A 144,179-nucleotide genomic window follows, 5' to 3' on the forward strand; every position below is an offset into this window, starting at 1 on the left:
CACATGTCATGGTTGGCAATCTTGGTTCTGGGGGGTTCCCAGGAGGTTGGCGTCATCACCACACCTGGGGGAGTGGGCGGGGGGCATGATGGTGGAAGAGGTCAACGAGGTCGGGGGAGCCAGGCATGTTGAGATAAAGCAGAGATTCTTTTAAAATGGCTTTATTGTTCTGTGTATATATTCAGTGGTGTAAAGTAACTAAGTACATTTACTCAAGTACTGTACTTGAGTGCAATTTTGAGGTGCTTTGACTTTACTGGAGTATTTCCGATTGTCTATACTTCTACTCCACTACATCTCAGAGGCAAATATTGTACTTTTACTCCACTACAATTATTTGAAAACTTGAGTTACTAGTTACTATGCGGATATAAATTATTACATTATGGAACATACATTAACCACTTTAGCCCTATTTTATACCTAGGCTATTAGAGCTTGTAGATCTGAAACATTTTAGTACTTTTACTTTTGGTACTTTAAGTACATTTTGATACCAATACTTTTGTACTTTTACTGAAGTATATTTTGAATTCCGAACTTTTTTTCAAAACATTTGAGTACTCTTTCCACCACTGTTTGCTGTTATACTGTACATCCATGAATCCGTTTGAATCAGATTGGTGCCACGGATTTTCTCTCACCAGATTACTTTCCTATTTTAACATTTGAACCCAGAAAGATTCTAATCGTATCTCATCTGTTTGTGTTTGGGCGTGATCATTTTGTGGCTCGGTGGTATACACTTTTGAACGTACCACAACATTATCACGCCCAAATCAAACACCTTTGAATGACATACTGAAACCTCTGGCCTGCCCCACTCACAACTACTTCCTGTTGAGCAATCATTCCATTCATTGCACCCACGCCTTCATTCATTAAGCATATTGTTTTTTTGTCATTGCTATGACACGTTTGGTACATCCAGGTGCCTTTGCCAAGTCGAGGGCAGAATTGGCCAAATGCAAGGGCAGAATGGCTATCAAATAAAACAATTATTTGAATTCCACAGAAATAATGAATTTAACTTAAGGCTTATGGAAGATTTTACTTTTAATAAGTAGTATAACTACCAGTGAAAACAACTAAACAACAAATGTCACAACATACTTCATTGGTATTTGCTATTTATCAATATATGTGTCGTGTGTCTGAGTCAAAGGTTCATACAGGCTCTCAGCTCAACCCTCGTCTAATCAGAGTCTGGACTCATTTGAAGATGGGATAGGGAGTCAGGGGAGTATGTTTTGAGGTTCCTTTGACAATATGGATGAATGCTTGGCATATTTTGGTGATCGATAACAATCGAACAATCGACAATCTCTACAAAAGACACTAGTCTAACAACCATAAAGACAGGAAAGCGGCAGAGGAGAAAACGGTGAAATCAGCCGGGGCATCAAGGCCACTGTAACCACAGGCCTTGTAATTTCTTGAGGGGCATGAGGCCAAATTGAGGCCAGAAATTGAGAACGGCAGCCACGGCCCTCATGACCCCTGTGAAATTACTGCCCTGAGTATCTACACACAGCATGTGAAACTGTATAGGAAACTCAGAATTGAAGTAATAATTCTCGCACGTGATTTGCCAGGCTCAGATCTGTTCATTATCGGGTCAGCATTTGATCTGCCATATTGGAAGTAGCAGATGCAGTGAACTAACAACAAATACTGTAGGTCTCACAGTAAAAGTTTCATTTGGCCACCTAGTGGCCAACTGCTATATTTTGTGTTATTGTTATGGCTGGTGCAGGGATGACTATAGAGAGCGTCCTTGAACAAGACACTGAACTCCTCACCGCTCCTGATGAGCAGGCTGGTGCCTTGTCTTTTGCGTCCACTGTCGTTGTTTGAGTGTGTGAGTGAGTGTGCGTGTGCGTGTGCGTGTGCGTGTGCGTGTGCGAGTGCGAGTGCGTGTGCGTGTGCGTGTGCGTGTGTGAATGGGTGAATGCAACACACATTGTAAAGTGCTTTGGATAAAGGATAGAAATGCAGACCATTCTTGGGCATCCGGGTGGTGCAGGGGTAAAGTTCCTTCCCACCACTGTGGAGACTCTTGTTTAATCGTCCCCTATGGCAACAGGGGGTCCTCAGAGTTGCTACAGGGGTGCCGCCAATTCTTTGTGTGATTGGAACTTTTTGTTTTTGCATTAATCACTTGAAACCTATAGCATCCCTATTCTGAGGAGAATGTATAAGACAATATTTTTGTCAAAGAGGTTTGGTGTAGGGGGCCTGTTCAGCGAGAAGCAGAACTGGGAGGAATAGCATGTTCCTCTGTGAGCGTTACATCCTCCTAGGGAAACTTCCTCGCTGTCAGGTGACACGACATTTAAAGGTCTGATGACGTCATGTGTATTGATGGAGACATGTGGTTGTCTATACAAGTTGTTCTGAAACTTTAGAATTTCAAGGACCGCCAGTTTAGTATGAATCAATCCAATAAATCTGATAAAAAATGTCTATCTCTGGGACCCCCAATCTACACTTTATTATTGAAATTCTTTATTAGGAATAACCCCTTGAGATGTAGCATCTCGTTTTCGAGGGGATCCTAGGCACATGATACACACACACATGCATTTAAAAAAAAAAAAAAAAAAACATCAAACAACAACAAGCAATTACAACAACCAAATCAACTAAACAATATCAAATATGACAAAACAAGTAAACCACAAGACAGATGACAGGATACAAATAACAAACAGACAAGACAACAAAACAAAACAAAACACATAAAACAACGGAACACATAAAGCATAACAATGGATCATTAAATCACGACAGAAAGATCAATGTCATGAATGTCAAAAATGTCATGATAGTATACAGTATATTTAAAGTGATTATTAAAGGTTAAATGACAATGTTAGTTATTCATTAGTTATAGACATGTACATACACTCTCAAAATAAGAAGACAGCATATTTTTGAACAGATAAAAAGATGAAATGGAACGAATATTTGCCGATGTTTAGTTATTCCAATCAGAAGGAGCTTTGAACATAAAGGCTTTCTTGGCTGTTGCTTCTGAGGATGTAGGAGCAGTAAAATAGAGTTGGCTGGAATGCCTCAAGTGATAATTGGAAGAAAATGTATCCATATATTGTTTTATATATTGTGGATATTTAAAATGAATACACATACAATACATTTGAAGATAAATTGTGGCGCTGTCTTCTTACAGTGGGAGAGGGCAGATTCAGATTTGTACACTGTTAAGTCCTAACTCCGAAGTGTACTGTACAAATGGAACAAGCATGACAAGGTTGGTCCCATTGGAAATCTGAGGTTGTCTAGAATCAAATGGTATCTCTACCTTTGTGCTACAAAAATTGAGAATGCCACAGACTCCGAAAGACAGTCTCGCTGGCGTTCCTGCCAGCAATCCCGCCAGTCTCAAAGTGGTATAAAACATTGCAAAAAACACATTTTGGGGGAAAAAACTTTTCCTGGGAACATCAAAATCTTTATTTTAGAGTTCTTATGCATCCAGACTAGAAAAGAAAAATAAAGCGGGGGTGCGAGGACCCCTCCTAGTGCCTCTGCTACAGTAGATGTCATCAGACTGTTCATCATAAACAGGATAACTCTCCATGCCGTACAGTATCTTGAAAACCTTTCTAGAAAGGTGCCAGATTGCACTGTTTTATACCATAACAATTGGCCATTATGGATTACTAATTGTCCCATTAACAACAATTAAGCAACTCAGTGAAGTGATTTGTATCCACATTATGCACAGCATATATTTGGAAATCCCCCATTTCAACATTTTAATTGTCTAAAACCACATGAATTTCAACTACGGGTTCTGAGTACCAGGCAGGATGCTTAATGACTTTCACTATCAATTTGTTTGTGAAATACCCTCCTTTCCTCCTAGGAGGAAAGGAGGGTATTTCACAAACAAATTGATAGTGAAAGCATCTAAAAAGAATACATAAATATTCATAAATAAATCAAATTGTGCTAATTGTCAAATAGCTCAACATCTGTTAACTTACTGTTAAATGGGATGTCTCGTTCCAAAAATATTTCTTAATATTTCACCAATGTATCAATCTTATGATATTTCATCAGTGGTAAGACTTGATGTTTTTTTTTTAAATGGTAAAGGCACAGTGGTTATAAAGGCTCAATGCAAAGACATATTTACTGAGCTGTGTGTCATGCAGATTTTTTATTATCAGGAAATAAATTGTATCAGGGTGGGAAATGTCTGTCTGTTGTCTTGGGGTTACCCATTTCACCCTATTGCAGACAGTTATTAGTGGATATATGGTAAAGCAGTGCTTCTTAACCCTGTTTGAGCTCTGGACCTGTGGTGGACACAATTCATATAACAAACATTGTGGTATGGATTAATTTATCTTATTAAGTAACATAGAAAGCTGCCATTACAGACCACAACCATATTTTGTGGTGTGGTATGGACCTCATGGACCACCCTGTATTTGTCAAAATACTTCCAAAATGTTAATGAAGTCCATGATCATAACACCAGAGGCAGCTCCACAAATCATGTTCAACCCAGATTTGGCTCAACAAAGGGAATGAACTCGTTCTCATGCTATTCATCGAAAATGTGGAACGCCCTACCAAAAGGAGTAAAGGAGTGTAAAACCCTACTCACTTTCCAAACTGCCCTAAAGATACACCTTCAGGAGGCTGCAATTCAAAAATGGCCCCTGTCCAAGTCCTAACCTACCCCATGTCCTAACCTAACCTACCCCCCTACCCCCCCCCCCCTCTCTTTCTTCTTTTGTACATATTTTTCACTTTTCATACCAGTAACCTGTAAACTGATTGTATGACATTAGTAGCGTGTATATCTGTCTGTCTCTTATATGTCATCATGATTTGTGTGCATGGGGATCTCATCTTAAACAAGCTTAGTGCTTAATGAGCTTTCCAGTTTAGTAGACCTTGTATTGTATTGTGAATTTGTACTTCCATGTACTGTTCTCATGTCTTACTAAATAAAGTACATCAATCAATCAATCAAACAAACCACACCAATGATATTTATTATGTAAGAAGACAGTCATTTCTGTTTTATTGTTTCCGCCAGGCCGAAAGGCATGGCAAGAGCATGTTTTGCACCCTGTCCGTCCGGCTAAAATGGCTTCCAAAGTTTGCATGTATGTATGTATGTATTTTGCATGTATGTTGGTCCGTTTTGAACAAAATGCCTCAAATCATGAACACAGCGTGCAGTTTCTGTGAAATTTTGCACGTACATTCCCACTAGGCCGAGGAACTATCATGGTGGCGCTATAACAGGCCGATTCGTGTTTTTACCTATAAGTGCACCGATCTGTGTTTCACCATAACTTTCACCATACACCATAACTAACTATATCAAGCCCTATTTCATTTCAAGCTTTTCCCCACACTACGCTTATTAGATGAAACCTTTTCTTAAAATTGTATGTATTTTTTTAAATATATTTTTAAACATTTTAAAAGATTTCTCCATGGACCATGTTTTTTAGAGGGCCGATGCACACCTCAAAGGTTGGTGACAGGTGCAAAAAGAGATACTAATGAAGGCTCTGTTCCATTTAGTGTAGCACAGTAGTTCTCAGACGTTTTAATTTCCACGACCCCCATAACTCTGAGAGTGTACAAATGTGAACCAAATGGACCCGTAAGGGCACTCTCAGAGTTACACACCCGTAAGGGTCCATTTAGAACCCCCTCAAGGAACCATGAGGGTCCCTGGACCACAATTTTAGACCCACTGGTGTAGCAGAGTGTTTCCGGTGAGCCAGTAGCCTTAAAGGTTGGTGACAGGTGTGTAGGACAAAAAGTACATAATTATGTTCAGAAGGGGATCTCTGATAATGACATCAAAGAAAATGACCGCCACACTGTCTGGAACTTGCAAAAGAATGTTGCTCTTTATTCTACGTTTCGGTCGTTATAGACATTCATCAGGACAGACAATCATTCTGTCTGACATTGACATTGTCTGTACCGATAAAGCAAACCTTTTTTTCCAAGTTCCAGACAGTGTGCGGGTCCTTTTCTTTGATGTCTTTATCAGTCTGTCTTTATCCCCTTCTGAACCCATGGACCATGTGAAATTGTGCCTCTATTGGTTCGTTGAACACTGGTTGAGCACCACTATGGTAGAGCGGAGACAAACTGGATTGACACCCCGACTCAACTTTGTAGACTGGTGAGAACAAAGAAAACACGTGATTAAATCAGCCTGATGCAAAACTGATAACCGATGCTTTGTAGTAATGCATCAAACCGTAAAGAATGCCATGAGGGGTGTGTGATACACAGCAATGCTTTATGTAAATAAAACAATAACCCAAGAGCATATGGTCTGACGCACACTTGCATTCATGCCAACAAACAGGCTTCCATGTAAACGGGATAAAAATAGCACGAGACGTGTCGAGAAACTATGTTTGGTAGGATAGGAATAGCACTGTGTTCAGATTATTATAACGCCTCAGGGACAAGCTGATTGCCCCATTGTCACTGATTGAACCTAGTGGCAAGCAGTGGGTGTACAAAGTACTTCAATGTTTTTACTTAAGTAAAAGTATCAATACTGCAATGTAGAAGTACTCTGTTACAAGTCAAAGTCCGGAATTCAAAATGCACTTGAGTACAAGTGCAAAAGTATTGGTATCAAACTGTACTTAAAAGTACCGAAATTAAAAGTACTACAATGTTTGAAAATAGCAGATCTACAAGCTGCTTGTAGATCTGCTATTTTCAAATAGCTTAGGTATAAAATAGGGCTAAAGTGGTTAATGTATGTTTTATAATGTAATAATGTATATCTGCAAAGTAACTAGAAACTAAAGTTTTCAAATAATTGTAGTGGAGTAAAAGTACAATATTTGGCTCTGAGCTGTAGTGGAGTAGAAGTAAAAGTATAGACGATTGGAAGTTCAGTACTAAGTACTAAGTACAGTACTTGAGTAAATGTACTTAGTTACTTTACACCACTGGTGGCAAGTTGTGGAACCAGGTTCTTGGGCCTTTTCCCACTAGGTCATAAACTACACTGACAGCTATTGATGACAAGGAAACAGTCTTCTGAATCACATGAGGAAGGTTATTCCAGGGAATTATGAGCAGTGCGTAGAGCATTTAAAGGCAGGGTAAGTGATTTACTTTGGTTAGAATAAGTGTTAAATAGCTCTATATTGTGATAGTAATCATTGCTATAGAGTGTTTGCTCAGTAAAAGGAGTCTCCCATGTCTCTCCAGCTCTTTATTAAACAGAAAATGCATTTTCAGTGCTCTCTCCTGATTGACTTAAATGTTGTCACCTACCTGAAAATGTACGTATATTCTGTTTACTAAAGAGCTGGAGAGACCCCTGTGACCGAACAAACGCTCTGTAGCAAGGATTACTATCAGAATATAGTACTTTAACCCTAAAGTGAAAAATACCAAAACATATCACTTACTCCTTTAAGATACAGTAGGCTCTGATATAATGTAAAGGTTTTATGGTACACATTGTAGGCATAATTCCTTATTATACTCTCTGAATGGATATGTTAAATGAGACAACATCTGCAGACCTCCATGAAGCAAAGAAAAGGTCAGTATTTTAAGTTTCTATTGAGACGGGGCAATTATTTCGAGAGACTTTTTTCTTAATTGTGTTATGCAATTTTGGGGGACGTGAATTGTGAATATTCTCATTGTGATGTTTTCTTGTAGAAAAACCACCTGGACAGCTAGAATGCACAACGTCACTCAAAGTCCCTTAACAACAAACAACCTCGGGTATTACAGCGTCTGCATCTCTTCTTTTGTGGTACTATTGTGCAGTGGTGGAAAGTAGCCAAGTACATTTACTCAAGTACTGTAGGTATTTTTTATTTTACTTGAGAATGTTATTTTTTTGTTACTTTGTACTCCACTAGGCCTACATATCAGAGGCAATTGTAGGATATACTTTGTGTGACTTTAGTGACGAGTTACTTTGCAAGTCATCATTAGTACAAACCCCTTATTCTATTCCAAAATGAAAATAGCCGATCTACAAGCTCAAAAGCTCTTTTTAAATATTCTACACATTTTTAAATATCTTCAAAAAATGTGGGCATGAGTACTTTTACATCTGGTATTTACTGTAAGTACATTTTGATGCCAATTCTTTTGTACTTTGACCAAAGTAAAAAATATATATATATATAATACAGGACATTTACTTACTTTACTTGTAACAGAAAATTAATACAATGTGGTATTGCTACTATTACCTAAGTAAAGAATCTGAGTACTTCTTCCACCACTGACTATGTGACGTATTGTACATTATTACCACTGAAAGTAGAGTAAACATCTTCTTTTCCTTCTCCTCCAGAAAGGCAAACGAAACAAGCCAACTGGGCCAATCTCTTAAGACACTGCTTTCGCGTAAATGTAATATCCAGTTATTTTCAGACTTTTTTTGTGAATCATTGCTGACCATGGCGACTGGATTGCAACCCACTTATTGTATTACCTTCCCCTCATCTATCCAAGGTGGAAGGAAGGCATTTCGGGACTTCCTCATATCAGAGTTTTGTGAGGAGAGCCTGGACTTCTGGCTTGCTTGTGAGGAATTCAAAACCACCAGCAGTCCAGAAATGCTTAGCGGGAGAGCAGCAAGTATTTATGAAGCCTTCATTAGGACTGGGTCTCCTAAAGAGGTAAAAACACAAAACAACAGTAATTTAACATGTCATGATAAGCAATATGGCACATGCAGACACATGTTTCATATTTCACACAACAGAGCCGTGAAACTTCAACACAGGTATAATGCACAGGTTTAGAAACATTAGGCAAAGTTGTATGTGTCCATAATAATGTTATGAAAGGAAGGTTAATCTTAACTAAAAGACTGCCAGTTTAGCAAAACAATCAAGTGTAAGTGTATCAAAACAATTGCAGTCAAATTACAGATTTTTACACAATAGTATCTATGCATATTATTTCCCACTTAAGCACATGACCCCTAACTTCCCTATTCTGGGGGCGAGCATTCGGCAAAAATAGACAATTATCTACAAGCTCACAAGCCCGCCTTATGAACTTGTAGACCAGCAAGATCTAAGATAAAGGAGCAGGCCTACAGTAGCCTAGCATAGAGTCCGGGGGGACCCCTCAACCTCGTCGACTAAGTATACTGTATATAGTTTAAGTGGTTAATGTACAGTTTGTTGCACAAATTAGATATCCATAACGTCTAAAGACACACTGGCGTCATTACTCAAAAGAGAAATTCTACTGATAACTTTTGCTGATGTTAAAAATAACCAGATTATATCTTCTGTCACGTATGGACCATTTCAGGTCAACTTGGATTTCCACACAAGAGACTCTCTTGCTCAGAATCTCCAGCGACCAAGTCCATGTTGTTTCACCGCTGCACAGAATAAAATCTACAGTCTAATGGAGAACGACGCCTTTCCTCGTTTCGTTCGGTCCGACCGCTACAAGGACCTGTGTCACTCTGCCTCCAAACCGGCGGTTCTTGGGAAGCACCGCAATGCTTTTAGGTCAAAGAACAAAGTAGGCCTAATAGGCTCTATGCACAGCAGTCATATTATCACTTCCTTCACAGGTGTTACCAATGATACTAATGAAGGCTCTGTTCCATTTAGTTTAGCATAGTAGTTCTCAGACGTTTTAATTTCCACGACCCCCATAACTCTGAGTGTACAAATGGAACCAAATGGACGCTTACGGGTCCATTTGGTTCCATTTGTACACTCTCAGAGTTACACACCCGCAAGGGTCCATCTGGAACCCCCTCAAGGAACCATGAGGGTCCCTGGACCACAATTTTAGACCCACTGGTGTAGCAAAGTGTTTCCGGTGAGCCAACATGCTCTATATGGCTAATATGGCTGCTGTGCATATCAATCAGCCTCCCTTCAATGACTTGCATATCGGAGACAAAGTTTGATAAGAAAGACACTATGGAAGTAAATCGTCACAAAATCACATCATCAGATGATACAGTAGATAGCCATTAGACAGACACTTCCTCTTGCCACAAATATCCCCCTCACAAGACATTGACTAAAATGTGGCAAAAGACGTAGCAAAAGACGTGGATGGTAGCCTACATCGCAGTGGAACAGATGTAGGTGTGTGATACTGGACGAGCAATAAACTCTAGGCATGGCCCACAACTAGAATTTGCCGTTTCTAATTCCACATTGGTACCATTGCCTGAATGAGTTAAAGTGTAGCAGTGGGTGGACAGTAACAAAGTACATATTTTTAGTATATGTACTTTACTTGAGTATTTGTATTTCTTTTTTGATACTTTCCCTCCACTACATTTCAAAGAAAAGGTACAATATGAATTAACTAACTACAACAGATCTACAATTTTCACTATTGAACTGTCAACATTTTTATACAGCAATGCATTGATATTAAAAAGAAAATGTACTTTGTAATTTGTGCTTTTGAACACTTATGTATTTTTCAAAGCAAGTTATCCAGTACTTTCACTTGTTGTTGTGTAATATTTTACCAAGAGTATCTATACTTTGACTAAAGTACTGGGGTTGAGTAGGCTACTTTGTAGTATGTTTAATCGTCGATGTGAATGGTTATGCATACGCTTCATTAGGAAAGTATGAATCAAGCTTTACTGGTACATGAATGTAAAAGACGTGGAGCCTAACCTATCCTTACATGTGGATAACCAGCCTATGTTTGAAAATGACAACTTATTATTGATTTGTAGAAGTTGTCCAGAAACGTTGTACATCACAGTGTATTTGTGTCTGTTCTAAATGTTGGTTCTGTTCTAAATGTTGTTACACATCTAGGGGCTAAATCAACAAATACTGTGTATTGACAGTGTCATGGTGTGTCATTTGGGGTAGGTTTGGCCCTTTGAAAGGTAAAACCAAACAAGCCTGTATCCATTCACACATGGTGTGCTACTGCCACCTGATGGTGGACAGAAAAATTAAAATGTATACACGTTATTGTAAAAATGTATATATTATGTTCATATGTGTCTCTCTTGCACGTGTGCATGCGCGTGCGCACGCACACACACACACACACACACACACACACACACACACACACACACACACACACACACACACACACACACACACACACACACACACACACACACGCTCAAAGAATAACTATCAGTCTCTTGGCCTTGAATTGTTACAAGATTGAATAATATTTTAGTTAGGAGAACAGTAACTGTGCTTTAGCGCCATGTCAAAAGCACACAAAAAAATGCTTGAAATGTAAAATGCTTCGTGTTTGTATGTTGCATGTTTTATAAATCTTGCTCTGAGATAAAAAATACAATATATATTTATTTGTATTATTTAATTTTGTATTCAATAAATATATAAAATAACAAAAACAACACAAAATGAAATATTATTAAAACACTTAAGAGAGGCATGTTGTTGTGAGAGAGGATGTCATTCAAAATTAGGCTATAGGCTACTTGCACTACAGTACTCAAATGTGTAGCAATACCACAATGTAGAAATACTCTGTCTGTTACAAGTAAAAGTTCCAGTATTCAAAATGTAATTGAGTAAAAGTACAAAAGTATTGGCATCAACTAGCTAACTATAACTAACAGAGATGTATTTTGTTTTGTTATTACAAGAAGTTGTATCCTTAATACAACACTTTCTGCATATAAAAAAGGTATTTTATTTTGTTAGGTATTGGTTCAACTTCATTGTCAGGACAAGGAGGGTTATGTAAGGTCACCGCTTGTCAAAATAGTAGATCTACAACAAGCTATCATGCTTGTCAAGCTTGTAAATCATGTTGTAGATCTGTTCTTCTGAACAACGACGCCATCGTGCGATGGAGCAGCCCAGAGGCAGCCTATAATCAGTGTTGCCATGTGTCGCGAGAGAAACAAGCAACCAGGTTCATTAAATGTCCATCATTAAATGTTTCAATGAATTGAGTTTTGATTGATTGAATACTTTATTTAGAAGTTTGCAGAGAAAAAGCACATGGGGCCAGTTTTTAATTGCAGCCTCCTGAATGTGTTATTTTAGGGCAAAAAGGAAAGAGACTAGGGTTTTACACTCTTTCACAACTTTTGGTAGCGCATTCCATTTTCTTTCTTTTTTTTGCATATAGCAGGAGAACGAATTCAACCTGAACCCCTTGTTTGTGCCAAATCTGGGTTGGACGTGATCATTGGAGTTACCTCTGGTGTTGTGATTGTGGACTTCATTTACGTTTTTGAAGTACTTTGACAGGTACATGGGTATCTTAATGTTGTGGTAGACCAGGCCCATTGCAAGTTGCTGTACTCTGTCCTCAACCCTGAGCCATTCGACCCAAGCAAAATGAGCAGGGGTTAGATGAGTTGTAGGTGTAAGGCCAAGAGGTAGCCTTACCAGTTTGTTTTGGGATGTCTGGAGCCTTGTTTTTAAGGCCTTAGTAGTGTTGTGGTACCATGAGGAGCATGCATAGTCGCAGTGACCTTGGATGAGGGCCCCTGTAAGAATCCTCAAAGTATTCTTTAATACTGACTAGAGAGGAAATCCTATACAAAAAAAATGTGTACTGTACGGAGCCCCTTAGAACTGTACTTTCCTGTGCTTTTTTCTATTCAATCAATCAATCAGGTCTGATTGATTGATGTACTTTATTTAGTAAGATGAGAACAACAGCACATGGAAGTACAAATTCACAAATACATGGTCTACTAAACTGGAAGACTCATTAAGCACTGACATTGTTTAAGATGAGATCCCCATGCACACAAATCATGATGACATATAAGAGACAGACAGAAAGTCTGAAAACAAGCCCATAAGGAGAAAAAAAAAGCCCATCGCCGTATACATTGGCTATTTAAAAATAGCCAGTCTACAAGCTCACAACGTGTCGTGTCGTGATGCAACGCGTTGTGAGCTTGTATCTGCTATTTTCAAAAAGATATTGGAAGACATTTTGAATTTTTCAAACACAAATCTTGTATGGCCTATACAATATTTGGGACCCCCATACAGTATGGGGGGTCCCAGTCCTGGCATAAAATGTTTTCAGATGGGGGTCCGCAGACAAATATATATTAATTTGGGGGTCCTTGACTTGAAAATGAAAAAGCCAAATAAGCAACCCACAACTACCAATATGTACAAGCAACTTTACAGAAAAACAAGGCCAAAGTCGTTAATAATAAGCGGACATGGCAACCCTACCTATAATAATAAATTAAGCTTGGCTCAAGATCATTCGTATCGTATCCCGGCATCCTCCGCGGCACCGCCTATGCTGCTGTGTTTCACCGTTGATTGAGACCCATCGAATTCTGCAACTCCAGAGGGCGTTATTCCGCACATTCAGTGTTAATACATTGTAATAATTCTAGCCATCCGGACGTGTGTGTGACGTGACTTTAATATAAAATACAGAGTAAACACCAACCATTGGGTGTTTTAGTTTGATCCACTCTTATTGCATATTTTATGTAATAATGCTCCTGCCGGTAACGGCAGGAGCATTGTGTCAAAGAACAGAATAAGGGTGGGTCACCAATTTCGGTGTAACTAATATTCTCCGGATTCCATCTGGGAGGACGGACGCCCATTAAAACATCAACATTAAAAAAAAAAAAAAAAGTCTTCCAGATATATTGCGGTAGGTTTAAGTTCAGTACATTTCTTAGTAGAACCATATTGACTGATACATACAAAAGAATAGAAACGGCCAATTAACGACACCAATAGGTAGCAAACAGAACTATTATTTAACCAAAACCTGATGATTTCTCCAGCCAGCTGCCCTAGCTCTGGTCCAGAGCGCTAAGTGAGTTCTGTCTAACGCTCTGCCAGGCGCGCTGCTTTGCTCATAGAGACACAATTCCACTGCCGTGCGAGGTCTCCAACTTTAGTCGAAATAAACAAAACTACTTCGCTACTCGCCAAAACAAAGGCAGCTTTGTGTTGATGAAAGTCTATTCTCCAGGGTGGGAAGCCTCTCAGGACCCCACCTTCTCTGTATAATACACTTTTTGGGGCAGACATGTCTGCCAGACGGAAATGATTGTATTTACTCCACTGCGCCCTCTACAGATCTGGTCAATGGTAATTCATATTGACCAGATCTGTTACTGCGCAGTGGAGTAGATACAATAATTTCCGTCTGGCGGACATATTTTATTTTCTGCCCCAAAAAAGTGTATTATACAGAGAAGGTGGGGTCCCGAGAGCCTACCCACCCTGGAGAATAGACTTTCAACAACACAAAACCGCCTTTGTTTCGGTGAGTAGCGAAATAGTTTCCTTTATTTTGTTTTACTAAAAGACTGAGACCTCGCACAGCAGTGGAATCTCCAGTCCAGGGGAATAGCACTGCTCTTAACAGAGCGTTAGAGAGAACTCACTATAACGCTCTGGACCAGAGCTACAGCTGCCCATCCCAGCCAGGCAGTCGGACCACATCTGTTGACGTTATGTGCGATAATGTTTATTTTTTAGCAAAACTAAACAATGAAAGCCTGGAGATCGAGGCTACCTCAGCTGTAGAATTCTTGTAGACGTATTTATGATTCTGACGTTTTCAATCTACGAGAGTTGTAGGGTTCACCCCCCATGCACACAGGGACTTTCAGCACTATACCACGTAGACAGACACTCCAAACATGTACAAATTGAAAATAAAGGTGCTTATCCCCACGCTCCACATGTTAACTCTCGCTACGGGGTAGTAGTTTAATGTAATAATCCATATATTTCAATAAAGAAGTGTTTTAATGCCGTCTGTGGCCGATTCTGTCGGAAGTTCCCAATGGGCGGTAGTGACGCGCCCCATCTGGTGAAACCCGAAATTACACTCAATGTAAACATGAACTAAACGAGGGTGAGAAAATGGCGTTCGGGCACAGACGGCATTAAAACACTTCTTTATTGAAATATATGGATTATTACATTAAACTACTACCCCGTAGCGGGAGTTAACATTTGGACCGTGGGGTTAAGCACCTTTATTTTCCATTTGTACATGTTTGGAGTGTCTACGGGGTATAGTGCTGAAAGTCCCTGTGTCCATGGGGGGTGAACCCTACAACTCTCGTAGATTGAAAACGTCAGAATCATAAATACGTCTACGAGAGTTGTATTCTACAGCTAATGTTACCTAAACAACATCCCCACCGGATAGTACAGGCAGCTGCTGACTATTAACAGCGTTATTACACAGCACCAGGTGTAATCTGGCCTGTTATTACTATGGTCTTAAGATGATGATGAAGTCATGGCTGTAATCGGCTTGAAGCTACGTCTGGCAAGCTAGTTAGCATGTGAACCAAGGAGGCCTGGGCTCTCTATCTATGGCAGCACTGCAGCCAGTTATTGTATTCTAGTTCAGTGGTTTTCAACCGTTTTCATATCAAGCCAAGGTCCATTATTTATTCGGCATTTGAGCCAGGGACCATGAAATTTAGACTCTCAGAACCCAAAACAATGTTTTGTCATTGTTGGATAAGATTGTGTCCACAATTCCATGCTGTATTGGTGTGGTACCAATAGGAGAGATAACAGGCAAACGTGGATCAAAAATAACAATTATGTAATTAAGTAATGCAGATGTTTAACAATAATGTAACTCTTGAGAGCGTAAAATGAAACCAAATGGACCTCCATTTGGTTTAATTTCACGCTCTCAAGAGTTAAAGATCTATAAGGGTCCATTTGGTTACCAACTCTCCATCACATTTAGCGGGGGATCACCTGGAACCCCTCAAGGACCACTATTTGATACCGTAAAAAAAAAAATATGTTCATTTAATTCTGAGAGTGTACAAATGGAAGCGACACCTAAGGGTCCATCCCTGATGATCTAGTTGGGTCTATGTGATTCTCAACCTTCCTTATTTCAAGGACAACAACCAGTGTGTGATATATTAGTATTGCTGTGACCACAATCTAAGAACATTTGTATCGCTAATTTGCTATTGCTTGAGGCACCCCTGATTTAGACATAATGTTTAGACAGATGCTGTTTCTTTTTTTTTACCCGGCCTGGGCTGGTACCCCAGTTACTGTAACACTTAATGTATTGATTCCTTTGCACTCTATTAACCCTTTGGCTATTTAAAAATAGCAGATCTACAAGCTCATAGCGCAGCACAGAGTGCCGCGCTATGAGCTTGTAGATTTTTTTGAAAAATATTTTTTGAAAAATAGTGAAGATTTGTGCAAATCTTTGAATATGTATTTTTTAAAGCAAACATTTTTTAACTCTGTTACAACTTTTGGGGGTCCCTGGAACAAAACACCCTTGAATCCCTATTCTGAGGGGAGCATTTAGCCAGGTAAACCATCCCCCTTCCGGAAATCTCATTTGCATTCACATGATGACCCCTAATCTAATACTCCCCCCCCCCCCCCCCCCCCCACACACACACCATGTATGTTTCAGTACTCCTCGAGTCCTGACCATGGAGCCATCGGGAAGCAGCGCCGTCACAAACAACAACAACGTTCCATCGCCGTCGTCAGAGAACCACGGCGCGCTCAACTCGGCGGACGACGGCGACGGCGCTCGCCCGCCGTGGGAGGTGTCGGACAGGGCCAGACTGCGCCGGTTCCTCTGCTACGGCACCGAGAGCAACGTGTACACCGCCAGGGAGGAGAGCCGCCAGCTGAGCGTGGAGAGCGCCGCGACTCTGCTCTCTCTGCTGGCGGACGGCCGCGGCTGCGAGGTGGTCGACGACATCCGGCGCTTCGCCCGGGACGGGCGGGCCGCCGTCGGGCTCGACCCGTGCCTCTTCGCCCTGGCCGTGTGCTCCCAGCACTCGGAGCAGAGGACCAAGCAGGCGGCGTTCAGGGCCCTGAGGGAGGTGTGCGGCGCGCGGCCCGCGCGCCTCTTCGCGTTCGTCCAGTACAAGAAGGAGCTGAGGGAAGGCATGAAGTGTGGCATCTGGGGCCGCGCGCTGCGGAGGGCCGTGTCGCGCTGGTACAACGAGCAGGACGCCATGGGTCTGGCGCTGGCGGTGACCACGTGTAAACAGAGGCAGGGCTGGACCCACCAGGACCTGCTGCGTCTGTCCCACACCAAGCCCGCTTCTGAATGTGAGTTTTTTTCGACGGACGCGCGTGCGCGCCGCGTGGCATGCCGGTTAGGGGTGCAACAAGCTGATTGAAATAATCGTTTTAAACGATTATAAGGGGTAATCGATAATTCAAGGCAAAGCAAGGACACAAGATAATACATCATAATACACATAATACATCAAATGCATAAGAATTGTAATCTAATAATAAAATAATACATAAGTTAACCAATAATCTAATAATAACTAATACATACGTAAACTAAGAACCTATCATCAGCCTACATTGAAACTATACACACTATAGGATGCCAAGTCAACAATGACCTGGCATCTGTCTATATAACATACTATCTAAGTTACATTTTAGCCTAAAAAGTACTCAAATTTTTTACTTAAGTAAAAGTATCAATACTGCAATATAGAAATACTCTGTTACAAGTAAAAGTCCAGAATTCAAAATTTACTTGCGTAAAAGTACAAAAGTATTGGTATCAAAATGTACTTAAAGTACCAAAAGTAAAAGTACTAAAATGTTTGAAAATAGCAGATCTACAAGCTCACAACGTGTTGCGATGCGACGCGTTGTGAGCTTGTAGATCTGCTATTTTCAAATAGCCTAGGTGACCAACGGCCATATTCTTTGTGCTTTCAGCCATTGCGTTGATCAGTAAATACGTAACAAAGGGATGGCCAGAAGTCCAGACGGCGTACGCAGACAAAGAGAACGTGGAAGAGGTCGTCAAGGTCCTCTCGTATCTGGAGGTGGTGGAGAAGGTCAGGCACAGCTGTGATGAAACGGAGGTCGTCCATCTCATCATGGAACACGGACTGGAGAGGGAACAACTACTGACGGACCACTTGAAGTCCAAAGAAGTGAGTTGTGTTGTTCTAGCTTCAATTCTAGCTTCGTCAGCATTGAGCCTTATAGCCAAAGTGACCAGTACCTTTATCCCATTAAGACCGGGAACGCATCTGTGTGTCATGTTTAGATTTCTTTGGCTATTCAAAAACAGCAGATATACAAGCTCATAGTGCGGCACCGAGTGCCACGCTATGACCTTGTAGATCTGCTATTTTTTTTAAATCGTCAATATTCGTGGCAAAATCTTGGATTATATATGTTTTAACATTTTTAAAATATTTAGTTCCACGAACCCCCAGAAGCAAAGATTTGAGTTACAAATGTCAGCCAAAAAAAGATAAAAGAAATCAAATATTTGCATGATTTTTCAAAACTAGCAGATCTACAAGCTCATATGAGCTTGTAGATCTGCTATTTTTGAATAGCCCAAATAAATCTCACAGATGCTGTCCCGGTCCTAATGGGTTAAATCACAGTTTACTGGGTTGTTTTCAATGCTGCATGCCCAGCCTCTTATAAAAGAACACAAGCGTGCGTGACTGCTTGTTCTGCTTGTGTGTACGGAGGCCATAAAGGCCTGTGTAAAAGTGTCTTTAGCCTAGATTTAAAAACAAGGATGAGGGAGGTGTATACGAACAGCTAATATCATATATTGGGGCGGCCATAGCTGAGTGGTTAGTGAGCCCGCCTAGGGAGCCGGAGGCCTTGGTTGCCCCAGGTACGATTCCAGGCCAGGACAATGTATGTGTAGATGAAATGAAATTTGTCCCTGAGCAAGACTCTTAACCCCTAATTGCTCACAGGCCCTCATTGGAAACAAGACCGCAAGGACTTTCATGAACGGACCTGTTAAAGGAATTATCCTTATCAAAGGACAACTGGTGCCACAATCGTGGAGCAGCAGCTGCAAAGTCTCTTGTCACCTTTTAGTCATGACCGATACCAGAGAGATTTCTTTTCAGATCTAAGACACCTAGGAGCTGAACGCCAGTGAATAAGGTCGGGGGCCTAACCATTAAGGGCCTTTGAAAGCAATCAGCGAGATCTTAAATTGAAATTTGAACCTGGAACGCATCTGTGTCACTTTAGATTTCTTTGGCTATTCAAAAATAGTAGATATACAAACTCATAGCGCGGCACTGAGTGTAGATCCGCTATTTTTGAAAAATCGCGATTTCTTTCAAAAAACTGTTAGGATTTAGAAAACATTTTTAAGAATCGCCTCAGGTCTTAATGGGTTAATAAAAACAAGACAGTCTACTAACATTGTAGCGTCCCTGTCCAATTTTTTGCTATTGACATTTACTATAGTTAGGTAAATATTCAATAACTAGGTGTGCAGACTATCCATTCTGACAGGCCTATCCATATGAGGCGCTGGATAATCAGTTCAGTATTGTGAAAAATAATATGGTGATATTCAGCTGTGTCTACTGTTTTGCACAGCCTTGTTTCCCCACACTGACAAACAGCTTGTGGGCACGTCGACTAGTATTGGTGACAGTCATCTCCTTTGTCCAAATGGAAATAGGGATCTTTATAGATTCTTCACAAATAACTAACTTGTTGCATCGCGTCTGGACTATTGCTGTATTGCTATATTTAGACCTTCCCCAGTCTCGCCTGCAGATTGTCCAAAATGCAGCTGCAATGCAAAGTGCCATCACTCTCTCCACCGGCTCACTGTCCACTTTAACAAGCTCCCTAGCGCAGCAGCCCCAATAAATTACACGTGGTGTTTAAGTTTGAGGTTTTCTGCTTTCTATGAAGGTATGGCGGGCTCTGTTGAAGGAAATGCCCCTGGAATCAGTGCTGAGAATCTTGGGTAAGATGACTGCCGACAAAGTTCTGGAGCCCGGAGGCCGGGACATGGTGGCAGTTTGTGAAAGAATCCAGAGCGAGGCGGCACTAAAGAAGGTGACAGCAGCTGCTTAATAAGTTCTAAAAAAATATATATATTCGTAATTGCTTTTCTGCCTTTACTTTGTCATTGTTAAATTGGATGTTGTCAAAGTAATGCAATATGTGCATTAACCACATAAGCTCTATATACAAACTCACAACACGTTGTATTGTGAGCTTGTATTAGGGCTGCTGTCAAACGAATATTCGATATTCAAATATTATTTGAATATTGGTAAAAAAATAAAAAATAAAACTTTTGTTTTTAAATGTTTATTTGACAGGGACAATACAAAAAACAATGTATGAAGTTATAAAAACAAACAAAAGATATACATCTTACATCTCGAATATATTCGAATATCTGCACATTTTTAAGACCAATATTCGAATATCATTTCTGAGGAAGGTTGACAGCCCTAGCTTGTATATCTGCCATTTTAAAAAAAGAATAATTATTTTGTCAATGTCCACAACCCACCAGGCGAAGCTCCACCCTTTCGCCATCCTGTTCGCCTCTGAAAACTACAAACGGGGCCACAACTGTCGAGGCAAAGTGAAATGGGAGCCGGACATTAGCATCCTCAAAGCCTTGGACGCTGCGTTTTACAAGAGCTTTGTGGTAAGATGCATTGATTTTCTCCATCTCTGCCCTTCCAAGGACAACTGATAGCCGATAGAATTTCCTGACATAGTCGTGTGGCCGTGTTCTTCCTTTGCTTTATTTATTTTTCGACCCCCAGAATGTGGAGCCTGTGGGTAAACGGTTTGCCGTGGCTGTGGATGTCAGCACGTCGCTGACCAGCGTCGTCCCGGGGACGTCGGTCAGCACTGCAGTGGTTGCGGCAGCCATTACCATGGTAAGCCAATTCTAAGAAAACACGACATAGGGTTTGAGTAGCCTCGCATCACGAGACTTTCCACACTGCGTAAAAGCCTGGCTTTCATTCTGAATAGGCTCTATGTGCAGCAGCCATAGTATCACTTCCTTCACAGGTGTTACCAATGGTACTAATGAAGGCTCTGTTCCGTTTAGTGCAGTACAGTGGTTCTCAGACTTTTTCATTTCCACGACCCCCATAACTCTGAGAGTGTACGGGTCCATTTGGTTCCATTTGCACACTCTCAGAGTTACACACCCGTAAGAGGCCATTTGGAACCCCCTCAAGGAACCATGAGGGTCCCTGAACCCCAATTTTAGACCCACTGGTGTAGCAGAGTGTTTCCAGTGAGCCAACGTGCACAATATCAGCACCCTGACTCTGTTTGACCAGAATGGAACAGAGCCTTCATTAGTATGATTGGCAACACCTGTGAATGTCTTCCCAATATGGCTGCTGTGCAAAAAGCCTATTGACCATTGTGATCTGGTTGTCCGGTTGGGTGCCGGAATGTTATTGTCCGAATCGAGTAGCCTAGTCTCACCAGCTGCTACTGAGTTAGAATAAAACATGGACATACCAAACAAAGCATTCCAAGAACTACTTGAAGAAACTTCAAAACATTTGGATTCCTAACATTGCATCTTGAAGCGGTAGGCACTGCCACTGTGACGGCCCTGGTTTCCGAGGGGGAATTGTTTTTCGGAGCACAGACGATTTCCATATACGGCTGATTCTCTTTAGACTCTCTCTGAAAACTGCTAAATGAATTGATCCCCAGTCTATAGTGTGAATAAGTAGAGCTGGAGTTGGAGCAGCTGCATGCTACTGTATCACTGTTGCATCACATTGCTTAAAGAGTCCACCGTACATTTCCGTCAGGACATGTGTCATTCGAATTACTGTTACAGGCTTTGTCTGATGTTATTTTGCCTTGGTATTCAGTCAGTGTCACAATAGTATTTTTTTTGCCGTGTAGTTAAAGTGGACTTTGTGTTTGCGACAGTTAATTGCGAGGACAGAAGTGGACACACAGGTCCTGGCGTACTCCGAAGGAGCTATCGTCCCGTGCACCATCACTGCTGACATGACCCTGGCACAAGCAACGATTGAACTGGTCAAGGTATTCATGTTGACCACCTATTTTATACTTTGCCGTATGGCAGTGTCGTGGGAAAATCTACAAGCTCGCCTATAAGGATATGCCCAAAACAGGGATTGATTATTTGATTAAATTATTGATTATATTATTTTTTATCATCGATTAGTTTGATTAACTATTTACACCCTTAATCCATTAAGACCTGGAACGCATCTGAGTCACTTTTTGATTTGAGCTAAAAAGCATTATTTTACACTTTGGCTATTCAAAAATAGCAGATCTACAAGCTCATAGCGCGGCACCAGTGCCGCGCTATGAGCTTGTAGATCTGCTATTTTTGAAAAATCGAGAAAATGTGTGCAAATTAATATATTTATATTCTTTTAAAGCGAACATTTTTTACTCAAATCTTTGCTTCTGGGGGTCCCTGGAAGAAAATATTTTGAGATGGGGGTCCGCGGCCAAATACATATATCTTTTTGGGGTCCTTGACATGAAAAAGTTTGAGCACCACTGATATGGAAACATACGTTTTTCAGAAAACTGTTTGGATTTAGAAGAGTCTGTGATCTGTGTTCCATAATCGTGCACCCACCTCTTTCAGATTCCCACTGGGATGACAGACGGCACTCTCCCCATGGCGTGGGCCACAGAGAACCAGAAGGCGGTGGACGTGTTCATCGTATTGACCAACAACCCGTGCTGGAGCTTCACCGCCAGCCCCGTGGAGAATCTGAGGAAGTACAGACAAGTGCGTGCCGTTTGCCTGTGCATGTCTTCCTGGTAGAAGAGATTTAAATTGATCATTTTCCTCGATATTGCCATGTCTTAGATTTGGCTTTTGTTTAGGAAAGTAGGATTACATTAACCCATTAAGACCTGGAACTGTGTCATTTTTAGATTTGAGCTAAAAAAGCATTATTTTACACTTTGGGCTATTCAAAAATAGCAGATATACAAGCTCATAGCGCGGCACCGAGTGCCGCGCTACGAGCTTGTAGATCTACTATTTTTTAAAATTCGTGAAAATGTGTGCAAATCTTCTGAATATATATATTTTTAAACCGAACATTTTTAACTCAAATCTTTGCTTCTGGGGGTCCCTGGAACAAAATATTTTGATGGGGGTCCGCGGCCAAATACATATCATTTTGGGGGTCCTTGACATGAAAAAGGTTGAGCACCACTGATATAGAAACATAGGTTTTTCAGAATACTGTTGAGATTTAGGAGACATGTAGAATCGGCTTCAGGTCTCAATGGGTTAAGAGGTGGACCAATTGGTAATTGCTCCAGTAATTGGCAATTACTTTGTGTCCCAGGCTACCAGCGGCCAACGGCTGAGATTTCATGGTCTGCATTTCTATAATGCCTTCACCCAACGTTGCAATGTTCAAACACCCACTGATGCAGCCAAGCATGGCACCAAAGCAACCTGGTTGCTCAGTCTAAGCCACTGCCACCCCCTATTGAGTTTGCTTTTAGCCGTAGTTCTCAAAGTGGGGTCCCGGGACCCTCAGGGTTCCTTGAGGGTTACAGGTCTGAAAACGTTTAAGCATTTCATGGGAGTCACAATAATCGAAACTAGTCAGCTGCATTATTTGTGGCATTATTTTCTCTTACAATGTGCATGCCACTGTGGCTGGTAGGCTTTCTAAAAGTACTCATAAGTGAAAACACTTCAGAATAAATTGTATTGTATAGCTTTAAATGATCATTACAGCCACTGTCATCGTGGGCCTTATTCAACTAGGATAAAGGGCCATTCACACCAAGCACTAATGGTAGCTGTAACGTAGTCGTTCACCATTGTGTTATAGTTATAGTTGTGGTGTGGACTCTTCAGTTACAGCAATTTTTTAAAACGACATTTATAGTTATCGTGCTCGGTATGAACAGCCCTTTTTTCAACATGCCTTTTTTTTCCTGGTCTCTTTTTTTACCCGCAGAATTCTGGAATTTTCTCCAAGATGGTGATGTGTGGTCTGACTTCCATCGGCCATGCCATCGCAGACACGGAAGACAGAGGTTTGCTGAGCATGTGCGGCTTCGACCTTGGAGCTCTGAGCGTCATCCGTAACCTAGCCCAGGATCTGATCTGACCCGGTTGAGGGCTGACACTACCAGTACAAAACAAAAAAAACAGTGGAACGAGGTGGACGCGACATTGATGAACAAACTCTGCTCACTTAGCATGTTAAGTCTGAGTTATACTTAACTGCATGTGGGTGTTGGGCGGCGAAAACAGCAGGACCCAGTTGCACCACCTCACACTAAGTTCAAACTTAGCCTAGTTATAGCTTAACCCATTCAATCCGGGGACGCATCGCTGTCATTTTAGATTAATTTGGCTATTCAAAAATAGCAGATCTACAAGCTCATAGCGCGGCACTCGAGTGCCGCGCTATGAGCTTGTAGATCTGCTATTTTTGAAAAATCGTGAAAATGAGTGCAAATCTTTGAATATATATGCGGTAACTCAAATCTTTGCTTCTGGGGGTCCTTGGAACAAAAATATGTTACAAATGTAAAAATAAATTGTATAAATATATATCTAAAGATTGACACACATTTTCAAGATTTTTCAAAAAATAGCAGATATACAAGCTCATAGCGCGGCACTCGGTGTCGCGCTATGAGCTTGTAGATCTGTAATTTTTGAATAGCCAAAGAAATCTAAAAATTACACCAATACTTTCCCGGTCTCAATGGCTTTTTAAGCTATAACTAGGCTAAGGTTGAACTTAGTGTGAGGTGGCGCAACTGGGTCCAGAGAGGTGTACAAGGTCAATGCCTCGAGGCGTTGAGCTGCGCCGCGTTGAGCTTATAGATCTGCTATTTTCGGTGCCCAACGTTGGCACGCATCGAAGTATACATCAGGCATGTTACAGTGCCCTAAAACAGCACTAATCCAAATGAGGTTGATATTTACAGCAACACTGATTTCAATGTTTTGTATCGTTTTGATGACAGGTTAATTGACAAAGCGTCCAGCAGGCTGGACCGCACTCTTCGAAATGTTAATGTGCATTTATTTTCCCGAAATTTGGGACGGACGCGATAAATACAATACATGATATGCCATTGTATATCATACCGTTGGACAGGCTTTTTAATGTAAACAGTACGATGTATGATACAATGTTGAATTGCGCTACTTGTGAAACGGAGGAGATTAAATTAAGTCCAGTAATTTCCAGTAAGTCACTGTCGGATGAATCCAATTTGGATTGTGAAGAGACGATGTACAGTAAGTATAAAGTTATAGGCTTTAGCACAGATGTAGGATAAGGATTACAATAAATAGATGGTATTAGGTGTAGTTTCTATTTACATCTATGTACATCTATGGCATGACGTGGCAAATCCAATGTGATGGTAGAGGCCTTTTAAAACCGTCTCTTAAGGTCTTTAATTCATCGAAAGTGTTTTTTTTTTGTCTCCAAGTCCTGTTGCGTTCTCACTTTTTATTCTGCATTTAGACGGAGGCGCAACTATGATTGAAAACTCTGTAGTGTCCATGCCAGCTGGCTAGGTGGCGGTGACGCACTGCCATATACACCAGTCATGCATGCGTAGAACCACTTCCGTTCTGCGGCTCTGAAGGCTCTATGCACAGCAGCCATATTGGGAATGAATTGGGCCTCTGCCTTACTTCCTTTACAGGTGTTACCAATAATACTAATTAAGGCTCTGTTCCATTTAGTGTGGCATAGTACTTGTCTTATTTTCAAGGACCCCCATAACTCTGAGAGTGTACAAATGGAACCAAATGGACCCGTAAGGGTCCATTTGGTTCCATTTGTACACTCTCAGAGTTACACATCCACCATAAGGGGCCATTTGGGAACCAAAATGGAGTGTTTCTAGTGAGCCAACATGCACGATATCAGCACCCTGACCAGAATGGAACAGAGCCTTCATTAGTATCATTGGTAACACCTGTGAAGGAAGTAAGAAGAGGCCCAATTTCTTTCCAATATGGCTGCTGTGCATAGAGCCTGACTGACGTGAGCCATGACATGACACGTTTTGCGGATTCCCCCGTGTTGCCCGTTTACAAAGATTTTTCACTTTATTGTGTTTTCAACTTCCGATAACGCCGTTGCCATCTAAACCAGACATGGGCAACATACGGCCCGGGGGCCGGACCCGGCCCTTTGACCATCTTAATCCGGCCCGCCAAGTCCTCAAAGAAAAACAAAATGACCCCCACCAAAAATGTACATTTTAAAAGGCTGCCGTATGTTAATTGTTTTTAGAAATAATTGTTTAACTAAACCAATTAATAGTCATTAATATTTACCATTTGAGCATTATACCTACCTGCATTCCTCCATCCGTACAGTATGTACTCAAATGTTTTATGTTTATAATGTTCCAGTGAATCAGTTGACCTTGAGTCCATATTAATAACATAATGCAATGTGTTCTTTGATCAGTGACCTATGGAGTGGTGCATATCAGACAAGATGCTTTATAGGCTCATTTAAAAGTTGATACGGCATTGACGCGGATTGTTTTATGCAAGTCATCTTTTTATTGTAAGGCCAGAGTACACCTGAGTGATACAGTACAGCTCTTCAGTTACATTTTGTAACTGAAAATTGTTGTTGTGAAAGCAAGTACCTTATTTTAAAATAGTCTGGCATGTCTACCAAATCCATGCAGTTTTAACATCATTCAGCACTATGTGTTTCAAGTTTCAATTCAATTGTACAATGTGTGGCCCCTCACTCACTTTATGGAAGTCAGTATGGCCCCTTGGAAAGAAATCTTGCCCACCCCTGAATCTAAACGGACGGCACATCTGATATTTTATTTTGCCGTTTTTTGTCTAAACGGGGCCTAATTTGTTTGAAAATGTATTTCTTTTAACTGTTGGTGTCATGTGTACAACCACACAGAATGCAAATATTAAGCGGCGATAAAGAGACGCAATTTGTATTCCAAAGTTAGATCGATTTTTCTCCGCGACTAAGGGCGGATTCACACTGCGGCCTTGGAACCAGCCTTGAGGCTGGTAGGAAGGAATACCTGGGAAGGAATTGGTAAAGCGTGTGCAGTTTGTGAGAAGTTTTATAAGGTTTTCAATTGGGGGCGAGCCTAACTTGTTTGCAATGTTTTTTAAAAAGCTATACCCTTACCTAATACCATTCCAAAAATCTAAAACTTCTCACAAAGTACACTTATAATAGATGCTAGCTTTACCAATTCCTTCCCAGGTATTCCTTCCAACCAGCCTCAAGGCTGGTTCAAGGCCGCAGTGTGAATCCGCCCTTAAGGCATCAACCTGCATGAATGAGGTATAATATATTTGAGTAGTTTTGATGTGAAATACTCGATCGCGATTTTCATATTGTTTATTCTTCACACCTGCGATGTGTAAAGACTTTTAGTCTATGCTGTTGGACATGGATTTTTTTTTCTAAATCAGTAGTACAAAAACAGGATAGGAACAAAATATCTTGATGTCTAGGTTCGATGGAAATCTTCCTGAAAAGAGATGACCAAGAACGGATCTTTGTATTAGTAAATAAGAACGTCTAGAAGTCCGATGAGATGTGACTTTTGGCAGTGTGTCAACAACCTCACCGCAATTGCCAATATGATCCCTCGTTCGTTTGAAGATTCCAAATGGAGTTGTTTCTTCAAATGTAATCTTTTTTAAGAATACCCTTGGTGCTCTTAAATCTGGTTATTTTGTGTTCTTCGTCAGCAACGATGCCAATGTTTGAGACTGCATTTTATAAATGGGAGTTTTACTGTAAGTTGAAGAGATGGAATTGTTCCCGATATCGACAGTAGTCTAATTTCTATGCATCACCAATGGGCTTTTTTTATATTACTGTATTACTCTGTTCTGACAGGTCAAATCAAAGTTATATAACAACTGTTTACCAACACTGATGGCTGCTAGTACATTAGTCTATCTGTATAGTGTTTTGTTTTTTTAAACTACAACATAAGAATGTCAGTGATGAATAACTAACTTAGAATGTTGCTTTCTTTCCGGTGTAATGGATACAACTGAATGTACGTTTTGGAAATAAAGTAACACTATAAGAGATTTAAAATGCAATGCTTTATACCCCTTTAAGGATACTAGAATATTTGCGGTGTTTTGCCTACTTTATGCTATGTCCTACACCGGCACCGCCATGCGACTAAAGTACAACTCAGGCTTCAGGGGCCAATTCAGCATAGGGAACAACATCTGAAGCTACGTTGGTGCTTAAATGCAGTGATTTTCAAACTTTTAATTTCAAGGAAGGACCCCCAGTTTGATATGCATTAGGCCACAGACCCCCTTTTTGTTAAAAATCTCTGGGATCCCAATCTATACTGTAAATTTAACTCTGATATTCTCAGAGTTACAGACCTGTAAAGCAGTGGTTCTCAGACTTTTTCATGTCAAGGACCCCCAAATTGACACTTGTTAGTCCGCGGACCAAGTGGACCCGTTAGGGTCCATTTGGTTCCATTTGTACACTCTCTGAGTTACAGACACATAAGGGTCCATTTGGTCCCTAAGTTCCTAACTACAGTATCTATCATTTAGCTGGGGACCCCCTGGAACTCCCTCACGGACCCCACTTTGAGAACCAATGCTGTAAAAGGTCCATTTGGTTCCTAACTATCATTCCTTTAGCTGGAACCCCCTCAAGGACCCCTGGGGGTCCCCGGACCCCACATTGTGAACCAGTGCTTTAATGTTCAGTAATTGTGGCATGGCGCGTTCACTGAAAGTGTCAGACAGTCATCCCCCTTTATGATGTCATCGACCCTTTCCAAGAGGAGACCAAGCAATTCCAGACCATTGTAACTGTGATAGGTCCTTTTTCCATACATGCTATAATAATTAATTGCAGTGTTCAGTGTGTTTTGCACTCTGGCTTTAGTTTTAGCTTGGGGGGTTTTGACAGAGGGTCCAAATGTGTCCGTAAGGTTTGAAATGTCTGTCTTTAATACTTCATGTTGTAGCCTGACATTGAGGTATGGTAGCCTGTACTGTAATTCGGTATTTTACAGTCACAGTAACATTTATTTAATTATTGTCTCTTGTATCCAGTCGTGCTTTACATGTATTTGGCTGTAGTGACAATGTAGTCTAATAAAACTTTAATTTTGCATCTCTTGGAATGTGGCTATTGTATGTTTCTTTGTATCTACCATTATGTTCTAAAGGTGTGTTGCTGTTAAGCCCAAAATCTGACAAAATATTGCATTGCAATTCAAGTCGAATGTTAATTCCTGAAGTCTACTTAGAAGCTACAATCCGAACTACAATAAAGTGGCAGAACTAATCCAGGGGTCTTCAACGTTTTCAGGCCAAGGACCCCCTAACTGAGAGAGAGATGAAGCCCCCTCTATATTGTATAAAATTATGTTTCAGATTAAACTTTTTTTGTTTACTTGTTTACTGCTCTTTTTTCCCTCTACACTTACCCCTCTTTGCCAAAAAATTGCAGATCTACAAGCTCAGCGCGAGGCGTTTCGAGCTTGTGGATCTGCTATTTTTGGCTAAAGCTCTCCTCAGAAAAGGGATGCTAGGGTTCAAGTGGTTAAAGAGGTGGTGCCATGTTTTTGCACTTTTTCTGTTTTTCATGTATCTATAAGGTTGATAGAACTTCATTAAGGCCCCCGCTGGTGGTTTTACGGTGTTTTATGTCTTCTCTGATTATTTGGAGTTTCTTCCTGGAGGCTGAAATCTTGAGGGTCAAACGTGCCAATAGAGTGTCGCAGTTCCCGCCCACTTCCAGCTGCCGGAAGTAAATACTCAATGCATTTTTCCCATTGACTTTTCCGAAAATATTTATATAAATTAATTTAAGCCTAGAATCAAGCTATCCAGGATCCTGGTGAATCATGACCATAAAACGTTTGATTCTGTGAAAAAACTTTTTTGAAAACGGCAAAACAAAGGGTATTTATTAAACATAGTATATCATATCATTAAATATAAAATTTAAAAAATCACAGAAAAAAAGGTTTTATGGTCATGATTCACCAGAATCCTGGATGGCTTGATTCTAGGCTTAAATTCATTGATATAAATATTTTTGGAAAAGTCAATGGGAAAAATGCATTGAGTAATTACTTCCGGCACCCGGATTCTGCGCAACTGCGATGCTCTATAGAGGAACAGCCCTTTAGTGACATCACAGAGCCCCCAAAAAACATACCCTCCCCCTCATTATCATAACACAACAGGTGTGGGCATGAGGAGGAGGAGGGACTAGGACAGGTGGGTGGTGCTAAGGTGGTGGAGGAGGTGCTAAGGCACACATGGGAAACATACGGCCCGGGGGCCGGACCCGGCCCTTTGACCATCTTAATCCGGCCCGCCAAGTCCTCAAAGAAAAACAAAATGACCCCCCCAAAAAAATTACATTCTAAAAGGCTGCCATATGTTAATGGTTTTCAGTTACAAAATGTTACAACATTTTGTAACTGAAAATTATTGTTGTGAAAGCAAGTACCTTATCGTAAAGTAGTGTGGCATGTCTACCAAATCCATGTAGTTTTAACATAATTCAGCACTATATGTTTCAAGTTTCAATTGTACAATGTGTGGCCCCTCACTCGCTTTATGGAAGTCAGTATGGCCCCCTGGAAAGAAATCTTGCCCACCCCTGTGCTAAGGTGAGAACCAGGCATACTTAATGAACTGGAGGCGTGTCCGCATAAAAACATTTTTTTTAACAATTTCTGTACACTTTTTTTTGTTGAAAAAAATCCTTACATAATAATAATACCTTATGATCAGGTTTTAGGGTTGAAAAATATCATGGCACTCCATCTTTAAGGTAAAAAGGCAAGGCAAAGATTTGGCGAACCCCCTGTAGTAACTCTGAGGACCCCCTAGGGGTCCCGGACCCCCTGTTGAAAACCCCTCTAATCCATTGTCCAATCCAGTGTGCATAATCTGCTTCAAATAACTTTATTGACGCTGTCAACCAGTATGTTTTACCTGACCGGGTCTAGGAAGAAGACATCAAACCACTTATTATTGATTATTAACATACACTACCCTTATCGGATACAGGACAGGTTGGCACTAGGGACATCTGGGCACCTCGATGTAAAATTGTCTATCTTTTCAAACAAGCTCAAAAATAAAATAAGTATTAAGTAATGTAAAGCATACATGATGTGGGGGGGGGGGGATATTGCCTAGGGAGCCAAATTGCCTAGAGCCGGCCCTGCTTCAACTTCTTGTTTATGCCCCAACATGACTGGATATACAGGTTTTGTAGCAATTTGTAGCAATTGTAGAAATATTAGACCTTGTCGAATGTTTAAGCATGTTCTAATCATGTATACTTTACATTACATAAAAACGTTTTCCAAAATGTTCCAGTGACAAAATTGCAACTACTGTAATCAAAAAAGTCAACCAAAGAACAAGATTTTTGTACAGGATCTCCTCACTGGTCAGTAGGAATACATTGAGAACTCTAGCAGGAGCACTCGATCTTCCAATGTCACTATGACTATCGACTATGCATGCACCTCATGGTACCATAGCACCACAAAGGCCTTAAAAACAAGGCTCCAGACATCCCAAAACAAATTGGTCAGACTACTGCTTGGCCTCACTCCTACAACTCATCTAACCCCTGCCCTTTTTGTTATCCACAAGTTTCCTAGGGCATGGTGGTGGGCATCACTTCCTGTCGATTTGATCAGGTATCAGGGATCAAATTGACAGGAAGTGATGCCCACCATGCCCTAGGAAACTTGTGGATAGGTAGTGCTTTCTTGGGTATAATCCTTTAAGCAGACATAGAACTGTACTTTAGCCTTTAGATCAAGACTCTAGTAGATGTATTTTATCGATTTTGACATTTTTATATCATCAAATACATCTACGAGTGTCTTGATCTTAGGCTAGTACTTTCTGTGCTCTTTTTTTGCTAATAAAGTATAAAATCAATCGATCAAATACTAAAACTAGACTAAAACTAAAACTTTTCGGATGACTAAAATATCTCTAAAACCAAATGACATTTTATTCAAAAGACTATGACTGAGTTAAATCAAAATTTGCCCAAAATGAACAATGGAAAAGAGAAGAGTCGCAGACAGCAGTCAGTCAGTCAGTCAGTCAGTGTAACATCAGGCATCCTGCGAGGCCACCACGGTGTTGATAACCGGGCAGCGTTGCCATGTGTCTGTTTATTATAAGCGACTTTGGACTTGTCTTTCTGTAAACTTGCTTGTACATATTGGTAGTTGCGGGTTGTGTTTTTTTGGGATTGTTTCTAAAGTGTAGTTGCTTATTTGGGCTTGTTTAAAAAAAAAAAAAAGTTTTATTTAAACCAGTGGTTCTCAAATATGTTCATGAAAATGTTTTGTGCATCCAGGCCAGGGAGCATTTGTGTTGTAGAAGAGTGTTTCAAAAATATTCCAAATATTCCACATTTTATTGCAAGAGTTTCAAAAATAGCAGATCTACAAGCTCAAACAACGTACATTGGTTTAAAGTGCTCCTGCGTGGCCTAATATTAAAGTTGCTTCTTTTTGGGCTTGCTTTCATTTTTCAGACAAAAAGAAACACATCAAATAAACATGATACACTTAAAATATGAAATATTAAAAGATGAAAACAAATACATGTTGTACTCTGAGGTGTTCGAAAAGGGCATAGGATGAAGTTAAACACGTATCTAGTGTCTATGATCTAGTCCTATCCCTTAGGCCTATTGCTTATTCAAATGATATCTAGAAATACAATTTCTAAAATCCATGTCAAGAAAATACTATGAAAACAAGAAACAAACAGAAACAAAAACAGATAAAACAACAAAAAACTGCAACTCAGAGCTTAATGCAATATCCTTTCAATATGTTGTTTTATACTATAAAAAAAATATATATAGGCTCTATGCACAGCAGTCATTTTGGAGAGAGAGAAAAAAAATCGAAACTTTATTTCGGTTTTAGGGTTAGGGTTAGGTTAGGGTTACGTTATTTAATTCACATTTTTGCCTGATTTTATCGATTATTTATTTAAAAAATATATTATTAAAATAAATCCATTTTTTAATTTTATTTTTGCTGAATCGATTGGGTGGGCTCGCTTGCTTCTCTCACAAAACCTGGCAACGGCGGCGCCACGGGGTCCTTCCATGTTTTTAACAACACACACACACACACCACTACTCCGTGAAGACGAGTGAAGATGGCCGACGTACTGAGTGTTCTCCGTCAGTATAACATCCAGAAGAAGGAGATCGTCGCCAAAGGAGAGGAGGTGATCTTCGGAGAGTTCTCCTGGCCCAAGAATGTCAAGACCAACTACATCATCTGGGGGTGAGAGAGGCTTTACTGTTGTTAATTATTACTGGGAGACATGCTTTCTGGAAGGCCCTTTAGCAACCAGGGTTGCCAGATCCGCTTATTATAATTTCCCCGCAAGATTTTACTTGAAAATAGCCGATCTACAAGCTCACAACGCGTCGCTTGTAAATCGGCTATTTTCAAATAGCTGGATGTACACGTTAAAGTGCTCATGTTGGCCCATAGTCGCTTTTGGGCTGGCTTTCCTAGACCTGGTTGCTTGTCTCTCTCACAGAATCTGGCAACACTGGTAGCAACTAGCAGGCTAACAGCAGCTTATATGTGGTGGTGGTGGTGGTACTCAAGTACTTGTAATTAAGTAACAGTTTTGAGGTATTTCTTTTTACTTGCCAATGTTTTCAATCGAAGAGTGTTCGGTGTTTCCGATTTTCAGTGCTTTTACTTCTACTAGCAGTGTTGGGAAGTAACTAAGTACATTGACTATAAGTGCTGTACTTAAGTACAGTTTTGAGGTATTTTTACTTTCCGATATGTTCAGTTGGAGAGTATTCAGTATTTCCGATTGTCAGTGCTTTTACTTCTGCTCTGCTACATCTCAGAGGCAAATATTGTACCTTTACTCTATTATTTGACAGCTTTAGTTACTAGTTACTTTGTAGATTTAAAATATTATTACAAAACATGAATTAACCACTTCAGCCCTATGTGCTTTGGTTATTTGAAAATGGCAGATCTACAAGCTTGAGCTTGCAGATCTGCTATTTTTTCGAATGGATTTTATACACTTTGAAAAATTGAAGATTTCTGCATAATGAGTTTGGTTAATGTTGATGTTTGCAGCGTCCAGATCAGAACTACCCTGAGTTCTTTCCAGTAGTTTTTTTTGTTGTTGGTTGTTCTTCAAAACTGATGGAAAGGAATAGTTGTGGACATTTTATCAGGTGCTTCTCACAGTGCCATGTGATCTATGATGTAGATGTCCTTAAAGGGCTCATCACCTGACCCTATCCTGAGTACAGTGATGGTTAAGGCTGATGGATCAATTGAATCCTAAATGTATCACAATAGCATTCTGAGCTACTGCATGCAATATCCAAGTGGCAGAGACTGCAATTAATTGATTGCATAAGAGAGGCATGGCCCAAAATGGACTTATACGTGTTTGAACCCATTAAGACCTGGAACGCATCTGTGTCATTTTTTTTATTTGAGCTAAAAAGCACTATTTTACACTTTGGCTTTTCAAAAATAGCAGATATACAAGTAGATCTGCTATTCTCAAATAACTCATAACTCAAATCTTTGCCTCTTGGTGTCCCTGGAACAAAAATATTTTGAGATGGGGGTCCGCGGCCAAATTCATATAGTTTTGGGGGTCCTTGACATGAAAAAGTTTGAGCACCACTGATATAGAAACGTACGTTTTTCAGAATACTGTTGGGATTTAGAAGACATTTGTAGAATCGGCTTCAGGTCTTAATGGGTTAAATTAGGTCATGTTTGATCCATGAATCAAGTACAATATTAATTTCACCCTTACTAAAAGGACCATAGTCTAGTATGTTTAGCTCACTGTCTAGAAGTCATATGCTGTAGTGTTGGTGTACTTTATGTATGTCAGTGCTGACGATTTTCCGTTTGCTTGACCTTGACCTGAAGAGATTTGAAACTGACCTACAGTGAGAGTCCTGGGGGGACCTTGGTCCACAACACATTGAACTTTTTATCGCCTTTTATTTTTGTCAAAGCTAGGAGGTTTTATAGTCTTGCCAAATTTCTTCCTGTGGGAAAAAAGCTAGTTTTACGATGCATTTTGTGCTTGTAGATCTGCTACTTTTGCATTGAATTTGAATCCTGAAAAGTAACAGTTTTGGACATTTGAGACGATGTATTGTTTTTAGTTGTTCTGAAAACTTAAGTCAGGATTTTCGAAGCCGTTTTTAGAATCAGCCTCAGGTCTTAATGGGTTAAGGGTTAAATCTGGTAATTATTCACTTTAAATTTTAAAAGCTGTGTGTTTTGGAAAAATGTCAGTATTAATAGGTTTTAAAAAATTATACATTTACTGTTGACACCATTTATTGTTGTGGTAGTTATTTATACTGTAAAGAGTAAACAGAATTGAAGCTTGACTAATTGCTAATCGACTAATTCACAACACCTGTGCATTAAGATATTTTCCCCAAATCATACTGCTCTAACCCGATGGAGTGGTTTTGGTGCTTTGCGTCTCACAAACTGTGCATTTGACATCAATACCAGTGAGTCCAAACCTGTATTTTAAACTGTTATCTCTTTTGTTTTCTTCTTTCAGAACTGGAAAGGAGGGGCAGCCCAAGGAGTATTATACTCTGGACTCAATTTTGTTTCTGCTCAACAATGTGCATCTCTCTCATCCATCGTATGTGCGAAGGGCTGCAGTAAGTCACTTGGAATAATTCTCACCGTCATCGTACGCTTGATTTGAAATAAACCTCTTTTCCTTATGCCAATCAGTTACGATTAGGGCTGTCACGATTACACATTTAAGTTGACGAAATGTGTCACACAAATAATTGCCATTAATTGCGTTGAATATTGGAACATATGATTGCAGTTTTTTATTTATATTTGCCATTTAGGCTTTGTAGTAAAAAAAATCCACAGGGAAGATATGACAAATAACTTGCATATGCAAATAAATTATTGACATATTTAATAATTTTATACATGTAAACAAAAGCAGAAATAGCTGATCTACAAGCTTACGACGCGTTGTAAGCAATTATTTGAGATCATCGGAATTAGACGATTATGTAATAATTGTGACATGCCTAGTTATGATTAAGAAATGGAGGAATTGTACTTATGTATTTAATGTTCTTGTTTAAAATAGACTGAAAACATTCCAGTCGTCAGAAGACCTGATCGAAAGGGCCTGCTGTTCTATCTCGATGGCGAAAGTTGTAAGTGGTGTTTGCAATGACTATATTGAACTGAATGTCAGCTTAACTGGTTCCGTTTTGCACAGTGTAGCTCTGCGGGCGTCTAGCCGTCTATAAAGATCAGTCTGTGTGTCTTGTGTATGTTCAGAGATAATTCGCACACCGCTGGAACGATCAGCACCAAATCTCTTGTGCACGTGGTGGCGCAATTTGAATGGAATTCAATTCAGTGGGGCTCTGAATGGGCTGAAACCTTGCCCAAATTCGGAGTCCTACTGTATGTCATAGACAACTGACATCATAGATGCCTGACATCGTAGAATACTGACTGGCCATTATGATATCTGACATGTACATAGGAACAATGCCATTCCCATGTGAGCCACATGATTTTATTTTTTTTATGCGTTTTCATTGAGCCATAGTTTGAACTTGTTGATCGTAATGTAGTCAGGTGTTGTGTACGTTGTGACGTTGTCATGCAATAGTTCAGTGGTTCTCAACCCTTTCTGTATCAGGGCGCACTTGAAAATCTTGAAAGTATCTGCGGCACACTTAACGTGAAGTGATCGTCACGTGGGTGGGCCGCGTGCGTTTTCGGAGCATGTTTATTTTAATGATCAATCAATGGTTTGCAACTTAGTAGGCTATACTTATTAAAATTGTTATGATTGTTAAAGGTCTTATCTATTGGTATCACCTTTTAATATTAATGTTATCATGAACATCTTTTGTGTTTGCCATTTATTTGCGGGCCCACTTACAATATCCTCACAGCCGGCACACAGGTTAAGAGTCATTGCAATAGTTGACAGTCGTTGTAGGGTTAATGGGCAACTGACTTTTGTCTTTTTTTTCTTCTTCCTCCACAGCTACTTCAACAAGCATCGACAGAAGTGCCCCCATAGAAATAGGTCTGCAAAGGCCAACGCAAGGTATGCCAGGACGTGTAATTCTTTCAGAGGGTTCATAACTCTGCACTTTGTACTATGTATTGATCATTACTAAAATATCAATCAACTGCGCCACCTAATCTAACACCTAATCCAGGAAAGTTGATGGCTGTTTTTAGCAGCTGCATAGCTGCTCTAGAAACGGGGTCAGATGTTGTCATACGCGACATGTATTTGTTCATTGGCTGTCCTGGCTGTCCTTCACTACTTTAAGCCAATGGGGGACACTTCCCCGTTTAAGCCAATGGACGGCCCGTCCTCGCAGCACCCGCCTCCCCTCGCAGCACCTCCCCTCCTGAAGGCAATCATAGTGAGAGGCTGCAGAGTCATAAAGTCATTAAGTCATACAAACTCGGCCAGCGGAGAATCTACTAATCATCTGTGATTTACAACAGCCGTTCTACTGAGCACACGCTCATCACAATAGACATCGTGTCTCCCTTCAGTGTTGATTTAACTCTGAGGAGAAGTTCTTCGGGTGCATTTCGCCTTTCCGACATGTCGCCTTTCCGACGTTAACGAACCCTATACCTAACCCTAACCGCACGCGGAAGCCACTAGTCGGAGTGGCGAGATGCCGGAATGGAAGGAGCACCCCAAGTTCTTCTTAGCTGTGATGACATGCAGTGGTGGAAAAAGTACTCAAATGTTTTACTTGAGTAAAAGTATGCATGCAGCTGCTAATAATATGACTGTCAAGTCAAATGTATTCTTGTTTCTTTTTCTTTTCCCTTCTCAGTCAAACGAGCAGCAGACGAAGTATCATCTGAGGCTAAAAAACCAAGGGTTGAGGTAAACGGACACCCCTTTTTGATCTGATAACTTGGTATTCATCCATAAGGTTTGTTCATGGCACTCGAACACTTGCCATGGCTACTTTAAGCACTTCCGCCCTACGTGTATACTTTGACATTTGATGAATAGTTAAAATAGCCTATCTGCTAGCTCGCAACTCGCTTTGTGAGCTTGTAGATGGGGCTATTATCACTATTTTAGAAACCTTTTGCATATCAATTCTTTTAATTTGGAAACGGCTCCTAAAATCGGGACGCCATGGTTAATGTTGTTAACCCATAAAGACCTGAAGCCGATTCTACATGTCTCCTCAATCCCAACGTTATTCTGAAAAACGTATGTTTCTATATCAGTGGTGCCTGCGAACCCCCATCTCAAAATATTTTGTTCCAGGGACCCCCCAGAAGCAAAGATTTGAGTTAAAAATGTTCGGTTTAAAAATATATATATTCAAAGATTTGCACACATTTTCATGATTTTTCAAAAATAGCAGATCTGCAAGCTCATCGCGCGGCACTCGGTGCCGCGCTATGAGCTTGTATATCTGCTGTTTTTGAATAGCCAAAGTGTAAAAATAATGCTTTTTATAGCTCAAATCTAAAAATGACACAGATGCGTTCCAGGTCTTAATGGGTTGAATTGAAAAGAATCTTCCATCTTTTTTGTTTATTTCATAGAGTTGAGAGCAGTCCAGTTAGCATCTCCCATGTCCACCAGAATGTATTGGTTCCAGACTGCCGTGTGTGTGTGTGTGGGTGGTGTGCAAAGCAGACCAAATATTCTTAGCTGTTTTTGCATAGCGGACAGATTATACAAATAATTAAACCGTTTTGTTTAAATTCCTCAGTACTTGGAGGAGAAATCTGTGAATGATTTGGCTCGAGTGTGTCCCCAACATCACTGTTCTTCTTTCGTGTATCATAGTCAGATCTATCACTGTATGTAACCGTGGCATTGTGGCAGTCATAATGCCAAACAAATGATGCATAATCAGCTGTTGCCAGTGAACGGCACAACCTAAACAGAACTTATGGCAGTTCCATAAAGTCTGTTTAGACTTTATGGAACTGCAATACGTTCTGTAAGAGCTTAACTGTATCCCATGGCCCCATTTGGTTCATATGTCATCTGAAGGCAGCCAATGAGACTGAATCAATGAAACAAAAAAAAACACGAGATTCTTGTTACTAAAGCTGCAAGCCATAACGTATTTATTTAGCTAAATCTGTATGGTAGACTATGTTAACCCATTGAGACCTGGAACTGTCTCATTTTTAGATTTGAGCTAAAAAGCATTATTTTACACTTTGGGCTATTCAAAAATAGCAGATATACAAGCTCATAGCGCGGCACCGAGTGCCGCGCTATGAGCTTGTAGATCTGCTATTTTTGAAAAATCGTGAAAATGTGTGCAAATCTTTGAATATATATATACATTTTTAAAGCGAACATTTTTAACTCAAATCTTTGCTTCTGGGGGTCCCTGGAACAAAATATTTTGATGGGGGTCCGCGGCCAATTACATATCATTTTGGGGGTCCTTGACATGAAAAAGTTTGAGCACCACTGATATAGAAACATATGTTTTTTACTTTTTTTCAGAATACTGTTTAGATTTAGGAGACATGTAGAATCGGCTTCAGGTCTCAATGGGTTAATATAATACACAACTGTGGTGGTTTACAGTTGGTCTCCCTGCTCTTCTATTACATATAGATTCTATGGTCAGGTAGGATCAGGTCAAATCACAATTTATCCTCTGCCCAAACGAACAGCTCAACAGTTGATATTTTGGCTGGGGAACCGAGTTTGACTCCCAGATGGGACTTGAAAGTTGTAGCTTTAACCGTAGGTGGCAAAGCAACCACACTGTCATACTGTATGCTCAAGCATAGCAACAAGGCTTTTTGATTTGATATATAGTCACTGTTGAGTGGGAATCTTGTATTTCCAAAACCATTACTTGGCAGGAAATGTAAGAAAAAATAGCTTGTAAATCGTCTATTTTTGCTACACTCAAGCACGTTGAAATAGAGGGCATTAATTTATGGGGAAAACATAACAAGTTGAATTATGGAGATACAAATTTTCTGCCCGATGTCTGAAGCAATGATATCCGTTCAGTTCAATTGTGAGTGAACAGACTCCCATGTTCTTGTTCTTAAGGATGAGGAACGGGTGCGTCTGGACAAGGAGCGTCTCGCTGCGCGTCTGGAGGGCCACAAAGAAGGCAGCGTGCAGACTGACCAGATCAGGTAGCAATGCTTTCAGCCTGACATCAGTCCTTTTCATATAAAAAGAATAATGCCAGCACTCATGTTCTGTCATTGACGTCTTTCGGCTCTATGCCTTCTACTCTGCTTAACTCATTTTCTGCCAATAACGCATACATGCGTTTTTGTTTTTTTTACATTGTTTTTTTTTATTTGACCCAAAGACCAAGGAGATATGATTTTTCGAAGATCTAGGCTCTTCCTTGTTAACTTAAAACTTAAAAATTCTGTATCTCGGCTCCTGAGTACTTTTTTTAATTTCAATGAAAAATCTCTGGCAGACAACTGCAAAAAATCGGAATCGATTTTTTCGAAAACCTGAAGCGATGCGACGCGTTGTGAGCTTGTTGATCGGCTATTTTCAAATAAAATCTTGCGGGGGAAATTATAATGAGCAGATCTGGCAACCCGGTTCAGAAGGAAGAAATTAAATGCGTGTACTAAAATCTTTTAACTACAGCAAGAAATAAAAGTGTAGTAACAAACACAACCCTGTTACTTTGTGTGTCCCAGGTCGCTGTCCGAAGCCATGTCTGTGGAGAAGATCGCGGCCATCAAGGCCAAGATCATGGCCAAGAAGCGCTCCACCATCAAAACGGACCTGGACGACGACATCACCCTGAAGCAGAGGAGCTTCGTGGACGCGGAGGTGGACGTCACCCGGGACATCGTCAGCAGAGAGCGGGTCTGGAGGACCCGGACCACCATCCTGCAGAGCACCGGCAAGGTCAGTTTTCCCAGGAGTCTCGCGTGGCCCGACTGTTGCCTCCCTCAATTTACAAATGTTTCCGGCATGCAGTCTGGGACTCGGAAGCTCTGATCATGCTTAAAGGTAGAGTAAGTGATATTTTTGGGTTAAAACAAAAAGTATTTTGTTAAAAGGTTAAAGCACTATATTCTGATAGTAATCATTGCTATAGAGTGTTTGTTCAGTAACAGGAGTCTCCCTGTCTCTCCAGCTCTTTAATAAACAGAAAATACATTTTCCGGTAGGTGTCAAAATCTCAGCCAATCAGGAGAAAGTACCCATTTTAAAGCTTCATTTTTATAGTGTTCCAGTTCCAATTTTGCCTGCTCATTTCTTAGTGTCATCACTTCCAATTTCACTTGTTTAATCTATATCCTGATTGAGTTCTCTATCCTGATTGGATAAAATTGGAAATGAAACTGAAACTGAAACGAAAATGCATTTTCTGTTTTATAAAGAGCTGGAGAGACAAGGAGACTTATTTTACTGAACAAACACTCTATAGCAATGAGTACTATCAGAATATAGAGCTATTTAACACTTATTTTAACCAAAGAAAATCACTTACCCTACCTTTAAGGGGAAAGCGGAAGCCCCTCCCCTACCCACTTCCGTTTTAGCATTGTGCAGTGGCGCAAAGGAGTCCGACTGGAATCAAAACAAAAAGTGTTAAATAATATAAATATGATATATGTATGAATATATATATATATACAAATATACATATATATGTATCATATATGATACATATATGAATATAATGATAAACAATCCTCGCACAAATAACATGAATCTACCTATGACTCTATGCTTCCGCCTGGGTTCTGTTTCCACTGGGACTACAGGTCCGCGGGCACCGCGTCGTGATTGGTCGAATGTTTTTCCGGTCTGAGTAGCTTCCGTTAAGCAGCTTTCGGGAAGTGGAGTTCCAGACTCTATATAGCATTCAGAGATTGTGGAATAGTTTTCTGGTGACGCGAGACTAGTTTTCCAGCCGCCTCCAGTCAGAGTGATAGAGTAATAGTGTAATAGTGTTACGCTGCTGCCAGCGAAAACGAGTGATTTTTATCAACCTTTGAAAAATCATGGAATATTTTCTGTGAATGCTATCCGCACGGCGTTCCCCTCATTACACACACAGGGGTCTCGTAGAATGGGGGAGAAAATATTTTCCGATAGTGGTAATCCATTCCATAGTTGTGGCAAGTTGAAAATAGCATGTTTTGCCAAAAATATATAGTGTAAAAAAAAAAGTACACAGGAGCCGAGATAGAGCATTTTTAAGCAATACGTTAACCAGGGAGTGAATGGAGCAGCATATCTTTGGATGGCGTTATCTCTGGTTCTGTGTGAAAAAAATCATTTTTTTTATTTTTTGACCAAAATAGATAATGTGCTATGACCGAAACATGCCATGCATTTAATAATTGTATAGTTTAAATGTTTTTAAAAAAAATACAGAAATAGCCACATTGGCTATTTCTGCTTTTTTTTTTTCAGCAGATGAATTCATACAGATGAATAGAAACAATGCTGACACTAGTGAAAAGTAATTGTGGTCAGGCGATTGTGTAATAACTGTGACGGGCCTCGTCACACGGTTTTGTCCTGTCACAGAAAAGATGTCAAATACTGTAGAACGATGGGGGCCTTGACTATTTCATGTCAAGGCCCCCAAATTGATATTGATTTGACCATTGTCTCTCTCTTTTTGTCTAAATGTTTGAATAGCCAACATATAAATAGCTAAATTGGATGCTTGTGATGCTGTATTGACTACTTTTGCTGGGGACCCCCTGGAACCCCCTCATTGACCCCTGGGGGGCTCCCTGGACCCCACATAGAGAACCAATGCTGTAGTGTAGAATGTATGTCATCGGTGTTTATACATTCACAGTTCACACACAGTTTGTGATATACTTTCCCTCTTTGTAGGGGTCTATGTCTATTTTTGTCCGTTCTAAAAGCTTTGAGAAAGCATTCAGTCATTGTTTTATACAGCATTTCCCAACCTTTGCTGGATCCCACTCTCTCAAAAGTGTTCAGTGGTCAGATGGGTGGGCCACCTGCTTTTTTGAGCATGTTTATTTTAACCCATTAAGACCCGAGGCGATTCTTAAAAAAAATCTAAATCCTAACAGTTTTTGGAAAAAAATCTAAGCATTTTTTTCCCCAAGATTTTCCAAAAATAGCAGATCTACAAGCTCATAGTGCGGCACTCGGTGCCGCGCTATGAGCTTGTAGATCTGATATTTTTGAATAGCCAAAGAAATCTAAAGTGACACAGATTCGTTCCAGGTCTTAATGGGTTAATAATCAATCGATTGTGATCCGGCTTGGATCAATGGAACTAACGTAGTGTACTTTAAAAAAAAAAAAAGAAGAATTACAACAAACGCATGTTCATAGGTTTCAAAGGAAAAAAAATACCATGACATGTATTTATTTACTGGTACATTCATTTTAATATTTATGTTGTATGCTGTTACTGTTATACAGTAATATATCATGTTACTGTTTTTTGGGTTATTTGGTGGTGGTCCACAGGTTGGTTATCTCGCTGCTGTAATAATTAACCTTTGCCTGTAGATGGCAGCACTGAGTCAGGATAGATAGCTCTGGCTGTTATAAACTGACATTATATATTGTCTCTGTCAGGTGTTTCTTTTCAGATTTTCTTTTTTTTAAAGTAAATGGCCTTCATCGTACAACAGTGTCACGCAATAAATGTATTAATAAAATATTGAAATGGCGTAAGTGGTTCAATTCATCAATTCAACCAGTAAACAGTTGAAACGTTCTCTGTCTGAATATGTCTCTTTCTGCTGGTTGGAGGTTTTGACAGTCTCTTGTCTTCTCTAATTTGCAGAACTTCTCCAAAAACATCTTCGCCATCCTTCAGTCTGTGAAAGCCAGAGAGGAGGGTCGCGCACCGGAGCAGAGACCAGCACAGAACACCACCCAAGTGGTGAGAACAACCCCCCCCAACACACCCCAACGTTTTCCAGGCCAAAGGCCCCTTAGCTGAGCGAGAGATGATAATTTGGTCAGAATTTATTGAGAGGATAGCCCCTTGAGATGAAGCATCTCATTTAACTCATTGAGTGCCAAAAGAAGTCAAAGACGTCATGTGGCCTGACGCCCTGAGCGCCAGAAGGCGTCAAAGACGTCATGAAAAAAAAAAAAAAAGTTTTTTTTTTGAAAAACATGTTCAGAACCCAAGATATGAAGATTTGAAGATTTGCTGCTCCATCCACTCCTTGTTTAACCTATAACTTAAAAAGGCTGTATCTCGCTTCCTAAGCACTTTTTTTTTTCAATGAATTTTGGCTGTGGCACTCAGAGCCAAAATTCAAAAATGAGCATGGCATCGAATGAGTTAAGAGGGGGTCCTAAAAAAAAGGAAGCGGGGACCCCCTCTACATAAAATTGCGTCGTAGATTAAACCTTTAAAAATATATCAGATCTACAAGCTCACACGTCGGCTTGTAGATCTGATATTTTTGGCAAATTTTCCCCCTACAATAGGTCATCTATGGTTCAAGTGGTTAATGTAAAAATCACCTAAAGATTTGGTGGATGAGTAGCCAATCTACGGGCTTGTAGATCTGCTATTTTTTGCTATTTGACATGCAATAAATGAAAAATGATGTAGGGTTTAAGTGGTTAACCTTTTTTTTTAAAATAACAAAACCTTTATAAAATACTTAACACCACTTACAGTACACCAACTTTAATTAAATACATGTGAAGGTATTGTAAAAAGCGTTTGGCATTCCAGACGTGTGCTTTGCTGCTAAATTAATTCCAACACGCCTCATGCTCAGCTAAACGCTGTCGCTGATGAACCCTGTAGAGAAGGCTTCTCTCTGGCGGCTCCATTAAAAGCTGCTCCATGCCTGTATCGTCCGCCCCCCCCCCCCCCCCCGTCCCCCCCCAAAAGAAATGGACCTTGAAATTAACTGAGGGGCTGCCTGCCGTCAGGGAAGGCCAGCCGTTATTTAACCCTTTACCAAAGGCCACAGAACAAGGCTCAGGAGTTTATTCACCCTCCCTGTGTTTGTCGTTTGCAGTGGTGGAAAGTAACTAAGTACAGTACGTGTACTCGAGTACTGTACTTAAGTACAATTTTGAGGTATTTTTTTTACCTCATTTTTTTGACCATTTCTACTGGATTGCACCCTTAACTGTATGGTCTGTTGTGTCCTAGGACCCTTCCATCAGGAACAAACAGCCCGTCCCAGCTGCCTACAACAGATACGATCAGGAGAGGTTCAAAGGAAAAGAGGGTGAGTCTTAAACCATGCAAACATTCAGCCAAAATAGCACTACAAGCTCAATTCTTTTTTTTCTTTCCTTTTTTTTGACAGGGACAATACAAAAAACAATTTATCAAGTGCTTGGATCCAATAATACATTGTATTGTTCCTGTCAAATAAACATGAAAAAAGTGTTTTTTTTATTCGAATATTAATTTTCATATTTGAATATACGTATTTCCCCCATATCCTAGTATAGAACCCTGGAGGACCCTGGTCGATTATGTATATAGGGTTTAAATGGTTGTTATGCGTTTACAGTAAAATCCTCGTTCTATTTTCATTGATTTGCTATTTGCATTTTGAAATATTTTTCATCTTAGTGAATCGTCCAGAAGTGTCTGTCTGTCTCTGTGTGCTAATCTTGCAAACTGCCGGACCTAACCGGGCCAAATGTTTTGTGCCCGCTGCAGAAGTACCTCTAAATTTAAATTGTATAACTGAAGTCAATGGGGCTCATATGAAACCTTTCCCACATTTGTAGTCATACATCATTGATACTGTTATGTCATAGACACAGGCTGAAGGCAACTCTCCTGCCAGATAATGCCGTCAGGCAGTCTTGAGAAGTAGTCTCTTGAGATTAACTGGGTGCAGATTCTTGAGAATGCATACAATAAAGGAATATCCGCACTCTCTTCAGTTCAATTCTTGGTTTATTTTTAAAGATGAACAGCCGCAGCAGACAGTCTATCTAGACAAAACGGACACGTTTCGGCACGTCGGCCTTCCTCAGCGTTTCAAACTAGAATACATCAAATAGGAAGTGACATGTATAGCTATGCGATAGTGTACAGCTGATTCTCATTGGTGAATAAGACTTCTCTCGATAGACTGTCTGCTGCGGCTGTTCATCTTTAAAAATAAATCAAGAATATAACTGAAGAGAGTGCGGATAATCCTTTATAGACACAGGCTGGCCACATGATCCACAAGATTAGATTTTTATTGAGAAAACAAAATTGGTCGGTGTCAATTAAATGCAAGTTTGTATATATGAAGAAAATCTATATACAAAAGTTAAATACCAAATTAAGTTCTATGAATATGAAATAAAATGGGCTAACTAACATGCAATCAAACGGTTACATTACATGCTATGGTGAATATTGGCAGACAAGTGTTTGTTTTAATTTATCCATTTGTAATTTAAGAGTGTACAAATGTAACCAAATTAATACTTTTGAGTTAAATAAACACTGAGGACATGTGTGCGTGCACATGAAAGTGTGTGTGTGTGTGTGTGTGTGTGTGTGGTGAATGTATTCTAAAACTTTTGAACCAGTTGGCAAGGAAGTTCAGTGTACACAACAGTGCTATTGTGGTATTCGTGGGTAACTGTCTGAAGTTCATGTTGCTAATTAGGTTAAGCTTTGTAGTGTTGAATGTCTGTCAGGTGGAAACCTCATGTGTCTAAAACTGTTACGTTTTCAGGATTCAAATTCAAAAGTAGCAAAAACATTGCTTCACTATTTTTTAAAATTTTGTTTTGCTTTCACATCGATTATTAATAGATTATTTCATTAAGTTATTGATTATGAATGTATGTATTAACTGGTTATACATCATATTCTCTCCTACCCCCAGAAACGGAGGGCTTTAAGATCGACACCATGGGAACCTACCACGGCATGACCTTGAAGTCGGTGACGGTAAGAACGATTGCGCCGCTGTTGTTGCTAAACCATTACGATAGGAACAAACAAAGTCCACGGTGACGATATTTATCACCATATTTAAAGCGGCACTACACTATGTACAAAATATAATGAACACATAAAATATACAATTGGCGTGGTTGCATTTTGTCTCCCTGTGTCCAGCTGAGACATGACCTTTGACACAATCCTGTTTCTGGTTTGACCGAATTGTGACCCGAAGGTTAAGATTCAATTTATCCCCTGAGCAAGCAGGCAAGCTCTGTTAGCTCAAAGGTAAAAATGTCAGCACTTGGGCAGGAGACCCGGGTTCAAATCTGGGGTAGAAGAAGAGTTACATAGTGCAGCTAAATAATAAAAAAAAATGCTGACAGGAGAAGCCATTTGGCACATCACCCAGAAAAGCTTATTTATAGATTGTAGTTAAACAAAATTGCCATACTGTATAAATGTGTGTACAATTGCAAAAAAACAAACAATAATGCAGCAGTCAGAAGCAGTCCTTAATGCTGCAACTGATGAATATTGTAAGCACACGTCACACTCACAGTGGAATGTTGCTAGGCAGACATTTACTATAAAGTGGCAAGAACAGCCAACTAGATGAAAATGATAAAAGAAGACCCTGCCATAAATAGAGTTCCACTTCTGTTTTTCCAACTTCTGTTTTTCCAACTGTTTCAATTAACTCGACTCAACAAAAAGAAGCCTTTTCTTTCATCACTCCATTCACCATCAGACCATCATGAGATCTAGGTGGAATTTGGGAACTTTGGGCATTTACAATGTCACCTGCTGTGGGAAAAGCTGCTTGCTGGGACAGAGAGCTATGTTTTGGCCATGGTTGACACTGACAGCAGTGGGTAACACTGTGTGTTCTCTCTCTCTCCATCACTTGAGTGGACAGTCACAGAACAAAATAGTTGTCTCTTTTGCACTACAAGTCAATTTCAGCCTCAATCCCGTTGTGGGGCTGTGTGTAGAGTTCTCAATTTCTGCTGCAGTGTTTGGTGCACGGCCGTTGTACCGTCAAAGTATAAATTAACAGGCAACAGCTGCCAGTGAGACAGTCAGGGGGAGAGAGAGAGAGAGACGGAGAGATTGCAGAGTAAGGCTAGGCTTGTGGTGTGAAGATAAGGATTTAACTTTATTTTGTGTGCAACTTGTTTTTTTATTATTATTTTTTTATTAACAATTGGACATGTGAAGTTGCCATTTCGGCAACTTTATAAGTCTGTTCTCTCACGCTATAATTTGAGCCACTGGCGCGGCCTGCTGGCGTCCATCTTTTTTTAATTTTTAATTTTATTTAGGGAGGCGATCAGGACGTTTTTAGTGCTGAGCGGAAAAAGGCAGTTCAAGTACAGATCCAACTCAGGCCCTGTGTATGACAGGACAATTTCACCATACATTTAAAATCTCTGCAATATGATAATTGTGAGTGTTAATCGCCATAAACGATAATAATGATCATCATCCCATCCCTATGTGGTGTGTGTGGAGTCTTCATCACACTGTGCCGTCCTCTGTTCTATCATATCATTGCTTTCGGGCAGAAACTTCTTGTCCTCCACGTTTTAACTTTTTGTGTTTTTTTTCGTAAATTAATGTCCTACTTGATCATACTACAGCATCACACACACACGTATCAAAAGAAGCAGATCCACAAGCTCTTGAGCTTGTAGATCTGCTACTTTTGTTATTTTTGAATCCTGAAAAGTAACAGTTTTAGGCATGAGGTTTCCACCCGACAGAGACGATATGTTCGAGGGGAATAATGAGCCAGACTGTAGGCTGGGAACCGTTTGGTTGATTATTTTTCAGCGGTATGTAAAGCTTTACGATGTCCTCAGCGTCTGTGATTTGGTCAGCGTCCAGAGTGTCCCGTCTCATGTGCGTTGCGCCCCCAGTGGTGGAAAGTAACTAAGTACATTTACTTAAGTACTGTACTTAAGTACAATTTTGAGGTACTTTTACTTTACTGGAGTATTTCCAATTGTCTATACTTTTACTTCTACTCCACAATACATCTCAGAGGCAAATATTGTACTTTTACTCCACTACAATTATTTGAAAACTTTAGTTACTTTGCAGATATAAATTATTACATTATAAAACATACATTAACCACTTTAGCCCTATTTTATACCTAGGCTATTTGAAATTAGACTATCTACAAGCTCGCATCGTGACACGTTGTGAGCTTGTAGATCTGCTATTTTCAAACATTTTAGTGTTTTACTTTTGGTACTTTAAGTACATTTGGATACCAATACTACTTTTACTCGAGTAACTTATGAATTCCGGACGTTTACTTGTATCAGAGTACTTCTACATTGCAGTATTGATACTTTTACTTAAGTAAAACATTTGAGTACTTTTTCCACCACTGGTTGCGCCCGACATCATCACGTTGGTAGCGCTGCTGCTGCTGCCGCGGCAGCTTGCTGTCACTCCAGGTCGTGTTCAATCATGTCGAGCAAGCTGTACGATCGTGTGGCTACATCCATTATCGGTTTGTGTACACGAAGATTTAACATTGTTTGGAGGCCAGCACAGCTGTGGCAGTTGGAACACCACAGGGACGGTGGGGAAAAATACTGCTAAACGCCTCTCTGGACCGAGCAGACAGCTGACGGAATTTACAATTTTTTTAGCCTCTTGCGGCTCGAACCCATTAAGACCTGAAGCCGGTTCTCCATATCTCCTAAATCCCAACAGTATTCTGAAAAACGTCTGTTTCTATATCAGTGGTGCTCAATTTTTTTCGTGTCAGGGACCCCCAAAATTATATATTTTCCTGCGGACCCCCCATCTCAAAATATCTTGTTACAGGGGGTCCCAGAAGCAAAGATTTGAGTTAAAAATGTTGTCTTTAAAAATACGTATTTTCAAAGATTTGCACACATTTTCACGATTTTTCAAAAATAGCCAAAGTATAAAATAATGCTTAAAAATACGCGATCTAGCGCAAGGCCTATTGGCGCACGTTTTATGCTGTGGTGGACCCGTGATGGAGTTATGAAATTGTTATACTGTACCATTCATCCAAAAATATCACAACATCATAGAAAAGGTAAGAAAAACGTGGTCCAAAATTCCCCTTCCCGTTGCTATGTACAGTACATGGCAACATACATTTTTTTTGTAATTTTTGAATACATATTTGAAGTTTTTCAGAAAACGCTCAGGATTTAGAAGGCGTTTTTAGAATCGGCAGGCCGTGTCTGTAGGACAAAACTTTTTTAAATTTCCCACTCTGGTGTCATAATATGAGCTGTGACTGAAATGTAGCTCGTGGAGTCCCACCCATCTGTAGTCAATGTGATACTCTGCTTGTTTGAGGCTCTGAGTCACTTTAGTATTTGTCTCGTGGTAGAGCTGGTAGCACTGTTTGACAAAAAAAAGTGTTTTGTCACCAGCTTGTCTTGTCTATACTAACCTCCTAAATCCATCGTCGTTGACCACAGAAAAGTCTTTGGCTATATGTTTGCAGCTGCATCTGGTCATTTCTTCAGCTGTTATGGGGGAAGTGGGAAGTGGAGCTTCCCAGCTTGTCCTTTTGTGACATTGACCAAGTGCAGGTGATGCCAGTACTCGAGCAGCTCTCCGAGTTGAAACGTGTGGGACATGTGAATGTGGTTATGCATGCATGTGTATATATATTGTGTTCATGGTAAGCTTCCATTTCATATAACTACGCACTCATTAAACAATGACAAAATTGCGGTAATGAGCTCGACGATGCAGTGTGCGTCGCATATCTGTCGTCCTGTGGCTTTTGTCCCAGTCCTAGATCCAATTTTTACTGCAATTGCCACAATGGCCAACCTATTTGAATTACACAAGACACTGGCTCGTCAATACATGCATAATCATGATGATTCCAGTTTTCAGCCTTGTGCGGTTTGTGTACCTCCCTTTGGGTGTGCACACATCCACCTTTCAAACGGATGCAGAAAGAATAGGTTGTTTTTCAGTGAGGTTTCACTACCAAAAGATAAAACGGTGTTTCATTTCTATTCTGGTCTGTTGGAAGGCTTTGGGCAGCTGAGCTGTGTTTGGAGATGTATGTGGATTTCTTTCTAATCCAAAATGTTGGCTTTCTTAATTCTCTGTAACTGCCTGATTTAGGATTACGGTCGTGACTTGGTCTGTGTGTGTGATGTGTGTATATGCCTTGATTGTATGTGGAGAATGTCTAGTATCTTTGTATTAACCCATTAAGACCTGAAGCCGATTATACAAATGTCTTCTAAATCCCACAGTATAACAGTATTCTAAAACAAACGTATGTTTCTATATCAGTGGTGCTCAAACTTTTTCATGTCAAGGACCCCAAAATGAAATGTATCTGGCCGCCGACCCCCATCTCAAAATATTTTGTTCCAGGGACCCCCAGAAGCAAAGATTTGTGTTAAAAATGTTCGCTTTAAAACAATATTTTATCGAAAGAGTTGCACACATTTTCACGATTTAAAAAAAAAAGCAGATCTACAAGCTCTTAGCGCGGCACTCGGTGCCGCGCTATGAGCTTGTATATCTGCTATTTTTGAATAGCCAAAGTGCAAAATAATGTTTTTTTTTTTTGCTCAAATAAAAAAATGTCAAGTTTGGCTACTAAGCTAGCAGCAACTGATTTGGCTCGCTGTGGCCGGATGATGACATAAATGTCTAACATCTGGTGCACTTTGGTTAACTGTTGGCCACAGCTCACAGAATTAGCCGTCTCTTAACTTAATACAATGGCCTTCTATCGCGCAGTTGTGAAATGTTGCAACGCTGAGTTTTACCAATACGTGCCCCTCCCTTTTTTTTCAGTACCAGTTTTGTCGACTTTGTGGTTTTTGGCTTCCTATCTGAACATCCTTCCACTCTTGAAATAACACTTCAGTAACATTGGCCATTTTGATATTTGACTGTTTATTTGGCACTGACAATAGCTTCTGTAAACCGTACCATAGCTTTCTAGTTAGTTTCTTACATTTGTATCTTGTCCCGTGTATATATATATATATAAACTCTGAAGGCTCAATGCAGGCTTTGATAAACAACTTACAACTTCAGATTATTGACACATCACAAGTTTAAAACAATGGGTGAAATTATTTTGTGCAAGCTTTTTGTGCTGGTTTGAAAAAAGCTGGTTTGTGCAGAATCTGTGGAATGACATGTTATATAAATCTGCTTTCATTCTACGACATTCATTTTTTTTTGGCATTTCCACAATACATAAAGAGAGGTTTATAGAAAATGGACTGATTTTTCTAAATCTTGAAACGGGGTCCTTGGTACCCAAGGGTACAGCTTCCTTTCTTGCATTTGTCTATTGCCCAGTATACATGAACTCTCATGGCTCAGTGCAGGCTTTGATAAACAACTTAACAACTTCATATTATTTTTGTCACATCAACAAGTTGGCAACCATGTATAAAACAGTGGGTGAAAATCTTTTGTGCGAGCCTTTTGTGCTGGTTTGTAAAAAGCTGGTTCGTACAGAATCTGGAAATTACAGAACAGTGTTATCAATTGTCTTTCATTACACAACATTAATTTTGTTTGGAGTTACGACATACATAAAGAGAGATTTATAGAAAACCGACATAGCTGCAACATGTAGTGATTTGCTTTTAGTATTTGTGTTTTTTTTTGCCTCAAGCTTGAATCGGGGGACCTTGATGCCAAGCTCAGAAAATAAAGTGTACAAATATCAATCTGCAATATATCCAAAAAACATGTACAGTATATTGTGAGTTTCATACAGTGATTTTTCATGTCGAGTGCTATCCCAGCCTCGCAGTGATCTGCGCTCTCTGACCATTGAGCCTGTTCTGGTGAGGCCTTCCCTGCTTGTCCTTGGTGGCGTTGAGACAGGCGCTGTGCTTGTTGCTCTGCAGGTGGTGCCAGTACTTGAGCAGCTCACTGGGGTGAAACCCGTGGGACGTGATCAGGTGGCTGTACTTGCAGCTGGAGTAGGACACCCGCCAGTGGTTGAACAGGAACTCGTTGGGCGGCGGCGTGGGCTCGATCCGTAGCTTGGCCAGGCAGATCCCCACGTACACGTCCTCCAAATGCAGGCGGCGAATGCTCAGAGAGGCTCGGTAGATTTTCGCCGCCAAGTCCCCCGAGAACACGTAACCCGTCCCGGAGCAGAAGGTGGGGTACTTCTCACTCGGGTACTGCTCCGGGGACATGTACCACTTACTGTTTTTGTTTCGGTTCGGTGCGTAGCCCCTCATATTATTTCCCGTGAAGTAGTTCTTCTTGGGATTCAGTTCGGGTCTGAGCAGCTTGTGGATGAGGTAATCGGTGTTGACAAACATGTCACTGTCAGTTTTCATTACATAGCTGGCCTGTGGACAATGCATGGCCACCCAGTTCATCCCCATCAGTGTCTTTATAGTCAGGTTGTTGTAGGTATCCAAGAAGTCCTGCTGAAGGATATCGTGGTGCCTCTGGCTCTCGGACTCCAAGGTTTTCTGCTGTAGGCGCCCCAGCTCGCCTTCATTCGCCCCCAGCAGGAACAGCCGGATGAATCCTAGGCCTGGAGCGAGGCTCTCATTGCCCCACGTCTGCCGTATGGCGTCCCGTGCCTCTACTTGACGAGCCTCAGTGGCTATCAGCAACACCAGGAATGGTTGTGCTTTTCCCCCTGGGCATTTGTTTGCCTCGTTAATGATGTAGGGGTACGGCCCGGGGGACAGCATGCCACTTGGGCCGCCCTCTTCACTTTGGCTGGCATTAGCTGCCAGAGAGTTCTCCAGACCCGCCTCCCCCCGGGGAGAGGAGTCATCCGCATCTTGCCGTGAGCTGGCGTTATTGCCGTCCGTGTTGACTGTCGGCTGTGGAATGATCACGAACCGCCACAGCGGCTGCTGGTGGCTCTGGTTCCCTTTTGCCTTATTGGTGGAGTGTGGCCCTCTGCCTCCATAGCCCACGGGATGCTCTCTCCGCCACGGCGAACCCGCGAGGCCCGGCAACCAGTCCCGATGGACCAGAAAGACCACGACCCCCAGGAGCGAGAGGAGATACAGGAGTCCAGCGATGTGCGTACAGCAGTGGCGTCTCCTCCACTGCATGGCTGTCCAGCGGCTCCGTGGGACCTTTAATCCACTTGGTCAGGGAAGTCGCAAGCAGCTTCTCATTGATGCACAAACCGTGTGGCTATTGTGAAGGTAGTTCTCCCCAAGGGGCTCTTGAAGCCAGTGTGTGTTCTCTGGGTGTCACCAGGAAGTACGAAAGAACGTACCGGATATAAATCCGTTATTTGCACATTTTGATTTGCTCAAAGGCAATTCGCCAGGAATGTGGTCCTATGGGAGAAAAGGAGAGGGCATACTATAAACGGCATGACAGTGAAGTTTTGACTAAAACATTTTATTCACACTTGCTTTTTCTGCTTGGGTAATATATGACTGTTAATATTAGGGACAGGGATTGTACATTTTAATTCATACTGATACCATTATTATGTCAAAGCACGTCAGAGATTGATGACAATACACAAGAGCAATGTATACAATTCCAGAGCCATTGAGATAGAGTTGTGTCAGTGAGGGGTCAGAAATGCTACATTTGTGGGCGGACGGAGTGAACGGGGATGGCACAACCGTTTCTATCTTAATGGCTCTGTGCGCCCTAGTAGCCAAATTATGGGGCAAAAATCGAATAATGTAAACTTTACTGTTGTCTCTGTCGCCTATCTCTCTTAGCCTCTGAAGGCAGGAGGTTTCAGGTTAATTCAGCTCCTCTGTCACTTATCAACCCTTGTGATCTACAGCACATTGTACCTAAGTGATGTAGTGCTGTCCATGTTTGAATTCTCAGAGGAATTAATTCACACTGAGTGGTTCTCACTTGTCAGAATGGGCTTTTAACCTATTAAGACCTGAAGCCGATTCTACATGTCTCCTAAATCTCAACAGTATTCTTAAAAACGTATGTTTCTATATCAGTGATGCTCAATCTTTTTCATGTCAAGGACCCCCAAAATTACATGTATATGGCCAGGGACCCCCATCAAAATATTTTGTTCCAGAGACCCCCCCCCAGAAGCAAAGATTTGAGTTAAAAATGTTCGCATTAAAAATATATATATTCAAAGATTTGCACACATTTCCACGATTTTTCTAAAATAGGAGATCTACAAGCTCGTAGCGCGGCACTCGGTGCCGCGCTATGAGCTTGTATATCTGCTATTTTTGAATAGCCCAAAGGCATAAAATAATGCCTTTTAGCTCAAATCTAAAACTGACACAGATGCGTTGCAGGTCTTAATGGGTTAAACAAGCTGTCAAGTATCAGAATTGCTGTTATTATATGTTTTAGCAAAATAGGACTACTGAAAGTAAAATCTTAAATCTGTCCAATATTCTACTTTCGGAAAATATTGAAAAAGCTGTACGTCTAGTTTTTTTTATGTAGTGATTTGAAGCGGAGAACATCTACTGCGGTAATCACTCGTCTTTTTCATATCCATAAGGTTTCCCATGTGATCTTGTGAAGTCGGGTTCTGTAGAACAGCTACTTTCCCCCTCTTTAATATTCATCATATTGATTGATTTTTAAAACAGACTGACCTTGACATTCACAAGATGGAACCACATTTACACTATGTTAGTAGGCTGTAAACATTGCTGGAGCCGACAACATTCAGTAAATGACCTGAGAAACAGCGCTTACCTTAACCTGATGTCTGGTTGAGTGTCATGAATGCACTCTGATGTGCTCTATGAATTTTGGGCTTCTGAAAAAAAGAGAACAAGTCATAGATAAAATCAGCATAGCCATCTACTGTTGCAGCCAAAAACTAAACATCTTCCTCCTTTCTCCTTTATTTATTCAGGGAAACCCATTGAGAGCAAGCTCTCTTTTTCAAGGACGCGCTGATAATAAACATTTGAATCGCATTACAATGTCAATAGTCATTGCTAGTCATTGCCTTCCCATTGGATCAGTGAGTTAATAATTAGCTAAATGAGATTGTGTTACTTAAATATGAACCCTAAATATGAATGCAAAGTTGATTCTTCTGTCATGTTGAGAATACGTTATGAAATGCATATTTGGGCTTTCATTAAAACCATTCTCAAATATTTAAACCTCATAGATGCAAATAACCGTTTATCGGATCCAATAATACATATAGGAGTCATAAATTCTTGTACAGCGACAATTCTGTGCAAAACATTGTCGGAGAGATTCTAAGAAACATCTCCAACTTGAGGTTATTCCCCCCCTCTTCCTCATTTTTACATGAATTCATTCATGTAAAAATAAAGCCTCAAAAAGTATTGCGCTTCAAAGGTTGTAAAAATGCCAGTTGAGAAACATGAATGACAGATGGAAAAATAGGATTTAGGGTTTATTTTTCTTATGTTGTATTTGTGCTTTTTTTGTAAATGATAAATTGGTCTTATCCACTTAAACCCTAGAAGATATTTAGTTCAAATCCGTGAACGACAGCTGTTATTTTACTCTAAATCTCTTCTTTGAAAATAGCCAATCTACAAGCTCACAACGCGTCTCATTGCAACACGTTGTGAGCTTGTTAATCAGCAATCTTTCCCAAATGTCTCTCCCACAGATTAGGGATGCGAGGGCTCAAGTAGTTAAATGTAATTCTGGCATTAAAAAATTAAAACGTCTTCAATGTAACTTGCCTAAACCTGCAGAAACCCTGCTTTTATGCAGTTCTCCACTCTCCTTCCCGACAGTGCAGACTCTTGATAAGAAATGTCTGTAGAATGGTCAGCCTATGTTCTGTTTGTGGGCCACTAAGCCCCCCTGGAGTGATGTGTGTCCTCTCACATTCTACTGAATTACACACAACCCTCTTAAAGGACCCCCGGAGACAAAGGACTGTTTGTGAGAGCTCACAGAAGCGCTGAAAAGACTTATGTCGGGCTCTCATGGACGCGTCAACTGAAATGAAAAGAAGCATTTCCTTTCCCAGCCATGTGAACGTACACGCACTTGGCATACAAGGGTAAAAAAAAAAGAAAAAAACGGCCTTCAGTTTTTGAACCGTCTCTCATCTTTACATACCTTGGTATCGGGTCGCCCGCCACCACAGACCCGAAGCAGTCGTTGGTAGCATGCACTACACGCACGCCTGTGTCGGCTTGAGTCACAGTGCCTCTTCCCCAATTGTCCTCGGACGTGGTGAATCATAACCCGTCGCGTGACGTGCCTCGACGTTGTCGATCCGCTGCTGCTTCTCTGACATGTTCGGGCTTGATGATCCCAGTCCTCATCTTTGTATTCCTATTAGAATGACTAAGTCCCCCAGTCTGCTCAGCCAACCTGCGTTCTCTTATCGTTCGAATGGAACATGTTTTTCTTCTTTACCGGGTCCTCTTCCAGACACGCACGGCTCCCTACCAAAATGCAAGCGCATATGTGCGTGGCCATAGTTGGCGGTACATGTGTCGGAGAGCTCCGGCGTTGCGGTGTCTCTCTCTGCCGCGGCGCATCGTCCCCAGGAGGCTGTGCTTTGCAGAGTTTTGTAGCTGTGGTGCTCGGCTGTCGGCTGTTGCTGCGTGTGCTACTCTTTGACTTGCTCACAGAGCCCAGGGCGCCGCCGGGGGTCCTGTGGCTCTGCTGTGGTTGTTGTTGCCTCGCGCACCGAGGCAGGGCAGATGAAGGTAGCGGCTGCTGGGTGGATGTGCTGTGTGTGTGTGTGTGTGCGTTGTTGTAGCGGCAGCCACCCTCTGTCTCTGCTGCTGCTCATCCTCCCTCCTGTGCTGTGCTGCCTGCCTGCACCCACCACCGCCTTCTCGTTTTTTTGCTCTTGCTTTTTCCTTCCTTCCCCCGTTAAACCTCTCCTCTTTTCTATGTGCTTCCTCGCTCGTATTTTTTTTCTTCTGTCATCTCGGGTTTTTTTTTTTTCTTTCTCGTCTCTCCCTTCCTCCACCCCTCCTCTCACACTCTCTCTCTCTCTTTCCCCCCCCTCCCTTGTTCGATTTTGATGGATTTGCCTGCTATCGGCCGTGTGCAATCGCGCTCTGTGTGTGTGTGTGTGTGTGTGTGTGTGTGTGTTGTCGCCTGTGTTCCGGAGGTGAGCGGCTCGTGTAGAGGCTTAAGACAGCTGTGGGGGGAGGTGGGGGTGGGGTGGCTAACGCTGTGCGTTGCGCGTCTGGGTTCTGACGGACAGCTCCTGCCTCAGTGATGGTACGCTCTGCCCCCCCCTCCACCCCCCCAAACGCATCACACCATCTCTACCCGCTTACAAGCTGCTGTTGCTACTGTTGCCGCCTGCTTTGTGGGAAGTGAGGGCGGGGGGGGGGGGGGGGGGGGGTTGGGCTCATGACCTATTTGTATTCACTCCCACCCCTCAGAAAGAGGAACAAGAGGATATCTCCACTTTGCGTGTGGTGAAAAGTGCGAGGGGGGGGTGTGTGTGTGTGTGTGTGTGTGTGTGTGTGGGGGGAGGGCGTTCTCATCGACACTTCCACGGGGGCCATTATGCGGGGAGCGGAGCTATATCGGCTCCCCCGGCGCACCATTTGGAGCGGTTCCAAAACCTCAGGCTTTAATAATTTCTCCCCTGTGTAGCCGGTCGAGCCGTGTCGTTTTCACCGTGGAAGAATTACTCGTTATCGTGTTTTGTGTAATACCTGCCTTTCCAGCAGTATTTCACGATTGATAGTTTTCAATGGTGGCATCCCCCCCCCTCTGCCATAGTTTCATCCTTTCATCCTTATCAGGGTGCCTCACTGCATTTAACCAACTTCTCAAAAAATCTGTTTCTGATTTATATACATGTTTTTTTTTTGTTTTTGGGGCGGTGTAGCCGCCCCCTATAAGTGAGTTTTGGACACCGACCAAAACATTTGTGTACCCCCTAACCCTTCCATTGTTAATGCAAATCGATACTTTTTTCATATCAGCCAATCACATTACAGCTAGTGTCATCACCACTAACTGTAATGTGATTGGCTAACTTTGCAAATTCAGGACTGTGATTGGCTAGCGAAACACATGACACATGTGCAGCCCTATGAATAGCAGTATGGACTTTAAAAAAAGTCATTTATCCTTTTTTTAAAGTGAGTCATGTTGTGATGACCACACACCGCCCACTTCACACTGGGTGTGATTTTTATACTGTATGAGCACTTGCACTTAACCCATGAAGACCTGGAACCCATCTGTCATTTTTTTTTTTGAGCTAAAAAGCATTATTTTATACTTTGGCTATTCAAAAATAGCAGATATACAAGCTCATGCACTACTAGCGGATATACAGGCACTGAGTGCAGTAGATCTCCTATTTTTGAAAAATCGTGAAAATGTGTGCAAATCTCTGAATATATATTCTTTTAAAGCGAACATATCTAACTCAAATATTTGCTTCTGGGGGTCCCTGGAACAAAAATATTTGGGGATGGGGGGGGGGGGGGGGGGTCGGCGGCCAAATACATATAATTTTGGAGGTCCTTGACATGAAAAAGTTTGAGAACCAGTAATATAGAAACATACGTTTTTCAGAAAACTTGTTGGGATTTGGAAGACATTTTGTAGACTCGGCTTCAGGTCTTAATGGGTTAACATACTGCACAATAATTAATTTGCAATGAAAAACACAACATGGCGTTAACCACAATCAAGTCTTTCGAAATTCCCCCTCTACAAGCGGAACCATGAGCTCACAACGCGTCACATTGCAATGTGTTTGTGAGCTTATGCTGGGCGTCAAAAGACGAAGGGCTTTCTAGGGCATTAAGTGGTTAATACAACAGCATTGTGACATGTGGATGACCTATCTGTGGCGCCAAACTGGCCCAGATACGTCTCTGCTGGATGTTTTACACACTAGAACCTTTCTCACAGCAGAGTCCTGTGCACCTGCACTCACAGAGAGTAACCGCTAAATCACAGTCTCCTCTGGCGCCTACTATTGCTTAGTGGGCCCTCAAATAATTGGCAAAACACTAAAGATTCTATTGATAACATAACATTAACCCATTAAAGGTAGGGTAAGTGATATTTTTGGGTTAAAACGTATATTCTGATAGTAATCCTTGCTATAGAGTGTTTGTTCAGTAACAGGAGTCTCCCCGTCTCTCCAGCTCTTTAATAAACAGAAAATACATTTTCCGGTAGGTGTCAAAATCTCAGCCAATCAGGAGAAAGTACCCATTTTTAAGCTTCATTTTTTATAGTGTTCCAGTTCCAATTTTGCCTGCTCATTTCTTAGTGTCATCACTTCCAATTTCACTTGTTTAATCTATATCCTGATTGAGTTCTCTATCCTGATTGGATAAAATTGGAACTGAAACTGAAACAAAAATGCATTTTCTGTTTTATAAAGAGCTGCAGAGACAAGGAGACTCCTTTTACTGAACAAACACTCTATAGCAATGAGTACTATCAGAATATAGAGCTATTTAACACTTATTTTAACCAAAGAAAATCACTTACCCTACCCTAACCTGAAGCCGATTCTACAAATGTCTTCTAAATCTCGAACGCTTTTCTGAAAAACGTGTGTTTCTGTATCAGTGTGGTGCTCAAACCTTTTCATGTCAAGGACCCCCATCAATATGATATGTATTTGGCCACGGACCCCCATCTCAAAATATTTTGTTCCAGAGACCCCCAGAAGCAAAACTGATATATTTTCAGTTCATTGCCCAGCCCTACAAAGAAAACACTATTTCAGTGGGGTGTGTGTATACTAAGTTACAGCTTAGAACACTCCTGTGACTCTGCTGATAAACTCTGGCCTGTAGCTATTAGGAAATGCAGAGAGAAAATAGGAAGCGGTGAATTAAAAAAATGGTTATAAATAGAGTAGTTGGCAGATGTGTCAAGATTTCCTCGGTATCGAGTTCTCAAATGCGGTGACAAGATTTGCAAATGTTCCTTCCTGCATGAAGCATGACGTTTGATTTGTTGTGGTTTTGCATTAAAGACCCACTCCTCCCCCAAAATCGTCTTCTCTTGTTTGGTCAACTCATTCTCTGCCGTTGACGTGTTTTTTTTTCTTCTTCCAAAGCCCACACCGCCATTGACGGGTCTGTCGTGTTTCGGTCTTTTCAGTGGTTTTCCACTAGATGGCGCTGTTCGCTAACCTGGGAGTCACCTTTAGACTCCCAGGGAAGCAAAGCAGCAGCATATCACCCGATCGCAAAAGAAAAACATATATAAATATATAAATATTTTCAAAGCAAACATTTTTAACTCTGTTTAAACTTCTGGGGGTCCCTGGAACAAAATATTTTGAGATGGGGTCCACGGACAAATACATAACATTTTTGAGAACCACTGATATTTGAGCAACATTAGTTAAGATTTAGAAGACATTTGTAGAATCCCCCCAGAAGCAAAGATTTGAGTTACAAATGTTCGCTTTAAAAACATAGTCAAAGACCCACGATTTTCCACAATTTTTCCCAAAAATGTCAGATCTTTTAATGGCCCAAAGAAATCTAAAAAGTGACACAGATGCCTTCCCGGTCTGATTTGGGTTAAAGGATTTGGAAAAAGGGACTTTCTCTGCTTTGTTTTGGCTAAAAGCGCCCCTCACTCAACTGGCCATATCTATGGAATCTTTTTTTTGCTGCGGCACAATTGTTTTTCTCCGAGTCAGCCATCGGCGGGTGGATCGTTGTGAAAAATAATATTCTATGATTTTTTCAAAGGTCAGTGAAAACACTTGGAAATCGCTGGCAAGGGCAGCATAGACGATATATTTTTTTTTCTGGCAGCTAATGAGTTGATAGACACATTTTCGACAACCCTGGAGTGTAACACTATCACAATACCATACGGACACTGACTCTGACCGTGTGAACAGATACTGTTTATACTGTTCACAGTTTCTGTTATGAATTAACAACATTTTGATTTCCAAATATTTTTTTGCATGTGTGTATTTTTGCATAACGTATTTGCCTTGGCTTGGTGCGGTTACAGATACAGTGCGATAAGTACAGAGGGATAGTCATCGGAAAAATAAACATCATAAATGACAGACTCCCGCACCAAGCCAAGGCAAATACGCTATGCCAAAATACACACATGCATGCAAAAAAATATTTGGAAAATGCAAATGTTGTTCATTCATAACAGAAACTGTGAACAGTATAAACAGTACAGTATCTGTTCACACGGTCAGAGTCAGTGTCTGTATGGTATCGTGATAAGTGTTACTCCAGGGTTGTCAAAAATGTGTCTATTAACTGTTATGCTGCCTCTGGGCACCTGAATTTCACCCTGCGGGATCAATAACATCTTGATGTGTTTTGGAGGCTTAAAAATCCTGGTATCCTGAAGTTGGCCTGCACCACACGCTCTTGATACCGAGTGTTTTTTTTATTCATACCAAGCGGCCTACTCATACCACTCTGTTCTATCACTTGAGTGTCATTCTCGGTGTCGCTCGGCCCCCGCTCTGCCTCTGCCATTGTGTCCCCTGACTGTATCGGCACTTAGTAACAGCGTCGGGGGGGGGGGGGGGGGGAGAGGGTGGCTTCTCTGCCGGTCAGCCCACGGCTGCGTGGGTCCTGTGCGTAGCGTGCGCTCCAGCCTGTGGGAATGTCACTGAATGATAGATTACAACTAGACCGCAGGGGTGTGACCCTCAGCACTGCCCCCTTCATCTTTCTCTCTCTCTCACACACACACACAGACACACAGACACACACACACACACGCGCTCTTCCATTTCTCCAAGGGGAATCAATAGGGCCCTGGAGCAGAATGGGAGGATGAGCAACAAATTGGTAAAGCGCTGCAAACCTCCATAAGGCAGAATTCTATGAATACGGAACGAGGGAGGCGTGTTAGCTTTTTTACATAAAACTCCTCCTGCACAGCCTCACACCTGTTCTTAGTTCTCCTTACCTTGCGGTCTCCTAAAGATGATACTGAAAGAGGCATTGCCACTTTTTCCTCCTAAATGGTTATAATTGGGTTTCATTATGATTTTATTTTTTTTTGCCTCTGTGGACACACCCCACAGTTCATTTAGAATTACAGATTGGAACCTTTAACCCATTAAGACCTGGGACGCATCAGAAAACTGTTTGGATTTAGAAGACATTTGTAGAATCGGTGTCAGGTCTTAATGGGTTAAGCCAAATTCCAACACTCAAATTTCCTCCGTCATCTGTCCTCCTCATGGCAGTGTTACGGTGAATATATATTGGTAACCTGCCGAAATATGTGACCATCTCGTGGACTTACTTACATGAAGGTCTTAAAATATGTGGCCTAAATACCGCTAGGTTGGACTCTAGCAGAGGAAACAAACCGCAATGATTTACGTTCGGACACTTGACGTTATGTGACGTCTACACGATTGTCACACATTTCAGCAGGTCATCAATTTCACTGCAACACCGCCATATATATACAATTTTATACAGTAGGTTTTACAATATTATAATACAATATGTAGGTTGACGTGCTATGGAAACGATAAACTACCTCTGCTCCCCGCCTTCATGTGTCTGTCCCAGTTTTAAGTTGACTATTCAAAAATAGAAGATCTACAAGCTCACAGTGTGCCACGTCGTGCCGCGCTGCGAGCTTGTACATCTGCTATTTATGAACATCAATAAACAACATGAGAACTACTGATTTTAGAGGGCATTTGTAGAATCGTCCTCGAGTCTTAATGGGTTCAGTGGTTGCCACTTTTAGCACCACTCACTTCATACGTATTTCATATCTGCTGCTAACTTGCACAAGAGATTGAGATCTGCTTTTATTTCTGTTTTATTTATTTTTTGAGGACACGCCTCATGTGTTGCTGCAGTTCACTTAGTGTTCAGTGAACGGCAGTAAAAGGCTACTACTCCCCAAGGACAACTAGGCCTTTAAAATTGATGCAACTCTGTTAAAGACTCTGTTTTCTGTGTGTGTGTGTGTGTGTGTGTGTGTGTGTGTGTGTGTGTGTGTGTGTGTGTGTGTGTGTGTGTGTGTGTGTGTGTGTGTGTGTGTGTGTGTGTGTGTGTGTGTGTGTGTGTGTGTGTGTGTGTGTGTGTGTGTGTGTGTGTGTGTGTGTGTGTGTGTTCTGCAGGAGGGAGCGTCTGCCAGGAAGGCCCAGACTCCAGCTCTGCAGCCCGTCCCCCGTCCAGGTCAGTACCACTACACCACCAGGGTTTCTCAAAAGTGGGTGCTGTGGCACCCTAGGGTGCCGCAGAACACTTTGTTAATATTCGGAATTCATCCATATCGCTTCAGTTTAACCACTTTAGACCACTGTTTCCCCAAACAGTGGATCGGGATCCATCTTTGGGTCGCAGACGCAAAAAAGTAAATGTTTCCTACATTTAAAAAAATATATTATTTCACATCACAACTTTTCGTCAATTAAAAAACGATTCCAACATTATTCAAAATGTAATAAATAAAATGAAAATATCTAATTTCCATACATTCTTTTTTTTTTCAAGTTGAAGTAGTGAAAATAGCAGATCTACAAGCTTGTAGATCTGTTATTTTCACTAGTTTGGGTCCCGGGCAAAAGTCTAATTTCTCTTTTGGGTCGTGAGTATTTGATGTTGAAGTTTGAGAACTGCTGCACTACACGACACTTAATGGCCAGACCGCACCAATGCAACTAGTCGCAACTCCTTGCAACAAAGACCTGAGCTAATAGCACCCCACTACCATTCCCCACAGTCAGTCCCACAAGTCTAAAACCTTCCAGGTAGACCTTTATGATCCCGCAGGGGAAATTCTGTTTCAGCTTTACCCCGCTGATGGCTGCTCAGATGGTCGTGTTAAGCGCATGGGGGAGGGGGGGCTATTAAGAGGTTAAGTGTCTTGCTCAGGGACACTTTGACACCGGTGACCTTTCCGATTCCCAGGTGACCTCTCTGCTCACTCAGCTACTTCCCACATATCTGTCGTCCTCCAATCCCCATGCGGCAAAAATGTAGAATTTATATATCTGAACTCGTCTCAGAGCACAAATAACACACTAAAACCACGAAATGGTTTAAGTTGGATTTTTCCCCTCTGAAATGGTTCCATTAGGATGTCAACAGTTGTCACTGCTAAACCACATTCCTTGTTCTTGGAATGAATGCTTCCCTATCCATCTTTTCACGTTGCATATCTGCTATTTTTGAATAGCCAAAATTGTAAAATAATGCTTTTTTGCTCAAATCAAAAAAGTGACACAGATGCGTTCCAGGACTTAAACCAACTTAAGCCCTATATGCTTCATCGTACGACAAAGAGCCAATCAACAAGCTCACAATAGATAACCTGTTTTCACTATTCTTGGGTAAAAAAATGTAATCTCTAAATGTTTGGAAATTGCCCAAAATAGGTACACCAGGTTGAAAGTGGTTAGGGGCTGTTAAAAAAATAAAATAAAAAGCTTTTCGCTTGTCTTTAACCTTTTTTGGTGGGGGGGGGGGGGTGGCGGCGGTGAAAACGGAGAACAAGAGGTCACCTCCTCCAGCCATCCATTGCTGGAAACCTTCAATCCCAGTCTTTGTTCTGTGATGAATCATGCTTCTTATTCGCCTCTTCCATTACAGCACTGACCCCAAGACACTGCACCCGTGCTTCTGTTGCTTAGTTGAGAAGTCTGCATGTGTGTGTGTGCGCAGTTATGTAAGGCTTTGTGTGTGTTTTTTGAATACGTATATATCTTTTTCTTGATAAATGAGGTTGATGCAAAGGCTGTGACAATCGACACGGCGTCACTGACACAATCGTCACTGATGAGCTTCAAGACATGAAAAGAATTGACCTTTCTGAGTTTTTCCAACTCATGTCGTAAGGTCTGTGCCAACGCTCCAAAATAGAACAGAGTTCTGAGAGACACGTCAACAAGACTTTTTTTGCCGCGTCCAATTGACGCCTCCAGTGTGGCTGCAGCCCTTGTAAACAATGGGTGTGTTTTGCAATAACCCGTGCGTCCGATGCTTGCAGTGTGTTGGGCCTTTAAAGGCTTAGTGAAATGAAAAATATGTTTTTCACACTTTTAGAGCATATCCGTGCTTCGAAATAACTATCACCGTCTTTAAAAGATGGTTTGGTGGAGTGAAAATGGAAAGTTAGCCCCCAGAATTGAAAGTAGAACACAATTAGTCTTTTCCGCATTATTATTTGTACTTTTTCTGTTATTTTTTTCCCCCACACATATATCTTACATCACTAATACCGTGTTCCAAAGTTTGTTTTTTTGTTTGTTTTTGGCTTTTGTTATGCTGTAGCTTTCCACTCGAGCGGGACTCCAATAAAATGCCTATAAGGGATTATTTGTATGATCATCACCATACCCCTTGGTGTACCTGCAATAATGGCTTTCTTATCTGATTTATGTGTTTGTGTTGCTTTTCCGTGCCGCGTTATTAATAATCCAGGAGGCCTCCAGCGAAAAAGCTGCGTATATAAAATCATTACCGTTCCATGTCCTCCACGGGAAAATTATTACACCGGGTGCAAGCAGTGAACTAGCAAATGTGTTTTGTAAGACCGCGGGATATGTAGGTTCCTCTATTCAGTTCACTTTAACCACATTAACCCTGGCGTCCCTATTTTGGGCACACACACAAAAAGTAATTAAAAAATGTTCAATTTCTTTATTTTTGTATTATTCAAAAACAGCAGAAATGGTAGGTCTAAAAGCTCACAATCACAGATTATATTTACTAATATTATTTACGATCTATTTTTGCCGTTAATCATACGATGAAGTGTATCGTTGCTGTCGGGCAGAAACCTTGTATCTACATATTTCAAAAAAATGTTATCTTTTGGTCTACTTCGTCGTACAAGACTGTCACACAAAATTAGCGAAAATAGCCGATCTACAAGCTGAAAACGTGTCGCATCGTGATGTGTATTGAGCGTGTAGATCTGCTATTTTTGGAAGGAAGAAAGTGAAAGTGGTTAATATAATATCATTATTTAACCAATGAAAAATGTTAACAATAGCCTGTGACTAAATAATAACTACATTAGATCCATTGGAATGCGGGTTCTTTTTTTTTCCATTTGATAAAAAGTAACAGTTCTGGACTTCCAAAATGTCCACCTGACAGCAATGATAGACTGTAGGGCTGTAAGTGGTTAATGTCCATGTGACAGAAGTTGGTGCAGCGTGGCGGGTTATTTCAGTTCAACAATTTATGTGTACGTGTGTGATTTATGCTTTCCTCTCTCTCTCTCTTCCTCTTCCCTCCAGTTTCACAAGCCAGACCTCCGCCAAATCAGAAGAAAGGTATGCATCGTTTTGACCCATTTGGATGGCGTTGGTGTTTTCCATGGTTATAGATTGAAATGTATGGTTACTGTCTGTGACCTCTTTTTCTTTTCTGTTTAACCCCAGGCCCTTTTTTGTTTTTGTTTGCATGGATTGAAGTTCTCATACGCCAGGGGTCGGCAATAGGCGGCCCGCGGGCCGAAATTGGCCCCCCAGAAATAATATCTGGCCCGTGAGATAATTTTGAGAATTGAATTTTTTTGAAAAAATATATATTTTTTTTAGAAAAATATTTTTTGATTTTTTGGGGGGAGGGATTTTATTTTTATACAGTATCAGACCGATAGTCTCACATATAGGCCGCTATTATATCTATTATATCCAAATACAGAAACTATCCCCACCTAAATAATGACTATTACTCCATGTTGAGAGTGGGTACATCCACACATGTCCGTAAGCTAGCGTGCAACGGTACGCTGGCTACGCGACGGTAGCCCCGTCCACTCCCATGTTAAAAAAAAACCGGAACGGTACTTCCGGTTTTAAACTTAACATGGGAATGGATGGGACTTCCGGCGTCCGTACGGTAACTTGGCGGAGATATGTGGATGCACCCAGAGAATGACAGCGGGGTATAACGTGGGCGGCGCTCGCTCAATGACATGAAAAAAAGTCAGTGGACACTGGACAGCACTTGGTGCTGAAATAGCAAACAAGCAGTAGTATGGTATGAAATAAAAACACAGTTCAGTAAATCATTCAAACTCCTCTCTAAACACTCTGTTTTCACTGTCAACTTTCCTCTTCAAACCTTTCGATAGCGCCATTGTTGTTGTTTGTATCTCGCTCACTAGCAGCAGCTGAAATGTTTTCTGCAATCAAGCGACAGACTGAACAAATAACAGCGAGCGCCCCCCTATGTATTTTTTATTTAGTTAGTAAATGGCGCATTGTAATTATAACTAATGTAGCGCTCGTTTCAAGAGACTCTGAAATCAAGCACTCCATGATCAAATGGATTCATCTTTTATCTTGGTCTGATTTTAATTCGGTTTAATTATGTTAATGTTCACATTGTTGGTGCCATCAGTCACATATTAGTAAAGATACAGTATGAATGATTTACTGAAAAGTGTTATAAAAAAAGTATTAAAAATTAATGTTAAAATAATTATAAATACTTATTTCATAGAACCTGAACCCACTTTTGAAATCATGCACTCATAAACACGATGCATTTTAAAGGATTTATAACATTTTATAGCTAGATTAGAGGAAAATGGAGAAGAAAAAAAAAAATCACCAGAAAAATCGCCTGTGCTGATATTTAAACCGGAAAAAATGTTGATTTATATTGGTCAAACAGAACCGAATTAGACCCAAATTAGACCCGAATTAGACCGAGTTAGACCCGAATTAGACCCGAAAAATGTTGTTCGCGGGGAGGCCCGGCCCGCGATGGAATGTCTGGGAGTGATATTGGCCCTAGGCTTATCTCAATTGCCTACCCCTGTCATACGCCATTACATGACTGATTTCAGAATTCGAATGGGTCAAGCTAGCAAAAGAATACATGTTCTGTAGCATAACCCATTAAGACCTGAGGCGAACAGTTTTTTGAAAAAAACATTTTTTCGAGATTTTTCTAAAATAGCAGATCTACAAGCTCATAGGCACTCGGTACCGCGCTATGAGCTTGTATCTCTGCTATTTTTGAATAGCCAAAGAAATCTAAAGTGACACTGATGCTTTCCAGGTCTTAATGGGTTGATGTAAATTACCGTAATGTTGAGAAGCATCTTCCATGAAACCTTAATGGTCTCGGATAATTCATAAAAGCAAATGTTTAAAGCCTCAATCTGCAATTTTTTCGACTGGCTGTATTTAGAAGAGCAAGAACCTAGGTTTAGAATGAAATTACCTTAGGAAACGGCGCTAGTGTGTGGAGGGCTCCTGTCACAGTGTTTCACATATTGGGACTTGGCCTAACATACATTTTCAGTAGTGAGATTTGTCTTTGCTCTAAACCCTGAATATACAAAGAAATTACTGACAATGACAGGTACCAATAATCAAAATAAATAATGTACTATGGCCAAAATAGGCCTTATTTAATAATTGTATACTTTCAGCATTTTTTAACAATAGTGGAAATGGCGGATCTAATTTAGATGGCTGTTTACACCATTTTTGAAATGTATGAACATATAGAACATTAATTTATACTGAACAGAAACGATTCTGGCAATTATGCGATTATCTCAAATAATTGTGATGGGCCTAATAATTGTGCCGGGCCTAAATGACCATTTGCTTTTCATTTTGTGTTTTTTTGTCTCTCTCCATCCATCTCACCCATTCATTGAATCCCCTCTCTCTCTGTGTGTGTGTGACCTTTACCTTGGTACATGTTTTTAAATTCTTTCCTACCCCCTTAGGGTCCCGGACCCCCATCGTCATCATCCCCGCCGCCACCACCTCTCTCATCACCATGCTCAACGCTAAGGACCTCCTGCAGGACCTCAAGTAAGCCTGGGTTTATGCCTGTTGGGATGTAGTGTTGCTCTGTCATCCTAAAAGCTCTCTCCTCTGTTAGAGGTTTTTGTTAAAAAGTGAAAAGCTCTATTTCGATAGTAAGCACGATGTTTCAGCCCGGGACACCTAACAGCTCTATCCAATCAGGAGAGAGAACCCCACAAAGATCATTTATCACCTTGACTCATTAAGACCTGAGGCAGATTCTACAAAATGTCTTTTAAATCCTAACTGTTTTTTGAAAAAAACGTATGTTACTATGTCAGTGGTTCTCAAACTTTTTCACGTCATGGACCCCAAAATGTATATGTATTTGGCCGTGGACCCCTATTTCAAAATGTCGTTCCAGGGACCCCCCCCCCCCCCCCCCAGAAGCAAAGATTTTAGTTACAAATGTTCGCTTAAAAATATATATATATTAAAAGATTTTCACAAATGTTAACCATTTTTTAAAAATGGCAGATATACAAGCTCATAGTGCCGCGCTGTGAGCTTGTATATCTGCTATTTTTGAAGTGCAAAGTGTAAAATAATGCTTTTAGCTCAAATCAAAAAATGACACAGATGCTTCTCCCGGTCTGAACTTTAACAGGGTTAACTTTTGATCGTGTTCCAGGTCTGCAAATGTTTTGGTTTTTGTTTCTTTACTTCCAATTTCACTTGTGAATCCTGTATCCTGTGTGAGTTCTCTCTCCTGGTTGGATAAAAGTGGTGTCCCAACCTGAAAATATATGTTATGTTAACATTGAATCTTTTTTCAACCATGTTAAACCTGGCATCCCTATTTTGGGCATCATGTAAGAAGTACTAATCGCGATAATGGCTGATCCAAGGCCAGTCCACACCAATGCAATTACTTGCGACCATTATCCCCAATGGCAGTTGCAAGGAGTGGCATTGGTGTGGACTGGCCTTAACCCATTAAGACCTGAAGCCGATTCTACAAATGTCTTCTAAATCCCAACAGTTTTCTTTAAAAAAACGTACGTTTCTATATCAGTGGTTCTCAAACCTTTTCATATCAAGGACCCCCAAAATGATATGTATTTGGCCGCTGACCCCCATCTCAAAATGTTTAGTTCCAGGGACCCCAGAAGCAAAGAAAAGAGTTAAAAATGTTCGCTTTAAACAATGTATATATTCAAAGATTTGCACACATTTCACAATTTGTAGTGACAAATCAAGAAAGAGAGGGGGTTCACTTTGTCCCTTTCTCCTCTCTCTCTCTCTCTCTCTCTCAGAGTCAGAATCAGATGTATTGTCACATCACAGGTTTACATGTGTAAAGGAGTGGGTGATATTCGCTTTTGTGCAAGCTCTGTCATTCTGAGTTTTCAGGGAAAAAAGGGCAGCGACGGGGAGAGCAAGGTCGTAGGTTTTCCTTTCAGCCTTATTCGGTATCTGGTTGTGTTGAAACCAAACGAGATGACGAACATCTAATAAATGTTGTCTATGCCCAACAGCATGTTTAACTAAGCCCCCGTATCTACAGCACCATGCACACACAAACTGAAGAAAAAAACGAATGACCCACACGTCACAAATAGGAAATCAACACGCTAGCTTTTTTTTCAAGCTGGAAAAGAAAAATTAGCGCGCATTCATTCATGAGATTAAGTGCACGTGTCGCCTAGAGCCAATGCCAGATACACCTCTGGCATAAATGGAACTATAAATCAACCAGGCATTCTAAAGCCTAATTTATACTCTTGTCGTGCGGCGCTTGTCGTTTGTGGGAAAGTAATTGATTTTCAAAGCTAGCGAAGCGCTGTTTTTTCCAGCCAGTCAGCCCAAATAGACAACAGGTGAGACGCGTTGTGTACTGTACATTCTTAACCCTGTTACACACCCCATGACCCGTTTGGTTCGTGTTAAAAACAGGCAGTAGGCTCTATGCACAGCAGCCATATTGGAAAGAAATTGGGCCTCTCCTTACTTCCTTCACAGGTTTTGCCAATGATACTAATGAAGGCTTTGTTCCATTTCATGTAACATAGTGGTTCTCAAACTTTTAATTTCAAGGACCCCCATAACTCTTGAGAGTGTACAAATGGAACCAAATGGACCCTTACGGGTCCATTTGGTTCCATTTCTACACTCTCAGAGTTACACACCTTTTTAAAATGCACAACAGTACCCTGACTCTGTTTGACCCGAATGGAACAGAGCCTTCATTAGTATCATTGGTAACACCTGTGAAGGAAGTAAGAAGAGGCCCAATTTCTCTCCAAAATGGCTGCTGTGCATGGAGCCTATTGCTCCAACTCTACTGGTTCCAGGGCGGTTCCCCAACAAATATAGCATAACAATCTGTTTAACCTCTTGAACCCCAGTATCCATATTCCGGGGGGGAACATTAGCCAAAAATAGCCAATCTACACGCTCACAACGTGCCACGTTGTGGCGCGTTGTGAGCTTTTAGATCGGCTATTTTTGGTGAAGAAATGTGGTAAAAAGTGGTCCAAGCACAGAGCCAACCGATGTACTAAGTCAGAGGGTTTAAGTGGTTATTTTTAAAACATTTTAACACAAATTTTGTACGGTGGACAATATTTTCTGATGTGGTTCTGTGGCCAAATATACATAGATTTTGAAATGAAAACGTTTGAGAGCTACTGTTTTAACTCTCCCTTTTCTCTATCTCTCTCTCTGTCTGTCTCTCTCTTACTCTCCTCAGGTTTGTCACGTCGGAGGAGAAGAAGAAGCAGGGTATCCCCCGGGACAACGAGGTGCTGCTCCAGCGTCGCAAAGACCAAATCCAGCCGGGCGGGAACACAGTCAGTGTCACCGTGCCCTACCGTGTCATCGACCAGCCTCTCAAACTGGCTCCTCAGGACTGGTCAGTCACACCTCTTTTTTTTGGGGGCGAGAAAATGGGGTCCGGACCTTTTTGTTGTTGCCGTGTCTGGTTATTTATTACATAAGTCCCAACTTTGGGAGCTTGTTTTTCTGTAAAGTCGCTTGTAAATATTGGTAGTTGTTTTTTTGGGGGGATTTTTTGGGCTCATTTTTTTTTTTTTTTTTTTGACCTCCGTAGCAGATTTGCGTTAAAAAAATAAGTTTTGCACTTGTTTTTCCACAAGATTCTTTGGGAAATAGCCGATCTACAAGCTTGGGTATTTTCAATTAGGCAATGTTTACTGGTTTAAAGTGCTCATGTAGACGAGTCACTTCTTTCGGGCTTGTTTTTCATATACCTGGTTGCCTGTTTCTCTCGCACAATCTGTCAACACTGGTTCGGACCCATTGTTTGGGAAACTCTGCATCAGACTACTGATTCAGTGTGGAATAATTTAACCTGACCTGAAACGCATCTGTGTCACTTTAGATTTCTTTGGCTATTAAAAAATAGCAGATATACAAGCTCATAGCGCGGCACCGAGTGCCGCGCTATGAGCTTGTAGATCTGCTATTTTTTTTTTAAATCTTAAACATATTTTTCAGATTTTTTTCAAAAAACGTAGGATTTAGAAAATATTTTTAAGAATGGCCTCAGGTCTTAATGGGTTAATAATGATGATGATACTAATAATGATGGGATGTGTCTTGCAGGGACCGCGTGGTAGCTGTGTTCGTGCAGGGTCCTGCCTGGCAGTTCAAGGGTTGGCCCTGGTTGCTGCCCGACGGATCGCCCGTCGACATTTTTGCCAAAAGTAAGTTCTGGGCGGTACTTGACCACTTCAAAAAGTTCCCCAAAAAATGGCAGATCTACAAGCAATTTGGGAATTGTATTTAAACCTATCTTTTTATTTCTTTTCACAACAATAAATAATAATGCTATAATAGTAGTATCACAGCTCCTACTTGTATAGAGTTGTTCAGCAGCTGTGGCTTATGTCAGCACCGCACTATCATAGAAAAGTACCATTCTGAGAACAACCAATGGTCACTTTGAAGAACAGAATGAGCATGTAACACACTCATTCCCATCGTATGAGTCCCTAAGTGATGTTTCTTTGTTGAACTAAGTGTTAAAATGTAATTTATTTTTATTAAAGAGTTGGAGTGACGGCCAGATCCCAGTTACTGAACAAACACCCAATAGCAAGGGTTCCCAAACTTTTCAGGCCGTGACCCCCCAAAATGATCATATTTGAACTTTTTGAAATTTAGTTTGAATCGGTTCTACAGATAAATATTGTGAAAATAGCCGATCTAATAGCCGCTTGTTTTGGTTCACTCGACGTGCCGCTTTGGTCGCGCCACAGCAATTATTAGTAGTCGCCCAGGTGCTCCCAATTATATTTTTAGGACTCGCAGATAATATTTCAGCCGCGTTTGTGACCAAAAAGGTCGCAATTCCGAGCCCTGTTAAATAGTCCTAAACAGACAGGGTTCCTCTTTTATTTTCATGTAAAATGTCCCATCTCTAATGTGTGTGTGTGTGTGTGTCTGTCTGTCTGTCTGTCTGTCTGTCTCTGTGTCACCTGCAGTTCGAGCCTTCCATCTGAAGTATGACGAGGCTAAGACGGACCCCCACGTGGCGAAGTGGGACGTGACGGTGCTGGAGCTGAGCCACCACAAACGCCACTTGGACCGTCCCGTCTTCCTGAAGTTCTGGGAAACTCTCGACAGGTGCGTGCTCGTGTGTGTGTAGGGCTGCAACTGTTGATCATTTTCTTAGTGATTGGTCTATCGATTACTTTTAAATGTAAAGTAATGCTGAAATGTAAAGTTCAATTAAAGGTAGGGTAAGTGATTTTGTTTCATTTTTATGTTAAAATAAGTGTTGGCTCTATATTCTCATAGTAGTAGTCATTGCTATAGCGTGTTAGTTCAGTAACAGGACATTTTTTTGGATAGATACACCTCTGGCATAAGTGGAACTATAAATCAACCAGGCATTCTAAAGCTTAATTTATACTCTTGTCGTGCGGTGCTGTCGTTAGTGGGAAAGTAATTCATTTTCAAAGCTAACGACACGCTGGTTTTTCCAGCCAGTCAGCCCAAATAGACAACAGGTGAGACGCGTTGTGTACTGTACATTCTTCCTTCTACACTCCATGACCTGTTTGATTCGTGTTAAAAAAACGAACGCCTAAAAACAGCCAATTGTTCCAACTCTACTGGTTCCAGGGCTGTCCCCAGCAAATATAGCATACAAATCTGTTTAACGTCTTGAACCCCAGAATCAATATTCCGGGGTGGGGGGGGGGGGGGGGGGGCATTAGCCAAAAATAGCTAATCTACAAAACGTCTCTCCAGCTCTTTAATCAGCAGAAATCAACCCAGGAGAGAGAATTCACACAGTATAGGATAAACAAGTGCATTTGGAAGTGATGACACAAAGACATTGACAAAAGTCTTCCTGATTGGCTGAAATTGGGCCCCCACCTTTACTTTACTTTATTTGTTTATTTGGACAGGGCAATGCATATTAATGGACGTCACATGGACGTAAATACACCGGATTTAGCAAAGATGCTAGTTTTCATCCGCAGTCCTCACAAGAAACATAACATCAGAAAACAGACAGACAAACAGTGGAATACATTTACATAACATTACATAGGGAACACTGCATACAAATAAACCTAAAACATGATCACAAATGGCTGCAGCTTTGGTTGTCAAGCAACCATCTTTTCAGATTGATTTTAAAAGATGGAAATGTTGCACAATCCCTTATACGTAGAGGAAGGCCATTCCATGCTACACAACCCTGTATTGAGGACATTTTGACCGATGTTGTTTGCCGGTGCGGCACTTCGCAATCTCCTCGAGTGGTTGCTCTGGTACTTCCCCTATCAGGCTTCCTTTTAATGAATTCACTTAGAGGGGGCGGGCACAGAGCATGTAGGGTCTTGTATATGACCCCAACCTGTTTGAAAATGTTAAAGTTATCAAAGCTAAGAAAAATGAGCCCTTCGGAGGATGTTACAATGATGATATGAGTGAGGCTTCCTGTCAAACACTTTGAGCGCGCTCTTGTAGAGCTGTTTTATGGGTTTGAGAATAGTCACGCCTGTGCAAGACCAGTTTGTGAAACAGTATTCAATGTGTGATAGGATCATACAGTGAAGATACGATCTGGCAGCTCCAACTGTCAGGAAGGGTCTAATTTGTTTAACATTTTGAAGGTTTAATGTAATCGTATTTGTGACTTTCTTCACATACCTGAACATGTATTTACTGTTTACTAAAGATCTGGGGAGAACTCTGTTACTGAACAAACACTCTGTAGCAATGATTACTAACAGAATATAGTGTTTTAATTCTTTCACAAAAATGTTTTTGTTTTAACCCAAAAATATCACTTAACCTACCTTTTACCTATATGAACTTGTGTGTATGCACAATTGTTGTGCTGCTATGCTTAACATGGACAGAGCCCATAACCTCGGCCTCTCTAGCCCTAGTAACAAAACTCCATATGGCTTTGGAGAAGAGTTGACGCTGCAGCATAGCTGTTGCAGACAGACAAACAAAGAGACTTCACGTGGCAATGATATGAGACATGTAGACGAGTGGTTTTCAACCCTTTTCATATCAAGGTCCATTTATTTATTCCGCATTTGAGCCATGGACCACCAATGAGATTTAGCCTCTAAGACCCAAGACTTAAAGACAATTCCATGCTGTATTGATGTGGGAAAGGAGAGATAACAGGCAAACGTTGATCAAAAGAACAATTCTTTAATGAAGTAATGCCGATGTTTAACAATAATTTAACTCTTGAGAGCGTAAAATGAAACTTACGGGTCCATTTGGTTTCATTTTACGCTCTCAAGATATACGATATATTACATATAGCATATTGTATTATATATAGCAGCCCACTTATTATGCCTTTTATTTGTCACATGCTGAAAATAGCAGACCTACGAGCCTGTTTGTCTGCCATACGACGAAGTATGAATCAGGCTTTAGAATGATCTGTAGGATGGGTTTGTTTAACTATCGGCTGATTCAAAGCTGCCATATTATCACTTCCCTCACAGGTGTTACCAATGATGCTAATGAAGGCTCTGTTCCATTTAGTGTAACACAGTAGTTCTCAGATGTTTTAATTTCCACGACACCATAACTCTGACAGTGTACAAATGGAACCAAATGGACCCGTGAGGGCCACTGGTGTAGCAGAGTGTTTCCAGTGAGCCAATATGAACAATATCGGCACCCTGACTCTGTTTGACCAGAATGGAACAGAGCCTTCTTTAGTATCATTGGCAACACCTGTGAATATTTTCACAATGTGGCTGCAGGGCATCATTTACGAAAAAACACAAAGTTCCAATGTGGAGTAAAGAGGTTTCTGCCCGACAGCAACATTGTGAACCGTAGGAAAAGTCCTGTGACTCGTGTTAACGCTGTTGTTTTTTATCTCTCACAGATACATGGTCAAACACAAATCCCACCTCAGGTTCTAAGCTCAGACTACCAGGAGTTCTTCTGCGCCCAGCTCTCCCAGTTCTCCCTGTCTGCCCCCCGCCCCTTCCCCCCCGCCCCCCTAAACACACACACACACACACACACACACACACACACACACACACACACACACACTGCTCTGGACACTGGGACAGGAATTTATTTTGATTGTTTTTGCATTATGTTAGTTTTTGTCTTTTATTTTGGAGGGGGGGGGTCGTAATTTGGGTGATTTTCTTTTCCCCCATTTAGTTTCGGTAAACCATACACCCAACAAAAAAAAAGAAGGATTTTATATGGACAAAAAAAAAATCATGACTTCGGAAGACAAGACACAATCCTAAACAAGATGGAGGCATGTGAACTGAGAGGGAAGGAATGGACTTCTATGTTTTCTTTTCCCCAACTGTAAAAAAAAATCTATTCTCCATTTGAAATAATTGAATAATAATGAATAAAATGGCCTATACAGGCATCAGGATGAAACGTCCACCTTATCTCTTTTTATTTTGATGTGTTTGGGGGGGTGGGGGGGGGTCGGGTAGTGCATAGGGACTCGTCCTCATCTATGTAAAGCAGTGTTCTCAAACGTTTTGATTTCAAGGACCCCCCAGTTTGGTGTGTACTTCGACCACGGACCCCCATAATTCTGAGAGTGTACAAAATGGACCAGTAAGGGTCCATTTGGTGTGAGTTACAGACCCTTAACCCATTAAGACCTGAAGCCGATTCTACAAACGTCTTCTAAATCCCAACAGTATTCTGAAAAAACACATGTTTCTATATCAGTGGTGCTCAAACTTTTTCATGTCAAGGACCCCCAAAATGATGTATTTGGCCGTGGACCCCCATCTCAACATATTTTGTTCCAGGGACTGCCAGAAACAAACATTTGAGTTAAGTGTTCGCTTCAAAATAATATATTCAATGATTTTCACGATTTTTCAAAAATACCCAAAGTGTAAAATAATGCTTTTTTTGCTCAAATCAAAAAGTGACACAGATGCTTCTCCGGGTCTCAATGGCTTAAGGGTCTACTTGGTTCCTAACTATCGACAATTTAGCTGGGGGGATCCCCTGGAGCCCGCGTGGGGACCCCTGGGGGTCCCCCGTGCCCCACATTGAGAGAACCACACTGATGTAAACGGTTCAGCTGTTCCCTGATCGGCCCACCTGTAAATATGGTGGAACGTCTCGGAGCCAAAGGTCTCGTGGGTTAGTGTTGACTTTTTACAGCTCTTGATACTTAAGAAAAGATTCTGTGGTTCTACTAAATGCTGAAGTCAAGCAGTCGGTTCCAAGCTACTATACGTTTCAGCTTTTTTTTTCTTTTTTTGCCAGCTGAGCCCATGGTTTGGTCATGCTATGGCCCTGCAAAAGGTGTCGTATTGTGCGAAAGGACAGAAATGATGGAAAGTAGTGCTTCTCGAGTCTTCTTATGAAATGGACAATAAAGTCTGGTGGAGAAATAATGACCTGTGTGCTGTCTGTTTAATGCTGTGATTTGTTTTAGAATATATCGTTGCTGTCGGGCCAAAAATAGTTTTTTTGTAAATTAACGAAACTTTAAAAAATAAAAGTAACAATTTTGGACATATGAGGTTTCCATCCGACAGTGACGATATACATAATATATGAGTGGTTTTCAAACGTGTTCATAGTGAAAATAGCTGATCTACTGTTTGAAATAAAATTGAGACAAGATCTACAAGCTCAAAAGCTGCCACGGTGCGAGCCTTTGTGAGCTTGAAGAGCTGAGATTTTCACCAACATGCCTAAAAGGGACACCAGGTTGAAAATGGTTGAAATATAGTTTATAGGGTATAGAATGTCTCTGTACAGTGTTAATAACTTTCATTGGTGAAATGATGTATAAAACCCACAGACAGACTTTCAACCTGTTTTGGGCATGTCGTTGAAAATGTAGTTTTGAGTTTATACTGTAGCTCACAACTTTGCTAATTTTGCGCAGCAACTCTTGCACAACACTGTCGTAAGACGGAGTATAAAATAGGGCATTAACTTAAAGAAATTCTAAACTTATATGGATATACAAGGTTTGTACCTGACGGCGACTATATTACCATGTCAGTGAACCATTAGCATAATGTTGCCGTCGGGCAGAAACCTCGTATCTCCATATCCTAACGTTTGGTGTTTTTTCGTAAATTAACGCCCTACTTGATCATACTACAGCGTCACACAAAAGTAGCAGATCTACAAGCTCAAAACGCGGCGCGAAGCGACGCGTTTTGAGCTTGTAGATCTGCTACTTTTGATACTTTTGAATTTGAATCCTGAAAAGTAACAGTTTTGTTTTTTTGGACATATGAGTTTTCCTCCCGACAGACGAAAAGTAAGATGTGTCTTTTAGCTGTCTTGTCTACATTTTGTGATGCTACATGAATGAGTCACATACTGGTGCTGCTCAGTGACTCAGTTTACACACACACACACACACACACACACACACACACACACACACACACACACACACACACACACACACACACACACACACACTCCTTTCAGCTATTTATAGAAACACACTAGAATAGAGCCTGGCCTATATAGATCACAATGAGCAACACACCTGCTCTTTAATACTGTGTGCAGGGCATAACAACATGCACTAATAGGTGACTCATAAAGGTCACGGCGTGTTCATCTATCTCAATGTCTCTGTCTGTGTGTGTGTCTTAAGGGGACACTTTTTATTTATTCATTATTAATTATTTAATTATTTATTAACTTTTAATGAAGAAGTGCTTTGCCTATGGAGCTGGGGAGAGCAGATCAGAGATGTGCGACGGCGCAATAAGACCCGAACTGGCCTTACAAATCAATTCCGAAAGGTACTGGGAGCCAGTGTAGAGTAGCTAAAATGGACGTGACCGTGACGTGGTCGAAATGTTTCTGGACCCAGTTAGAAGGCGAGCCGCTGCATTCTTCTTTTTTTTTATATACAGGTAAAATCCCATTGAGATACAAGATCTGTATTTCGAGGGAAGCGCAGTAGAAATGTCAACAATTTACAACTAAGTGTCAACCATATACAACAAAACAAACAAATATTAACAGAACAGGACCTTCACAATTAATTACAGGGTAAAGGTCATAAGACAACAACAACAACAACAACAATAACCATCATAGAGGGGAAAGTGAATGGGTTTACATGAAAAGAGGTGCTTTTCATGTAAACAATTGCTGGTGAAAAGCTGCTGCAAATATGTAATGGGAAAATAAATGTTATTCTATGCATTATTACTTTTACACCTACATTGTATTTGATTTATTGTATTTCATAATACATTTCCTTATGCAATGCTATATCAAGTATTTTCTAGCACTAGGGGTATGCATATACCTCCCCAAAAATCACTATGATGCCTGACCTTAGGTCAGTTCTGCCAAACTGACCTGCTGGTCTGTCTGCAAGAGATTCTAAGCTGCAGGACTGGCACAAAATGAAGACTCGTTTCAGCCAAATTCAATTCAAATTCAATAGTCCATACAGTTAAATGCTTGAGCTGTGCATTCCTGTTTAAAGAGAAGGAATGGAAAGTCAATGTAGCATACTGTGACCTTTAGAAGGCTACTGTACCATCTCATAATTAGCCTACAGAGGACTGTCCTTTTCCAAAGAGCACATAGGTCAACAGATTTTCTCTAAATCAGGAATTTAGTCCCATTAGGCTCAGTCACTATTAACTGCAACAGTGTTCCTTTAAAACATAAACCTAATTGAAAATTAGGTGAAATTGCAAAACAAAATGATTGTGGCTGTTGCTAATAATTTCCACTTTCAACCTGCCATCCCTATTTTGGGCATGTTTGCTTGTGGGCATACTCCAAGAAAATGTGTTGGTTCTGCTGCGGAACCTCTGTAAATCCTGGGTTGAGGTGTCAAACCACGTCCTGGTATTGTTGTTTGTACGACAGACCAAGGATACTGGCGGTTTGGTACCTGTTTCCTCTTCTCGCATAGCAACAGCGTAGCAACCGCGGGGTACAAGAGAGTCTGCATCCTGTATGAGTGCACAGTTGCTCTGCTGCTTCTGCCCTCTTTATGAGCAGCTCTGAATATATTTCTTTTGTACTTTTAAACTGTATTTTTCTTGTCAGAAGGTAGAATTATTTTGTCTGAACCCATTCAATACAGGAACGCATCTCTGTCATTTTAGATTTTTTTGGGCTATGTTTTTGAAAATTTAAATATATATACATTTTTTTTTTTAAAGCGAACATTTGTAAAATATTTTGTTCCAGGGACCACCGCCCCCCCCCCCCCCCCCCCCCCCCCCCCAGAAGCTTTAAACAAGAGGAAAATAAAGTAATCTAAACATATCCGAAAAGGAGTGAGATGAAGTAAAACGTATAAACTCACACTTCTAATTCTAATTCTCACACTTCTAATTACTCGCTGACTTCCGTGCTTTACATTATACTGCTCTTACAAAGAAAAACATTGTTCCATACTATATACAAAATGTATATTTAAAAAAATACCAAAATATATAATACAGCAGTAACATACTACCTTATAATACTCTATACTGCTATCCATTCCCATCATCACACCAAACCCTTGTACATTGCTTTAAACTGATTGACGTAGTTTCAAGTATTGGGTTTGCACATCAACCATAACTGTTATTTGAGCATGTTTTTTTTTTGGTTGTTTTTATATTAGATCTTTTGAGACTCCAACAACCACGCCATATCGGCACATGTTGCCTGTACAAGGTCTGCCCAGTCGGGCCGCTTCTCTCTGCAGAATTGATTAGATCCGTGTGACCTTTAGCTATCAAAGAGCCCTTTAACAACTCGGGTTGACTGCATTTCAAATGGGAGTCCGAACCATTTACTCACGTACAACATCAGATACCACCGACTGATGCCCTAGAAAGATCTTCATTCATTCGGGCAGTGACTTCGTGCTGACGTCACAAATAATCGCGTTCTCCTTGACTGCGTTTCTTCACACAGACACAGTGGCCCCCGGAAATCCCTCTCCCTTCACAAAAGGGCTCTTAAGACGCCATTGGCCACTCGAGACCTTCACGGTAAAAACCCTCAGTGTTGATCCAACTCCAAAGACTGTACAAATGGAAGCCGTAAGGTCAAATCAGTGTTCTTCGCAAAAGTACCTGGCCTGAGCCAATCCAATCCCCACAGCATCCAACTTTTTAACGGGATGCACCTGTAGCTCCAATCAGCTCCACGCTTTGTTCTAGTAGTCATCCATCCCTCTCCAGGTAAAACCTTCATGAGGCAGGCCTTTCCCACGGCCAGGTTCATCCCAGGATGCAGACAGAGAAAATCTCATCAAACCATTTTGGTTTGTAATATTGTTTATTTCTATGTACGGTTTTGCTGCTCTGTTTGTAACTTATTTTTATACCTTATTTTTTGTTGCTCTGTTTCGATGTGATGTTCTTGTTTTATTTTTGGCTTACTTATTGTACAGCACCTTGTAACATTTGTTTTGAAAGGCGCTCTATGAATACATTTACCTTACCTTACCAACACGTACTGGGCCGCAGACTCCCATTTGAAAATATTTGTTTTTGCCAGGAACCCCCATGAGAGAAGATGTTCGATTAGATTTTGTTCAGAATGCTACAACTTTCTATACTGTAGGTGGAGATGGTGAAAGCTCTGGTCTGTATTGTAATTTTTAAACATTCTCTCATTGGATTACCTTCTAGTCGGTGAAATAATGGTGAAATTAATCTTCAAATCTGGCTTCGCTATTTTGGACATGGGCACGGGCAAGTATGGCTTAAATGGTTAAATAAAAAATCATAAAATCGTCATTTTGCTGGGTCCTCCCAGGAACCGCCCTCAAGGACCCATGCGCGTCCCCAGACCCCACTTTGAGAACCACTGGTGCAGATCCCACCCCCCCCCCCCCCCCCCCCCCTTCCGCCCTCATTCCCATTCTCTCTCACTGTTTCCCTAACAGCCAGGCAGCATCATGAGCTGGTTATCTTGTGTAGTCAGTCACAATATCGTATTCGTTACTGTCGTGTATAGAAATGAGAGACCTTGTATGTACAAAGCCGTTACCTCAGGAAATGGAAAAAAGGAAACGGTGTTCCAATGGATCCAATGTAGGCTAGTCATTATTTACTCACAAGCTCTTCTTAATACTTTTCATTGGTTAAATATGTATAGCCGGTATCCACAGACACACTTAACTACTTTCACTTTAAAACATTTTCAGAAATAGAGATATTCCAGAAAATACATTGAAAGGCATGGCGAGAGAGTATGTTTTACCCCCTGTCTGTCTGTCCGTCCGTCCGTCCGTCCGCCCATCTGTCTGCGAGCAGCTAATCCCCGGCACCGTTGGCCCGGTCGCTGCGAAACTGTGCACACACACTCCCTGGATGCCAATTCTGAACCTCTGCCCCAGATATTTTACATGGGCTTGTTATAGCGCCACCGGGAGGCCGATTTGTGTGAAACCCATTTTGGGATATTACTCCTACAGGTTTTATCCAAACATCACGCACATCGGTACACAGTAACTCTATAGATATTTCATATTCCATCCTGATTGGCTAAGGTTGGTTTGCAGGATTGGTCCGTTTTGAACTAAATGTCTCAAATCATGAACGCAGCTTGCGATTTCCGTGAAATTGTGCACGCACATTCCCACTAGGCCGAGGAAGAAATGCCACCCTTTTCACATTGCCCTGTTATAGTGCCACCAGCAGGTCTAATTTATCAAAACACATTTTTGCAACAAAATGCCTCAAATCATGAATGCATGCACATTCCCACTAGGCCGAGGAAGAAATGCCACCCTTTTCACATTGGCCTATTATAGCGCCACCAGGAGGCCACAATAACCTACCTGACCTGGCGGAGACCTGTGCTCCGAGGAGCACTTTTTCTAGTTCAACTATGTTTTCACCCAACAATAATGATATACATGTATAATGATCTGTCAGTCTGTGTGAGTCACACAATTGACATTCCAATTCCAGTTCTACTGTCAATCGATCAATTTTATTGTCTCCGCCAGCCGCCAGGCCGGAGACTATGTTTTCGCCCCTGTCCGTCCGTGTGTCCGTCCGTCCGTCCGTCCACCTTGTGGATAGTCATGTGATCAAGACGGATCTCTCCAATTTTTCATATTCCATTCTGATTGGCCAAAATTGTCTTTTGGCCAAAATGTTTGCAGGAGTGGCCCGTTTTGAACAAAATGCCTCAAATCATGAACACAGTGTCCGATTGCTGTGAAACTTTGCGCGCGCATTCCACTAGCCCAAGGAAAAAATGCACCCCTACGTTTTCAAATTGGCCTCATGGTGGTGCTATAACAGGCAGATTCACGTTTTGCCCTATAGCTCATGAACTGTATGTCATACAATCAAAACGTTTTTTTTCCAGCTTGGATTCCTTGGATTATAACGCCACTCCCCAAATAAACCACGCCCCATTCCACCAAGTTATCCACCATGTTGAGTTTTTTTCAACTTTGCTGGCCCACAATAAGCTACCTGGCCTGGCGGAGACCTGTGCTCCGAGGAGCAATTTTTTCAATGTTTTAATAGTGCCAATTATCAACGATTGCACATATAGAGCAGGTCAAGACCATACTCTTTTTTTAATGTACAGAGACGCAACAATTCCCCCTGTGACCAAGCTTGGTGACTTCCCTTTAATGGGGAAAAACCTGGAGCTATGTAGCTGGCTTTCTGAGAGAGGGGGGGGGGGCACACAAAGATGCCACAGCAAAGGTAATAATGAAAATGAAAACTGTAATAACAGTCCATGGCCTTAATCCATGGAAACCCTCGAACCTTAGCCTGGGGGGGTCAACAATCACGATCCATGGAAGTCTGTGAGACGATAAAGGTCAAAATATCCAGAGAAGTCAAGTTAGTAACACACATTGATGGCACATGAATGCAAGCAGATGTGAGGGGGGAAGGGGGAGACAGTAGCTTGGGGAGTCATGAGAAGTCCCTCTAAACATCCAGGTTCCTTACAGCCCCTCACCCAATTAAAATATAGGCTACGTTTCTACTCTGAAAATGCATAGCTTACATATTTTATTTTAACATGTCACTTAATACCAAAAAACAAAATGTACATGAAACTGTAAAATTGAAGTAGAATTGTAGTCTATAGCTTTAAAACAGCCTAGGCCTGGCCTAGGCTGAGCTTAGGCCCGGGTGGCCCAGTGGTAAAGTCCCTGCCCACCTGGCACCACCACAGAGGCTGTGGGTTCAAATCCACCGTGGTGGCTCTACGTCCTCCTGGTGGGGGCTCCTCAATGGCAGGTGAGTCAGTAGGATGCAACAGCAGGGACAACACAGACATGTGTGTGGGGAGTAATTAATTGGCATAACAACTTAATTGGGGAGAAAAAGTGTGTATTTAATTATTGGCTGCTCCAAATTTTGGAAAGAATAAAATAAAATAAAATAGGCGAGGGATGCTGTTGTATTATTAATTATTGTTAAACTAACAACTACAGTTACTGGAATATTAAAGCTGCACTATGTAACTTTCATGATCTACTCCAGATTTTAACCCAGGTCTCCTGTGCAAAGTTCTGACATTTTAACCACTGAGCTGGTAGAACCTGCCTGCTTGCTCTGGGGAGAAATGGAATTTTGACCTTCAGGTCACAATTCGTGGACAAAATAACATTACATACTGTACCAAAAAATGACATAATCCATGCTTTAAGTAGCCATACTTGAGTAAATGTACTAGGTTACTTTCCGGGGGAGGGGTGGGACAAGCAAAGGATAATGTCATGAAGATGGAGGATGGATGACAGAGGGCGGGCAAGGAATTGACCAGTGAGCTTCCCCATCAATCAAGGAGGCCGGGGTCTGATTGCAACAGATTGCTTTTGGTAAAACAACCAGGGAAAGGAAAAATCAATACAGAGCTGAGCCTCTGCTCCGGAGACTCCGTGGACAAATAGCATCCACGACTTCCACCATGACTTCCTGGATCCCTTATCTGCGAGGAGCTTCGAGGTTTTCACAATCTGAACCTGTGCTAGATTCAAAATATAGTGTTAATTTAACTCTGAAGTTACCCTCCGCACTTGAATATAATTAACATGAGCACCTCAGCGCCCCCCTTTAAAAAACATTGCTTCCATTGCTTCCCCGAACTCCTCTGTACGCCTCCCAGGGGCTGTACCGCCTCCGTTGAGAAACACTTGTCTAGCACTTGCAAGAATAGAGGATATGCGCATGCTTAAAGTGAATGGCAAATCGAGTGGCAAAGCAACATGCAAAATGAGTTTAACATTGTTTAATGTTTTTTAATGCAATCAGATATGACTTTTCTGTTTGGATGCATGGGCTGTCAAGGCCAGAAAGTATTTTTTTGACACTCAGTAGGCATTCCTGCATAACTTCCGGGTTTGATGATGATGTCACACGCATATCCTCTATACTTTGATTTTATTCAACATTTCAGTCCTTAAGACCTTCATCGGGATTAAAATGTGAAGCACAATGACAATGCCAATCATTTATAATAAGCTACACCTGTGTACACTGCCCTACAAAGCCAAAGTGCAGTAACTACATTTTTGGACACACCAACTTATTTGTGACCCAAAGGTCAAATTAGCCTTTGTGATTTTGGGGGGTTTACAATTACCTCAAGAACAGATTTACAATTAGTGTAATTTCACTTATATATGCCGATACCTCATTTGGCTGACCAGTTGAGTCACTTTTAAACCTATTTTTCAGGGATTTTCCCCCCCGTAGTTACTGCACTTTGGCTTGGTGTCAGGCAATCTGTCCATTGGCTGCATACAGTGAGTCAATCAGAGGGCACAGCCATCACCAAAAGATTGCAATAGCAGCACCATGCACTTCTCCTAATGGTTGGGGGTGGGGGGTGGGGGTCAGTTGCATGAGGTCAGTGGGTCAGTGGTTCAGTGGTTCTCAAGCCTTTTAATTTCAAAGACCTCCAATCCATAACTCTCAGAGTTACAGACCTATAAGGGTACATTTGGAACCCCCTCGAGGAACCCTGGCCTGAGGGTCCCTGGACCCCACTTTGAGGTATGGTAGCCATAGCCTACGAGCTAGGCCATTAATGAGAACTGCAGGGAATTTACTTTAATTTAAAAAACGGATGCTTGCCGCCTGGTCTCTCACCATGGCAACACAAGTGCAGCCTGCTTCATACAGTACTTAATGTGAAATCTGCAGACACACACAGATCATTTAGATTGATAGACCTTCATCGATCCACGTGATTAAATTCAGATGTCATATAGGACTAGGAGACAGCAGTATGAACGAAACACAGGAGAGGTAGTTATCTTAACCGTAATCTGTTATGGTTCTGTACTGTACATTCCTGTAGTCCATGTGCAAGTGTGCCAGTCAAGCAGGAGTCAGTAATACCAAACAACAGAACACAGAGCAGGTTTTAAGTTCTGATATTGGGAGTCATATTATTAATATCACTGATATGCAGCCACAGCCATTCATGGCTAGTTCCTTGAGTTTTTGATATGCAAATCACAATGGCATTGTGATTGGTATTTGATTGTTCTGTGAAGGTGGGGGGTTCTTTCTGAAAGAACTCTGTCTAGTTAACCTTTCACAGAAAAAAAATCAAAAGTGCTGGAGTATATTTAACTTTAAGCGACAAATGCATTGTCAATGGCAATGGATATAGAGCACCGAAGTCTGACGTCACTGCCAGTAGAGGGCCAGTAGAGGGCACTGTTCCAGGGTTACTGTGGACATGTATGCTTGAGATTGACACAGTGGTTCTTACTTATCATGTTCACTTGCGTGCTATTCACTGAAAGATTAGATAAAGGTAAAAGCGCCAGGTAAAAGTTGGAGAAAAGATCTGGTTGGATTTAAACCGGTAACCTTCTGGTTGCAAGTCCTGTATCTAAACCACTGCACCACAGAGGTTCTGACTTGTTCTGTTAACTTAGCCTGACAAAGTTTGTACCCTTTTCCCTTTAAATATCCATTGCCGCATCGACAATGCATGGGACGCTTAAAGTTAAATATCTCCAAAACTACAAATTATTTCAAAAAAAGAAATCTCAAGCATGCATGTCCACAGTACGGGGGATTTTTTGAACTGTGAATGGAGTTTCTAGGTGAAAGTGTTTTTTTGAGGTCCAAAAACCTTCCATCCGCCTCCATTATAAATCTCTGAACTTTTAAAGGAGTACAATTCTAAAACTATGCAACATTTCAAAGATTCCTTTTCAGGCAAACATGTCCACAGTAAGATGAACATTTTAAAGTATGAACGAGGCTACTAGGCGTAAGTATGTAGTTGTAAGCCTGCCTTTAAATATCCATTGCCGCATCGACAATGCATGGGGCGCTTTAAGTTAAATATCTCCAAAACTACAAATGATTTCAAAAGCTATGCAACATTTCAAAGATTCCTTTTCAGGCAAACATGTCCATATTATGATGAACATTTTAAAGTTTGAATGGGGTTTCTATTCTATATATGACGTTTTGAATCTTTACAGTCAGTTCGCCTTCTTTTGGGTCTTGAGTTGAACCAATTACTCCCGCGGAGACATCAAATTTCTCTTTAGGGCCTTGAGTCTTGGGACTCAAGGCCCAAAAGAGAAATTTGATGTCTCCGCGGGAGTAATTGGTTCGACTCAAGACTCTTTTGGGTCTTGAGTCTTGGGATAGAAAAAAAAAGTGCACCAGTTGGATTTGAACCAGGAACCTTCTGGTTACAAGTCCTGTATCTGAACCACTGCACCACAGAGGTCCTTATCTGTTCTGTTGACTTGCGTGGAATTTTCTGAAAGATTATATAAAGGTAAAAGCCCCAGGTAAAAGTTAGAAAGATGTCCTTGCGGGATTTGAACTCAGGACCTTCAGTATGCAAGGCCTGAATCTTAACCACTGCTCCACCATGGTACATACTTTCTATGGTCTCTTACACGCTCTTCAGTGAAAGATCAGATAAAGGTGCAAGAGTCAGGTATTGGTTAGAAACCTGTCCTGGCTGGATTTGAACCGGTAACCTGCTGGATGCAAGTCCTGTATCTAAACCACTGCACCACCACTGTACACAAAGCAATTGAGCTAACTGTTGGCCAAGAAATACAGCCTTCCTGGCCAGGAAGGCTGTATTTCTTGGCCAACAGTTAGCTCAATGGGTTGAGACGCAGTATTCATGATCCAGAGGCCATGAGTTCAAATCCCACTGGTGTCTTTACTGTGATGCTTCCCTTTGCAGACTAACTTCTAGAAAAACAAGTTAAAACCACCAGGAAACCTGTAACTCTCAGCCAACAGCTTAGCTCAACTGGTAGAGCGTCTGTCCAATAACATGACTTGACTTGAGTGGGTTCGATTCCCACTCGAGTCAAGTGTCCCCGGTAACTTGGGGCAACGGATAAATTGACTGATATCCTTAGTGATGCTTCCCTTTGCAGACTAACTTCTAGAAAAACAAGTTAAAACCACCAGGAAACCTGTAACTCTCAGCCAACAGCATAGCTCAACTGGTAGAGCGTCTGTCCAATAACACGACTTGACTTGAGTGGGTTCGATTCCCACTCGAGTCAAGTGTCCCCGGTAACTTGGGGCAACGGATAAATTGACTGATATCCTTAGTGATGCTTCCCTTTGCAGACTAACTTCTAGAAAAACAAGTTAAAACCTGCAGGAAATCTGTAAGTTAAAACCACCAGGAAACCTGTAACTCTCAGCCAACAGCATAGCTCAACTAGTAGAGCGTCTGTCCAATAACGTGACTTGACTTGACTTGAGTGGGTTCGATTCCCACTCGAGTCAAGTGTCCCCGGTAAATTGGGGCAACGGATAAATTGACTGATATCCGTAGAATAACTTGTAGGAGTGTGCTGGTTCAAATCCAGTTCAACCCAGGACCGAGCGGTCCTGGGTTCGATTCCCACTAATGTCAAGTCCCCCGGTAAATTGGGGCAGCGGATAAATTGACTGATATCCGTAGAATAACTTGTAGGAGTGTCCAGGTTCAAATCCAGTCACCACCTTAGTAACTGAAACTTTCAGTTCTTTTTCTAGAAGTTAGTCTGCAAAGGGAAGCATCACTAAGGATAAGTCAATTTATCCGTTGCCCCAAGTTACCGGGGTCACTTGACTCGAGTGGGAATTGAACCCACTCAAGCCAAGTCAAGTCGTGTTATTGGACAGACGCTCTACCAGTTGAGCTATGCTGTTGGCTGAGAGTTACAGGTTTCCTGGTGGTTTTAACTTGTTTTTCTAGAAGTTAGTCTGCAAAGGGAAGCATCACTAAGGATATCAGTCAATTTATCCGTTGCCCCAAGTTACCGGGGACACTTGACTCGAGTGGGAATCGAACCCACTCAAGGCAAGTCATGTTATTGGACAGACGCTCTACCAGTTGAGCTATGCTGTTGGCTGAGAGTTACAGGTTTCCTGGTGGGTTTAACTTGTTTTTCTAGAAGTTAGTCTGCAAAGGGAAGCAGCACCAAGGATATCAGTCAATTTATCCGGTGCTCCAAGTTACCGGGGACACCTGACTCGAGTGGGAATCGAACCCACTCAAGTCAAGTCAAGTCATGTTATTGGACAGACGCTCTACCAGTTGAGCTAAGCTGTTGGCTGAGAGTTACAGGTTTCCTGGTGGTTTTAACTTGTTTTTCTAGAAGTTAGTCTGCAAAGGGAAGCATCACAGTAAAGACACCAGTGGGATTTGAACTCATGGCCTCTGGATCATGAATACTGCGTCTCAACCCATTGAGCTAACTGTTGGCCAAGAAATACAGCCTTCCTGGTGCTTTGACTTGAACAACAAACAAGACAAATACATTTATTTTTTCACCATTGTGTCACTACCGAAACAAAGGTTTGTCACTACCGAAACGAAACTTAAATCCGAAAAAATCACTAAGTGTGGAGGCCAAAATCGTCCCCCCAAAAACCTGCTAGGAGTACGTTTCAGACAATTTAGAGTTGATTGGTAATTTTCGTTTCGGTAAAATGTATTTTACCGAAACGAAAGTTAAATCCGAAAAAATCACTAAGTGTGGAGGCCAAAATCGTCCCCCCAAAAACCTGTTAGGAGTACGTTTCAGGCAATTTAGAGTTGATTGGTAATTTTCGTTTCGGTTGCCTGAAACGTACTCCTAACAGGTTTTTGGGTGGACGATTTTGGCCTCCACACTTAGTGATTATTTCGGATTTAACTTTCGTTTCGGTAGTGACAAACTTTCGTTTCGGTAGTGACACAATGGTGAAAAAATAAATTTACTAAGTCCAGAGCTTGATGACTGTTAGGGACCAAAAAAAGTCACTACAAAGTACTACCAATCAACTCTAAATTGCCTAAAACGTACTCCTAACAGGTTTTTGGGGGGACGATTTTGGCCTGCACACTTAGTGATTTTTTCGGATTTAACTTTCGTTTCGGTAAAATAAATTTTACCGAAACGAAAATTACCAATCAACTCTAAATTGTCTGAAACGTACTCCTAACAGGTTTTTGGGGGGACGATTTTGGCCTCCACAATTAGTGATTTTTTTGGATTTAACTTTCGTTTCGGTAGTGACAAACTTTCTTTTCGGTAGTGACACAATGGTGAAAAAATAAATTTACTAAGTCCAGAGCTCGATGAATGTTAGGGACCAAAAAAAGTCACTACAAAGTACTACCAATCAACTCTAAATTGCCTGAAACGTACTCCTAACAGGTTTTTTGGGGGACGATTTTGGCCTCCACACTTAGTGATTTTTTCGGATTTAACTTTCGTTTCGGTAAAATACATTTTACCGAAACGAAAATTACCAATCAACTCTAAATTGCCTGAAACGTACTCCTAACAGGTTTTTGGGGGGACGATTTTGGTCTCCACACTTAATTAACCACTTGAGCCATATCTACATTTCGGCCATTAGAAAATAGCCGATAATATAATATAAGTATGTTCAATTTGAAATATTTACAACCCCTGGGGCGCCTGGAGAGCCAGACACCATCCGCCGCTAAATGCTCGGGCGCAAGGCTAAGGCCAGTTCAAGCCAGCCCTCCAAACGCAAGGCCGACTTGACTGATGATGGTGACGGTGACACCTACCGCTGAGTAGCACGCAAGACCGATTCCCCAAAGGGAGCGAATGCAGTCACGTTCAGTCGCTAGAACCGGGTGAATGTCGATGGAGTCGACCATGTTGCTGCTGTGCAGATCTCTGACAGAGACGCGCCATTCCACAGCACCCAGGAGGCCGCCATCCAGCTTGGAGTGTGGGCACACTCCACCCGGCACTGGTACTCCTGCCTGCTAGATCCAGTGGGACAGTTTAAACCTGCAAAGCTCCTCATGGACTGACAGGGCTTGAAACTCCCCAATTCTCCTTGCAGATGTGACCGCCAACAAGAATGCTGTCTTGAGTGACAGCCATTTTAGGCTCACTGACTCAAGGGGTTCAAAGGGGGCTTGTCGTAGAGCGTCCAGGACCAATCCCAGGTCCCAAGGTGGAACCGGTGGGGACCTAACTCGAGCTCTGCCCTTCAGGAGAAGTGTAACCAGGTTACTGAGGTCAGTAGAAAGCCTGCACCCCCCTACACAGGCAGCCTTGATGGCAGCCACCATACCCCTAAGGGTTGAAAAAGCCTTCCCCGTGTCCAATTGATCCTGCAGGAAAAGCAGGATCTCCCGAGATCCACACAGGAGTGGATTTGCTTTGTTCTCCCCACACCACAACTAAAACATCCTCCACCTGTATGAGTACGCGACCCTTGTAGATGGAGCTCTTGCTCCCTGCAGGGTTTGCACCACTGTGTGTGGCAGATCCATTGCTAAGAGGCCGGCCCTTTCAGGGGCCAGGCCCAAAGCCGAAGTCCCTGGGGAAAGGGGCGAAACAAAGCCAGACTATGTGAGGCTGGTATGGGGGCATCAACATCATCTGTACTTCCTCCTCCCAAACTGACGGGCTGAGGGTACAAGGTGGAGAGCTGGGTCCAGGACCAGGGCCCAGGCGGGACTCACACTGGTCATGGCCATCCTCTGCAGGCATATACGCACCCCACAAGCAGCACAAGAGAAAACCCCCCCCACTGTTTCCATCTCCAGTTCGACTGTTTGGACAGCATGAGAACAGCATGGTCTTTATTAATGTATTCATTCAATTTCACATTCACATTCACATTCACATTCACATTCACATTCACATTCACATTCACATTCACATTCACATTCAAAATATATATTTGTGTGATTAACAGTTTTGTTGCTTTATATTCAGCCTTTTAGTTTTTCAGCAGGGTTTCAGCAGTTCTGACTCTTTGCTCTAAATGGTAGGACTTGTTTTAATGGTGCTGAATGTCTGAAGTACCGTCTATCCAAACCTGTCTGTTAAATGACAAAATACTTATCTTTTCACTCAGTTTTATTACTAAAATGGGGTTCTTCTGTGTTAATTATTATTTTAAAGGCGCTTGGCTCAGAGGTATAGAGCTAGCCTTAAATGTGTTGAATTGGCTCTGACAAGCAGAGATATTTGATTTGAATCACTAGAACTCTTTCCAGGGACTCAGAGGTCAGACAATGTCAGTAGCAAACTAGCAAAGGTCATTCAGCAGTTAATAAGCGAGATAAAAATGTACAATGGTTGTACTTTGGACGGCTTTAGTTAGGCTAGTTACTTTGCAGATTTAGATTTTTAATGCAAAACTTAAATTAAACAATTAAGCCCTATTTAGTACTTTGTCGATTTGAAAATAGCCAATCTCAAGCTCACAACTCGCGATTAGTGACACGTTTTAACTTATAGATCGGCTATTTTCTAACAATTTGTCAACATTTGTGAAACTTATAGCCTATACCTAGTCTTGCTTGGCCCTCTGCATTTGGACCGTCTGGGATTTGCATGGTGTATGAGTTCTTAGCAGGTATAAAAAGTAATAGCAGTACACTGGCATTATATTAAACATTATTAACAGTGGTTTTAACAGGTAGACTATACATTTAAAAGCAGTCTTGACCGAATGCACTGACAGTATAGGCCTACAGTGGTATTTACAGGTATGAAAATAAGTAGGCCTAGTCAAAGTGGAAGTGAAACAGAGTGAGGCTAGTAGGCCTAAATAAACAATCTATCCCCAGTAATATCGATACACTATATGAACAGTGGATAATGAGAAATTCACAAGCTATTACTCAGTATTTTAGATAGGCAGACAGACAGCAAGCGCTTGGTTCTATTTTTGAAATGAAGTGTGTGAATGATAAATGTGTTAAATGTGTCTATTTCAAAGTCAGATGAAAGTGTGTAGCTTGGTAAACCCCTCCCTCCGGATATCTAATTTCTATTTAAATCAAATGCAAATGAGATTTCCGGAAGGGGGGTGGTTTACCAGGCTAGAACGTTTGTGTATACATCACAGCATAAGTAGCCTAATGTTACGAGGTGAAATCGTTGTATATGGCACTGCAGTTGCTTTATTTTGCCAGGAGATGGCGCAGTTCACCATCAAACCACAGAGGGTAAGCACTTCACCCATGTTCAACCTTATCCTCCTACTACTATTATTGACAAGGCCTCCGAAGTATGTCCGGGGTTGGTCAGCACAGGATCACTCCACTTGCCTCCAAACTTGCCACAGACTTGATCAGAGCTCTGGCTAATACTTAGGCTTCTTTCCCCACCTTGATCAGTGATCAGACTATCACCTTGACTGATACCCTGATAGGCCAATCAGACCCTCAGCTTGACTCATTGAGCTTGACTTGGCAGCATAACATCTCTTACTACATTTTAGCCACAGCACCAAAAAAAGAGTGTGTGTGTGTGTGTGTGTGTGTGTGTGTGTGTGTGTGTGTGTGTGTGTGTGTGTGTGTGTGTGTGTGTGTGTGTGTGTGTGTGTGTGTGTGTGTGTGTGTGTGTGTGTGTGTGTGTGTGTGTGTGTGTGTGTGTGTGTGTGTGTGTGTGTGTGTGTGTCAAATGGTCAAAAGATACATACTATTTCCGATCAGAGTATGTGGAGGCCAGTTTAGAGCCCTGTGGAACTCCATATTAGGGAAGGACTGATGTCATGTTGGATGATGTGAGATTCAACGAAGCTCAGCTTAAAAGCTGATTACACAATGTGTGAGATTGTTAGTCCGATGCGAGAGAGACTGAGAGAAGAAGTCCGTTACAGCCCAAAAGATATCCCTTTTAGTCACACCTTATACACCTGGATCACATTAACTGGTTGAGTTCTGATTGGACTTCAAAGGTAACTTGTTTCAAGTTGCAATATTTCAAGTGTTTAACACTTTCACCTTTATTCTCAGCTGTATAGACATGGCCTCTGCCTTCAGTCTCCTGTCTGAGGATCACTTCCTGTGTTCTATCTGTATGGATGTGTTCACTGATCCAATCACCACTCCATGTGGACACACCTACTGCAAAGACTGTATAACACATTACTGGGACACTAAGGCTGTGTGTGGGTGTCCTCTATGTAACAGAAAACTCTATAAGGGACAAGAATTCTCCGTTAATACAATCTTCTCTGAGATGGTTCATCAGTTCAGGAGTCACACGTTGAAAGAGGAATATGACAGAAAGACAGAGGCTGAAGTTCAGCAGATGATCCAAGAAAGACAACGGAAGATTCAGGAGGTCAAACACTCAGTAGAGCTCAGCAGGAAGGATGCAGATGCCGTCATAGCAGACAGTGTGCAGGTGGTCTTCACGGCTCTGATCAGCTGTATTGAGAGAAGCCAGGCTGAGCTCATTGATGCGATTGAAGAGAAGCAGAAAACAACAGAGAAACAGGCTGAAGGCTTCATTAAAGATCTGCAACAGGAAATCACTCAGTTGGAGAAGAGAAGCTCTGAGCTGAAGCAGCTCTCACAAACCGAAGACCACCTCCTCTACAACTTCAAATCCAACAGCTCTGGGTGGAGACCCACCAAGGACTGGACAAAGGTCAATGTCCATCAGTCTGCACTTGTGGGGACAGTGAGGACAGCCGTGGTTCAGCTGGAGAAGACACTCAGTCAAGAGATGAATAAGCTGAGTGATGCTCAGCTGAGGAGGATCCAGCAATATGAGGTGGATGGTCACCGTTGCCCCTCAGGTTGGCCTTCTAGTTCACTTCAAAAGATGATATGCCATGAGGCCCAGTGGCCTTGATGCCCCGTCCATGCTGCCCCAGCTGATTTCACAGTTTTTTCCTCTGTCTCTTTCTTGTAGTCTTCACAGACTATATTCCTGCTTCTGTAGAACAGGACGTGAACCGTTTGTGGCCAGAGTGAACCACACTGTATAAAATGAGTGAACCACTCTGTATAAAATGTATAAAAATCCTTTGAAAATAGCAGATCTACAAGCTCACAACGCGCTGTGAGCTTGCAGATCTGCTATTTTCAAATTGCCAAAGTTGTAAAATAATTGTAGTGGAGTAAAAGTACAATATTTGCCTCTGAGATGTAGTGGAGTAGAAGTAAAAGTAGTGCAAATTTGGAAATATTCCAGTAAAGTTACAGTACTTTGAGTACATGTACTTAGTTACTTTCCACCACTGCACCTGTCACTCCATCCCTCCAGATGGCGGTGAGACAGCTGTCTGTGGGCAGGTGAGGAGGAGAAAACACAAACCAACTTGATTGGCCCAGACACCACCTCACTGCACAGACAGACAGACAGACAGACAGACAGACAGACAGACAGACAGACAGACAGACAGACAGACAGGCAGGCAGGCAGGCAGACAGACAGACAGACAGACAGGGATATTTATGGTTTAGAAATAAAGAAATGTACATAAAACTACAGAGAACAGAGTGTATATGTACCATAAGTGATTTAATAAGTGTTAAAAAGCTGTATAATATGAGATAATAGTCTAATCATTGTTATATAGAGTTTGTTCAATTCAGAGACAGGGGTCTCTCTCCAGCTCTTTAGATAACAGAAAACACAATTTCAGGTGGGATACCAATTACTTACATCCAATCAGGGGACAGAAGTCATTCAGGATACAGAATAAACAAGTGGAACTGGAAATGATTAAACAACAAAATGAGCAGACAAAATTGGAATTGGAACACTATGTAACCCCACTATAAGGATTAACAGGCGGGACCCTAAAGTAGAAAAGACCTTGGTTACAAACGGTGTACAAAAGCCCCTCACCTTTATGGCAGCCCATCACTAAGGGGAGCTCAAGCACAGCTGGGTATAGCTAACAAGCGCTAATGGGAAGATGGTTGAACAAATACAAAACAAACAAATAAACACAATAAAATTGTTCAAACCAGTTAACCAGCTCTGCACTCTACTTATCTCAATAATTCTATACACCATGAGCATAAATAAGCTCTCTCATGGTAGCCGGCCAGCTGATTTGTGTCCTACTGTATACGTAAAACAACAAGTAAAAGGAACAGCGGTGAACATCCACCGCTCACTCAACAGAGTGGCTCTCTAGTCTGTGGTTGTATAGGCCTACAATATGCAGTCAGTGCAGTCACTCCAATTTACATGGCTACACTTTACTGGAAAGACAAAACCCCCTTGCACTGCCTTAGAGCAAGGAACCTACAGTACACGCCGTTTAGCAAGGCAGCACCAAACCTCCTCCCTCTCATAACACATTATCCACATTATATTTTCTTTCACAGCAGGACATTGTAATGATCATAAGACTCAGAGCAATAACCCACCTATCTCCCAGACTCCCTCTGCAGTCAGAGTTTGTATTATGTGTCAGGATATCATTTGCATACAGATGTGAGGGGACCTGATTTAAAAGACTAGAGTACTGAGCCAACTCAGGTCAGGTGTGTGTGTGTGTGTGTGTGTGTGCGTGTGTGTGTGTGTGTGTGTGTGTGTGTGCGTGCGTGCGTGTGTGTGCGTGCGTGCGTGCGTGCGTGCGTGCGTGCGTGCGTGCGTGCGTGCGTGTGTCATTTAGACTCTGTCTATAATATAGACTAAAATAAGACAAAATACAAGTGGAACTCATATTCAGCCAGAAGGCCTGTGTGTGAGGTATGCTAATTACACAGAAAGTGAGGTGGGGCCGGAAAACTACTGGAAAAAGAAGAGAGAAATGCCACAAAAAGGCACAAAAACCAGACAAAATAAATATTTTATTTTGCATAAAACTGTCAGTTCAGTGTGTATTATTATTCAAAGTAATTGTTGCAGCATGACCAGAATCACTATCAGAATTTCACAAGTTTATTGTCACATTATTAGTTTGTGTGCATGCTAATGTGACAATAAAATGTGCAAGTTTATTGTCACATTATTAGTTTGTGTGCATGCGCACGTGCGTGCGTGCGTGTTTGCTTGTGTGTGTGTGTGTGTGTGTGTGTGTGTGTGTGTGTGTGTGTGTGTGTGTGTGTGTGTGTGTGTGTGTGTGTGTGTGTGTGTTGACTGTCAATATAACGGTTCACTATTTTGGGAAATGACAAGGATTAGCTAACTTGTGCTGATGGGAAGGCATGCCCACATATTGACACTGCAATTGGGAGGATTGCAAAAGACAAACACACACAAAAAAGGCTAAATAACTTTATGTCTCATCTGTGAGGCAGTTTGTCTATGATGTTTCATACATCCTTGAGTGCAAATTGGACCCCCAGGGTTACTTGAAGGGGTTCCAGGGGGTCCCCAGCAAAATGAGTTGTATTGCATCAAAATCTGTTTAACCACTTTAACGCTATTTTATACTTCAGATATAAAAAAAAATTGCCGATACATTAGCCGATATAGTTATTTTTGCAAAAAGAAAAAAGTTTAAACGGACACAAATCTTCTCTTATGGCTGTCCCTGGCATAAAATATTTTCCGTGGCCAAATACATACAGTATCATTTGGGGGGTCCTTGACATCCACGTCAACCACTGCTGCATAGGATACTTTAACCACTTAAAATGTGTGTTTGCATACCAAATGTATCATTGTGTTGACTGTCAACATAATGCTGTAATAACATGTTGCAGCATTCACTTCATTTCTCTATTTCGGGAAATCCCTTTGACAATGATTAACTTGTACGGGTCTGATCACACATATTGACGATCACTTCTGTGAAGCACCTTGTACTCTGCTGTTGGACTGAGATAGCACCTAACAAAATGTACTTTAGATGCCTTTTTTTTGTTCTTCTGGGTTTCTTTCTTGAAGCATTAAATGGTAAGAATTTTGATATTCGATTAATTAAATCAATTTAAAGATGCAGCAAATAATATTTTTGTTAAAATAAGTGTAAAATGGCTCGATATTCTGATAGTAATCATTGCTATAGCGTGTTTGCTCAGTAACAGGGTCTCTCCAGCTTTTTAGTGAACAGAAAAATCATTTTCAGGTTGTCATACGAATCTTTGTCAATCAGGAGAGAGAACCCATATCAGGACACAGGATAAATACACTATAAAATGTAATCTGAGAAACGTTCTCCTGATTGGCTGAAAATGGCAACCCATCTGAAAATGTATTTTCTGTTGAAAGAGCTGGAGAGACAGAGAGAGCCCTGTACTGAACAAACACTCTATAGCAATGATTGATATCAGAATATAGAGCTTTAATCTTCTAACAGGCACTCGGTGCCGCGCTATGAGCTTGTAGATCTGCTATTTTTGAATAGCCAAAGAAATCTTAAAATGACACACAGATGCGTTCCCGGTCTTAAAGGGTTAAGTGACCCACATTCTTGTTTTCTTGGTTGTTTTCATTGTACAGTTTCAGGGCAAAGGGGGACGGCACACTGTCCTGCACCCGTACTGGAGGGTGGGTTTTTTGTTCCTGTAGACCAACACATTGGCAGGAAAGAGAACTATCCTCATGGAACAACAATCAATTACAGTTGTGAAGAGGGACGTAAACCAAACACAGAGGGGTGGTGGGCAACAAGCACATGTCAAAATGGCATCTGGACACAGACACCACAATGTATAGGTAAGTGTGCCATAATATTCTGTCTTGAAAAGCATGCAAAATATGTCTTTTATTTTATTCTGATATTCTGTCTCCCTACTGGTCACCCACTGGTTGACAATACTTTTACAATGAAATTACAATTCAACTTTAAGTGAAGAAAAAAATTATAACATAAAATAAAAGACACACAAAGAAATAATTTAAAATACATATAAACTGTCGGTGTTGCTAGAAACAAGAGGAATATCTTGTGTCACTTTGTGTAGGATCAGTTAAAGCTTTTATGATTACATGTTTTGAATCAAATAGCTGAAAGAGAAGCTGGAAGAAATAACACGCACATCCCCAAAAAAGTAGCTGACACATAGATTTGTACATGAAATTCCTCAACACAGCATGAAAGGTGTGAACATTATACTAGACGCAAACATATAGCTTGTATTTGTCTATGTTTGCCGCGTGACACCGTCATACGATGGAGCCCAATGATTTAGGGCGGGAACCCCTATTTGTAACTATACCTTTAAAGACGGGAACCACCTACTGGGGTTCTTGTTGCTATGTACAGTATATAGCAACATAACGTTTTTGTAATTTATTAATAAATATTTGAAGTTTTTCAGAAAACTTAGGTCAGGATTTAGAAGGCGTTTTACAGTTTTTCACGATTGTTTTCACACGTTTCACAAGGCAGTAGCAGATTTCTCAATACTGCTCACACAAAACTGAAAACTATTCACACAAAATGCTAAACCTGTCACTCCCTTTGCAAGATGACTCTTTGCCATCAAATCTTTTAACTGTTCACAAAATGGAACTCGTGTTTTCATTTGGTACACACAGCCATATTTTCAAATGACACACACATACGATTCATTGAGTACACACAGCTAAGCATGTGCTGCACACTACCAAACATTTATAGCACACTGCAGGGCAAAATTGAAAACACAATCATAGAAATGGAACACACCATATGAATGACAATGACTCTGGAGAATGAGCCATTTCTCCTTTTGTAAAATGACTCAGTGTAGGCCTACTTTTTTCATAGTCAAACATAAAACAAAACACAAATATGCAGCCAAAAATGTTTTTATTTCTCTACATGATTTAGGCATCATGCCTCCGGTTCATGTCTGGCCAGAGGGCCTCATCCACATCATAGGCAATGTTCTACCTGTCCAAGCAGCGTTGGAAGAAACGCCTCGAGTGGCGCATGAAGCCCTGACAGACTTCAACAGTGACTATAGGGCTGCAATCGATTTTCACGATTTTTGTATAATGAAATTTTTCGATTTTGAATTAGAAAAAAACATATTTTGCTACTGTAATCGAGAATCGTTTGTTTAAAAAAAAATCGGAATCGTGACCCCAATAATTGGAATCGAATCGTGAGATAGCAGAAGATTCACACCCTAACAGTGACGTTGCCACAAGCCTCCTCCATGGCCTGGAGCAGTGGGACCCGGCTCTGTGGGTTCTGTTCATTTACCTTCCACCTCCAAGCTCAAAATAACTCCTCAATGGGATTCAGGAAAGGAGAATAAGGTTGAAGGTACAGAACGGAAAAATGTGGGTGGTCCTGGAACCACTCATGCACTGGAGCAGCCCGGTGGTGCAAATTGCTCACCAGACCTGAAAGTGTTGAGTTTTTAACACTTGTGTGTTACAGTTGATACTACTGAGATTTCAGATGAGAAGTGTGTGCAACAACTGAACATTGTGTGTAGTGTTTAGACTACAAGATGGATGTGCAATTGACATAAGAGTGTAAAGAGGGAAAATCAGAGTCTAATGCAGAAAAGAGAGTGACAGGTTTAGCATTTTGTGTGAATAGTTTTCAGTTTTGTGTGAGCAGTATTGAGAAATCTGCTACTGCCTTGTGAAACGTGTGAAAACAATCGTGGAAAAACTGTAAAATTGGCCTCAGGTCTAAATGGGTTAAGACAAGGCTATTCCTCACTATACACCCATGTATATACACACACACACACACACACACACACACACACACACACACACACACACACACACACACACACACCCTTTTGAGGATCCTTGGAGACGCTGCTGTGCTGCTGTGCCAGAAGTGCTTCCCTTAAAACGGCATAAAAATAAAGGCAGGAGGATAATATATATATATATATATATATATATATATATATATATATATATATATATATATATATATATATATTTTTTTTTTTTTTTTTTTTTTAAATATGGGTAATTTCTGCTAGTCGACTAGTCGACTACCACTGGGTCAAATTAGTCGACCAGTAAAAAATTCTAGTCGTGAAAGCCCTAGTGTGTGTGCATGCGCTTGTGCGTGCGTGTGTGTAAATATGGACAATTAAATGTAAAGTTGCAAATGCTTTTTCTTCTCAGATGAAAACGATTGCCTTGGCCCAGAGATCCCCCATGCACAATACACATCTCCTCCATATAAGAATGGAAAAGAAATTACGATTGAGTGTGACGAAGACGAAGGCTATAGAATCAGTGGAACTGCCACTACAACATGTAGAGATGGAAACTGGATATCACCTCCAATCTGTGAAAGTAAGTCTGTAAAATGTTTGAAAAAACAAAGTTGTTAAACAAAGTGTTGGTTTACTGTTGTCTAAAAAAAATCAAACCCCTGTATTAGTGAAGTGTTTATAACTTTAAAATCCAAATGATCCTGTCTATCTATTGTTGTTCTCCTCTCATGTAATTCATGTATCTGTTTACAGGGGACATAGATGCATGTACACAGCCTGATGAAAGACCCCATGCAGTAATCATGCATGATTACCAGACCATATTTCCTGATGGGAAGAGCTTATTATATAAATGTGCTGAAGGATATTCTGTTGCACAAGCCAAAAGCAATTACATTGCGTGCTCACGTGGTCTGTGGCATGGGGAACCATGTGTCAGTAAGTGAACATTGTCTGATCATCAGTGTATAACTCTTTAAAAAGATTTAGGACACGGAAATAGACTGACAAAACAAAACAAGGCTATTCAAAGCCTAGCATATGGCTGAACCTTGTATAGGCAATGTGTAATTGGGCAATTTATTAGAGGGATACTGAGTGTGAGTGTCTATAATGTGAATTCCTGGATATGAAAGTATAAAAGTGGCCGATTCTAACAGTTTTCTGAAAAACGGAAGTTGCTACTGTAGTGGTTCTCAAACTTTTCATGTCAAGGACCCCCAAAATGATATATATTAGGCAGCCCCCCCTCCCCCCCATCTCAAAATATTTTGTTCCAGGGACCTCCAGAAGCAAAGATTTGAGTTTAAAACATTTGCTTTAAAAATATACATATTCTAACATTTGCCAAAAATAGCAGATCTACAAGCAATTATAACTGCTGCTTTTGAATAACCAAAGTATAAAATTACACAGATGCTTTCCCGGATGGGTTAAGATATGTATGGTTAAGATGGGGAGGGCTGTTATTATAATTATCTATAATTTGAACAGCACCGCACCAAGCATGAGATATGCTTAAAGGACGACTTCACCCATTTTCAACCTATCTACATATAATTGGTCCTCACTAATGCTCATGATATGGTAATATTTTGTCTACCCGGTCTGTGTCTCAGATGTTGGTTTCATTTGGTTGTGTTCTGAAGGTATAATACATTATGCATCTAATTTTATGTGTCACCATCTTGCAGTAGATCCTACCACCCCTGCCCCAACCCGACCTGCTCCGACTGTACCTGTACCAGGTAATTAATAGGTTTATGTCTCCTTCTAGCCCTGTGGCAGTACTTCCAAGCAACCTCTACTCTACTCTTCTCTCCAGTAAAATGGGTCTGGAGAGCAGGGCAGATATGATCACTGAATTGTTAGTACCGTTCTCAATTGTGTCAAGACAATAATCAATATATTGATAATGTGACTGTTGCACTTTCTTCGTTGTGAGATTGTAGATGTGCTTTTTTTGGTTGCCGACACCATCCTACCACAAAGTATCAAATCCGGCTTTATGAAACTCAGAAATACACCTAGGCCTTTTACACCAAAGTAAGTCATACATCTTTGTCAAGAGAGATAGGGGCATGGACTTTTGTCTAGAAATAAGCAGCCATGATAAGCAACCCAAGCCATGTGGACCATAGTCTATCTCCTGATTCTGTAGTGGAAGGTGACTTGATGAACAGTACAAGTACATCCCCTAGACATGAAGCTAGTATAGCGCTAGTTTTACCCCCAATACAACTTTTGATGCTGAGTATCTAGAAAGGAGGCTTTGGATTCCAATTCGTTTTTGGTATGAGTCGATGGATTGAACCCCGACCTCCCCGACCCGACCCGACTCCGACCTCCCAATGTCAGGGCGGACACTCTAACCACATGGCCATTCTCCCTCTCTCTCTTACAGTCACTCCCAGTTCCAACTGAACACAAATCAGGGAGGGGGAGGGTTGTTATTATAATCCTCCTATAATTTGACAAACCTCTGTAGTGCGTGGTGTAGTGGTGAGGCCAAAATTGGTTCTGTTATTATATTCAACAGGATGGTTTCTGCTGTAACAATTAAATATAACATAAATAAGTAGGCTACTACTATTCTTAATGTACCTGTACAGAAGATTGAAATACCACCTTGAACTGAGCATTATTCACTATCAGTGGTGTCAGTCAGTGGACTCATGTTGTTTTACCATTCTGCCTCGGACGGCGCTGAGTCGGCTGAAGGTGACTTTGCAACGCTGGCTCGGCGGTGCCTCTCGTGGCTCAAGTCACCTTCAGACAGCGAGCCTCCGTCGGTGCCCCTTTTTCAATCTGACTCATTCAGCATACATGGTGTACAAGAATAAGGGTCAAGTCAAATCTTTATTATGAGGACACTCCTACATGTAGGTAAGCTTTCTTTCAGGCTGATCATTGTCATGTTTTAATGTTTTTCTTCTCATTCAGTTGATCATTCAGTGAGGCTGGTCGGTGGTTCAAACTCCTGTTCAGGCAGAGTGGAGGTGTACTACCGTGGCAGATGGGGGACGGTGTGTGATGATGTGTGGGATCTGGATGATGCCCAGGTTGTGTGTAGACAGTTAGACTGTGGAGAGGCTGTGTCAGCACCAGGGAAAGCCCATTTCGGAGAGGGTGGTGGATCCATCTGGTTGAATAGGGTCAGGTGTTCAGGCAGTGAGTCACAGCTTTCACAGTGCAGCCATGGGGGGATTGGAGAGCACAGCAGCTGTGATCACAGTGAAGATGCTGGTGTTTTTTGTTCAGCAGGTATATGAATTGTATTGCAATTAATAATGATGTTTATATGCGTGACCACCTGAAGACTGTTGCAGAGACTCGTATCCAATAGGGACTCAATTTATTATGTCTTGAATGATAATTGGTCAGATGACTTGTCTCTGTTAGACACTGTTTCAACATCTATCACTGGCTAATGGTGGAGCTTTAGATTAACGTGCAATGTCTTGCTTTATTTGTCAACACTTGTCGCCCCTGACAGTTGAAGCCTTGTCTTGCGTATTCTATCCTATATTCAAATTGACTAAAGGGAGGACGGGCCTGCGGCCTGGCCGGCCGGCGGGCAGACCTCTGACGTCACACTCATGTCACCATGACTCCATATAACGAGTTCCCAATGCAGCTACGCCCAATGCTGAGCTCATAGGACTAGATAGTACAATCCCTTAGATGAATCAGCACTGGCCATGGTATGACGCTCGTCTGCCACAAGCGTCATGGAACTGAGAGTTCCTGGTTTTCGATTTATATTAAATGAGTTACAAGTCTCACATGTACATAAACGTTCAGATTTCAAATATAAAGTGCTTACCCCCTTTAATCCGATCGCCGGCCATTTTCTCCATTTTTTTTCAGATGCTTTCAACTATGCGACACTAATGGTTGGAAGGTGTATTGCACTCTGATACATTACAAAAAAAACAAATAAATAAATAAATGGCCGGCGATCAGATTAAAATGCTTTTTATTGAACAATACGGGAAATACGGGTACTTATCGAGGTACGGATCGCCTTGTAACATCCGTGGCACATGGGTAAGCGCTTTATATTTTAAACCTGAACGTTTATGTACATGTGAGAGTTGTTAGCATTAGTGAGGACCAATTATATGAAGATAGGTTGAAAATGGGTGAAGTCTTCCTTTAATAAAAGCCATAGTGAATTATGCATCTTATTATATATATATTTTGATGTGTCACCATCTTGCAGGAGATCGTGCCCCCGCTGTCACAGCCCGACCTGCTGTACCAGGTAATTAACGAGGCGCAGCTTGCGGAGCTAGTTCAGGCCAGGCAACTCAAGGGATTGTGCCAACCGATCAGGTGACTAGTCACATGCACTCTTCTCCTGGTCGGTGGGTTATAAGTACTGCGCTGCCTACCGGTTCATTCTGGCTGTGCTGTCCTGCTGCGCTGACGTGCTGACGCAGCTCTGCTGCTGACATCTACAGCTGTATCTGCTGCCTTCGCTTGCTGCGTGTGCTGCTGACCATGAATAGTCTCATCCCACCGCCTCCCCGGCATCCACCTGTAGGCTCTGTTTCTAGATCCCCGTGGGGGTCTTAAAGGAGTAGTTCACCCAAAAAAATACTTATTTTCTATCAAGTGTACACCCCATGAAGCCTTGAATCCATGGATTTATTTTTGTTTTTGTGGCATTCCTAAGCCAATAATTTGATTCCCGTCTCCTACCGGCTAATGTATCCGGTAGGAGACACAAAGTAGATTATTTGTGTCTCCTACCGGATACACACCCGGTCATCAAATTATACACACCCGGTCATCAAGGCTTCATGGGGTGTGCAATTGATAGAAAATAAGTCATTTTTTGGGTGAACTCCTCCTTTAATTCATTCCCTGTAAATGCTATTTGGCATGTAACATTTTTTTATTAAAATGTTATGCTTACAGGGAGTGAATGGATTCAGAGCCCTGACGCCAAACCATGCTTCTTATATGCTTCCTGTATCTATGCTCAAGCATGCTCAATAAATGTATATTCTAATCCAATCCAAGAGTTGTCTGACTGAAATAGGTTTATGTCTCCTTTTATGTACCCCTGGGGCAGTACTTCCAAGCAACCTATCTGCTCTGCTCTCCAGTAAAATGGGGCTGGAGAGCAGGGCATATATGATCACTTAATTTTTAGTAACATTCTCAATTGTGTCTAGACAATTTCTCCTAGGTGGAGAGGTAGTCTCTCCACACAGAGAACCTAGGTTATGAGGCCATGTTTTACATCACGCTCTAAATACAGTCATTCAGTGTCTCTTGCCGAATGTTGTTCAGGGAGAATTATTGTACTATGCTAGAATTAGCTTTTAAATGTTTTTGCACATTTTAAGAAACCTTCAGGTCCTGAACTGCTGGTCAGGTCTTTATCAATACACTGTCTGAGCAGGATACATCATAGTTATCAATAAAGATCTAATATTAATAATAATAATAATAATAATAATAATAATAATAGGCTACACAGTCAGAGGTAGAACTTCTGATGGTTCACTTGTCAGAGTTCTCACACAGGTTGGAGTCCATTTTGTAGTTTAGAAGAACATATTTGAGTGCTATAGTTTATTGAAATGTGAAACGCACACTTAAAAGTGCCTAACTTTGATCAGAGGTGGGGGAGCATCAAGATGCTCTGTGCTATGATTTGGTCCGGGATGTCATTATTACTTACCATGGCTTTGATTGATAATGTGACTGTTGCACTTTCTTTGTTGTGAGATTGTAGATGTGCTTTTATTGGTGGCTGACACCATCCTACCACAAAGTATGACTGGCCGGCTTTATGACAAGGCCACTGAACTGGTAGAAACATGCAAATGCCACCTTATTTATTATATTTGATTTAGTAACACTCGCTCTCGCTCTCGCTGTCCCTTCCAGTTCCGACTGAACACAAATCAGGGAGGGGGATGGCTGTAATTATCTATAATTTGAACTGCACCGCTCCAAGCATAAGCTATGCTTATTCAAAGCAATGGTGAAAATGGGTTTCATTTGGTTGTGTCCTGAAGGTATAATACATCAATTATGCATCTTATTTTTATGTTTCACCATCTTGCTGAAGATGCTGTACCCGGTGTCTCAACTCAACCTGCTGGGACTGGACCTGCATTTGTATCAGGTAATTCTTTTTTTTTTTTTTTTTTTTTTAACTTTGTTTATTGGGTTTTTCCATAGCAGATTTCAGCATTAAAGGCATATATAGCAAGGTACAGAAAAGCTTTTTAAAGCAACCAATAAAATAAAAAAGATCAATACGGATTACATTATCACCCCAAGACATGAAAACATAAAATTAAAGACACAAAATTAATACAACATATATATACATATAAAAGGATATATAAACAAACACAGACCGAACAAGACAAAAACAAAAACAAACACAAACAGAACTAGAACAAAAACACCAGTCAAACAATACATATCCATATCACATCCAAAATCCGTTTTACAGCACCACGCCCCCGCCACAGCAAACCCGACATAAATGCTCCACCAGACCTCATATATCCGTATCTCTGATCAAAGATGGATTCAAATTCCGGACAAATTGAAAGAATGGACCCCATACTTTCTCAAACCTACTGGAGGAGCCATTCAATGAGAGTCTTATTTTTTCCAGTTTTAGACAATACAAGATGTCTCTCAACCAATGAGTGTGAGAGGGGGAAGTAGGTGATTTCCAATTAATTAGAATGAGTCTCCGAGCCAATAAAGTAACAAAGGCCAGAGCATCCTTCTCCAATTTAGAGAGGGAGGGCAGTGAGGGGAAAACCCCAAACAGCGCACCTAAAGGAGTAGGCTCCACCGTTCTCCCCACTATCCCAGATAAGGACTGGAAGACCTCTGTCCAATACTTGTGTATAGATGGGCAAAGCCAGAACATATGGATGAGGTCTGCCGGAGATTGATGACATCTATCACAATCAGGAGAAACAGTATTATAGATCCTTGACAATCGGTCTTTGGTATAATAGACACGGTGTAAAAGCTTACATTGAATGAGAGCATGTCTCGCACAAATAGAAGACCCATGTACTCGTAGCAGAATCGCATCCCAAACCTCATCTGTTATTTCCTCCCCCAGGTCCCCCTCCCAACGAGCTTTTATAGAGTTCAAGTTTTCAGGCCGTAGACAACAAATGTCATCATAAATATATGAGATTGCACCCTTCAAAGATGGTAACAGAGTTAAAAAAATGTCTAAAACAGAGTCAGCAGGTAGATTGGGAAATGTGGGAAATGTTCTTTGCACAAAGCTACGGACCTGCAAATATCTGAAAAAATGTTGTCTGGGGATTGAATATTTGTCCAGAAGTTGCTGGAAGGATGCAAAAACATTATCAACATATAAGTCTTTGAAAGCACGAATGCCCAAGCCTGACCACATTGAGAAAGCACCGTCCACCAGAGAGGGATGAAAAACATGGTTTGCTGCCACTGGGGAACGAGTAGAGAAAGACTGTAGACCAAAGTGGCGTCTAAATTGGAGCCAAATTTTTAAAGATTTTTTAACAATAACACTCTTAGTGTATGGAGAGGTAGAGGAAAGAATAGGGGAATGTGCTAAAGCACACAATGTTACGGGTCCAGCCGAGTTTGACTCCATGACCAGCCACGTTGGGGGGGGATCAAAGGCTTCATATTGGATCCAATATTTGAGAATTCGGATATTGGCAGACCAATAATACACCCCGAAATTGGGTAGAGCCATTCCTCCAAGATACTTGGGTCTTTGTAGGTATTGTTTACGCAACCTCGGCACTTTCTTATCCTAGATAAACTCGGAGATCATGCCATCCAATTTACTGAAGAAGGTCTGGGGGAGAAAAAGGGGAATACATTGAAACAGATAGGAGAACCGAGGGAGAATATTCATCTTAACCGAATTGATCCGTGCCGCAAGAGATAGATTAAGTAAGGACCACCGATCGAAGTCCGCTTTGACTCTTGTCAGTAAGGGAGCAAAATTTGTCTTATGGAGATCCTCATATTCCCGCGAGACATGGATTCCAAGATAGGTAAACCCATCCTGAGCAATTCTAAAGGGAAAGTCATGTAGTGAGTAGTTCCTAGCCTCATTATTGATGGGAAATATTTCACTTTTGTCCAGGTTCAATTTGTACCCTGATATTTGACCAAAAGATTTAAGAGTAGCCAGGGCAGCAGGGACCGAAACGGGTAAGTTAGAAATATACAAGAGGAGATCATCAGCATAAAGTGAAACCTTCAACTCGCAACCATATCTAACTATACCAGTGATGAGCGGGTTAGCCCTAAGTGCTATCGAAAGTGGTTCGATGGCGATTGCGAATAACAACGGACTCAGGGGACAGCCCTGTCTGGTGGAGCGGTGAAGACGGAAATACTCAGATTGAACATTGTTTGTCCTAACCGAAGCCAGCGGAGATGAATAAAGCAACTTAACCCAGGAGATAAAACGTTCACCAAAACCAAACTGCCCCAGGGTATGAAATAGATAGTTCCACTCCACCCTATCAAATGCCTTCTCTGCGTCCAATGATATCAAAGCCTCTTGAGTGTTGGGGGGGGAGGGGTTATATATGGTGTTAAACAACTGCCTGAGGTTAGAGAATGAATGCCTGTTACGAATAAACCCCGTTTGATCTGGAGAAATAATTGATGGGAGAATAGATTCCAGGCGCGATGCCAGCAATTTTGATAGTAATTTAAAGTCCACATTCAATAAGCTTATTGGGCGATAGGAGGTACACTCAAGAGGGTCTTTGCCTTTCTTTAAAAGAAGGGAAATGGAGGCCTGGCTAAGAGTCTGGGGAAGACATCCAAGCTCAAGTGCTTCATTGAACATGTCCAGCAGTAACGGGCCTAACTTATGAAAGAACTTCTTATAAAAGTCAGATGGGAAGCCATCCGGACCCGGACATTTCCCGCTCTGTAGGCTCGACGCGGCTACGCTAAGTTCTGTCAAAGTGATTGGTTTCTCCATTTCCTCAATTACAGGTGGCTCAATGGTGGGAATGTCTAGATTATCAAAAAAGCCAAAGGCAGTGTCAGAAACCTGGTCTGAAGAATACAAAGTGGAGTAGAACTCCTTAAAAACGTTGTTGATTTCTAATGGTTTGGTGGTAATGCCTGAATTGGACCGAATTTGGGGGATCAGGTTGGAGGTCGAAATTTGACGTAATTGATGCGCCAACAGTTTACTAGCCTTATCCCCCTGTTCGAAAAACCTGGATCTTGTTTGAATCAAAAGTTCAGTGGTACGATTTGTAGTGAGAACATTGTATTCTGCCTGTACAATAAGGCGCTCCTTATAAAGCTCTGGAGAAGGGGAGACAGCATAAACAGCATCAATTTGAGATATACGTTGAGACAAATGAACCAATTTATCCTTACGGCATTTCTCCTCAAACCTAGCGTACGAGATTATCTCCCCCCGAATATATGCCTTCAAACTCTCCCATAACAAAGAGGCTGAAACATCAGGTGTTTTGTTGAAACTTAGAAAAAAATCTATTTGTTTGGAAACAAAATCGACAAAACCCTCGCTAGTGAGCAGCCGAGTATTAAGACGCCAAGGCGCTCTTGTAGTTGTAAAGTTCTTGAAATATACGTTCATGGAGACAGGCGCATGATCAGATATAACGATGGCATCATATTTACACGCAGAAACATCTGAGAGTAACCTATCGTCCACCAAAAAGAAGTCTATACGGGTAAAAGTGTGATGAACATGTGAGAAAAAAGAGTATTCTCTTTTAAAAGGGTTGAATAAGCGCCAGGCATCGGACACCGCAAACTCAGACATGAAGGACTGTATTACTCTAGAGGACTTTGAGGGCGCGCGGACCTTGGTAGACGAACGGTCCAGACGAGGGCAAAGCCAGCAGTTGAAATCACCCCCTAAAATCAAATGGTGTGAGGACATATCAGGCAGCTTGGAGAAAAGGCGTGTAAAAAAGGCATCATCATCACAGTTGGGAGCATAAACATTAGCCAAGGCCACACGAGTATTATGAATCTGTCCAGTAATGATCACAAATCTGCCATTAGGATCAGACGTAATATTTGAAAGCTGAAAAGGAACAGACTTATGTAGCAAAATAGCTGCACCTCTTGCTTTGCCTGAGAAAGAAGAATGATAAATCTGCCCAACCCAACTCTTCTTAAGTTTCGAATGATCAGAGGTCTTAAGGTGGGTCTCCTGTAAAAAAATGACATGTGCTCCCAACTGATTAACATGATGCAATACCTTACTGCGCTTTATACGATTGTTAAGCCCCTTACAATTAAAGCTAGTGAACCGAATTTCACCCCCACCAGATTTTGCTACGAAATTAGATTGGGCCATAGTTAAACCAGAGGGATGCTATGTATATCAGGGGCACAGCACTGCAACGGATCACAAGATCAATGTTAGACTGATGAAAAAAAACAAAAAACAAAAACACATATACCCCACCCCCACCCACAACCCACCCCACACACACGGCAGAAGCAACCCCCCGAAAGAGATGCGCGCCCCCCACCCCTAACACTACTAATACCCTGTTACGCAACATAGTAGTTCACCTTACCTAAACTACTCAAGCGTAGACTCCAAGGGAATGTGACAATAAGTGAAAAGTATAAAAAAATACAAATGCACATTAGTATAGTAACCTTTACAACCAAACCAAATATTGGATGTATCAAAAATAAAGATAAAAAAGAAATGGTACTTAGTGCAAAAATGAGCCAAAAAAAGACCATCAAAGGGTACACATGAGTGGCACCATTAGACCACTGTCCACCGTAAAAGCTCAACTCACAAAGGTGCAAATAAAAAACACTACACAGATGGCCCATATCCAGTAACCACAGAGAGAGAAAAAAGACAAGAAAAAATAATAATTTTGAAAATTTTGACTTTTTGATTTTTTTTTGAAAATTTTGACTTTTTGAAAATTTTGATTTTTTTTTTTTTTTTTTTTTTTGAAATTTTTTGACTTTTTGAAAATTTTGACTTTTTGAAAATTTTGATTTTTTTGAAAAAATAAAAAATAAAATAAAATAAATAAAAAATAAAATATTTTTTTTTTGACTTTTGAACATTTTGAAAAAAATATTTTTTTTAACTTTTGAAAATTTTTGAAAAAATAAAAATATGAAATATCAATTGTTATTATTTAATCAACAACAATGACGAGATCCAAACTATTGTAACCGCAATCGAGAAGGAAACAAGAAAAAATATATAATACCCCCCCCCCCTTAATATCAACCTAAAATAAATACATCAGTCCTTAAAACAGTTAACCTGCATGTATTAGTTCAAGAAAGAACAAAACCATAATGAGACCAAAAAACAAAACAAAAACGGGGGGAGACAAGAAAGCATAGGAGAGAAGTCAAGCCTCCTCACAACCATCCAACTGCAGTCAAGGCAACTCACGTGATGAACAAAGGATATAATCCAGGCGTCAAAGCCACTGCATCCGAGGCACATGGGAAACGTAGTCATTGTGAATATGTAGTCCGTCCTGTTGTGGCACCCGAGGCGCCAGGTAAATGTAGTCTTTTTGGCGAATGAAAGTTGTAGTCCGGTATTCGCGGCTCCAACGCCCGAGGCGTCTGGGCAATGTAGTTTCCATGACCAATGTTTTTCCGGTTGAACCGGAAGTAGTTCTTAAGAGTCAACCTCGACTATCTGAATGGGAATTGTAGTCCTTCTCGAAACGGCTAGTTAGCGGCTAACTAGCCAGTTAGCCGAGCCAGTTAGCCTAGCCAAACAGCTAACCAGCCGGCTAGCTTATACAACTTCGTCAGGAACGACAACTTTTTTAAGAGTTGTTACAACAAAGTCCATTGCCTGATCCGCATCTTCAAATCTGCGCGTCTGGCCGTCGGTAAGAGTAATGCGCAAAACTGCGGGAAACATTAACCCAAACTTCACACCAGGGCATGAGTGTAATTCTTTTTTCACGGCCGCAAATAGGGCCCTCTTCTTGAGCACAGCCTGGGTGAAATCGGGGAAGATCGACAACTTCTTACCGTTGTATGAGAGAGGAGAGCACTCCCCAGCCCGGCGTAGAATCAGGTTACGGATCTGAAACATATTCACCCTCATGATGAGAGGGCGAGGATTTTCGCCATCTTTAGGTTTGGCCCGTAGGCTGCGATGACATCGGTCCAAAACGGGTAGGTCGTCCAGAGCCAGCAGATCTTTCAGGATTTTCGCCACAGTTTCAGTGGGACGGGAGCCTTCTTCCCCTTCGGCTAGGCCTACAAGCCTCACGTTCTGCCAACGACTGCGCCCCTCCAATTGTTCGCATTTATCGGAGAGAGATTTGACCAGCTCGGTTAGCATGGTAACAGTAGCTTGTAAGTGAGCCACCGTACCGTCCTGGTCCGTCGCCGAGCGCTCCAGTTCCATAATAGATTGACTTTGTTGGTCTATTTTATTCTCCATGGGCTGCAGAGCTCCACTCAACTCTCTCTTGACAGTATCCGCGATGATGGAGTCAAATTTAGAAATAATGTCCGACCGTAGTTCGTCCATCATTGTCTTGATGCTCTGCAGCATAGCTTCGTTAGCTTGTTGCTCCACCATCGCGCTAGCTTCCCCGCTCTCTGTCGTCTGAACTTTAGCCCGGTCGGTGCGCTGCTTACGCGCATTCTTATCGGCCATTGCTCGTTTTTAAATGAAAAATAATGTATCAAAAGAAAAAAAAGGTACTAACGATGGTTTATATTGGTCAAAAAAAAAAGTTAGATAGTGCAAAAAGAAAGTTTAAGTCACATTCAGACGGAGCCGCTGAGAAACACGTCCTACATGCTTCCTATCCAACAGCGCCCCCTGTATCAGGTAATTCTGATATAAAAGTTTATGTGTCCTTTTACATGGCATTGTTACAATACTTCCAATCAACCTATCTGCTCTGCTCTCAGTAAAAATTGTCACAAGCCACTCGTAGTAGATCTTTCTACTGTACATGAATGAAAAACAAACGTAAGGAATCGCGGACTTCTCAAAAACAACATTTTAGAAGCATGATGAAAATCAGAAACCATTTAATTGCCATTCAAACACTGAGATGTCCACTTTGTTTGGATAAATGCATGTACGGACAGCACCGTTCTCTATCATGTCAAGACTATCTCCTGAGGTAGTCTCACAGAGAACCTATGTTACAATGTAACCTTCTGTTATGAGGCCACATTTATCATCACACTCTAGATACAGTATCACATTCAGTGTCTCTCATTGAATGTTTACAGTTTACAGTTTACAGTTTAGGCATTTAGCAGACGCTCTTAATCCAGAGCGACTTACAATAAGCTGTTTGAGACATTTATTTTACAATGTATTGTACTGCTAAAATGAGCATTAAAGGTTTTGACATATTTTAAGAAACCACCATGTCCTGAAGTGCTGGTCAGATCCAAGTGTTACCAAGTGTTATCATCAATAAATATTTAATACTGATGAGGATAAAGCTGTAGAACATCTGACTGTTCACTTGACTGTTTGGAGCCCATTTTGAAGTCTAATATATTCTAGTGATAGTTGTTAAATACTGAATAAAGGGATGGAAATCTGGATAGGAAATGCATTTTTAATGTAATCGTATAGAACTATTCATTCATGGTGCTAAAAATGTTCACAGATGTCACCGTAATGCTGCTACAGATTTTCACTGTTGTTTAATTTCAGTGGAAAGATGTGGAGACAGCCCAACGGTTACACATGCCGTAGTGACACGAGGGACAACGTCACTGACATACGAGTGTGTTAACTTTTTTAAGCTTGTGGGGCTAGCAAAAGTGGTCTGCTATAGTAATGAACATTGGTCATTAATTCCCACTTGCAGAGGTAAGCCAGTCATTGTACTTTAATCTCTATATTCTGAACCAAAGAAGTGACCTTAAATACAAGCATGACAATATTATACATTTTACATCTGCAGAGGCTTTCTGTAGGTTCGATACTGCTAGATATCGAGTGAATCCAAACACCTATTTGAAGGAAGGAGAGGAGGGATGGGTTTACTGTAAACAAGTGGACTCTTATGGAAGAAACTACCAAGCTTATGTTAAGTGTGACAAAAATGGACTTCGACTTCGAACAATCCAACACTGTGAGTATAGATCCAGTTTGATACCCAACACCACCAACAATATCTATTTAGTATAAATGTGTAATGGAATTATAATTAAGTAGTTTTACCACATCGATACCTTACCGATATGCCAACAAACCATTCAAAGCATGAGTCACCAAAGCTGTACACAGTGTGTCATATGTTTCACACTCCATTTAACATTTTTACATAAAGAAGAGACAACATTGGGGATAATACATTATCTTTAATTAAAGAGATTACACCACTAGTATGTAGAGACAAAACCTTTGAATTAAAGCTGCACTATGTAACTTTCCATTTCTACCCTGGATTTGAAACCCAGTCTCCTGCTTAAGTGCTGCATTTTTTTTTTTACCATTGAGCTAATAGAGCCTTCTTGCTTGCTCAGGGGATAAATTGAATTTTGACCTTCAGGTCGAAATCTGTGTTAAACTAGAAACAGGATTGTGTCAGGTCATGTCTCACCTACTGTAGACACATGATCTATGTCTCAATATAAGAACAGGGAGACTAAATACAACCCCCCCCCCCCCCCCCCCCCCCCCCAATTATATAAGTTATATTGTATTAATATACTCTATCATAAAGATTGGACAAAATTGCATTTTATTCACTGAAAAAGTTACAAAATATGTTTACTTCTTTGTTTTAATATGTAATTACGGTAAGTAATTAATTCCAGAATTATTCTGAGAATTAACCAAAACCAAAGTAGCACTCTTATATTGACAGTAAATCACCTACATTACTATAAAGACCGTGGTGTTGGGTAGGTGACCTCCTTGTTGACTATGTCAATAGTTATTTGAAGCACACAGCACACACAACACATGCTAGATGTACCACCATCACCTCAGACATCATCAGCCACAGATATGATACAATTAAAATTGACTAAACTTTGTCCAATAAAAACATCCAAACATTCATTGCTGTATTTCATCTTATTCCATGTATTGTAGCTGCTGGTGACGGATATCAGTGCTGATGGTGTAAGTATTAGGTTTTTTTTGTATATTCTTTAAATATTCACACCAGTGTCATTGTCTTTATTCTTGAAGTGCATCATCCAGTAGTTTGCATTGCAATCACAAACAACAGATCTGCTGATTCCTAAAACATGTTTCTGTGTCCACTGTATATCCATGTGTAAAGAATTGACAAAGTCCATTCTCAATTAACATTTCTAAAGAAATATGCAATTTAATTTGTTCAGTCTGAGGCCTAGTCTGCACATACACAGGTATTATTAGAAACTTTTTTTTTTCTCCTCCGTAAAGAAATATCCACCCTACAACCACGGTTATAAAATAATCTCCATCCACAGGTCTATTGAGAGCTTGTCACCTGACAGTCTCACAATGACATTCCTACTCTGTGCTCTACTCAATGACATTATATAGTGTGCACAATTACAACATATTGTGTGATATGTCTTCTTTTATTTACCTGAGGATATTACAGTTCCTATAGGACGTGATGTATTTGAGCACGCATTACAATTACCTTGTTACAGTTGGTACTACAGTACCAGTACAAAATCAGCAAAATTGGAATCGGACCGTTGGATTATGTAGCAATGACCTCCTAAAGCGTATTCTCATAGAAGGCCAAAGCACAAAAAATGTCAAAATTGTCTTTAGATGTAACGTGTACAGACTTCACCTGTACTTATGTACGTAATTTCCTGTACAGACATCATTTTGTGTATACAGATGCTACACTTTGACCAATGAAAAGTCAGGAAAACATTACTTACATATTATTGTGTAGCCGAACATTTGCGTATTGATGCATGCAAATGCCGAGAAAAAGCTGTGTTTTTTTTAAATACCCATGTACGTGTGGACAATGCCTGATAACATTTTTTCTTCTATTCAGAGAAAATGCCAGTAGAGACCACTGGACTGATCCATGATCAATGGAACAAAAATGAAGACCTGGATGGATAACTAACATCTGAATAAACAATTTAATCTTAATCATGTTTATTTTTGGCACTTGATTACAGAAGATTTCCTGTCAGATGGAGAGAAAGGATGTCTATGTCTGTGTATTTACTGTGTGTAGGTAAAAATGACCAACATACATAATAATTACAATAGAGGATATGCGCATGCTTAAAGTGAATTGCACATCGAGTGGCAAATCGAGTGGCAAAGAAACATGCAAAATGAGTTTAACATTGTTTAATGTTGTTTAATGCAATCAGATATGACTTTTCTGTTTGGATGCATGGGCTGTCAAGGCCAGAAAGTATTTTTTTGACATTCAGTAGGCATTCCTGCATAACTTCCGGGTTTGATGATGATGTCATACGCATATCCTCTATTGAATGAAACTGTACATGATGAAAAAAATACATGTAATTCATGAAGGTATAAAATCACCCTTATCAGTCAAAATTGAAATGAAATCAGACAATGCATACAGGTACAAAACCAACAACCTTTTTGAGTCACACAGTAATGTACAGTACACAATTCTACATTACACTTCAAGGCCTCAACCAAAAGATGTGTCTGTATTTTTTATACATTAAATATGTATACTATCCCCATTATTAAAAAGTTAAAACAAATGTCAAATTTAAAGGGATATTTAACTTTAAAAAAGAAATGTTTGAGTCATTTTATCGTATATTCAGGCTTTTGTGAGCCCCCCAGACAGTTTTTAAGTTGCTTGATTCAGTATTTAGATATTTGATATTCATTTTATCAGACACGCCCCCTTCCTATACAAACTCATTATAACTTCAAACTTTTTAACATGTTAGATTCATCAAAAATACCCGTCCTGGGTTCTGGTGACTCATCGTGCCCTCCTAATACGTGAGGGAGCCGTGTTTTTTCAATTGCTTTTTTAATTTTTCTTATTGTATTTAATTTTGTTAATTTTCCCCAAAAAATATTTTTTAAATATGAAAAAAGTCTGAGTAGATGATAAAATGACCGAAATTATTTTTGAAAGTGAAATATCCCTTTAACATTTCACTTTTTTCCCCCTTGTTTTTTAACATTGTATAATAATAATACATTACATTGCAATAACTTACTAAGATTTCCTCGAGTTTGTGTGTTGATCATATTCACTCAGAAGCCATTTTGCTCTTACGTCATACTCCACCCTTCAAGGGTGGAGTGTCTGGTTTCATCAATACATCTTCATGAGAGTTGCTATGAAATTCTTGAACACCTTGTTTCAATACATATGCTTTTTCATGCAGTTCCTTAGACATGGAAAAGTGCAGCTGAATTTTATTCGGTTTGTCCCTGTTTTCAGCTGTAACTTTTATTTTGAACCCATTTAGCTCAGATGGGCTAACACTCTTTTTCACTAAATTTCTTTTTAATATCAATTTAATATATCGTCTCTGTCGGGTGGAAACCTCATATGTCCCAAACAGTTACTTTTCAGGATTCAAATTAAAAAATATCAGAAGTAGCAGATTGACAAGCTGAAAACGAAAGATGGCGGAATAATTAATTGGATTAATATCCAATGAATTATTGTTTTGTTGAGTGCGTGTAGTGGGAATCAGACACTCCTCCTGTGTAACAGACATAAAACGATGAGAAGCTGTGTCAATCCACTCTGGTTTATACCCCCGTATCAAAAACCTGTTGGTGAGGTCATCTGCTTGTTTTTGATAGTGCTCATCAGAGCTACACACCCTTCTGGCCCTATGGAACTGACTGATTGGCAGGCTCTTAACAAGATGTCTAGGCACCGGTTGAAAAAAGAGCTACAAAATCGTGGGATAAAAAAAAATAGAGAAAAAAAAAAAAGATGTCTAGGGTGGAAGTTGTCCCCACGAAGTAAAGTGTTCCTATATGCGTGGGTTTACGGAATAAATCCGTCTGCAGAGTAACCCCTTCTTTAAGTACCAAAACCAAAAGAAAACGAGATACGAGAATCACTGAATTCAAGTGTGAAGTTAAGACGATCATTACAGTAGTTTAGATACAGTAGTGGTGAAACAAATTAAGGTTTTCAACCGTATCATTCCAAATAATAAAAATGTCATCAATATAACATTGATATGAAAGAATGTTAGAAGGGTTGGTCTCAGCATTGAGCACAAAGGACATTTCAAACAAACCCATATAAAGATTGCCATAGTTGGGAGCCATGGTGCTGCCCATAGCCGTGCCTTTAGTTTGAAGGTAATAGTCATTCATGAATTTGAAGTAGTTAGAAGTGAGCACTAATTCAGTGAGTTCACTCACACAAGTGGTACTGTGTTTATCTGACGGATCCCTTTGGCCCAAAAACAAAATTAACTACCTCTAAATACCACCACTGAATGTTAGTATAGAGGCTGGACACGTCAAGCATGACCAATAAACAAGCAGGGGGTATACTGTATGTGTATTGATAAAATCGATAGAGTCTCTAGTGTAAGAAGAAAGAGAAGTAACCCAAGATTTAAGTAAATGGTCAATAAAAGTTGAAACATTGCTAGTCAGGGACTAGCAATTGTATCGTTCCTCTCCTCCTGTATTTAACACGCCTTGCCATGTAATGTATCAGACCTAACTATAGATACAAATTTTCTGCTGGGAGCTTAAACGGTGTGCGGACTTCCCTTCTTTTCCTGAGGAGCGTCAGGGTTGTACTTCTCCAGGAAGGCCAGGTCTGTATAATGCTACGCATTATACACATACAGTACTTACTGTATACGGCATTGTAATCTGATCATAATCCTTTATAATTATATTTATAAGAGCTTATACATAATTATAATGCATTATAACCATAACCATAACACATTATAAAGCTTATTATAAGTATTATAGTATAGTATTATATTATAAGTATTATTCAAGTATAAATGCATTGTATTATGCTTATAACACGTGATGATTACAGTTATACATAACAATGTATAATGCAATCATAACACATTACACAGCATGTTATAATGATTTATAATGTCAAGTATTATAATACTTCACAATTGCTATACCTGGTCCAAAAACCAATGCTTTAAAGCATAGATCCTTGTCTCTTTGGAATAACCTGCCTCAAAACCTGTGTTGCATTTACAGTAAATTAACTTTTAAAAATAATCTAAAAATGTATTTAAAGGGGCTACACCATGAATTTTAACTTTTGCTTCATTTTTGTGTGTTTTTGGTCTCCCCCACCTCTCTTCTGTTCCAACAAATACCCGACTTCGAGCATGCAGGCTTTCATAGGCTATCTGTGGTTTTTATGTAAATTGGTCTGAAAACAGTCCGTCAGATTTGTTCCCCCTGCCTACGTCACGTCTGGGAACAATTCCTCCCGTTTTTCAGTTCCAAAAAAAAAAAAAAAAAGTTTTTATTTTATTTTTTTATTTTTTTTCATATTTTTTTTTTTTACTTTTTCCACACAGAACCAGGAGATAACATGCATACAAACTGGCTCAATAGCGCCCCGTGCCAAACAGGACAATGTGGTATTGCAGGTGAAAGTGCTTTATAAGCCAGAGAGAAGTTAGTTGGAATGAGTATATCTGAGGCTTGATTTAGGGTCAAACCTTTTGAAAAACGTTTGAGGGACATAAACAATATGATATTAAATATTATTATTATTTTTTAAATTCATGGTGTAGCTCCTTTAACACTGTAAAGTATTTTTGTCTTTTTGTTAACTGTTATTTTTTCACATGCAATTGTCTCTGCCAGGCCGAAAGGGTTTTGCACCCTGTCCGTCTGTCCATCCTTCCGTCCATGTGTGTGTCATTCTGTTTGTGAACAGCTAATCTCCGGCAACGTTGGCCTGATCGCAGCGAAACTGTGTACTCACACTCCCTGGATGCCAGAGCAGAACCTCTGCCCCACATTTTTCACATGGGCCTGTTATAGCGCCACCAGGAGGCAGATTTTGGCAAAACACATTTCTTGACAGTACTCCTACAGATTGTGTCCAAACATCACGCAAATCGGTACACAGCATCTCTTTAGTCATAAAACAAAACAGGTATTTCAGATTTTTCATATTCCATCCTGATTGGCTAAGATTGGCTTCCAAATTTTGCAGGAGTGCTCCGTTTTGAACAAAATGCCGCATAAAAAAACTATCTCTAACTGAGCCTTTTCACAAAATGAAAACTAAACGACCAAACCAAATAAAAAAAAACGTATTGCTCCCGATGAGCAGGTTGGTGCCTTGCATAGTTTCCTCCGCCATTGGTGTATGAATGTGTGTGTGAATGGGTGAATGTAATGCACAATCTATGTAAAGCGCTTTGGATAAAAGCGCTATATAAATGCACCATTTACCATTTATATGAAAGTACAACAATACATAGCAAATTGAGGTAGGCTACTCTTCTTTAATATTCAATATAAAATATCATTAAAAAAATGCAAAAAAGCAATACCGTAATAAGACCTCATGTTCTGTAAAAAATCAATATCTGTGAAAAATGGGGGAATTGTTAACAAATAATAAAAGAAACAACAACAACAACATGGAGCTGGGAACTTCTTCTTTGGTCCACCCATTCCTGGGACATGTGAGCCTTGTCCAGTGAAGGCACAGTCTCCCTACATGACTGACAACTGTGGGAGAGCCCACCCGATTTGTTTTACCCTCTATCACTAACGTCGGGTGAAAATCATCCAAAAATCACCAATCACCCAAAAACCAGGGATGGGCGCACGCACGCACGCACGCACGCACGCACGCACGCACGCACGCACGCACGCACGCACGCACGCACGCACGCACGCACACACACACACACACACACACACACACACACACACACACACACACACACACACACACACACACACACACACACACACACACACACACACTACAGCATGTATCAGTAACGTGAACGAAAACATTTATTTTATTCCTAGAAATATATTGTATTGTTTTATTTACCCAGGGTAGGTATGCGGAGTAGGTAACCCCAAACTGAGCAGTTGGGGTTCGGTGACTTGCTCAATGGCCATTTACTTCCCCACCTAGATTGTTCCTGCCGGTCTGGGTGTTTGAACCAGGAACCTTTCTCTTACAAGCGTGCTCCTCTAACCTTTAGGCCACCGTTGCCACTCTTAGCTTTGTTGTGTACATGTTTTTGTTGGTTATGAAAGGATACGAATAACATAACACAATGAAGGGAATTATAGGTTTATATATCGTTGCGGTCGGGCAGGAACCTCTAATCTACATTAGAACGATAATAAGAGTGCAGAAAACTGAGGCAAAAAGGCAACAGAGTTACAACAATACAAGACAAATACAGAACATAATGAACAACGGCCTAAACAGGCCTATAACAGCCCTTAAGAGTCCAACACCAAATATGGGCATTCAAGTTACAAATAATAAAGTTACAGTCCACGGCCCGAGGAGCGGACCGTGACAAAGGAACTCTGTATTGAAACAATAAGGTATTGAAGAATTTCCTAGCAACTCTCATGAAGATGTGTTGATGAGACCAGACACTCCACCCTTCAAGTATGGCCCGTCAAGAGTGAATACGATCAATACACAAACTCGAGGAAATCGTAAGTTATTGCAATGTAAGGTAATTATAATGTAATATGTAAAAAAAAAAGATGGGAGAAAAAAACCAACCTGTAAATATCAAATTTTCACTGTCAGGCTTTGTCAGGCCATGTATTAGTAGTACTGAAGTGAAATGTTAAATTTGACATTGGTTTAACTTTTAAATTATAAGGATTGTATAAATATTAACTGACAAAAGGTGATTTTATACCTTCATGAATTATTCATCATCATGTACAGTTTCATTCAATTGTAATCATTATGTATGTTGTAACAAACTGTAAACTGCTTTTACCGGCCTGTGCTGGTGGGCAAGTGTTCTGTATGCGTTATAGTTGTGGTTTTACCTTCTTAAAATGTTGTTTGTGATTAATAAGAGTTTTAAAATAAGTGCACTTTTGTCATCTTGAGAAGCGTGTCTCGGCTCCCATCCTTTACAAATTTGAACCTGTATTGCTATTCAGTGTCTTTACCTTTAGCACTTTTAATTGGTTCCTTGGGTGAAACTCCCAAGGTGGCGACGTGGAGTAGTTGAATTGACTGAGTTGTTCTAACTCTGCCATGGTTACATTTGTATAAAGGAAATATTCTGTCATCTCAACCAAAATGAGAAATCAAGTGCCGAAGATAAACATGCATGGTTCAGATTCGTTTTTATGTTTATTCAGATGGTATTTATCCGTGCAGGTCTTCATTTTGTGTTCAATTGATCATGGATCAGTCAGTCCATGTGGTCTCTCCATTCATCCACTCAGCATAGACCCTGAATAGAAGACAGTGTTTTCAGACTGATCAAATGAAAATGTTTCTGTTTGAATTTTAAATTGAAAAAAGCAGTTAGTTATTTACACACATATGGGTGATTACATGTACTGATTGTGAAAACTGCTTTTATCATAATTTTTAGGGTATTAGCTTTCTATCAGTACATTGTGTTTTCAAAGGATAAACAATGACACTGTTGGAAATATTTAAAGAATAAAAAAGACATACTTACAACCTACAATACATGGAATAAGATGACAGTACAATAAATATTTTGATTTATTTATTACAAAAAATTAATTTACCTAGTAACAATCATGTGACTAAATCACCAAGTAGTAGGCTAAATACACAACCTGCGGAGTAAAACATGTTCACATTTCACTGTAACCTTGATGTGAATAAACAGTAACAGCCTATAGGACTGTAGTTTTAGACCAGTCTCACATGCAGTTTTGGTCTTCAGATCAGAAGACTCAGGAGGATGATTGTTTTTTTTTATTAATTCCTCTAAAGTTGACTACTCCCTCTCCCTATTTAGAGAGGAAGCAACTGTAATTGCAATTATGTTACTCTGAGCACAAGTTACCCATATTGGGACAAATTCAACTTGAACTTCAAATTGTGTGAAATCTGGTGTGCCCTCTGCTTCAATTAGCTTTATTGACATTGTCAACGGGTGACCCACCTGACACCAGGATCTAAATGTCTCAATGGAAGAGCAGGGAGACCACCTCCAACCACTGCACTTCGTGGTGTGTTTGAAAAATGTTCAATCATTTTGATTGTTTTAACATACATCTTCTCTTCTGGGGGGTCCCTGGCACAAAATATTTTCAGATGGGGATCTGCGGCCAAATACACATCATTTTGGGGGTCCACGTATTGTTTACATGCACTTCCGGGTCGGGGCTTCTACAGCACGAAACGTATCAGCGTAAGTGGATGGAAGAATAGCAGGCACTGAACGTACAATATCTTAATAAACCTCTGGCACGCGATGTGTTAATCACAATAGAGATACTGTGTACCAATTTGCGTGATGTTTTTGGACAAAATCTGTAGGAGTACTGTCAAAAAATGTGTTTGGCAAAAAAACACCTCCTGGTTGCGCTATATAACAGGCACATATGAAACATTCGGGCCAGAGGTTCTGAATTGGCGCAATTTTACAGCGTGAGGCCGGCCCGAAGGGCGACATGTTGTAGTAATTAATTATTTTCGAGCGTTGCACTTTCATCTGTGCTCTGGCGCTGACTGTGATGAAAAACAACGCCAGGAGGCAAGAACACCGACATGAGACATCACATTAAAAAGTCGTCCGTATTTTGAAGTCGGGTAATCAATATGAATGACAGGGCGATGTATGTGTGAAATGACGGTGATTCTGCTGTCCAGCTGTCCCTGACTCTCCCCTCTCGTAGCTGTGTGTGACTCTGTCATGGCGGCAGCGAGCTGTGCGAGCCTTCTCTCCCTGACTCTCGGCTCTGACCGCTGTAGAGGAAAAGTTTTGTGTTGTCTCTCTCCCTCCCTCTCTCCATCTCGCTGTGTCTTTCTCTCCCTCACTCGCGGTTGTGACCACTGTGTAGATGTGCTGTGTGCTCTGCAGGGGGAGGGGCTATGGCCAGTAGATTTGCAAGGCAACAACGCGTCGACGCGTGAGGCGTTGTTAGCTTGTAGATCTGTTGTCCAAAAGACGGTGACGATTTTTATGTTGCACTACCTGCGGAAGTGATTTGCGTGAGTATTGGGTCATAATGCGTTTCATATTAATTGTACATCGTCCAAGTACAGTGGCGGTATGGGAAGCAGCTGGTGTTACAGGCAGACTATTGAGGATTTTTTGTGGAAAGTGTCGAGTTAGTTGGGCAATTTGTCTGCTTTGAGACTGTCCCCATAAACTCATGTACACTCCATGAGTGTGCTGGTCAATTAATGTGGCAGGATTATTATTATAATTATTATTATTATGTATTAATTACTTGGTACAATTGCAGGTTCACTGTCACAGATTGGAGATGATGTCCAGTTTCCACGTTTACATGTCATGTACCAAATCTTTTTGCCGAATGTTCACCCCCTGAATAGAGATGCTGTGTTTGACATCTGCCCGCCAGTGGTGACTCTAGATTTGTGTACTCAATCAAAGAGAAGCTGGGTTAACGTGTGTATGTTCTTACCCTTACAGACTGGGACAACACCATCCCACCCATTTTGTGTGCAGCGACGTTTATTGGTACTGCTCATCATTTGGTAACTAAAATGCATGCAGATAGATAAAAAATGTCAATGGCCATTCCTTAATTCAAACAAGTTGTATTGTATTTTTACTCTAATGTTATTATGTTGATGTTGGTAGTATACTGCTGCTATTGAAATATGTATGCATGGTTATGCCATAGGCCTACTGCACATACCATTCTGTTATTGTTGACATTGTTATTATTAACATTAACATATTGTTATTAGAAGACTAATTGTTCAGGAGGCTGTTTCTTATCTTATCTTATCTTATCTTCATTTTTCTTAGCTTTATCGCTATTGTAATGTTCATGTTGCACAGTATGTTTTGTGGACCTCACACACTTTAATTTCAGTTCTTGTATCTGTAGTAAGAACAAAATAAACCCTGATTCTTGAAGTCATATCTAAAGTGATATTACTCAATGTCCGAATGTCATGTAGTTTATTGCTGTGGACAAAAGAGAAAGAGATGGAGAGACAGAAATAATGCACAGGAAGTATAATGTGTCATTGTACCCTTCTTGGCACGTGTACTCAACTTCTGCCCCGAAAACGAAACTGCGTCCCTTTATAAGAGAGATCTCTGCAAACTCAGCATCGCCTGGGTAACCACATGATATTGCTGAAAACAAAACAAAAAAACATGAGTGAGTGCAGCTGAAGATATTTTACTTTTTTGTACATCAAAGAATATTTTCATATTGCCTATTTATTTATGATATCTGCTTTCAATATTCAGGCAATAAGTTTGGTTATACTGCATAAGATCCAGTCATTGCATATTTTATGAATAGAGGTGTGTAAAATACAGATTCATACATAACTATTATGCTGAATGCACAATCCTATTCAGTGTAGAATCCAGATTTTGAAAAGGTCTGTTTTGGTCAAAGCTGGATTAATTCTTGAGTCATTGATTGATTGATTGATTGATTGATTATTATTTACAACTTAAACAGCAGTATTATGGACTTGAAATGGGGAAGTGACCACAAAACACCTTTAGCCTGATTTATACTTCATCCTATTACGGTGTTGCATGCCGAAAATAGTCGACCTACAAGCTCACGACGTGTTGCATCGCCTAACCAGAGCCCAGAGCCCAGTATATGTCTTTGCCAAAAGCCAAGTTGATAACAATCAACTTGATTCCCTTCCTTGGATATTTGCTGACTGACAACATTGAAGGATGTTGAGTAATGTCCAATGATAGAAAGCCACTGCAGATAATTATGTAAAATTGAAAATCGGATCAAGCTTGTATTTCAGGTAACTTCTATGGTTCAGAATATAAAGACTCAAGTACATAGAAACCATAAGGACTGGCTTACCTGTGCAAGTGGGAGGTTGTGACCAAGATCCATTATCATAGCAGACCACTACTGCTGTCCCCACAAGCTTAAAAGAGTCAAAGCACTGGTATGTAAGTGACATTCTCGCTAGTTTTGCCTTTCCATCTTGAATTATTGGGAACTCTCCACATTGTTCAACTGAAATTAAATACAATCACAATCGATGAACAGAATAGTTGAAAAACGATTCAATTACAAATACATTTACAATAAACAAGTTGTGTTTTTCATGCTTTCGTTATTCAGATTTAAACTCACTCAAACATATTTTCTTCTAGACTTCAAATGGCCTCCAACCATTGTGATAAGAGTCAGATGTTCTACTTTACCCTCATCAGTATTCAATATTTATTGATAACCATGATAAACACTCAGAATGTCATTTTGCCCTGTTATAGACTGCTATATGTGTCTAGTGTCTGCACATAACAGTTTACCCCCAAACATATTGATATGAACAACCAAATGGATGATGTAATTTAAGCAGGGTTTCTGCTGATTGTGAGGGTACAGTAGAAGCCATCATTCCCATTGTACAGTTGATGCTGGACACATAAATGCTGCAGCAGTGTCGACCATTCTTGCTTGTCTCTGCTGTAAACAGAGCAGACTTCTCTGTGTTTAAGTGTCTTTAAAAAGTTTTCTGATTATCAACATGCTTTCTAAAATGTACACATTTTCCTCATGAGAGGTCAATTATTCCTTAAGTCCCACCTACACTATGTTTATTATACAGAGCGGCTTTTACTCAATAAATGCACATGGGACTGGAGAGCAGAGCAGGTAGATCGGTTGGAAGTAAGCTGTAAAAGGAGACGTAAACGTATTAATTACTTGGTACAAGTGCAGGTTCAGTCCCAGTTGGGGTTAAGGCAACAGGCGCAGAATCTCCTGCAAGAAGGTGGACACACATGAAAGTCAAATGAAATACAGCCACAACTGCGTCTATTCTAGCGGTACAAGTCTTCAGTAGAAGACTCAATCGAGTCTCCTACTGACCAGCCACCTGGTCATCACATTATTGGCTCAGGAATGCGACAAAAAACTAAAAATCTCCATGAATTCAAGGTTTCATGGGGTAGTTTTGGGTGAACTACTCCTTTCACCCAGTTGTCATGTGACGTTCCTTCAGTACACAAATGAACATGCCACATCCAGAAATTCACATTATAGACACTCCCAACTTAACTTTCCCACAACATTTTGAATATTGCCTTATTCCCATACTTGGTCCAGCCATGTGCTACGTTTCACCTAGTCTTTTTTTGTGCTTTGTCCATTGATTTTCAATTCCAATAACTTGTTAAATATATTCAGAAAATGTTCACTTACTGACACATGATTCAGCCCCAGACCATTGACCATATGAGCACACAATGGATTTGTTTTTGCCTTGTGCAACAGAATATCCTTTTTCACATTCATATGATACGTTCTTCTCATCAGGAAATATGGTCTGGTATTCATCAATGATTACTGCATGGGGTATTTCAGCAGGCTGTGTACATGCATTTATGTCCCCTGTAAACAGTTAAATTACTCATTATAGTAAAGTTAGAAACACTTTGTTGCGAGTAGAGGGACTTTAACAGCAAATTAACTTCCTGTTCAAACATCTCAGGCTTACTTTCACAGATTGGAGGTGATGTCCAGTTTCCATCTCTACATGTAGTAGTAAAATTACCACTGATTTTATAACCGTCATCACACTTAATCCTAATTTCTTTCCCATTCTTATATGGAGGAGATGTGTATTGTGCATGGGGGATCTCTGGGCCAAGGCAATCGTTTTCATCTGAGAAGAAAAAGCATTTGCAATTTTGCATTTCATTGACCATATATTTATCTTACGTGTGTGGAAAATCAGTCAGGCCCGGCCAAACAAACGAACGCTCGAAAAACGAACACTCCTTTCTCGATCTAACACATTTTCCACATTACTGTAACATTATACGCAGCAGCCACAGGGTGGGTTATGCCCACCCCCTGATTATGATGTACTTCCATGTGAATATGGTCACTGCTACCATGTGACCTAATTTGTATTGAATTATAAAGCATTCATTTCAACAAATACAGATCATACTAAAGTAGGTATATAATATGAATCTATAAATAATTGAATTACAGCATATTATGGCACACTTACCTATACATTGTGGTGTCTGTGTCCAGCTGCCATTTTGACATGTGCTTGTTGCCCACCACCCCTCTACGTTTGGTTTACGTCCCTGGTCACACCTGTAATTAATTGTCGTTCCATGAGGATAATTCTCTTTCTCTGGTGCAAAAAACCCACCCTCCAGTTCGGGTGCAGGACAGTCCGTTTCCTCCCTTTGCCCTGAATCTGAAAAGGTATCAAGAAAACAATAAGTTTGGATATTAAAAGGGTTTTATTGAATTTGAATAGGCTATTTAATGCCTCAAGAAAGAAACCCAGAAGAACAAAATAAATCAGTCCAACAGCAGAGTACAAAGTGCCTCAAAGACGTGACCGTCAATATGTGCCTTAAAATAGTTCAAAACACTTGAATAGAAATTAGATCACTCTGGCAATACAATAAACTACAATAGTTTATTGTAAACTGTAAAATAAACTTTCACATTCATGAGGGCACCACATGATTAAGAAAAAAAAGGAAAAGAAAAACATCAGTAATTTGCGGTTTGTTTTTTTTACTTAAAATTTTTATCCCACGATTTTTGTAACCCCTATTTTTTCACAATGGTGCCAATGCCTAAGCGTGTAATCCTGGGCACTACCTTCTCTCTGCCAACCTAGGGAGGCCAGGGCCGAGCTCGTGCCTCCTTCAATGCATGAGAGCCAACTGACCTTCTTGTCATCTGACAGGGGAGAGTTTCCCTGGTTGGACGTAGCGCGTGGAAGGAACACGTTATTCCAACCAGTTCCCTTCCCCTCCATCAGGCGCCCCGGCTGGCCAGGGGGAGGCAGTATAGTGACCAGGATTACTGCATGTTTTTTGTGAGGGTACCTACCCTAGGAGACACGGGGAGAACATGCAAACTCCACACAGAAAGGCCCTTTCACCAACCCCACCTAGGGTGTTAATTTGCGTTTTTTGACCGTTTGAAGCCTCCGTAGCATGGCTTCCTGAGATGAATCAAGGCTATAATGAAGGAGGTACAGTTGGCCTACGGCCTGGGTAGACGCCATTGGAGCCAAGACTGGAACCGGAAGTTCTGTGAAATACATTGGAGTCAATGGCAGCCGGCTGGACCAGCTTGTGAACAAACACTATTTCTGAACGTCCGTCAGTAAATCGGTTCAGGAATATAAAAGAAGACATGTCACAGATTGTTTTCCAATCAATAGTTTTTCGATGTGCACACTGTATAAGTTCATTGAGGCATCTAAACAGCGGCATGTATCGTTTCTGGCTCGTCGGTATCGCGAGATTTGGTTGTCAGGCGATCAATGATGGACAGTCTTGCGATACTTTGGCACGTTCAGAAACTGACTTTTTGCTCTTTATAGATCGCTCAATTAACTTATATAAAAGTACACATCGAGAAGCACAGCAGAAAACAACGTGTGATATGTCTTCTTTTATTTTCCTGGGCCGAATATTTCACAAATGTGGCAGTCGTTCAGAAATAGTGTTTCTTCTAAGCTGGCCCACCTGGCTCTCATAGATTCCATTGTATTCCACGGCTGTAGTTTGGCTCCCAGCCAACGAAAATGACGTTGATGTCCATAACAGTGCTTCCAAGCGACTGTATCTTCTCTGCTCTGTACCCTGTACCCTGTCCGAACATTCATTTATCGAGTTTGCCACAGGCCACCCTAAATAAGAAACGGAGGTCTTTCTACGTGCCCTAAACGGGGTATTCCCTGTTTACAAACTCTTTAAATGCATTTTCATTTTTCACACATGGGACTGGAGAACAGAGGAGATAGGTTCTTGGAACTAAGCTGTAAAAGGAGACGTAAACGTATTACTTGTTACAAGTGCATGTCCAGTCCCAGTTGGGGTTAAGTCACCAGGCGCATTATCTCCTGCAAGAAGCATCAGCACATTGAAGTATAGCAACAACACTTGTATGAAGTATTAAAGTAGAAGCAGCTGTATGAAGAAATAAAATATTGACATAGCAGCAGAAGTAAAGCAGCTGTATGTTTATTCAAATTAAACGAAAGATAAAATACCACAATAAAGTTGCAGTGCAGTGGAAGAAATGAAAAGTGCAGGGCAATGATGTCATAGCCCTGATGTTTCAGATGATCAATATAAAGCATAGCAATATGCTTTCAGAGTTACATTAACACTCAAGGTTTTACTATGCATTTACTGTAAACATGGTATTTTTCTCTAGATCCATTTTTTAAATTAAAGAGAAGATTACTTTCTTTCCTTTCAGGGTCTATAATGTGGAGTCAATGATTTTGGAACTATTTTGAACAATTGATTATTAATTGTGCTACCGTGAGGCAAAGAGTGTGAAACTATTACACTATAACGACTGTCTGTCTGTTTGTCATTTTGTCTGCACATTTGTCCACCAGAGGGTGCCACGGCTCAACTATGCCATCTCTGGGTTACCTTGTTGGCTGGACCAGAACAGCCAGCCCAATAGATAGACTTGGACAAGACTGACTCACTGACTGAATGACAAAACTGATGAAGTTACAGCATTGGCCATTAATCACCCGTATATTTTTCACAAGAACCATTCAACATAAAGCTGTTTTTGACGACTTTTCTAAGCACTATTAAACAGTTAACACTATTTCTATTTATCTACCAGCCTGCCATTTAGGTTTCACCTAGCCGTGTTTGGTTTTGTTTCTAATCATAAACCATTTTAAAGAATTATTAATTCATGTTCAGAAAATGTGCACTTACTGTTACATGGTGCAGCCAAATCCCAGTCCCATGAACCAAGAGCGCACATAATGGATTTGCTTTTGCCTTGTGCAACAGAATATCCTTTTCTACATTCATATGATACGTTCTTCTCGTCAGGAAATGTTGTCTGGTATTCATGCATGATTACTGCATGGGGTATTTCAGTAGGCTGTGTACATGCAAATACGCCCCCTGTAAACGGATATATTAATTACATGAGAGGAGAACAAAAAAGATGGACACAGAGTCATTTGAATTGGAAAGTTAGAAACACTTCACAGGGATTTAGATTTTAAAAACAACATTAAGCAATCACTTTGATTAACAACTTCCTGTTCAAACATCTCACAGGCTTACTGTAACAGATAGGAAGTGATGTCCAGTTTCCTTGTCCACATGTAGCAGTGGCAATGTCATCACTGATGTCATACCCTTCATCACAATTAATCCTAATGGTTTCACCATCCTTAAATGACCTGCGAGGAGGTGTGTATTCTGCATTAGGGATCTCTGGGCCAAGGCAATCGTTTTCATCTGAAGAGAAAGCATTCGCAACTTTACATTTCATTCACCATTTTCACACGGCAGCCACAGGGTGGGTTTTCCCCACTGTTATGATGTATGTAAGTGAAATAGCCACTGTGTGAATATATTCACTGCTACCATGTAATATATAGTTTTTTATTTAATTATATACACGTATACTGCATTGTAGTGACCCTGCAGGAGTAATGCCTAATTCCCACCACCAGCAGTGATTTTCCTCAAAGCGTTTTTCTGCTAAATGGGTGTGTATAAAATGTCTCACATCAACATGGTAAGTATGCCTAGTGCACACTCTTTTCAGACAACAGCATGCTTCTGGTTGGTTGCTGGTGTTCTGCACAGTGGCAACAGAAAAGTTGAACTTTTCTCAACTTTGCCGCAACACTTTTAGCTGGTGCAGCGTTGAAGGTAGTGGTCGCTCCTTACCATGCAATGCATGGAATCTCGCTAGTCTCATAATGGTGAAGCAGAATACCACTGCTGGTGTGAATTCAGTGTAACATGGGAGAGACTCATGGGTGGGATGGGAGTTGTCTTGGTTCAGCTGGATAGCTCAAGTTTTTTATTATTATACTGTATTAAAGTATATTCTCATGCCCCCTTGCAGTTAGAACTGCAGATTCACTCCCAATTTTCTGCCGTAATCTGAAGACTGAACTCTTAAAACTCCACCTTAGCCCGTAGCACTTGACCCGGTTTTGACGACCATGCAGACCTAGCCTGGTCATTTGTTCTCATGTTTTTGCTACTTTGGCTTGTTATTTGACCACACGGTTAAAATGTTATTATAACATTATTTAGAAAGGTGCTAAGTTCATTGTTTATCTGGTATCCTAGTTTCAGTGTACTGATTACTATTTTGATAGTATATTGTTTAAGATTAAGCTAGATTCTTGGTTTACTGGTGATCCTAGTTTACTGTGGCACAACACTGTCTCTCTCTGCAAGTTTACCTTGCTTATTGTAAGTCACTCTGGATAAGAGCGTCTGCTATATGCCCCCCCCCCACACACACACACACACACACACACACACACACACACACACACACACACACACACACACACACACACACACACACACACACACACACACACACACACACACACACACACACACACTTTAATTATGTTTTGCGTGACAGCATATTATGGCTCACACTTACCTATACATTGTGGTGTCTGTGTCCAGTTGCCATTTTGACATGTGCTTGTTGCCCACCACCCCTCTGTGTTTGGTTTACGTCCCTGGTCACACCTGTAATTGATTGTTGCTCCATGAGTATAGTTCTCTTTCTCTGGAGAAAAAAACCCACCCTCCAGTCCGGGTGCAGGACAGCCTCTTTTCTCCCTTTGCCCTGAAACAGAATAATAATTGTAATGTTTTTATTCATTGTATTATTTAGTCAACTAACAAAATTGCCAGCCAAGCTTCCAGTAAACCCTGCAGTGTTTACTTCATTGCATGTCTGTGAGCTCTGTGGACAACTGGACAACTGGACAATGATTTACTTAACCAATGACCTCTAAATTAGAAAGAAGCCCAGCAGAACAAAATGAAGACATCTAAAGTACATTTTGTTAGGTGCTATCTCAGTCCAACAGCAGAGTACAAGGTGCTTCACAGAAGTGACCGTCAATATTTGGGCCTGCTTCTGATCAGTACAAGTTAATCATTGTCAAAGTGAACTTGTATTCGTATTTCTTTGAAAAGTAAATTGGTTTCATTTATTTATTAGAGCTATTGATGCTACTTGTGCCAGGTTGAAAGTGTTTAAGTCTATGGGTTTTTTTAAATAACTATTAACCAATTAACCTATAGTATTAACAAGAGTAACTAACTAAATTGGGATTCATTGGAATATTGTTTTTTTTCTTTCCCATTTCTCTTAAAAGTAACAGTTTTGGACATAAAGGTAAAATGACATAAATGTTGTATTGTTATATGCCATATACCAGCGGTTCTCAAACAATTGGTCGCGACCCAAAGTGGGGTCGCGGGGAGGTGGTGTTGCACGTTGGCAACTGTTTTTTTAAATATAATTTGTCACACTCAGAGTTGACAAATGACAAGTGACAAATAATTCTCTTGAATCTTAAAACTATTAAGAAACATTAGCAAATCATTTGCTAATATTTTCTCCAAACATAAAGATATGCCGAAAGATAGAATATATACAGTACAGTATGCTGTGTACAGTGTACAAGGCTGATGTAGGCAATATGTAAATGTAATATATAAATAAATATGAATTATTTGACATGTTGAAAGTGTACACAGAATTTCACCTGTATGCGTAAATATATAAAATATTGCGCTTGTATTGAATACACATCATGTGTACTCATGCAAAGGGTTGCAGAATATACAGTAGGTACCTCCCCATAGAAGCATATTCATTTACATTCTCTTGTGTGTATTTTGTATGATCCTAGAGGCCAGTGGGGGAGCAACACAGGTCCTGAAGTGAACCAGGGAACCAGGGATCACAGCTATATATAAACATGTTTTTAACACATAAGCCATTGCCAGCCAAGCTTCCAGTAAACCCTGCAGTGTTTACTTCATTGCATGTCTGTGAGCTCTGTGGACAGCTGGACAATGATTAACTTGTCTGGATCTGTAAAATGTAGTACGTGCACCACCAATGACCTCTAAAACACTTAGTCTAACCTTATTTTATTTGGCTATTCATGAAAACACTTAAAGCGATATTTCGCTTTCAAACATGTTTGGGTCACTTTAACCCTAGAACACTAAAGTTGGGTGATTTTCATTGTGTTGCTGATGTCTGAGGTGGGTGGGTCCTTGGGTACCTTCAGGCTGCTCAGTGACATCATCGAAGGTTCTGTAGGCTTGTTTACCGGCTGCCCCATCCCTGTTTTTTGGGTGATTGGTGATTTTTGGATGATTGGGTGATTTTCACCCGACAACAGTGATAGAGAGTAAAATAAATCGGGTGGGCTCTCCCACAGTTGTCAGTCATGTATAGTACCTCAATTTGCCAGGTATTGTTATACTTTAATATATTTTGATGAGAAGTATTTTTTATGCAATATATTATATTGGGTAAAATATACCAGACATATAGTATGTGATAATATTCAACGTTTGTTCTAGGGTTAACGTCTACTCTGGCTTTTCTGGCTTTTAAGTTGCTTGTTTCAGTATTTAGACATTTGATATTCATTTTCAGACACACCCCCTTCCTATATAACCCATTGAAACTCCATTTTCACCATTTTAGATTCATAATAAAACACGTCCCTGGTTCTGGTGACTGATATTGTCTTTATAATGTGTGATTCAATTCAATTACTTTTTTCTATACTTTATGTTTTGAAAAAAAAAGAAAGAAAAAGAATTAAGAGGGGAAAAAATAATTGGAAAAAACACGCCCTCCTTACAATAAGGACAATATTAGTCACCAAAACCAAGGATGTGTATTTTCAATGAATCTAATGGTTTAAATGGAGTTTGAGGTTACAACGGGCTATATAGGAAGCGGGCGTGTCTGATAAAATGAATATCAAATATCTAAATACTAAAACAAGCAGCTTAAAAACTGTCTGGTGTGACCACAGAAGTCAGAGTAGACGTTAAAATGCTTTAAGATCTGTTTTATACTGAACTTTGGCACACTGTGTGTGCACACAATATTGATCTGGAACAGATAAGAGAAGTTGGAGCATGTGCCACACATTTTCTCCTCTCTTCTTGCCATTCTCTCCCCTCCTCCCCCTCCCCCCATAGCTCCCCTCCCTCTCCTGTCCTCTAAAGTGCTGTGTTTTAGCTGATCTTTATCACTGTCCTTACAGGTCAACCAGATATCCATACCACGCACGCACGCACGCACGCACGCACGCACGCACACACACACACACACACACACACACACACACACACACACACACACACACACACACACACACACACACACACACACACACACACACACACACACACACACACACACACACACACACACACACACACACACACACACACACACACACACACACACACACACACACACACACACACACACACACACCCTATTACATAATATGTCAAAAGGGCCCCGATATGTCAAGCCCTCAATATTACTGGGGGCTTGTCCAAAATAGGTTTATTTTAGTTTATCAGCTTAGGTTCTGAATTGTTTCTAGATTAGTCCATTGTTACTGTGACTGAGTGTTTTCTCTGGATTTAAGCTTCTTTTTCCCCCCAGGTAATCCTGGTTAGGGACTCAAGTCATATACACGCATATAAGCTGGTAGCACCATTGTTGGCAGTGAGTGACATTCTTTGAGCTTCCTTAACAGTTCCGAGGGGCAAATTAAAAAAATGCCTCTGGTGATAAACCTGCCCCATAGTTGCATACTGGGCCCTTATTGGTCCCTCACAACTTTGGAGGGACCTAATTTGCCAAGGGCAATTTTTCTTTTGCAATAGCAGATTTGTCTGGAACCAGGCTACACATTTTCAGGGACCTTGGCCTTACGTCCAGGCTAATGACCAGGGGTGCACATAACTGGTGCGCAGGTGCGCATGCGCACCCAAAATAAAAAATGCGCACCACATCAGGCGACGCGAGGCGCTTTTGCGCACCAACAGCTGGGACAGGAATTTCCAAGCTTTTATTTTTTAGCAAAACTAAAAAATAAAAGCCTAGAGATCGAGGCTAGGAATTTACTTCCTGAAGCCACACTCACTCAATCACTCTAAAGCACCCGTCGGCCCCATGTACAGCCATTAGGCACAGGGGTAGAGATATGACTCGCGTCGCCTCGCATCGCCTCGCATTGCCTCGTTGCGTGCACGCAGCCAGCAGCGGCTGTTAGAGGCACTCGTCACCGATGATGAACGCACCGTAATGGTGCAAAATATGCCGCGAACGTCCCAATCTGGCGGATAAAATCAGCGCAGCAGCACAGGGCACCAACCTTGGGGGCTTTATCTAACAGCATGAGAAAAAAAAAACGGCGAAAATCGGCGGAATTTAGAAGCAGAGCGTCCTTTTTTTCTCGCCCCCCCCCCCCGGTTGACAAAACTGTCCGGTGGGCACCGTGCTGAACCCCCCCCCCCCCCCCCCCGTTGACAAAACTGTCCGGGCTGAACCCCCCCCCCCCCCCCCCCCCGGTGACAAAACGGGACGGGCGCCATGCGCACCAAGTCACATGTCCAGGTGCTCTTCTGCGTACCAGACCTAAAAAGTTATGTGCACCCCTGCTAATGACTGTCTCGTTGCGACACGTTGTGGACTTGTAGATTGGCTAATTTTGCTGAACGTTAGCCCCCCAGAATAAGGACGCTTGGGTGGTTCATCAAGATGAATCTAAAGTAGGTGAAACGTTACAGCGAGAGGTGACAAGGGCCACTCACCCTCCACTTCACACCCCAGCAGCTCCAGCCTCAGACCCAGACCCTCGTTGGTGGCCCTCTCTGGGTAGATCCTGACGAAACGAGTTAGCAGCAAGCCCAGGGACCTCAACTCTGGAGTGTCGTGATTCTGGTTCCCTATGAAGATCTGAGAAAGACAAGAGACAGAGGGAGACAGGTCAGGGTTTAACTGTGTTGTCTCTGACTTATTCTATTTTTCTATGAGTCTATCAGACTCCTAATTAGCCTATTAGAGACTTCCACCGGAGAGCTAATTGTATTACATGGTGTCTCACAATGGAATAACTGGTGTTTGAACTGGTTCTAGATGAAGAAGAATGAAGAAGAAGAGGCTCAGTACAAGACACAGCCTCTATTTAATAACTGCAGTCGTTTCTCTTTCTTCTCAGAGCGGAAGAAAATGTTTTTGAAACACAGTGGAGAATGCTCTGGTGGGATTCAAGCATAAGGCTATAGCACACAGCAAAGTCCAGTGTGTCAATTTAACTTCGAAAGTGTTCAGATCGGTCCGTTTTTGTACTTTCAAGGTTGAATTAACACATTGAACTTGCCACTGATCTTGACGGGTGGGTGCAGATACAACGGGATTCAACCCTAAACCCTTGCTTACACCATCACAGGACTCACAAAATACAGCTTTAAGTCCAATCAGAGCTCAATAGAAAGTACAAATGATGCTCGGGGTTAAGTGTATAATGCATGGTGGGATTTTGCCACATGTGGACATTCAAAAAGAAGTCACAGTCACAGAAAAGGTGACAACCATGCATTTCAAACACATTTTCATAATATCATCTTTTGACACTCAAACAAAACCCAGACCATCTGCGACCAGAGTAGAATAAAACAAGAATGTGCAACAAATTAATACAAAATGTAATGTCAAGATCTGTTTCCAGTGATACAGAAGTCCATTTGATAAGAGAGCAAAACAAAATGAAACAGAGGAAACCCAGATGAAGGTCCGGAAATCCAAACCAGGGCGCAGCCTTTCATAGTTCACAGATAGAAGCAGTAGCCCAGATGAAACTGGTTATGGACACACTCTGAGCCCGGCGACCAGACACCAGACACTCACCAGTCACTCACCTGACTACTGGCACACACGTCTCAGCAGGTGTGTGCTGGCAGATTGCTCAAAACAAGAGCGATTACCAACAGAAGCATATTGGGTGATTTTGGCAAATTATTTGGAGGCGCTACCCATACGTTTAGCTGTGTTGCTCATTCCACGAATGCCTGATCCTTACAAGCTGTACCTCGTTGTAAAGGTGACTAATCAACAACACAAATCATATAAAACACAATACCAATTGGTATTATTAAAGGGGAGATATAATTGACCAAAGTTAAGTTTCCAAACTTTTTTTGAGCAGTTTGTTGTTTTAAAGATTGTTCTAACTCAAGTGGGTGGCAGAGTCCACACCACAACTTTAATGACAACAACACTAAATATATCATTGGGATCACTTTAAGAGAGATTTGATGAACAGTAACACTGACAGCCGGTTAAGGGCATCTCGTTCATAAAATCACTCACATTCAACATGTTTACAGAACTTTGTCTTTCATCAGTGTGGATGCTCGCATCATATCATTATAGTTATCCACTTAGTTATCAGTCTGGCTGTGGACGGCCCATGTATTCCTTTGTTGGTAAAGGACCATATTGTAAAACCATGTGGATGTAAACTGGATGTAAAACCATGTGGATGTTGTGAGTCACATGTCTCTAAACCGTCGTTCCTGTCAACTGATCGTTTAAAGATAACCTTCAAAACAATAACTGCAGCCCACCTTAGGCTCGGTGGTGTTGTCCTCCTTCACCATGGTCCACTTGTCTCCGTCCAGACTGTGGCCAACCTTGAACCTCCTCATGAAGACATTCCTGTCACGGCGCTTCCCTCCCTGGATCACCACGCCGCTCACCAGCTTGTCCAACCCCAGGTCCACCTACAGGGGAGAGCAGGAGAGAGGTTGGTTAGTTGGTTAGTTGATTGATTGATTGATTGATTAATTGATTAACTGACCACTCACTCACTCACCCACCCATCCACTTGGAATATAAATATTCTCAGTGAACAGAAAAAGGGGTCAATGAGCAAACAAAGAGAAAAGTATACAGGGAACAGATTGTTTTATTGGGGAAAACTCCAACAAAGCATCCCAGTCCACCAGATAGTCAAAGCAGATGAAACGAGTCTTGGCTGTACATTGCAACAGCACCGCAAACAACCTGGAATGGACACTGAACCATTGTGAATGAAAGCTGCTTCCTGACAGTTATGTATTTATCATTTTGTTCTCAACAAAATGCAACAAACAAAAAAACTAAACCGTCTATCTCTTATTCCCAGCCGGAAACCATGAGCGTACCTGAAGCCACTCGTTCCTGAAGGGTTGTTTGGTTTGTTGCTGGGTCCATCCCGACCGCCCGGTCAGCAGACGAGCATTTTTAGCCACCCAGCCTCGGTCTGCGTGGGATGAGGCATTGATCTGGGCATCTGAGACCTGACCTGACACCATACCCAACATCCCCGAACATGGATAGTCTGTTAGAGAGAGAGAGAGATGGGAGGAGGGAGTGAGGAAGGGAGAGAGACAGGAAAGTATGAGAGAGAGAGAGAGAAGGAAAGGTAAGATGGAGGGGGGGCAGGGTGGAAAATACATTAGCAACGGTGTCCTGTAACTGAAAGGGTGACAAGTTCAATCCCTGCAACAGCCACATGTGTCCTGTTGATGTTCCCTTGAGCAAGACACTGAACATCTGTATTTGTTTTGCCTCTGCAAACCGTTTGAGAAATTCAAGAGATTAGGGTGAATACTAAACGACAATAAATTACACTAAATGACAACAACGTACACACACACACACGCACACGCACACGCACACGCACGCGCACGCGCACGCACACGCACACGCACACGCACATTAATTGGATTGGTTGGGTCCAAGCACGCAGTGACAGACGTTTTCTTTCAAGCACCCCATAAATAAACATAACCTCATTTGACGTGCGGAGAAGTAGCGAATGGCAGGATGAATGGATGTTTTAGGAGCCTTTTTGTTCAGATTCCTCAAAAACAAGCACAAGTAATGGCACTGTTTATCACACGTTTATTGCTGAATCTAATATCCAAGAGACGGGGCTAAATCTAATAAATCCAGAGGGAAAGAATTGTCTCTCTGGAGTGGGATTTGCATTTCTTTTTCAAAGCAATGCACGGTTTAACAAACAGAGCTCCAGAACTACATGTGATGTTTAAGAGAGAGGTGAATTCCTACACAGTGTGAATTACGCTGTAATCAGCTTTTACAACTACTTATGCATCAACACTTTGGTTCACAAAGATTTTCATGTCAAGGACCCACAAATTAATATTTGACAAATTAATATGAGAAAAGCTCACAATATGTCACATTGCGACACGTTGTAATCTTGTAGATATTTCTAAACAGACGAAAAATGTAATAGGAATTAAGTGTTTAAACCCCTTTGAGAACCAGCGTGTGCTACATTGCGATTGCATGTGTCTGCACTACCTGAGGTCCTGCAGCCGTAGATCTCAAAGCGCATGCAGATGCCTTGCTCCCAGGACATGGGTCTGATACGAACGTAGCGGGCCAGAGTCTGCTTGGGCAGGACGGCCCGAGCCTCGTCCGTTGGGTTGTGGTTCCCATTGAAGATCTGAGAAAAACAGAATGGTTAGAACGACTCCTGTCATTCAGTTCCATGAGATAAAGAAGCAGCAATGCAACATGGCCACCTGATAGCGCGTTACGTCCAACATTTGGCCAAGGAATCGTATTTGTGTCACGGTCTGAGTCAGGGCAGATTGTAGGACCCAAGTGCAGGAGAGACAGAGGCTGAACAGGTCAATTCAAAGGGTTTAATAACTCAAAAGGTCGGAATACAAACAAGGAACTGAACTTACTACGCAACATAAGACAATGAACAAGCAATGATGCAGTATAAACACAGGACTTAAATAGACAGGGAAATAATAAGACACAGGTGAACTCAACAGGCAATCAACACTGGGATAGGCTGGGGGACTAAGAGGACACAGGAGAACAACTAGTAATGAACAGGGAGGTGACACAAGACAGGTAACAGTAACTAAGCAGAACAGGAAACAATACTACAATATAAAGGTACAGAACAACAGGGCAAAAGGCAACAACAGAGTAACAAAATCACAAGACTAAATACAGAACAACAGGACAAAGGCCTAATAAGTCCAAGACCTTATAATAAGGGCAGACAAAGGCTAAATAATAAAGTCACAGTCCATGGCCCGAGGAGCGGACCGTGACAATTTGCTCTTTCGTCTACCCACTGATTATAATCTTCGCCAGAGATGAGGGCAAGCGAGGAGATTATATTAACCTGTAACATTTTTATAATGGAAGTAGACAGGCGGTCAGATCGGCCTAAAACCTTGCCTGAATATGGAGTTATAGGTCATAGACTTGCTCAAATATGGCGATACACACTCCACCAAGCGTACCTTTCTAGTCGAGTGTGTTTTTGTGTTTTTGTCGTAGCTTGCATAGCTTGACACAGCTTGCTTATTTCAGAACACATGAACAGATAGCGAGGAGGTGACATATTATTACCTTCTGCTTGGAACCTTCCTTGATGGTGATCCAGTCCTCTCCGTTGGAGCTGACGTCCACTTTGTAGGAGCGGACAAAGTAGTGCTTCTTGGTCTCCGTGGAGATGGCCCCCTGCGTCCCGATGGCCGACACGAACCGCAGGAAACCCAGGTCCACCTGGAAACACAGGAAGTACCAGGAATGTCAGAGGAAAGAGGTCACACGGGTTCTAAGAAGCAGTGGCCGGGAGGTTAGAGAGGCGGGCGCTAGAAAGGTCACTGGTTGGAATCCCTGGATTGACTTGGAAAATCTAAATAGTTATAGATGTTGTGTTGTGTGTAATTTGACTAATAGATATACAAACCCAATCTACATTATGAGAAATACATTTTGTGCATTTCCTGGTAGTTTCAGTTAAAGCAAAACGGAACTAAGGATCCCAATCTTAATAGTAATTCCAGCTGGAAGAAACCGATCGGAATGATAGATGCACTGAAAGAACCCTGTAGCCTAGCCTCGTGCTGACATGTACTCCGTGCAAGCGGTTATATCACCTCACAGTCCACCGTTCATATTCTTTTAGGTGCTTTTCAGGAAGGGTGACGTGAGAACATTTATTTGAACATGCGTGACTGTTCCTGAATGGAGGTCTATGAAGCACGGCATGGATTTATCTGAAACTATATGGAAGAAACAGATCGGTACATTGGAAAGATACATTATCCCATTTACCAGACAGTCTTTCTGTCACTATATCACTGTGAGTTATACAGGAACAAAATAAAGAAGTCTTCTGAAATACTCCTACTGGCTTGGAAACCGGCTGACAAATGTCAGATTCAGTGCATCATAATTAAACTTTTGAAAAATCTAGCAAACAGCAGTTTGAGCTTTCAATAATGCATGATGGTTTGATTTTGCGGTGAACTGCTTCCCAAAGTGCATGCATAATCAAACCAGGAAGTGAGCGGTGATGTCATCGCTACATT

At 41.0% G+C, this 144,179-nt stretch overlaps 5 protein-coding genes across 6 annotated transcripts in view; 3 read left to right on the forward strand and 2 right to left on the reverse strand.

The window, feature by feature from the left end:
• Positions 1-7,062: 7,062 nt before the first annotated feature.
• On the forward strand, positions 7,063-11,148 carry LOC311046284 (regulator of G-protein signaling 21-like). Its single transcript, XM_084058504.1, has 5 exons — positions 7,063-7,588; positions 7,711-7,776; positions 8,360-8,418; positions 8,521-8,687; positions 9,334-11,148. Exons 1-5 carry the CDS (start codon positions 7,536-7,538, stop codon positions 9,652-9,654), a joined length of 666 nt encoding a protein of 221 aa, XP_083914630.1. The 5' UTR covers positions 7,063-7,535; the 3' UTR covers positions 9,655-11,148.
• A 2,419-nt stretch (positions 11,149-13,567) lies between these two features.
• On the forward strand, positions 13,568-24,164 carry ro60 (Ro60, Y RNA binding protein). 2 transcript variants are annotated; one of them, XM_084058440.1, is made up of 9 exons: positions 13,568-13,653; positions 16,435-17,087; positions 17,724-17,944; positions 19,704-19,850; positions 20,320-20,457; positions 20,579-20,695; positions 21,723-21,839; positions 22,423-22,569; positions 23,768-24,164. In XM_084058440.1, exons 2-9 carry the CDS (start codon positions 16,454-16,456, stop codon positions 23,918-23,920), a joined length of 1,674 nt encoding a protein of 557 aa, XP_083914566.1. In that variant the 5' UTR covers positions 13,568-13,653; positions 16,435-16,453; the 3' UTR covers positions 23,921-24,164. The 2 variants fall into 2 exon arrangements, with proteins under 2 accessions (XP_083914566.1, XP_083914567.1); XM_084058441.1 differs by lacking the exon at positions 13,568-13,653 and adding an exon at positions 14,146-14,277.
• Positions 24,165-32,994: 8,830 nt separating this feature from the next.
• cdc73 (cell division cycle 73, Paf1/RNA polymerase II complex component, homolog) lies at positions 32,995-78,355 on the forward strand. The gene is made up of 17 exons (XM_084058448.1): positions 32,995-33,137; positions 35,440-35,545; positions 36,001-36,070; positions 36,922-36,984; positions 37,742-37,794; positions 39,964-40,052; positions 40,584-40,797; positions 43,688-43,786; positions 45,029-45,107; positions 46,725-46,789; positions 63,828-63,885; positions 66,957-66,992; positions 69,416-69,503; positions 72,190-72,351; positions 73,065-73,165; positions 73,946-74,087; positions 76,846-78,355. Exons 1-17 carry the CDS (start codon positions 33,007-33,009, stop codon positions 76,880-76,882), a joined length of 1,593 nt encoding a protein of 530 aa, XP_083914574.1. The 5' UTR covers positions 32,995-33,006; the 3' UTR covers positions 76,883-78,355.
• Positions 51,731-58,035, reverse strand: LOC311045362 (beta-1,3-galactosyltransferase 2-like). The gene is made up of 3 exons (XM_084057207.1): positions 56,843-58,035; positions 55,478-55,541; positions 51,731-54,108 (listed from the first exon to the last, which is right to left on the reverse strand). The coding sequence occupies exon 3, from the start codon at positions 53,872-53,874 to the stop codon at positions 52,579-52,581; it is 1,296 nt and encodes a 431-aa protein (XP_083913333.1). The 5' UTR covers positions 53,875-54,108; positions 55,478-55,541; positions 56,843-58,035; the 3' UTR covers positions 51,731-52,578.
• A 50,269-nt stretch (positions 78,356-128,624) lies between the features above and the next one.
• Positions 128,625-144,179, reverse strand: part of LOC311044961 (neuropilin-1a-like) — a gene marked incomplete at its 3' end in the record, with an annotated part of 24,269 nt that continues 8,714 nt past the window's right edge. Inside the window, exons 7-13 of the mRNA XM_084056770.1 lie at positions 143,212-143,367; positions 142,135-142,279; positions 140,967-141,142; positions 140,388-140,543; positions 138,573-138,717; positions 130,015-130,120; positions 128,625-128,664 (exon numbers count right to left, since the gene is read on the reverse strand). Coding sequence (XP_083912896.1) covers positions 128,625-128,664; positions 130,015-130,120; positions 138,573-138,717; positions 140,388-140,543; positions 140,967-141,142; positions 142,135-142,279; positions 143,212-143,367 — 924 coding nt within the window. The remainder of the gene's footprint in view (positions 128,665-130,014; positions 130,121-138,572; positions 138,718-140,387; positions 140,544-140,966; positions 141,143-142,134; positions 142,280-143,211; positions 143,368-144,179) is intronic.

Source organism: Gymnoscopelus microlampas (genome assembly GCF_963454915.1).
Source record: "Gymnoscopelus microlampas genome assembly, chromosome: 5".
NCBI classification, from domain to species: Eukaryota; Metazoa; Chordata; class Actinopteri; order Myctophiformes; family Myctophidae; genus Gymnoscopelus; species Gymnoscopelus microlampas.

Coding starts and splice junctions, on each gene's coding strand:
- LOC311046284 (XM_084058504.1), top strand. CDS start 7,536: ATGGATATGTTAAATGAGACAACATCTGCAGACCTCCATGAAGCAAAG. Junction 7,589..7,710: donor CTCCATGAAGCAAAGAAAAG/GTCAGTATTTTA, acceptor GTTTTCTTGTAG/AAAAACCACCTGGACAGCTA. Junction 7,777..8,359: donor TTAACAACAAACAACCTCGG/GTATTACAGCGT, acceptor CTTCTCCTCCAG/AAAGGCAAACGAAACAAGCC.
- ro60 (XM_084058440.1), top strand. CDS start 16,454: ATGGAGCCATCGGGAAGCAGCGCCGTCACAAACAACAACAACGTTCCA. Junction 20,458..20,578: donor CGTTTTACAAGAGCTTTGTG/GTAAGATGCATT, acceptor TTCGACCCCCAG/AATGTGGAGCCTGTGGGTAA. Junction 21,840..22,422: donor CAACGATTGAACTGGTCAAG/GTATTCATGTTG, acceptor CACCTCTTTCAG/ATTCCCACTGGGATGACAGA.
- cdc73 (XM_084058448.1), top strand. CDS start 33,007: ATGGCCGACGTACTGAGTGTTCTCCGTCAGTATAACATCCAGAAGAAG. Junction 45,108..46,724: donor GAGGTTCAAAGGAAAAGAGG/GTGAGTCTTAAA, acceptor TCCTACCCCCAG/AAACGGAGGGCTTTAAGATC. Junction 72,352..73,064: donor AAACTGGCTCCTCAGGACTG/GTCAGTCACACC, acceptor TGTGTCTTGCAG/GGACCGCGTGGTAGCTGTGT.
- LOC311045362 (XM_084057207.1), bottom strand. CDS start 53,874: ATGCAGTGGAGGAGACGCCACTGCTGTACGCACATCGCTGGACTCCTG.